A 144,179-nucleotide genomic window follows, 5' to 3' on the forward strand; every position below is an offset into this window, starting at 1 on the left:
CACACCTACACAACACAGACAAAATGCACACCTACACAACACAGACACACGCACACCTACACAACAGACACATGCACACCTACACAACACTCCTCCCCCACAGACACCTACACAACACACTCCCCCCAGACAGACACACGCACACCTACACAACACACTCCCCCACACACAGACACACGCACACCTACACAACAGACACACACACACTTACACAACAGACACACTCCCCCAGACGCAGACACATGCACACCTACACAACACTCCTCACCCACACAGACACCTACATAACACACTCCCCCCCACGCAGACACAGGCACACCTACACAACACAGACACACGTACACCAACACAACAGAAACACGCACACCTAAAAAAAAACACACTCCCCTCCATACACAGATACATGCAAACCTACACAACACAGACACACGCACACCTACACAACACAGACACAGACTCACCTACACAACAGACACACGCACAACTACACAAAAGACACACTCCCCCACACACACAGAAACACGCACACCTACACAACACACTCCCCCCATACAGACACACGCACACCTACACAACACACTCCCACCACACACAAACACACGCACACCTACACAACAGACACATGCACACCTACACAACACTCCTCCCCCACAGACACCTACACAACACACTCCCCCCAGACAGACACACGCACAACTACACAACACACTCCCCCCACACACAGACACACGCACACATACACAACATACTCCCCCCAGACACACACACCTACACGACAGACACATGCACACCTACACATCACAGACACACGCACACCTACACAACATACACACGCATTCCTACACAAAAGACACACGCACACCTACACAACAAACTCCACACACAAACACATGCGCACACCTCCACAACACACTCCCACCCACAGACACACGCACACCTACACAACTCACTCCCCCCGACACACGCACACCTAAACAACACACTCCCCCCACACAGAGACACACACCTACACAGCACTCCCCCCACACACAGACACACGCACACCTACACAACAATCCCCCATAGACAAGCACAGCTACGCAACACACTCCCCTATACACAGACAAACGCACACCTACGCAACACACTCCCCCACCAGACACAGACACACGCACACCTACACAACACTCCTCCCCCACACAGACACCTACACAACACACTCCCCCCCACACAGACACACGCACACCTACACAACACACTCCCCCCACACACAGACACACGCACACCTACACAACATACTCCCCCCAGACACACACACACCTACACAACAGACACTTGCCCACCTACACAACACAGACACATGCACACCTACACAACATACACACGCATACCTACACAAAAGACACACGCACACCTACACAACACACTCCACACACACACACACGCGCACACCTCCACAACACACTCCCACCCACATACACACGCACCCCTACACAACAGACACACGCACACCTACACAACACTCCTCCCCCACACAGACACCTACACAACACACTCCCCCCCACACAGACACATGCACACCTACACAACAGAAACACGCACACCTAAACAACAAACACACTCCCCTCCACACACAGACACACACACACCTACACATCACACTCCCACCACACACAGACACATGCACACCTACACAACAGACACACACACACCTACACAACACAGACACACGCACACCTACACAATAGACACACGCACACTTACACAACAGACACTCTCCCCCACACACAGACACATGCACACCTACACAACACTCCTCCCCCACACAGACACCTACACAATACACTCCCCCCAACGCAGACACACGCACACCTACACAACACAGACACACGCACACCAACACAACTGACACACGCACACCTACACAACAAAGACACATGCACACCTACACAACAGAAACACGCACACCTAAACAACAAACACACTCCCCTCCACACACAGACACATGAAAACCTACACAACACAGACACACACACACCTACACAACACAGACACAGGCTCACCAAAACAACAGACACACGCACAACTACACAACAGACACACTCCCCCACACACACAGAAACACCCACACCTACACAACACACTCCCCCCATACAGACACACGCACACCTACACAACAAACTCCCACCAGACACAAACACACGCACACCTGCACAACAGACACATGCACACTTATACAACAGACACACTCGCCCCCACACACAGACACATGCAAACCCACACAACACACTCCCCCCACACAGACACACGCACAGCTACACAACACACTCCACACACACACACGCACACACCTCCAAACACACTCCGAACCTCAGACACACGCACACCTACACAACTCACTCCCCCCGACACACGCACACCTAAACAACACACTCCCCCCCACACAGACACACACACCTACACAGCACTCCCACATACACTGACACACGCACACCTACACAACACTCCCCCCATAGACAAGCACAGCTAGGCAACACACTCCCCTACACACAGACACACGCACACCTACGCAACACAATCCCCCACCACACACAGACACACGCACACCTGCACAACACTCCTCCCCCACACAGACACCTACACAACACACTCCCCCCCACACAGACACAAGCACACCAACATAACACACTCCCCCCACACACAGACACACACACACCTACACAACATTCCCCCCATAGACATGCACACCTACGCAACATCCTCCCCCAGACACACGCACACCTACACAACACAGACACACACACCTACACAACACAGACAAATTACACAACTACACAACAGAGACACACGCACACCTACACAACAGACACATGCACACCTACACAACAGACACATGCACACCTACACAACAGACACACGCACACCTACCCAACAGAAACACGCACACCTAAACAACAGACACACGCACACCTAAACAACAGACACTCTCCCCTCCACACACAGACACATGCAAACCTACACAACACAGACACACGCACACCCACACAACACAGACACAGGATCACCTACACAACAGACACCCACACAACTACACAACAGACACACTCCCCCCCACACACAGAAACACCCACACCTACACAACACACAACCCACATACAGACACACGCACACCTACACTACACACTCCCCACACACACAGACACGCACACCTATACAACACACTCCCACCACACAGACACATGCACACCTACACAACAGACACACACACACCTACACAACACAGACACACGCACACCTACACAACAGACACACACACACTTACACAACAGACACACTCCTCCCCCACACAGACACCTACACAACACATTCCCCCCACGCAGACACACGCACACCTACACAACACAGACACTCGCACATCAACACAACAGACACACGCACACCTACACAACACAGACACATGCACACCTATACAACAGAAACACGCACACCTAAAAAACAAACACACTCGCCTCCACACACATACATATGAAAACCTACACAACACACTCCTCACACACACACACGCGCACACCTCCACAACACACACCCACCCACAGACTCACGCACACCTACACAACTCACTCCCCCCGACACACGCACACCTAAACAACACACTCCCCCCACACAGACACACACACCTACACAGCACTCCACCCACGCACAGGCACACGCACACCTACTCAACACTCCCCCCATAGACAAGCACAGCTACGCAACACACTCCCCTACACACAGACAAACGCACATCTACGCAACACACTCCCCCACCACACACAGACACATGCAAACCTACACAACACAGACAGACGAACACCGACACAACAGACACACTCTCCCCCACACACAGAAACACGCACACCTACTCAACACTCCTTCCCCACACAGACACCTACACAACACTCCACCCCACAGAAACACGCACACCTACACAACACACTACCCCCACACACAGACACACGCACACCTACACAACATACTCCCCCAATACACAAGCACATCTACACAACACAGACACACACACACCTACACAACACTGACACACACACACCTACACAACAGACACACGCACAACTACACAACAAACACACGCACACCTACACAACAGACACACTCCCCCCACACACAGAAACACGCACACCTACACAACACAGACACACGCACACTTACACAACAGACACACTCCCCCCACACACAGACACATGCACACCTACACAACACTCCTCCCCCACAGACACCTACAAAACACATTCCCCCCACACAGACACACGCACACCTACACAACAGACACACGCACACCTAAACAACAGACACACTCCCCTCCACACACAGACACAGGCACACCTACACAACACACTCCCAGCACACACAGACACACGCACACCTACACAACAGACACATGCACACTTATACAACAGACACACTCGCCCCCACACACAGACACATGCACACCTACACAACCCTCCTCCCCCACAGACACCTACACAACACACTCCATCCAACACAGACACACGCACACCTACACAACACAGACAAACGCACACCTACACAACACTCCTCCCCCACAGACAGCTACAAAACACACTCCCCCCAGACAGACACACGCACACCTACACAACACACTCCCCCACGCACAGACACACGCACACCTACACAACATGCTCCCCCCAGACACACGCACACCTACACAACACAGACACACGCACACCTACACAACATACACACGCACACCTACACAAAATACACACGCACCCCTACACAACAGACACACGCACACCTAAACAACAGACACACTCCCCTCCACACAAAGACACATGCAAACCACACAACACAGACACAAGCTCACCTACACAACAGACACACGCACACCTACACAACAGACACAATCCCCCCCCACACACAGAAACACGCACACCTACACATCAAACTCCCACCACACACAGACACACGCACACCTACACAACAGACACACACACACCTACACAACACAGGCACACGCACACCTACACAACAGACACACGCACACTTACACAACAGACACACTCCCCCCACACACAGACACATGCACACCTACACAACACTCCTCCCCCACAGACACCTACACAACACACTCCCCCCACACAGACACACGCACACCTACACAACAGACACACGCACACCTAAACAACAGACACACTCCCCTCCACACACAGACACAGGCACACCTACACAACACACTCCCAGCACACACAGACACACGCACACCTACACAACAGACACATGCACACTTATACCACAGACACACTCGCCCCCACACACAGACACATGCACACCTACACAACACTCCTCCCCCACAGACTGCTACAAAATACACTCCCCCCAGACAGACACACGCACACCTACACAACACACTCCCCCACGCACAGACACACACACACCTACACAACATGCTCCCCCCAGACACACGCACAACTACACAACACAGACACACGCACACCTACACAACATACACACGCACACCTACACAAAATACACACGCACACCTACACAACAGACACACGCACACCTAAACAACAGACACACTCCCCTCCACACAAAGACACATGCAAACCACACAACACAGACACAAGCTCACCTACACAACAGACACACGCACACCTACACAACAGACACAATCCCCCCCCACACACAGAAACACGCACACCTACACATCAAACTCCCACCACACACAGACACACGCACACCTACACAACAGACACACACACACCTACACAACACAGGCACACGCACACCTACACAACAGACACACGCACACTTACACAACAGACACACTCCCCCCACACACAGACACATGCACACCTACACAACACTCCTCCCCCACAGACACCTACACAACACACTCCCCCCACACAGACACACGCACACCTACACAACAGACACACGCACACCTAAACAACAGACACACTCCCCTCCACACACAGACACAGGCACACCTACACAACACACTCCCAGCACACACAGACACACGCACACCTACACAACAGACACATGCACACTTATACCACAGACACACTCGCCCCCACACACAGACACATGCACACCTACACAACACTCCTCCCCCACAGACTGCTACAAAATACACTCCCCCCAGACAGACACACGCACACCTACACAACACACTCCCCCACGCACAGACACACACACACCTACACAACATGCTCCCCCCAGACACACGCACAACTACACAACACAGACACACGCACACCTACACAACATACACACGCACACCTACACAAAATACACACGCACACCTACACAACAGACACACGCACACCTAAACAACAGACACACTCCCCTCCACACACAGACACATGCAAACCACACAACACAGACACAAGCTCACCTACACAACAGACACACGCACACCTACACAACAGACACAATCCCCCCACACACAGAAACACGCACACCTACACATCAAACTCCCACCACACACAGACACACGCACACCTACACAACAGACACACACACACCTACACAACACAGGCACACGCACACCTACACAACAGACACACGCACACTTACACAACAGACACACTCCCCCACACACAGACACATGCACACCTACACAACACTCCTCCCCCACACAGACACCTACACAACACACTCCCCCCCACGCAGACACACGCACACCTACACAACAAACTCCCCCATACAGACACACACACCTACACAACAGACACACACACACCTACACAACACAGACACACGCACACCTACACAACAGACACACGCACACTTACACAACAGACACACTCCCCCACACACAGACACATGCACACCTACACAACACTCCTCCCCCACACAGACACCTACACAACACACTCCCCCCCACGCAGACACACGCACACCTACACAACAAACTACCCCATACAGACACACACACCTACACAACACACTCCCCCCTCACACAGACACACGCACACCTACACAACAAACTCCCACCACACACAGACACACGCACACCTACACAACAGACACACACACACCTACACAACACAGACACACGCACACCTACACAACAGACACACGCACACTTACACAACAGACACACTCCCCCACACACAGACACATGCACACCTACACAACACTCCTCCCCCACACAGACACCTACACAACACACTCCCCCCCACGCAGACACACGCACACCTACACAACACAGACACACGCACACCAACACAACAGACACACGCACACCTACACAACACAGACACATGCACACCTATACAACAGAAACACGCACACCTAAAAAACAAACACACTCCCCTCCACACACAGACACATGCAAACCTACACAATACAGACACATGCACACCTACACAACACAGACACAGGCTCACCTACACAACAGACACGCGCACAACTACACAACAGACACACTCCCCAACACACACAGAAACACCCACACCTACACAACACACTCCCCCCATACAGACACACGCACACCTACACAACACACTCCAACCACACACAAACACACGCACACCTACACAACAGACACATGCACACTTACACAACAGACACACTCGCCCCCACACACAGACACATGCACACCTACACAACACTCCTCCCCCACAGACACCTAAACAACACACTCCCCCCAGACAGACACACGCACACCTACACAACACACTCCCCCCACACTTTGACGAACGCACACCTACACAACATACTCCCCCCAGACACACGCACACCTACACAACATAGACACACGCACACCTACACAACATACACACGCATACCTAAACAAAAGACACACGCACACCTACAGAACACACTCCACACACACACACATGCGCATACCTCCACAACACACTCCCACCCACAGACACACGCACACCTACACAACTCACTCCCCCCGACACACGCACACCTAAACAACACACTCCCCCCACACAGACACACACACCTACACAGCACTCCCCCCACACACAGACACACGCACACCTACACAACACTCCCCCATAGACAAGCACAGCTACGCAACACACTCCCCTACTCACAGACAAACATACTCCTATGCAACACACTCCCCCACCACACACAGACACACGCACGCCTACACAACACTCCTCCCCAACACAGACACCTACACAAAACACTCCCCCACACACAGACACACGCACACCTACACAACACACTCCACCCACACACAGACACACGCACACCTACACAACATACTCCCCCCAGACACACACACACCTACACAACAGACACATGCACACCTACACAACACAGACACACGCACACCTACACAATATACACACGCATACCTACACATAAGACACACGCACACCTACACAACACACTCCACACCCACACACACGCGCAGACCTCCACAACACACTCCCACCCACAGACACACGCACACCTTCACAACTCACTCCCCCCGACACACGCACACCTAAACAACACCCTCCCCCCACACAGACACACACACCTACACAGCACTGCCCCCACACACAGACACACGCACACCTACACAACACTCCCCCATAGACAAGCACAGCTACGCAACACACTCCCCTACACACAGACAAACGCACACCTACGCAATACACTCCCCGACCACACACAGACACACGCACACCTACACAACACTCCTCCCCCACACAGACACGTACACAACACACTCCCCCCCACACAGACACACGCACACCTACACAACAGACAGACTCCCCCCATACACAGAAACACGCACACCTACACAAAACACTCCCCCCATACAGACACACGCAGACCTATGCAACATACTCCCCCCAGACACACGCACACCTACACAACACAGACACACGCACACTTACACAACAGACACTCTCCCCCACACACAGACACATGCACACCTACACAACACTCCTCCCCCACACAGACACCTACACAACACAGACACAGGCTCACCAAAACAACAGACACACGCACAACTACACAACAGACACACTCCCCCACACACACAGAAACACCCACACCTACACAACACACTCCCCCCATACAGACACACGCACACCTACACAACACACTCCCACCAGACACAAACACACGCACACCTGCACAACAGACACATGCACACTTACACAACAGACACACTTGCCCCCACACACAGACACATGCACACCTACACAACCCTCCTCCCCCACAGACACCTACACAACACACTCCATCCAACACAGACACACGCACACCTACACAACACAGACAAACGCACACCTACACAACACTCCCCCCACACAGACACACGCACACCTACACAACAGACACACGCACCCCTACAGACACACTCCCATCCAAAACAGACACATGCAAACCTACACAACACAGACACACGCACAGCTACACAACACAGACACAAGCTCACCTACACAACAGACACACGCACACCTACAGAACAGACACACTCCCCCCCACACATAGAATCACGTACACCTACACAACACACTCCCCCATACAGACACACGCACACCTACACAACACTCCCCCCTCACACAGACACATACACACCTATACAACACTCCCACCACACACAGACACACGCACACCTACACAACAGACACACACACACCTACACAACAGAGACACATGCAAACCTACACAACACAGACACACGCACACCTACACAACACAGACACAGGCTCACCTACACAACAGACACACGCACCCCTACACAACAGACACACGCACCCCTACACAACAGACACATGCAAACCCACACAACACACTCCCCCCACACAGACACACGCACAGCTACACAACACACTCCACACACACACACGCACACACCTCCAAACACACTCCGAACATCAGACACACGCACACCTACACAACTCACTCCCCCCGACACACGCACACCTAAACAACACACTCCCCCCCACACAGACACACACACCTACACAGCACTCCCACATACACTGACACACGCACACCTACACAACACTCCCCCCATAGACAAGCACAGCTAGGCAACACACTCCCCTACACACAGACACACGCACACCTACGCAACACAATCCCCCACCACACACAGACACACGCACACCTGCACAACACTCCTCCCCCACACAGACACCTACACAACACACTCCCCCCCACACAGACACAAGCACACCAACATAACACACTCCCCCCACACACAGACACACACACACCTACACAACATTCCCCCCATAGACATGCACACCTACGCAACATCCTCCCCCAGACACACGCACACCTACACAACACAGACACACACACCTACACAACACAGACAAATTACACAACTACACAACAGAGACACACGCACACCTACACAACAGACACATGCACACCTACACAACAGACACATGCACACCTAAACAACAGACACACGCACACCTAAACAACAGACACTCTCCCCTCCACACACAGACACATGCAAACCTACACAACACAGACACACGCACACCCACACAACACAGACACAGGATCACCTACACAACAGACACCCACACAACTACACAACAGACACACTCCCCCCCACACACAGAAACACCCACACCTACACAACACACAACCCACATACAGACACACGCACACCTACACAACACACTCCCCACACACACAGACACGCACACCTATACAACACACTCCCACCACACAGACACATGCACACCTACACAACAGACACACACACACCTACACAACACAGACACACGCACACCTACACAACAGACACACACACACTTACACAACAGACACACTCCTCCCCCACACAGACACCTACACAACACATTCCCCCCACGCAGACACACGCACACCTACACAACACAGACACTCGCACATCAACACAACAGACACACGCACACCTACACAACACAGACACATGCACACGTATACAACAGAAACACGCACACCTAAAAAACAAACACACTCACCTCCACACACATACATATGAAAACCTACACAACACACTCCTCACACACACACACGCGCACACCTCCACAACACACACCCACCCACAGACTCACGCACACCTACACAACTCACTCCCCCCGACACACGCACACCTAAACAACACACTCCCCCCACACAGACACACACACCTACACAGCACTCCACCCACGCACAGGCACACGCACACCTACTCAACACTCCCCCCATAGACAAGCACAGCTACGCAACACACTCCCCTACACACAGACAAACGCACATCTACGCAACACACTCCCCCACCACACACAGACACATGCAAACCTACACAACACAGACAGACGAACACCGACACAACAGACACACTCTCCCCCACACACAGAAACACGCACACCTACACAACACTCCTTCCCCACACAGACACCTACACAACACTCCACCCCACAGAAACACGCACACCTACACAACACACTACCCCCACACACAGACACACGCACACCTACACAACATACTCCCCCAATACACAAGCACATCTACACAACACAGACACACACACACCTACACAACACTGACACACACACACCTACACAACAGACACACGCACAACTACACAACAAACACACGCACACCTACACAACAGACACACTCCCCCCACACACAGAAACACGCACACCTACACAACACAGACACACGCACACTTACACAACAGACACACTCCCCCCACACACAGACACATGCACACCTACACAACACTCCTCCCCCACAGACACCTACACAACACACTCCCCCCACACAGACACACGCACACCTACACAACAGACACACGCACACCTAAACAACAGACACACTCCCCTCCACACACAGACACAGGCACACCTACACAACACACTCCCAGCACACACAGACACACGCACACCTACACAACAGACACATGCACACATATACAACAGACACACTCGCCCCCACACACAGACACATGCACACCTACACAACCCTCCTCCCCCACAGACACCTACACAACACACTCCATCCAACACAGACACACGCACACCTACACAACACAGACAAACGCACACCTACACAACACTCCTCCCCCACAGACAGCTACAAAACACACTCCCCCCAGACAGACACACGCACACCTACACAACATGCTCCCCCCAGACACACGCACACCTACACAACACAGACACACGCACACCTACACAACATACACACGCACACCTACACAAAATACACACACACACCTACACAACAGACACACACACACCTAAACAACAGACACACTCCCCTCCACACAAAGACACATGCAAACCACACAACACAGACACAAGCTCACCTACACAACAGACACACGCACACCTACACAACAGACACAATCCCCCCACACACACAGAAACACGCACACCTACACATCAAACTCCCACCACACACAGACACACGCACACCTACACAACAGACACACACACACCTACACAACACAGGCACACGCACACCTACACAACAGACACACGCACACTTACACAACAGACACACTCCCCCCACACACAGACACATGCACACCTACACAACACTCCTCCCCCACAGACACCTACACAACACACTCCCCCCACACAGACACACGCACACCTACACAACAGACACACGCACAACTAAACAACAGACACACTCCCCTCCACACACAGACACAGGCACACCTACACAACACACTCCCAGCACACACAGACACACGCACACCTACACAACACACACATGCACACTTATACCACAGACACACTCGCCCCCACACACAGACACATGCACACCTACACAACACTCCTACCCCACAGACAGCTACAAAATACACTCCCCCCAGACAGACACACGTACACCTACACAACACACTCCCCCACGCACAGACACACACACACACCTACACAACATGCTCCCCCCAGACACACGCACAACTACACAACACAGACACACGCACACCTACACAACATACACACGCACACCTACACAAAATACACACGCACACCTACACAACAGACACACGCACACCTAAACAACAGACACACTCCCCTCCACACACAGACACATGCAAACCACACAACACAGACACAAGCTCACCTACACAACAGACACACGCACACCTACACAACAGACACAATCCCCCCACACACAGAAACACGCACACCTACACATCAAACTCCCACCACACACAGACACACGCACACCTACACAACAGACACACACACACCTACACAACACAGGCACACGCACACCTACACAACAGACACACGCACACTTACACAGCAGACACACTCCCCCACACACAGACACATGCACACCTACACAACACTCCTCCCCCACACAGACACCTACACAACACACTCCCCCCCACGCAGACACACGCACACCTACACAACAAACTCCCCCATACAGACACACACACCTACACAACAGACACACACACACCTACACAACACAGACACACGCACACCTACACAACAGACACACGCACACTTACACAACAGACACACTCCCCCACACACAGACACATGCACACCTACACAACACTCCTCCCCCACACAGACACCTACACAACACACTCCCCCCCACGCAGACACACGCACACCTACACAACAAACTACCCCATACAGACACACACACCTACACAACACACTCCCCCCTCACACAGACACACGCACACCTACACAACAAACTCCCACCACACACAGACACACGCACACCTACACAACAGACACACACACACCTACACAACACAGACACACGCACACCTACACAACAGACACACGCACACTTACACAACAGACACACTCCCCCACACACAGACACATGCACACCTACACAACACTCCTCCCCCACACAGACACCTACACAACACACTCCCCCCCACGCAGACACACGCACACCTACACAACACAGACACACGCACACCAACACAACAGACACACGCACACCTACACAACACAGACACATGCACACCTATACAACAGAAACACGCACACCTAAAAAACAAACACACTCCCCTCCACACACAGACACATGCAAACCTACACAACACAGACACATGCACACCTACACAACACAGACACAGGCTCACCTACACAACAGACACACGCACAACTACACAACAGACACACTCCCCAACACACACAGAAACAACCACACCTACACAACACACTCCCCCCATACAGACACACGCACACCTACACAACACACTCCAACCACACACAAACACACGCACACCTACACAACAGACACATGCACACTTACACAACAGACACACTCGCCCCCACACACAGACACATGCACACCTACACAACACTCCTCCCCCACAGACACCTAAACAACACACTCCCCCCAGACAGACACACGCACACCTACACAACACACTCCCCCCAAACTTTGACGAACGCACACCTACACAACATACTCCCCCCAGACACACGCACACCTACACAACACAGACACACGCACACCTACACAACATACACACGCATACCTAAACAAAAGACACACGCACACCTACAGAACACACTCCACACACACACACATGCGCATACCTCCACAACACACTCCCACCCACAGACAAACGCACACCTACACAACTCACTCCCCCCGACACACGCACACCTAAACAACACACTCCCCCCACACAGACACACAAACCTACACAGCACTCCCCCCACACACAGACACACGCACACCTACACAACACTCCCCCATAGACAAGCACAGCTACGCAACACACTCCCCTACTCACAGACAAACATACTCCTACGCAACACACTCCCCCACCACACACAGACACACGCACGCCTACACAACACTCCTCCCCAACACAGACACCTACACAAAACACTCCCCCACACACAGACACACGCACACCTACACAACACACTCCACCCACACACAGACACACGCACACCTACACAACATACTCCCCCCAGACACACACACACCTACACAACAGACACATGCACACCTACACAACACAGACACACGCACACCTACACAATATACACACGCATACCTACACATAAGACACACGCACACCTACACAACACACTCCACACCCACACACACGCGCAGACCTCCACAACACACTCCCACCCACAGACACACGCACACCTTCACAACTCACTCCCCCCGACACACGCACACCTAAACAACACCCTCCCCCCACACAGACACACACACCTACACAGCACTGCCCCCACACACAGACACACGCACACCTACACAACACTCCCCCATAGACAAGCACAGCTACGCAACACACTCCCCTACACACAGACAAACGCACACCTACGCAATACACTCCCCGACCACACACAGACACACGCACACCTACACAACACTCCTCCCCCACACAGACACGTACACAACACACTCCCCCCCACACAGACACACGCACACCTACACAACAGACAGACTCCCCCCATACACAGAAACACGCACACCTACACAAAACACTCCCCCCATACAGACACACGCAGACCTATGCAACATACTCCCCCCAGACACACGCACACCTACACAACACAGACACACGCACACTTACACAACAGACACTCTCCCCCACACACAGACACATGCACACCTACACAACACTCCTCCCCCACACAGACACCTACACAACACAGACACAGGCTCACCAAAACAACAGACACACGCACAACTACACAACAGACACACTCCCCCACACACACAGAAACACCCACACCTACACAACACACTCCCCCCATACAGACACACGCACACCTACACAACACACTCCCACCAGACACAAACACACGCACACCTGCACAACAGACACATGCACACTTACACAACAGACACACTTGCCCCCACACACAGACACATGCACACCTACACAACCCTCCTCCCCCACAGACACCAACACAACACACTCCATCCAACACAGACACACGCACACCTACACAACACAGACAAACGCACACCTACACAACACTCACCCCACACAGACACACGCACACCTACACAACACAGACACACGCACACCTACACAACAGACACACGCACCCCTACAGACACACTCCCCTCCAAAACAGACACATGCAAACCTACACAACACAGACACACGCACAGCTACACAACACAGACACAAGCTCACCTACACTACAGACACACGCACACCTACAGAACAGACACACTCCCCCCCACACATAGAATCACGCACACCTACACAACACACTCCCCCATACAGACACACGCACACCTACACAACACTCCCCCCTCACACAGACACATACACACCTACACAACACTCCCACCACACACAGACACACGCACACCTACACAACAGACACACACACACCTACACAACAGAGACACACGCACACCTACACAACAGACACACGCACACTTACACAACAGACACACTCCCCACACACAGACACATGCACACTTACACAACAGGCACACTCCCCCACACACAGACACAAGCACACCTACACAACACTCCTCCCCCACACAGACACCTACACAACACACTCCGCCCCACACAGACAAACGCACACCTACACAACACAGACACACGCACACCAACACAACAGACACACGCACACCTACACAACACAGACACATGCACACCTACACAACAGACACACGCACACCTAAACAACAAACACACTCCCCTCCACACACAGACACATGCAAACCTACACAACACAGACACACGCACACCTGCACAACACAGACCCTTGCACACCTACACAACAGACACACACACACCTGAACAACAGAAACACGCACACCTAAACAACAGACACACTCCCCTCCACACAGAGACACATGCAAACCTACACAACACAGACACACGCACACCTACACAACACAGACACAGGCTCACCTACACAACAGACACACGCACCCCTACACAACAGACACACGCACCCCTACACAACAGACACATGCAAACCCACACAACACACTCCCCCCACACAGACACACGCACAGCTACACAACACACTCCACACACACACGCGCACACCTCCAAACACACTCCGAACCACAGACACACGCACACCTACACAACTCACTCCCCCCGACACACGCACACCTAAACAACACACTCCCCCCCACACAGACACACACACCTACACAGCACTCCCACATACACTGACACACGCACACCTACACAACACTCCCCCCATAGACAAGCACAGCTATGCAACACACTCCCCTACACACAGACACACGCACACCTACGCAACACAATCCCCCACCACACACAGACACACGCACACCTGCACAACACTCCTCCCCCACACAGACACCTACACAACACACTCCCCCCCACACAGACACAAGCACACCAACACAACACACTCCCCCCACACACAGACACACACACACCTACACAACACAATCCCCCACCACACACAGACACACGCACACCTGCACAACACTCCTCCCCCACACAGACACCTACACAACACACTCCCCCCCACACAGACACAAGCACACCAACACAACACACTCCCCCCACACACAGACACACACACACCTACACAACATTCCCCCCATAGACACGCACACCTACGCAACATCCTCCCCCAGACACACGCACACCTACACAACACAGACACACACACACCTACACAACACAGACAAATTACACAACTACACATCACAGACACACGCACACCTACACAACAGACACATGCACACCTACACAACAGACACACGCACACCTACACAACAGACACACGCACAACTACACAACAGACACACTCCCCAACACACACAGAAACACCCACACATACACAACACACTCCCTCCATACAGACACACGCACACCTACACAACACACTCCCCCCACACACAGACACACACACACCTACACAACATTCCCCCCATAGACACGCACACCTACGCAACATCCTCCCCCAGACACACGCACACCTACACAACACAGACACACACACACCTACACAACACAGACAAATTACACAACTACACATCACAGACACACGCACACCTACACAACAGACACATGCACACCTACACAACAGACACATGCACACCTACACAACAGACACACGCACAACTACACAACAGACACACTCCCCAACACACACAGAAACACCCACACATACACAACACACTCCCTCCATACAGACACACGCACACCTACACAACACACTCCCCCCCACACAGACACAAGCACACCAACACAACACACTCCCCCCACACACAGACACACACACACCTACACAACACAATCCCCCACCACACACAGACACACGCACACCTGCACAACACTCCTCTCCCACACAGACACCTACACAACACACTCCCCCCCACACAGACACAAGCACACCAACACAACACACTCCCCCCACACACAGACACACACACACCTACACAACATTCCCCCCATAGACACGCACACCTACGCAACATCCTCCCCCAGACACACGCACACCTACACAACACAGACACACACACACCTACACAACACAGACAAATTACACAACTACACATCACAGACACACGCACACCTACACAACAGACACATGCACACCTACACAACAGACACATGCACACCTACACAACAGACACACGCACAACTACACAACAGACACACTCCCCAACACACACAGAAACACCCACACATACACAACACACTCCCTCCATACAGACACACGCACACCTACACAACACTCCCCCCATAGACAAGCACAGCTATGCAACACACTCCCCTACACACAGACACACGCACACCTACGCAACACAATCCCCCACCACACACAGACACACGCACACCTGCACAACACTCCTCCCCCACACAGACACCTACACAACACACTCCCCCCCACACAGACACAAGCACACCAACACAACACACTCCCCCCACACACAGACACACACACACCTACACAACATTCCCCCCATAGACACGCACACCTACGCAACATCCTCCCCCAGACACACGCACACCTACACAACACAGACACACACACACCTACACAACACAGACAAATTACACAACTACACATCACAGACACACGCACACCTACACAACAGACACATGCACACCTACACAACAGACACATGCACACCTACACAACAGACACACGCACAACTACACAACAGACACACTCCCCAACACACACAGAAACACCCACACATACACAACACACTCCCTCCATACAGACACACGCACACCTACACAACACACTCCCCCCCACACAGACACAAGCACACCAACACAACACACTCCCCCCACACACAGACACACACACACCTACACAACACAATCCCCCACCACACACAGACACACGCACACCTGCACAACACTCCTCCCCCACACAGACACCTACACAACACACTCCCCCCCACACAGACACAAGCACACCAACACAACACACTCCCCCCACACACAGACACACACACACCTACACAACATTCCCCCCATAGACACGCACACCTACGCAACATCCTCCCCCAGACACACGCACACCTACACAACACAGACACACACACACCTACACAACACAGACAAATTACACAACTACACATCACAGACACACGCACACCTACACAACAGACACATGCACACCTACACAACAGACACATGCACACCTACACAACAGACACACGCACAACTACACAACAGACACACTCCCCAACACACACAGAAACACCCACACATACACAACACACTCCCTCCATACAGACACACGCACACCTACACAACACTCCCCCCATAGACAAGCACAGCTATGCAACACACTCCCCTACACACAGACACACGCACACCTACGCAACACAATCCCCCACCACACACAGACACACGCACACCTGCACAACACTCCTCCCCCACACAGACACCTACACAACACACTCCCCCCCACACAGACACAAGCACACCAACACAACACACTCCCCCCACACACAGACACACACACACCTACACAACACAATCCCCCACCACACACAGACACACGCACACCTGCACAACACTCCTCCCCCACACAGACACCTACACAACACACTCCCCCCCACACAGACACAAGCACACCAACACAACACACTCCCCCCACACACAGACACACACACACCTACACAACATTCCCCCCATAGACACGCACACCTACGCAACATCCTCCCCCAGACACACGCACACCTACACAACACAGACACACACACACCTACACAACACAGACAAATTACACAACTACACATCACAGACACACGCACACCTACACAACAGACACATGCACACCTACACAACAGACACATGCACACCTACACAACAGACACACGCACAACTACACAACAGACACACTCCCCAACACACACAGAAACACCCACACATACACAACACACTCCCTCCATACAGACACACGCACACCTACACAACACACTCCCCCCACACACAGACACACACACACCTACACAACATTCCCCCCATAGACACGCACACCTACGCAACATCCTCCCCCAGACACACGCACACCTACACAACACAGACACACACACACCTACACAACACAGACAAATTACACAACTACACATCACAGACACACGCACACCTACACAACAGACACATGCACACCTACACAACAGACACATGCACACCTACACAACAGACACACGCACAACTACACAACAGACACACTCCCCAACACACACAGAAACACCCACACATACACAACACACTCCCTCCATACAGACACACGCACACCTACACAACACACTCCCCCCCACACAGACACAAGCACACCAACACAACACACTCCCCCCACACACAGACACACACACACCTACACAACACAATCCCCCACCACACACAGACACACGCACACCTGCAAAACACTCCTCCCCCACACAGACACCTACACAACACACTCCCCCCCACACAGACACAAGCACACCAACACAACACACTCCCCCCACACACAGACACACACACACCTACACAACATTCCCCCCATAGACACGCACACCTACGCAACATCCTCAACCAGACACACGCACACCTACACAACACAGACACACACACACCTACACAACACAGACAAATTACACAACTACACATCACAGACACACGCACACCTACACAACAGACACATGCACACCTACACAACAGACACATGCACACCTACACAACAGACACACGCACAACTACACAACAGACACACTCCCCAACACACACAGAAACACCCACACATACACAACACACTCCCTCCATACAGACACACGCACACCTACACAACACACTCCCACCACACACAGACACACGCACACCTTCACAACAGACACATGCACACTTACACAACAGACACTCTCACCCCCACACACAGAAAAACGCACACGTACACAACATACTCCCCCCAGACACACGCACACCCACACAACAGACACATGCACACCTACACAACACAGACACACGCACACCTACACAACATACACACGCACACCTACACAACAGACACACGCACACCTAAACAACAGACACACTCCCCTCCACACACAGACACATGCAAACCTACACAACACAGACACACTCCCCCCACACACAGAAACATGCACACCTACACAACACAGTCACACGCACACTCACACAACAGACACACTCCCCCACACACAGACACACGCACACCTACACAACAGACACACACACACCTACACAACACAGACACACGCACACCTACACAACATACACACGCACACTTACACAACAGACACACTCACCACACACAGACACATGCACACCTACACAACACTCCTCCCCCACACAGACACCTACACAACACACTCCCAACCACACAGACACACGCACACCTACACAACACAGACACACGCACACCTGCACAACACAGACCCTCGCACATCTACACAACAGACACACACACACCTAAACAACAGAAACACGCACACCTAAACAACAGACACACTCCCCTCCACACACAGACACATGCAAACCTACACAACACAGACACACGCACACCTACACAACACAGACACAGGCTCACCTACACAACAGACACACGCACCCCTACACAACAGACACACGCACCCCTACACAACAGACACATGCAAACCCACACAACACACTCCCCCCACACAGACACACGCACAGCTACACAACACACTCCACACACACACTCCCCCCACACAGACACACGCACACCTACACAACACAGACACACACACACCTACACAACACAGACAAATTACACAACTACACAACACAGACACACGCACACCTACACAACAGACACATGCACACCTACACAACAGACACATGCACACCTACACAACAGACACACGCACACCTACCCAACAGAAACACGCACACCTAAACAACAGACACACGCACACCTAAACAACAGACACACTCCCCCCACACACAGAAACACCCACACCTACACAACACACAACCCACATACAGTCACACGCACACCTACACAACACACTCCCCACACACACAGACACGCACACCTATACAACACACTCCTACCACACAGACACATGCACACCTACACAACAGACACACACACACCTACACAACACAGACACACGCACACCTACACAACAGACACACACACACTTACACAACAGACACACTCCTCCCCCACACAGACACCTACACAACAAACTCCCCCCACGCAGACACACGCACACCTACACAACACAGACACTCGCACATCAACACAACAGACACACGCACACCTACACAACACAGACACATGCACACCTATACAACAGAAACACGCACACCTAAAAAACAAACACACTCGCCTCCACACACATACATATGGAAACCTACACAACACAGACACACGCACACCTACACAACACACTCCTCACACACACACACGCGCACACCTCCACAACACACTCCCACCCACAGACTCACGCACACCTACACAACTCACTCCACCCGACACACGCACACCTAAACAACACACTCCCCCCACACAGACACACACACCTACACAGCACTCCACCCACACACAGGCACACGCACACCTACTCAACACTCCCCCCATAGACAAGCACAGCTACGCAACACACTCCCCTACACACAGACAAACGCACATCTACGCAACACACTCCCCCACCACACACAGACACATGCAAACCTACACAACAAAGACAGACGAACACCGACACAACAGACACACTCTCCCCCACACACAGAAACACACACACCTACACAACACTCCTTCCCCACAAAGACACCTACACAACACTCAACCCCACAGACACAAGCACACCTACACAACACACTACCCCCACACACAGACACACGCACACCTACACAACATACTCCCCCAATACACAAGCACACCTACACAACACAGACACACACACACATACACAACACTGACACACACACACCTACACAACAGACACACGCACACCTACACAACAAACACACGCACACCTACACAACAGACACACTCCCCCCACACACAGAAACACGCACACCTACACAACACAGACACACGCACACTTACACAACAGACACACTCCCCCCACACACAGACACATGCACACCTACACAACACTACTCCCCCACAGACACCTACACAACACACTCCCCCCACACAGACACACGCACACCTACACAAAAGACACACGCACACCTAAACAACAGACACACTCCCCTCCACACACAGACACAGGCACACCTGCACAACACACTCCCAGCACACACAGACACACGCACACCTACACAACAGACACATGCACACTTATACAACAGACACACTCGCCCCCACACACAGACACATGCACACCTACACAACACTCCTCCCCCACACAGACACCTACACAATACACTCCCCCCCACGCAGACACACGCACACCTACACAACACAGACACACGCACACCAACACAACAGACACACGCACACCTACACAACACAGACACATGCACACCTACACAACAGAAACACGCACACCTAAACAACAAACACACTCCTCTCCACACACAGACACACGCACACCTACACAACACACTCCCAGCACACACAGACACACGCACACCTACAAAACAGACACATGCACACTTACACAACAGACACACTCGCCCCCACACACAGACACATGCCCACCTACACAACACTCCTTCCCCACAGCCACCTACACAACACACTCCCCCCAGACAGACACAGGCACACCTACACAACACTCTCCCCCACACACAGATACACGCACACCTACACAACATTCTCCCCCCACACACACGCACACCTACACAACACAGACACACGCACACCTACACAACACAGACACACGCACACCTACACAACATACACACACACACCTACACAAAAGACACACGCACACCTACACAACAGACACACGCACACCTAAACAACAGACACACTCCCCTCCACACACAGACACATGCAAACTACACAACACAGACACAAGCTCACCTACACAACAGACACACGCACACCTACACAACAGACACACTCCTCCCCACACACAGAAACACGCACACCTACACAACACACTCCCCCATACAGACACACGCACACCTACACAACACACTCCCCCCTCACACAGACACACGCACACCTACACATCACACTCCCACCACACACAGACACACGCACACCTTCACCACAGACACACATACACCTACACAACACAGACACACGCACACCTACACGACAGACACACGCACACTTACACAACAGACAAAATCCCCCACACACAGACACATGCACACCTACACAACACTCCTCCCCCACACAGACACCAACACAACACACACCCCCCACTCAGACACACGCACACCTACACAACACAGACACACACACACCAACACAACAGACACACGCACACCTACACAACACAGACACAGGCATACCTACACAACAGAAACACGCACACCTAAACAACAAACACACTACCCTCCATACACAGACACATGCAAACCTACACAACACAGACACACGCACACCTACACAACACAGACATAGGCTCACCTACACATCAGACACACGCACAACTACACAACAGACACACTCCCCCACACACACAGAAACACCCACACCTACACAACACACTCCCCCCATACAGACACACGCACACCTACACGACACACTCCCACCACACACAAACACACGCACACCTACACAACAGACACATGCACACTTACACAACAGAAACACTCACCCCCACACACAGACACTTGCACACCTACACAACACTCCTCCCCCACAGACACATACACAACACACTCCCCCCCCAGACAGACACACGCACACCTACAGAACACACTCCCCCCACACACAGACACACGTATACCTACACAACATACTACCCCCAGACCCATGCACACCTACACAACAGATACATGCACACCTACACAACACAGACACACGCACACCTACACAACATACACACGCATTCCTACACAAAAGACACACGCACACCTACACAACACACTCCACACACACACACACACGCACACCTCCACAACACACACCCACCCACAGACTCACGCACACCTACACAACTCACTCCCCCCGACACACGCACACCTAAACAACACACTCCCCCCACACAGACACACACACCTACACAGCACTCCACCCACGCACAGGCACACGCACACCTACTCAACACTCCCCCCATAGACAAGCACAGCTACGCAACACACTCCCCTACACACAGACAAACGCACATCTACGCAACACACTCCCCCACCACACACAGACACATGCAAACCTACACAACACAGACAGACGAACACCGACACAACAGACACACTCTCCCCCACACACAGAAACACGCACACCTACACAACACTCCTTCCCCACACAGACACCTACACAACACTCCACCCCACAGAAACACGCACACCTACACAACACACTACCCCCACACACAGACACACGCACACCTACACAACATACTCCCCCAATACACAAGCACATCTACACAACACAGACACACACACACCTACACAACACTGACACACACACACCTACACAACAGACACACGCACAACTACACAACAAACACACGCACACCTACACAACAGACACACTCCCCCCACACACAGAAACACGCACACCTACACAACACAGACACACGCACACTTACACAACAGACACACTCCCCCCACACACAGACACATGCACACCTACACAACACTCCTCCCCCACAGACACCTACACAACACACTCCCCCCACACAGACACACGCACACCTACACAACAGACACACGCACACCTAAACAACAGACACACTCCCCTCCACACACAGACACAGGCACACCTACACAACACACTCCCAGCACACACAGACACACGCACACCTACACAACAGACACATGCACACTTATACAACAGACACACTCGCCCCCACACACAGACACATGCACACCTACACAACCCTCCTCCCCCACAGACACCTACACAACACACTCCATCCAACACAGACACACGCACACCTACACAACACAGACAAACGCACACCTACACAACACTCCTCCCCCACAGACAGCTAAAAAACGCACTCCCCCCAGACAGACACACGCACACCTACACAACATGCTCCCCCCAGACACACGCACACCTACACAACACAGACACACGCACACCTACACAACATACACACGCACACCTACACAAAATACACACGCACACCTACACAACAGACACACACACACCTAAACAACAGACACACTCCCCTCCACACAAAGACACATGCAAACCACACAACACAGACACAAGCTCACCTACACAACAGACACACGCACACCTACACAACAGACACAATCCCCCCACACACACAGAAACACGCACACCTACACATCAAACTCCCACCACACACAGACACACGCACACCTACACAACAGACACACACACACCTACACAACACAGGCACACGCACACCTACACAACAGACACACGCGCACTTACACAACAGACACACTCCCCCCACACACAGACACATGCACACCTACACAACACTCCTCCCCCACAGACACCTACACAACACACTCCCCCCACACAGACACACGCACACCTACACAACAGACACACGCACAACTAAACAACAGACACACTCCCCTCCACACACAGACACAGGCACACCTACACAACACACGCACACCTACACAACACACACATGCACACTTATACCACAGACACACTCGCCCCCACACACAGACACATGCACACCTACACAACACTCCTCCCCCACAGACAGCTACAAAATACACTCCCCCCAGACAGACACACGCACACCTACACAACACACTCCCCCACGCACAGACACACACACACACCTACACAACATGCTCCCCCCAGACACACGCACAACTACACAACACAGACACACGCACACCTACACAACATACACACGCACACCTACACAAAATACACATGCACACCTACACAACAGACACACGCACACCTAAACAACAGACACACTCCCCTCCACACACAGACACATGCAAACCACACAACACAGACACAAGCTCACCTACACAACAGGCACACGCACACCTACACAACAGACACAATCCCCCCACACACAGAAACACGCACACCTACACATCAAACTCCCACCACACACAGACACACGCACACCTACACAACAGACACACACACACCTACACAACACAGGCACACGCACACCTACACAACAGACACACGCACACTTACACAACAGACACACTCCCCCACACACAGACACACGCACACCTACACAACACACACATGCACACTTATACCACAGACACACTCGCCCCCACACACAGACACATGCACACCTACACAACACTCCTCCCCCACAGACAGCTACAAAATACACTCCCCCCAGACAGACACACGCACACCTACACAACACACTCCCCCACGCACAGACACACACACACACCTACACAACATGCTCCCCCCAGACACACGCACAACTACACAACACAGACACACGCACACCTACACAACATACACACGCACACCTACACAAAATACACATGCACACCTACACAACAGACAAACGCACACCTAAACAACAGACACACTCCCCTCCACACACAGACACATGCAAACCACACAACACAGACACAAGCTCACCTACACAACAGACACACGCACACCTACACAACAGACACAATCCCCCCACACACAGAAACACGCACACCTACACATCAAACTCCCACCACACACAGACACACGCACACCTACACAACAGACACACACACACCTACACAACACAGGCACACGCACACCTACACAACAGACACACGCACACTTACACAACAGACACACTCCCCCACACACAGACACATGCACACCTACACAACACTCCTCCCCCACACAGACACCTACACAACACACTCCCCCCCACGCAGACACACGCACACCTACACAACAAACTCCCCCATACAGACACACACACCTACACAACAGACACACACACACCTACACAACACAGACACACGCACACCTACACAACAGACACACGCACACTTACACAACAGACACACTCCCCCACACACAGACACATGCACACCTACACAACACTCCTCCCCCACACAGACACCTACACAACACACTCCCCCCCACGCAGACACACGCACACCTACACAACAAACTACCCCATACAGACACACACACCTACACAACACACTCCCCCCTCACACAGACACACGCACACCTACACAACAAACTCCCACCACACACAGACACAAGCACACCTACACAACAGACACACACACACCTACACAACACAGACACACGCACACCTACACAACAGACACACGCACACTTACACAACAGACACACTCCCCCACACACAGACACATGCACACCTACACAACACTCCTCCCCCACACAGACACCTACACAACACACTCCCCCCCACGCAGACACACGCACACCTACACAACACAGACACACGCACACCAACACAACAGACACACGCACACCTACACAACACAGACACATGCACACCTATACAACAGAAACACGCACACCTAAAAAACAAACACACTCCCCTCCACACACAGACACATGCAAACCTACACAACACAGACACATGCACACCCACACAACACAGACACAGGCTCACCTACACAACAGACACACGCACAACTACACAACAGACACACTCCCCAACACACACAGAAACAACCACACCTACACAACACACTCCCCCCATACAGACACACGCACACCTACACAACACACTCCAACCACACACAAACACACGCACACCTACACAACAGACACATGCACACTTACACAACAGACACACTCGCCCCCACACACAGACACATGCACACCTACACAACACTCCTCCCCCACAGACACCTAAACAACACAATCACCCCAGACAGACACACGCACACCTACACAACACACTCCCCCCAAACTTTGACGAACGCACACCTACACAACATACTCCCCCCAGACACACGCACACCTACACAACACAGACACACGCACACCTACACAACATACACACGCATACCTAAACAAAAGACACACGCACACCTACAGAACACACTCCACACACACACACATGCGCATACCTCCACAACACACTCCCACCCACAGACAAACGCACACCTACACAACTCACTCCCCCCGACACACGCACACCTAAACAACACACTCCCCCCACACAGACACACAAACCTACACAGCACTCCCCCCACACACAGACACACGCACACCTACACAACACTCCCCCATAGACAAGCACAGCTACGCAACACACTCCCCTACTCACAGACAAACATACTCCTACGCAACACACTCCCCCACCACACACAGACACACGCACGCCTACACAACACTCCTCCCCAACACAGACACCTACACAAAACACTCCCCCACACACAGACACACGCACACCTACACAACACACTCCACCCACACACAGACACACGCACACCTACACAACATACTCCCCCCAGACACACACACACCTACACAACAGACACATGCACACCTACACAACACAGACACACGCACACCTACACAATATACACACGCATACCTACACATAAGACACACGCACACCTACACAACACACTCCACACCCACACACACGCGCAGACCTCCACAACACACTCCCACCCACAGACACACGCACACCTTCACAACTCACTCCCCCCGACACACGCACACCTAAACAACACCCTCCCCCCACACAGACACACACACCTACACAGCACTGCCCCCACACACAGACACACGCACACCTACACAACACTCCCCCATAGACAAGCACAGCTACGCAACACACTCCCCTACACACAGACAAACGCACACCTACGCAATACACTCCCCGACCACACACAGACACACGCACACCTACACAACACTCCTCCCCCACACAGACACGTACACAACACACTCCCCCCCACACAGACACACGCACACCTACACAACAGACAGACTCCCCCCATACACAGAAACACGCACACCTACACAAAACACTCCCCCCATACAGACACACGCGGACCTATGCAACATACTCCCCCCAGACACACGCACACCTACACAACACAGACACACGCACACTTACACAACAGACACTCTCCCCCACACACAGACACATGCACACCTACACAACACTCCTCCCCCACACAGACACCTACACAACACAGACACAGGCTCACCAAAACAACAGACACACGCACAACTACACAACAGACACACTCCCCCACACACACAGAAACACCCACACCTACACAACACACTCCCCCCATACAGACACACGCACACCTACACAACACACTCCCACCAGACACAAACACACGCACACCTGCACAACAGACACATGCACACTTACACAACAGACACACTTGTCCCCACACACAGACACATGCACACCTACACAACCCTCCTCCCCCACAGACACCTACACAACACACTCCATCCAACACAGACACACGCACACCTACACAACACAGACAAACGCACACCTACACAACACTCCCCCCACACAGACACACGCACACCTACACAACACAGACACACGCACACCTACACAACAGACACACGCACCCCTACAGACACACTCCCCTCCAAAACAGACACATGCAAACCTACACAACACAGACACACGCACAGCTACACAACACAGACACAAGCTCACCTACACAACAGACACACGCACACCTACAGAACAGACACACTCCCCCCCACACATAGAATCACGCACACCTACACAACACACTCCCCCATACAGACACACGCACACCTACACAACACTCCCCCCTCACACAGACACATACACACCTACACAACACTCCCACCACACACAGACACACGCACACCTACACAACAGACACACACACACCTACACAACAGAGACACACGCACACCTACACAACAGACACACGCACACTTACACAACAGACACACTCCCCACACACAGACACATGCACACTTACACAACAGGCACACTCCCCCACACACAGACACAAGCACACCTACACAACACTCCTCCCCCACACAGACACCTACACAACACACTCCGCCCCACACAGACAAACGCACACCTACACAACACAGACACACGCACACCAACACAACAGACACACGCACACCTACACAACACAGACACATGCACACCTACACAACAGACACACGCACACCTAAACAACAAACACACTCCCCTCCACACACAGACACATGCAAACCTACACAACACAGACACACGCACACCTGCACAACACAGACCCTTGCACACCTACACAACAGACACACACACACCTGAACAACAGAAACACGCACACCTAAACAACAGACACACTCCCCTCCACACAGAGACACATGCAAACCTACACAACACAGACACACGCACACCTACACAACACAGACACAGGCTCACCTACACAACAGACACACGCACCCCTACACAACAGACACACGCACCCCTACACAACAGACACATGCAAACCCACACAACACACTCCCCCCACACAGACACACGCACAGCTACACAACACACTCCACACACACACACGCGCACACCTCCAAACACACTCCGAACCACAGACACACGCACACCTACACAACTCACTCCCCCCGACACACGCACACCTAAACAACACACTCCCCCCCACACAGACACACACACCTACACAGCACTCCCACATACACTGACACACGCACACCTACACAACACTCCCCCCATAGACAAGCACAGCTATGCAACACACTCCCCTACACACAGACACACGCACACCTACGCAACACAATCCCCCACCACACACAGACACACGCACACCTGCACAACACTCCTCCCCCACACAGACACCTACACAACACACTCCCCCCCACACAGACACAAGCACACCAACACAACACACTCCCCCCACACACAGACACACACACACCTACACAACATTCCCCCCATAGACACGCACACCTACGCAACATCCTCCCCCAGACACACGCACACCTACACAACACAGACACACACACACCTACACAACACAGACAAATTACACAACTACACATCACAGACACACGCACACCTACACAACAGACACATGCACACCTACACAACAGACACATGCACACCTACACAACAGACACACGCACAACTACACAACAGACACACTCCCCAACACACACAGAAACACCCACACATACACAACACACTCCCTCCATACAGACACACGCACACCTACACAACACACTCCCACCACACACAGACACACGCACACCTTCACAACAGACACATGCACACTTACACAACAGACACTCTCACCCCCACACACAGAAAAACGCACACGTACACAACATACTCCCCCCAGACACACGCACACCCACACAACAGACACATGCACACCTACACAACACAGACACACGCACACCTACACAACATACACACGCACACCTACACAACAGACACACGCACACCTAAACAACAGACACACTCCCCTCCACACACAGACACATGCAAACCTACACAACACAGACACACTCCCCCCACACACAGAAACATGCACACCTACACAACACAGTCACACGCACACTCACACAACAGACACACTCCCCCACACACAGACACACGCACACCTACACAACAGACACACACACCTACACAACACAGACACACGCACACCTACACAACATACACACGCACACTTACACAACAGACACACTCACCACACACACAGACACATGCACACCTACACAACACTCCTCCCCCACACAGACACCTACACAACACACTCCCAACCACACAGACACACGCACACCTACACAACACAGACACACGCACACCTGCACAACACAGACCCTCGCACATCTACACAACAGACACACACACACCTAAACAACAGAAACACGCACACCTAAACAACAGACACACTCCCCTCCAAACACAGACACATGCAAACCTACACAACACAGACACACGCACACCTACACAACACAGACACAGGCTCACCTACACAACAGACACACGCACCCCTACACAACAGACACACGCACCCCTACACAACAGACACATGCAAACCCACACAACACACTCCCCCCACACAGACACACGCACAGCTACACAACACACTCCACACACACACTCCCCCCACACAGACACACGCACACCTACACAACACAGACACACACACACCTACACAACACAGACAAATTACACAACTACACAACACAGACACACGCACACCTACACAACAGACACATGCACACCTACACAACAGACACATGCACACCTACACAACAGACACACGCACACCTACCCAACAGAAACACGCACACCTAAACAACAGACACACGCACACCTAAACAACAGACACACTCCCCCCACACACAGAAACACCCACACCTACACAACACACAACCCACATACAGTCACACGCACACCTACACAACACACTCCCCACACACACAGACACGCACACCTATACAACACACTCCTACCACACAGACACATGCACACCTACACAACAGACACACACACACCTACACAACACAGACACACGCACACCTACACAACAGACACACACACACTTACACAACAGACACACTCCTCCCCCACACAGACACCTACACAACAAACTCCCCCCACGCAGACACACGCACACCTACACAACACAGACACTCGCACATCAACACAACAGACACACGCACACCTACACAACACAGACACATGCACACCTATACAACAGAAACACGCACACCTAAAAAACAAACACACTCGCCTCCACACACATACATATGGAAACCTACACAACACAGACACACGCACACCTACACAACACACTCCTCACACACACACACGCGCACACCTCCACAACACACTCCCACCCACAGACTCACGCACACCTACACAACTCACTCCACCCGACACACGCACACCTAAACAACACACTCCCCCCACACAGACACACACACCTACACAGCACTCCACCCACACACAGGCACACGCACACCTACTCAACACTCCCCCCATAGACAAGCACAGCTACGCAACACACTCCCCTACACACAGACAAACGCACATCTACGCAACACACTCCCCCACCACACACAGACACATGCAAACCTACACAACAAAGACAGACGAACACCGACACAACAGACACACTCTCCCCCACACACAGAAACACACACACCTACACAACACTCCTTCCCCACAAAGACACCTACACAACACTCAACCCCACAGACACAAGCACACCTACACAACACACTACCCCCACACACAGACACACGCACACCTACACAACATACTCCCCCAATACACAAGCACACCTACACAACACAGACACACACACACATACACAACACTGACACACACACACCTACACAACAGACACACGCACACCTACACAACAAACACACGCACACCTACACAACAGACACACTCCCCCCACACACAGAAACAAGCACACCTACACAACACAGACACACGCACACTTACACAACAGACACACTCCCCCCACACACAGACACATGCACACCTACACAACACTACTCCCCCACAGACACCTACACAACACACTCCCCCCACACAGACACACGCACACCTACACAAAAGACACACGCACACCTAAACAACAGACACACTCCCCTCCACACACAGACACAGGCACACCTGCACAACACACTCCCAGCACACACAGACACACGCACACCTACACAACAGACACATGCACACTTATACAACAGACACACTCGCCCCCACACACAGACACATGCACACCTACACAACACTCCTCCCCCACACAGACACCTACACAATACACTCCCCCCCACGCAGACACACGCACACCTACACAACACAGACACACGCACACCAACACAACAGACACACGCACACCTACACAACACAGACACATGCACACCTACACAACAGAAACACGCACACCTAAACAACAAACACACTCCTCTCCACACACAGACACACGCACACCTACACAACACACTCCCAGCACACACAGACACACGCACACCTACAAAACAGACACATGCACACTTACACAACAGACACACTCGCCCCCACACACAGACACATGCCCACCTACACAACACTCCTTCCCCACAGCCACCTACACAACACACTCCCCCCAGACAGACACAGGCACACCTACACAACACTCTCCCCCACACACAGATACACGCACACCTACACAACATTCTCCCCCCACACACACGCACACCTACACAACACAGACACACGCACACCTACACAACACAGACACACGCACACCTACACAACATACACACACACACCTACACAAAAGACACACGCACACCTACATAACAGACACACACACACCTAAACAACAGACACACTCCCCTCCACACACAGACACATGCAAACTACACAACACAGACACAAGCTCACCTACACAACAGACACACGCACACCTACACAACAGACACACTCCTCCCCACACACAGAAACACGCACACCTACACAACACACTCCCCCATACAGACACACGCACACCTACACAACACACTCCCCCCTCACACAGACACACGCACACCTACACATCACACTCCCACCACACACAGACACACGCACACCTTCACCACAGACACACATACACCTACACAACACAGACACACGCACACCTACACGACAGACACACGCACACTTACACAACAGACAAAATCCCCCACACACAGACACATGCACACCTACACAACACTCCTCCCCCACACAGACACCAACACAACACACACCCCCCACTCAGACACACGCACACCTACACAACACAGACACACACACACCAACACAACAGACACACGCACACCTACACAACACAGACACAGGCATACCTACACAACAGAAACACGCACACCTAAACAACAAACACACTACCCTCCATACACAGACACATGCAAACCTACACAACACAGACACACGCACACCTACACAACACAGACATAGGCTCACCTACACATCAGACACACGCACAACTACACAACAGACACACTCCCCCACACACACAGAAACACCCACACCTACACAACACACTCCCCCCATACAGACACACGCACACCTACACGACACACTCCCACCACACACAAACACACGCACACCTACACAACAGACACATGCACACTTACACAACAGAAACACTCACCCCCACACACAGACACTTGCACACCTACACAACACTCCTCCCCCACAGACACATACACAACACACTCCCCCCCCAGACAGACACACGCACACCTACAGAACACACTCCCCCCACACACAGACACACGTATACCTACACAACATACTACCCCCAGACCCATGCACACCTACACAACAGATACATGCACACCTACACAACACAGACACACGCACACCTACACAACATACACACGCACACCTACACAAAAGACACACGCACACCTACACAACACACTCCACACACACACAGAAACACCCACACCTCCACAACACACTCCCACCCACAGACATACGCACACCTACACAACTCACTCCCCCCGACACACGCACACCTAAACAACACACTCCCCCCACACAGACACACACACCTACACAGCACTCCCCCCACACACAGACACACGCACACCTACACAACACTTCCCCCATAGAGAAGAACAGCTACGCAACACACTCCCCTACACACAGACAAACGCACACCTACGCAACAAACCCCCCACCACACACAGACACATGCAAACCTACACAACACAGACAGACACACACCGACACAACAGACACACTCCCCCACACACACAGAAACACGCACACCTACACAACACTCCTTCCCCACACAGACACCTACACAACACTCCCCCCACAGACACACGCATACCTACACAACACACTACCCCCACACACAGACACACGCACACCTACACAACATACTCCCCCCAAGACACACGCACACCTACACAACACAGACACACACACACCTACACAACACTGACACACACACCTACACAACAGACACATGCACACCTACACAACAAACACATGCACACCTACACAACAGACACACTCCCCCACACACAGAAACACGCACACCTACACAACACAGACACACGCACACTTACACAACAGACACACTCCCCCCACACACAGACACATGCACACCTACACAATACTCCTCCGCCACAGACACCTTCACAACACACTCCCCCCACACAGACACACGTACACCTACACAACACAGACACACACACAGCTACACAACAGACGCACGCACACCTACAGAACACAGAAACACGCACACCTACACAACAGACACACGCACACCTAAACAACAGACACACTCCCCTCCACACACAGACACACGCACACCTACACAACACACTCCCAGCACACACAGACACACGCACACCTACACAACAGACACATGCACACTTACACAACAGACACACTCGCCCCCACACACAGACACATGCACACCTACACAACATGGACACACACACCTACACAACACAGACAAAATGCACACCTACACAACACAGACACACGCACACCTACACAACAGACACATGCACACCTACACAACACTCCTCCCCCACAGACACCTACACAACACACTCCCCCCAGACAGACACAGGCACACCTACACAACACTCTCCCCCACACACAGATACACGCACACCTACACAACATTCTCCCCCCACACACACGCACACCTACACAACACAGACACACGCACACCTACACAACACAGACACACGCACACCTACACAACATACACACACACACCTACACAAAAGACACACGCACACCTACACAACAGACACACACACACCTAAACAACAGACACACTCCCCTCCACACACAGACACATGCAAACTACACAACACAGACACAAGCTCACCTACACAACAGACACACGCACACCTACACAACAGACACACTCCTCCCCACACACAGAAACACGCACACCTACACAACACACTCCCCCATACAGACACACGCACACCTACACAACACACTCCCCCCTCACACAGACACACGCACACCTACACATCACACTCCCACCACACACAGACACACGCACACCTTCACCACAGACACACATACACCTACACAACACAGACACACGCACACTTACACGACAGACACACGCACACTTACACAACAGACAAAATCCCCCACACACAGACACATGCACACCTACACAACACTCCTCCCCCACACAGACACCAACACAACACACACCCCCCACTCAGACACACGCACACCTACACAACACAGACACACACACACCAACACAACACAGACACAGGCATACCTACACAACAGAAACACGCACACCTAAACAACAAACACACTACCCTCCATACACAGACACATGCAAACCTACACAACACAGACACACGCACACCTACACAACACAGACATAGGCTCACCTACACATCAGACACACGCACAACTACACAACAGACACACTCCCCCACACACACAGAAACACCCACACCTACACAACACACTCCCCCCATACAGACACACGCACACCTACACAACAGACACATGCACACCTACACAACACTCCTCCCCCACAGACACCTACACAACACACTCCCCCCAGACAGACACACGCACACCTACACAACACACTCCCCCACACACAGACACACGCACACCTACACAACAGACACACACACACTTACACAACAGACACACTCCCCCAGACGCAGACACATGCACACCTACACAACACTCCTCCTCCACACAGACACCTACATAACACACTCCCCCCCACGCAGACACAGGCACACCTACACAACACAGACACACGTACACCAACACAACAGAAACACGCACACCTAAAAAAAAACACACTCCCCTCCACACACAGACACATGCAAACCTACACAACACAGACACACGCACACCTACACAACACAGACACAGACTCACCTACACAACAGACACACGCACAACTACACAACAGACACACTCCCCCACACACACAGAAACACGCACACCTACACAACACACTCCCCCCATACAGACACACGCACACCTACACAACACACTCCCACCACACACAAACACACGCACACCTACACAACAGACACATGCACACCTACACAACACTCCTCCCCCACAGACACCTACACAACACACTCCCCCCAGACAGACACACGCACAACTACACAAAACACTCCCCCCACACACAGACACACGCACACATACACAACATACTCCCCCCAGACACACACACCTACACGACAGACACATGCACACCTACACATCACAGACACACGCACACCTACACAACATACACACGCATTCCTACACAAAAGACACACGCACACCTACACAACAAACTCCACACACAAACACATGCGCACACCTCCACAACACACTCCCACCCACAGACACACGCACACCTACACAACTCACTCCCCCCGACACACGCACACCTAAACAACACACTCCCCCCACACAGAGACACACACCTACACAGCACTCCCCCCACACACAGACACACGCACACCTACACAACAATCCCCCATAGACAAGCACAGCTACGCAACACACTCCCCTATACACAGACAAACGCACACCTACGCAACACACTCCCCCACCAGACACAGACACACGCACACCTACACAACACTCCTCCCCCACACAGACACCTACACAACACACTCCCCCCCACACAGACACACGCACACCTACACAACACACTCCCCCCACACACAGACACACGCACACCTACACAACATACTCCCCCCAGACACACACACACCTACACAACAGACACTTGCCCACCTACACAACACAGACACATGCACACCTACACAACATACACACGCATACCTACACAAAAGACACACGCACACCTACACAACACACTCCACACACACACACGCGCGCACACCTCCACAACACACTCCCACCCACATACACACGCACCCCTACACAACAGACACACGCACACCTACACAACACTCCTCCCCCACACAGACACCTACACAACACACTCCCCCCCACACAGACACATGCACACCTACACAACAGAAACACGCACACCTAAACAACAAACACACTCCCCTCCACACACAGACACACACACACCTACACATCACACTCCCACCACACACAGACACACGCACACCTACACAACAGACACACACACACCTACACAACACAGACACACGCACACCTACACAATAGACACACGCACACTTACACAACAGACACTCTCCCCCACACACAGACACATGCACACCTACACAACACTCCTCCCCCACACAGACACCTACACAATACACTCCCCCCCACGCAGACACACGCACACCTACACAACACAGACACACGCACACCAACACAACAGACACACGCACACCTACACAACAAAGACACATGCACACCTACACAACAGAAACACGCACACATAAACAACAAACACACTCCCCTCCACACACAGACACATGAAAACCTACACAACACAGACACACACACACCTACACAACACAGACACTGGCTCACCAAAACAACAGACACACGCACAACTACACAACAGACACACTCCCCCACACACACAGAAACACCCACACCTACACAACACACTCCCCCCATACAGACACACGCACACCTACACAACACACTCCCACCAGACACAAACACACGCACACCTGCACAACAGACACATGCACACATACACAACAGACACACTCGCCCCCACACACAGACACATGCACACCTACACAACACTCCTCCCCCACAGACACCTACACAACACACTCCATCCAACACAGACACACGCACACCTACACAACACAGACAAACGCACACCTACACAACACTCCACCCACACAGACACACGCACACCTACACAACACAGACACACGCACACCTACACAACAGACACACGCACCCCTACAGACACACTCCCCTCCACACACAGACACATGCAAAACTACACAACACAGACACACGCACAGCTACACAACACAGACACAAGCTCACTTACACAACAGACACATGCACCCCTACACAACAGACACACGCACCCCTACACAACAGACACATGCACACCTACACAACACTCCTCCCCCACACAGACACCTACACAACACACTCCGCCCCACACAGACAAACGCACACCTACACAACACAGACACACGCACACCAACACAACAGACACACGCACACCTACACAACACAGACACATGCACACCTACACAACAGACACACGCACACCTAAAGAACAAACACTCTCCCCTCCACACACAGACACATGCAAACCTACACAACACAGACACACGCACACCAACACAACACAGACACACGCTCACCTACACAACAGACACACGCACAACTACACAACAGACAGACTCCACCACACACACAGAAACACCCACACCTACACAACACACTCCCTCCATACAGACACACGCACACCTACACAACACACTCCCACCACACACAGACACACGCACACCTTCACAACAGACACATGCACACTTACACAACAGACACTCTCACCCCCACACACAGAAACACGCACACCTACACAACATACTCCCCCCAGACACACGCACACCCACACAACAGACACATGCACACCTACACAACACAGACACACGCACACCTACACAACATACACACGCACACCTACACAACAGACACACGCACACCTAAACAACAGACACACTCCCCTCCACACACAGACACATGCAAACCTACACAACACAGACACACTCCCCCCACACACAGAAACATGCACACCTACACAACACAGACACACGCACCTTACACAACAGACACACTCCCCCACACACAGACACACGCACACCTACACAACAGACACACACACACCTACACAACACAGACACACGCACACCTACACAACATACACACGCACACTTACACAACAGACACACTCACCACACACACAGACACATGCACACCTACACAACACTCCTCCCCCACACAGACACCTACACAACACACTCCCAACCACACAGACACACGCACACCTACACAACACAGACACACGCACACCTACACAACACAGACCCTCGCACACCTACACAACAGACACACACACACCTAAACAACAGAAACACGCACACCTAAACAACAGACACAATCCCCTCCACACACAGACACATGCAAACCTACACAACACAGACACACGCACACCTACACAACACAGACACAGGCTCACCTACACAACAGACACACGCACCCCTACACAACAGACACATGCAAACCCACACAACACACTCCCCCCACACAGACACACGCACAGCTACACAACACACTCCACACACACACACGCACACACCTCCAAACACACTCCGAACCTCAGACACACGCACACCTACACAACTCACTTCCCCGACACACGCACACCTAAACAACACACTCCCCCCCACACAGACACACACACCTACACAGCACTCCCACATACACTGACACACGCACACCTACACAACACTCCCCCCATAGACAAGCACAGCTAGGCAACACACTCCCCTACACACAGACACACGCACACCTACGCAACACAATCCCCCACCACACACAGACACACGCACACCTGCACAACACTCCTCCCCCACACAGACACCTACACAACACACTCCCCCCCACACAGACACAAGCACACCAACATAACACACTCCCCTCACACACAGACACACACACACCTACACAACATTCCCCCCATAGACATGCACACCTACGCAACATCCTCTCCCAGACACACGCACACCTACACAACACAGACACACACACACCTACACAACACAGACAAATTACACAACTACACAACAGAGACACACGCACACCTACACAACAGACACATGCACACCTACACAACAGACACATGCACACCTACACAACAGACACACGCACACCTACCCAACAGAAACACGCACACCTAAACAACAGACACACGCACACCTAAACAACAGACACTCTCCCCTCCACACACAGACACATGCAAACCTACACAACACAGACACACGCACACCCACACAACACAGACACAGGATCACCTACACAACAGACACCCACACAACTACACAACAGACACACTCCCCCCACACACAGAAACACCCACACCTACACAACACACAACCCACATACAGACACACGCACACCTACACAACACACTCCCCACACACACAGACACGCACACCTATACAACACACTCCCACCACACAGACACATGCACACCTACACAACAGACACACACACACCTACACAACACAGACACACGCACACCTACACAACAGACACACACACACTTACACAACAGACACACTCCTCCCCCACACAGACACCTACACAACACATTCCCCCCACGCAGACACACGCACACCTACACAACACAGACACTCGCACATCAACACAACAGACACACGCACACCTACACAACACAGACACATGCACACCTATACAACAGAAACACGCACACCTAAAAAACAAACACACTCGCCTCCACACACATACATATGAAAACCTACACAACACACTCCTCACACACACACACGCGCACACCTCCACAACACACACCCACCCACAGACTCACGCACACCTACACAACTCACTCCCCCCGACACACGCACACCTAAACAACACACTCCCCCCACACAGACACACACACCTACACAGCACTCCACCCACGCACAGGCACACGCACACCTACTCAACACTCCCCCCATAGACAAGCACAGCTACGCAACACACTCCCCTACACACAGACAAACGCACATCTACGCAACACACTCCCCCACCACACACAGACACATGCAAACCTACACAACACAGACAGACGAACACCGACACAACAGACACACTCTCCCCCACACACAGAAACACGCACACCTACACAACACTCCTTCCCCACACAGACACCTACACAACACTCCACCCCACAGAAACACGCACACCTACACAACACACTACCCCCACACACAGACACACGCACACCTACACAACATACTCCCCCAATACACAAGCACATCTACACAACACAGACACACACACACCTACACAACACTGACACACACACACCTACACAACAGACACACGCACAACTACACAACAAACACACGCACACCTACACAACAGACACACTCCCCCCACACACAGAAACACGCACACCTACACAACACAGACACACGCACACTTACACAACAGACACACTCCCCCCACACACAGACACATGCACACCTACACAACACTCCTCCCCCACAGACACCTACACAACACACTCCCCCCACACAGACACACGCACACCTACACAACAGACACACACACACCTAAACAACAGACACACTCCCCTCCACACACAGACACAGGCACACCTACACAACACACTCCCAGCACACACAGACACACGCACACCTACACAACAGACACATGCACACTTATACAACAGACACACTCGCCCCCACACACAGACACATGCACACCTACACAACCCTCCTCCCCCACAGACACCTACACAACACACTCCATCCAACACAGACACACGCACACCTACACAACACAGACAAACGCACATCTACACAACACTCCTCCCCCACAGACAGCTACAAAACACACTCCCCCCAGACAGACACACGCACACCTACACAACACACTCCCCCACGCACAGACACACGCACACCTACACAACATGCTCCCCCCAGACACACGCACACCTACACATCACAGACACACGCACACCTACACAACATACACACGCACACCTACACAAAATACACACGCACACCTACACAACAGACACACGCACACCTAAACAACAGACACACTCCCCTCCACACAAAGACACATGCAAACCACACAACACAGACACAAGCTCACCTACACAACAGACACACGCACACCTACACAACAGACACAATCACCCCCCACACACAGAAACACGCACACCTACACATCAAACTCCCACCACACACAGACACACGCACACCTACACAACAGACACACACACACCTACACAACACAGGCACACGCACACCTACACAACAGACACACGCACACTTACACAACAGACACACTCCCCCCACACACAGACACATGCACACCTACACAACAACCTCCCCCACAGACACCTACACAACACACTCCCCCCACACAGACACACGCACACCTACACAACAGACACACGCACACCTAAACAACAGACACACTCCCCTCCACACACAGACACAGGCACACCTACACAACACACTCCCAGCACACACAGACACACGCACACCTACACAACAGACACATGCACACTTATACCACAGACACACTCGCCCCCACACACAGACACATGCACACCTACACAACACTCCTCCCCCACAGACAGCTACAAAATACACTCCCCCCAGACAGACACACGCACACCTACACAACACACTCCCCCACGCACAGACACACACACACCTACACAACATGCTCCCCCCAGACACACGCACAACTACACAACACAGACACACGCACACCTACACAACATACACACGCACACCTACACAAAATACACACGCACACCTACACAACAGACACACGCACACCTAAACAACAGACACACTCCCCTCCACACACAGACACATGCAAACCACACAACACAGACACAAGCTCACCTACACAACAGACACACGCACACCTACACAACAGACACAATCCCCCCACACACAGAAACACGCACACCTACACTTCAAACTCCCACCACACACAGACACACGCACACCTACACAACAGACACACACACACCTACACAACACAGGCACACGCACACCTACACAACAGACACACACACACTTACACAACAGACACACTCCCCCACACACAGACACATGCACACCTACACAACACTCCTCCCCCACACAGACACCTACACAACACACTCCCCCCAACGCAGACACACGCACACCTACACAACAAACTCCCCCATACAGACACACACACCTACACAACAGACACACACACACCTACACAACACAGACACACGCACACCTACACAACAGACACACGCTCACTTACACAACAGACACACTCCCCCACACACAGACACATGCACACCTACACAACACTCCTCCCCCACACAGACACCTACACAACACACTCCCCCCCACGCAGACACACGCACACCTACACAACAAACTACCCCATACAGACACACACACCTACACAACACACTCCCCCCTCACACAGACACACGCACACCTACACAACAAACTCCCACCACACACAGACACACGCACACCTACACAACAGACACCCACACACCTACACAACACAGACACACGCACACCTACACAACAGACACACGCACACTTACACAACAGACACACTCCCCCACACACAGACACATGCACACCTACACAACACTCCTCCCCCACACAGACACCTACACAACACACTCCCCCCACGCAGACACACGCACACCTACACAACACAGACACACGCACACCAACACAACAGACACACGCACACCTACACAACACAGACACATGCACACCTATACAACAGAAACACGCACACCTAAAAAACAAACACACTCCCCTCCACACACAGACACATGCAAACCTACACAACACAGACACATGCACACCTACACAACACAGACACAGGCTCACCTACACAACAGACACACGCACAACTACACAACAGACACACTCCCCAACACACACAGAAACACCCACACCTACACAACACACTCCCCCCATACAGACACACGCACACCTACACAACACACTCCAACCACACACAAACACACGCACACCTACACAACAGACACATGCACACTTACACAACAGACACACTCGCCCCCACACACAGACACATGCACACCTACACAACACTCCTCCCCCACAGACACCTAAACAACACACTCCCCCCAGACAGACACACGCACACCTACACAACACACTCCCCCCACACTTTGACGAACGCACACCTACACAACATACTCCCCCCAGACACACGCACACCTACACAACACAGACACACGCACACCTACACAACACAGACACACGCACACCTACACAACATACACACACACACCTACACAAAAGACACACGCACACCTACACAACAGACACACACACACCTAAACAACAGACACACTCCCCTCCACACACAGACACATGCACACCTACACAACATGGACACACACACCTACACAACACAGACAAAATGCACACCTACACAACACAGACACACGCACACCTACACAACAGACACATGCACACCTACACAACACTCCTCCCCCACAGACACCTACACAACACACTCCCCCCAGACAGACACAGGCACACCTACACAACACTCTCCCCCACACACAGATACACGCACACCTACACAACATTCTCCCCCCACACACACGCACACCTACACAACACAGACACACGCACACCTACACAACACAGACACACGCACACCTACACAACATACACACACACACCTACACAAAAGACACACGCACACCTACACAACAGACACACACACACCTAAACAACAGACACACTCCCCTCCACACACAGACACATGCAAACTACACAACACAGACACAAGCTCACCTACACAACAGACACACGCACACCTACACAACAGACACACTCCTCCCCACACACAGAAACACGCACACCTACACAACACACTCCCCCATACAGACACACGCACACCTACACAACACACTCCCCCCTCACACAGACACACGCACACCTACACATCACACTCCCACCACACACAGACACACGCACACCTTCACCACAGACACACATACACCTACACAACACAGACACACGCACACTTACACGACAGACACACGCACACTTACACAACAGACAAAATCCCCCACACACAGACACATGCACACCTACACAACACTCCTCCCCCACACAGACACCAACACAACACACACCCCCCACTCAGACACACGCACACCTACACAACACAGACACACACACACCAACACAACACAGACACAGGCATACCTACACAACAGAAACACGCACACCTAAACAACAAACACACTACCCTCCATACACAGACACATGCAAACCTACACAACACAGACACACGCACACCTACACAACACAGACATAGGCTCACCTACACATCAGACACACGCACAACTACACAACAGACACACTCCCCCACACACACAGAAACACCCACACCTACACAACACACTCCCCCCATACAGACACACGCACACCTACACAACAGACACATGCACACCTACACAACACTCCTCCCCCACAGACACCTACACAACACACTCCCCCCAGACAGACACACGCACACCTACACAACACACTCCCCCACACACAGACACACGCACACCTACACAACAGACACACACACACTTACACAACAGACACACTCCCCCAGACGCAGACACATGCACACCTACACAACACTCCTCCTCCACACAGACACCTACATAACACACTCCCCCCCACGCAGACACAGGCACACCTACACAACACAGACACACGTACACCAACACAACAGAAACACGCACACCTAAAAAAAAACACACTCCCCTCCACACACAGACACATGCAAACCTACACAACACAGACACACGCACACCTACACAACACAGACACAGACTCACCTACACAACAGACACACGCACAACTACACAACAGACACACTCCCCCACACACACAGAAACACGCACACCTACACAACACACTCCCCCCATACAGACACACGCACACCTACACAACACACTCCCACCACACACAAACACACGCACACCTACACAACAGACACATGCACACCTACACAACACTCCTCCCCCACAGACACCTACACAACACACTCCCCCCAGACAGACACACGCACAACTACACAAAACACTCCCCCCACACACAGACACACGCACACATACACAACATACTCCCCCCAGACACACACACCTACACGACAGACACATGCACACCTACACATCACAGACACACGCACACCTACACAACATACACACGCATTCCTACACAAAAGACACACGCACACCTACACAACAAACTCCACACACAAACACATGCGCACACCTCCACAACACACTCCCACCCACAGACACACGCACACCTACACAACTCACTCCCCCCGACACACGCACACCTAAACAACACACTCCCCCCACACAGAGACACACACCTACACAGCACTCCCCCCACACACAGACACACGCACACCTACACAACAATCCCCCATAGACAAGCACAGCTACGCAACACACTCCCCTATACACAGACAAACGCACACCTACGCAACACACTCCCCCACCAGACACAGACACACGCACACCTACACAACACTCCTCCCCCACACAGACACCTACACAACACACTCCCCCCCACACAGACACACGCACACCTACACAACACACTCCCCCCACACACAGACACACGCACACCTACACAACATACTCCCCCCAGACACACACACACCTACACAACAGACACTTGCCCACCTACACAACACAGACACATGCACACCTACACAACATACACACGCATACCTACACAAAAGACACACGCACACCTACACAACACACTCCACACACACACACGCGCGCACACCTCCACAACACACTCCCACCCACATACACACGCACCCCTACACAACAGACACACGCACACCTACACAACACTCCTCCCCCACACAGACACCTACACAACACACTCCCCCCCACACAGACACATGCACACCTACACAACAGAAACACGCACACCTAAACAACAAACACACTCCCCTCCACACACAGACACACACACACCTACACATCACACTCCCACCACACACAGACACACGCACACCTACACAACAGACACACACACACCTACACAACACAGACACACGCACACCTACACAATAGACACACGCACACTTACACAACAGACACTCTCCCCCACACACAGACACATGCACACCTACACAACACTCCTCCCCCACACAGACACCTACACAATACACTCCCCCCCACGCAGACACACGCACACCTACACAACACAGACACACGCACACCAACACAACAGACACACGCACACCTACACAACAAAGACACATGCACACCTACACAACAGAAACACGCACACATAAACAACAAACACACTCCCCTCCACACACAGACACATGAAAACCTACACAACACAGACACACACACACCTACACAACACAGACACTGGCTCACCAAAACAACAGACACACGCACAACTACACAACAGACACACTCCCCCACACACACAGAAACACCCACACCTACACAACACACTCCCCCCATACAGACACACGCACACCTACACAACACACTCCCACCAGACACAAACACACGCACACCTGCACAACAGACACATGCACACATACACAACAGACACACTCGCCCCCACACACAGACACATGCACACCTACACAACACTCCTCCCCCACAGACACCTACACAACACACTCCATCCAACACAGACACACGCACACCTACACAACACAGACAAACGCACACCTACACAACACTCCACCCACACAGACACACGCACACCTACACAACACAGACACACGCACACCTACACAACAGACACACGCACCCCTACAGACACACTCCCCTCCACACACAGACACATGCAAAACTACACAACACAGACACACGCACAGCTACACAACACAGACACAAGCTCACTTACACAACAGACACACGCACACCTATACAACAGACACACTCCACCACACATAGAAACACGCACACCTACACAACACACTCCCCCATACAGACACACGCACACCTACACAACACTCCCCTCTCACACAGACACATGCACACCTACACAACACTCCCACCACACTGACACACGCACACCTACACAACAGACACACACACACCTACACAACAGAGACACACGCACACCTACACAACAGACACACGCACACTTACACAACAGGCACACTCCCCCACACACAGACACATGCACACCTACACAACACTCCTCCCCCACACAGACACCTACACAACACACTCCGCCCCACACAGACAAACGCACACCTACACAACACAGACACACGCACACCAACACAACAGACACACGCACACCTACACAACACAGACACATGCACACCTACACAAAAGACACACGCACACCTAAAGAACAAACACACTCCCCTCCACACACAGACACATGCAAACCTACACAACACAGACACACGCACACCAACACAACACAGACACACGCTCACCTACACAACAGACACACGCACAACTACACAACAGACAGACTCCACCACACACACAGAAACACCCACACCTACACAACACACTCCCTCCATACAGACACACGCACACCTACACAACACACTCCCACCACACACAGACACACGCACACCTTCACAACAGACACATGCACACTTACACAACAGACACTCTCACCCCCACACACAGAAACACGCACACCTACACAACATACTCCCCCCAGACACACGCACACCCACACAACAGACACATGCACACCTACACAACACAGACACACGCACACCTACACAACATACACACGCTCACCTACACAACAGACACACGCACACCTAAACAACAGACACACTCCCCTCCACACACAGACACATGCAAACCTACACAACACAGACACACTCCCCCCACACACAGAAACATGCACACCTACACAACACAGACACACGCACACTTACACAACAGACACACTCCCCCACACACAGACACACGCACACCTACACAACAGACACACACACCTACACAACACAGACACACGCACACCTACACAACATACACACGCACACTTACACAACAGACACACTCACCACACACACAGACACATGCACACCTACACAACACTCCTCCCCCACACAGACACCTACACAACACACTCCCAACCACACAGACACACGCACACCTACACAACACAGACACACGCACACCTACACAACACAGACCCTCGCACACCTACACAACAGACACACACACACCTAAACAACAGAAACACGCACACCTAAACAACAGACACACTCCCCTCCACACACAGACACATGCAAACCTACACAACACAGACACACGCACACCTACACAACACAGACACAGGCTCACCTACACAACAGACACATGCACCCCTACACAACAGACACACGCACCCCTACACAACAGACACATGCACACCTACACAACACTCCTCCCCCACACAGACACCTACACAACACACTCCGCCCCACACAGACAAACGCACACCTACACAACACAGACACACGCACACCAACACAACAGACACACGCACACCTACACAACACAGACACATGCACACCTACACAACAGACACACGCACACCTAAAGAACAAACACTCTCCCCTCCACACACAGACACATGCAAACCTACACAACACAGACACACGCACACCAACACAACACAGACACACGCTCACCTACACAACAGACACACGCACAACTACACAACAGACAGACTCCACCACACACACAGAAACACCCACACCTACACAACACACTCCCTCCATACAGACACACGCACACCTACACAACACACTCCCACCACACACAGACACACGCACACCTTCACAACAGACACATGCACACTTACACAACAGACACTCTCACCCCCACACACAGAAACACGCACACCTACACAACATACTCCCCCCAGACACACGCACACCCACACAACAGACACATGCACACCTACACAACACAGACACACGCACACCTACACAACATACACACGCACACCTACACAACAGACACACGCACACCTAAACAACAGACACACTCCCCTCCACACACAGACACATGCAAACCTACACAACACAGACACACTCCCCCCACACACAGAAACATGCACACCTACACAACACAGACACACGCACCTTACACAACAGACACACTCCCCCACACACAGACACACGCACACCTACACAACAGACACACACACACCTACACAACACAGACACACGCACACCTACACAACATACACACGCACACTTACACAACAGACACACTCACCACACACACAGACACATGCACACCTACACAACACTCCTCCCCCACACAGACACCTACACAACACACTCCCAACCACACAGACACACGCACACCTACACAACACAGACACACGCACACCTACACAACACAGACCCTCGCACACCTACACAACAGACACACACACACCTAAACAACAGAAACACGCACACCTAAACAACAGACACAATCCCCTCCACACACAGACACATGCAAACCTACACAACACAGACACACGCACACCTACACAACACAGACACAGGCTCACCTACACAACAGACACACGCACCCCTACACAACAGACACATGCAAACCCACACAACACACTCCCCCCACACAGACACACGCACAGCTACACAACACACTCCACACACACACACGCACACACCTCCAAACACACTCCGAACCTCAGACACACGCACACCTACACAACTCACTTCCCCGACACACGCACACCTAAACAACACACTCCCCCCCACACAGACACACACACCTACACAGCACTCCCACATACACTGACACACGCACACCTACACAACACTCCCCCCATAGACAAGCACAGCTAGGCAACACACTCCCCTACACACAGACACACGCACACCTACGCAACACAATCCCCCACCACACACAGACACACGCACACCTGCACAACACTCCTCCCCCACACAGACACCTACACAACACACTCCCCCCCACACAGACACAAGCACACCAACATAACACACTCCCCTCACACACAGACACACACACACCTACACAACATTCCCCCCATAGACATGCACACCTACGCAACATCCTCTCCCAGACACACGCACACCTACACAACACAGACACACACACACCTACACAACACAGACAAATTACACAACTACACAACAGAGACACACGCACACCTACACAACAGACACATGCACACCTACACAACAGACACATGCACACCTACACAACAGACACACGCACACCTACCCAACAGAAACACGCACACCTAAACAACAGACACACGCACACCTAAACAACAGACACTCTCCCCTCCACACACAGACACATGCAAACCTACACAACACAGACACACGCACACCCACACAACACAGACACAGGATCACCTACACAACAGACACCCACACAACTACACAACAGACACACTCCCCCCACACACAGAAACACCCACACCTACACAACACACAACCCACATACAGACACACGCACACCTACACAACACACTCCCCACACACACAGACACGCACACCTATACAACACACTCCCACCACACAGACACATGCACACCTACACAACAGACACACACACACCTACACAACACAGACACACGCACACCTACACAACAGACACACACACACTTACACAACAGACACACTCCTCCCCCACACAGACACCTACACAACACATTCCCCCCACGCAGACACACGCACACCTACACAACACAGACACTCGCACATCAACACAACAGACACACGCACACCTACACAACACAGACACATGCACACCTATACAACAGAAACACGCACACCTAAAAAACAAACACACTCGCCTCCACACACATACATATGAAAACCTACACAACACACTCCTCACACACACACACGCGCACACCTCCACAACACACACCCACCCACAGACTCACGCACACCTACACAACTCACTCCCCCCGACACACGCACACCTAAACAACACACTCCCCCCACACAGACACACACACCTACACAGCACTCCACCCACGCACAGGCACACGCACACCTACTCAACACTCCCCCCATAGACAAGCACAGCTACGCAACACACTCCCCTACACACAGACAAACGCACATCTACGCAACACACTCCCCCACCACACACAGACACATGCAAACCTACACAACACAGACAGACGAACACCGACACAACAGACACACTCTCCCCCACACACAGAAACACGCACACCTACACAACACTCCTTCCCCACACAGACACCTACACAACACTCCACCCCACAGAAACACGCACACCTACACAACACACTACCCCCACACACAGACACACGCACACCTACACAACATACTCCCCCAATACACAAGCACATCTACACAACACAGACACACACACACCTACACAACACTGACACACACACACCTACACAACAGACACACGCACAACTACACAACAAACACACGCACACCTACACAACAGACACACTCCCCCCACACACAGAAACACGCACACCTACACAACACAGACACACGCACACTTACACAACAGACACACTCCCCCCACACACAGACACATGCACACCTACACAACACTCCTCCCCCACAGACACCTACACAACACACTCCCCCCACACAGACACACGCACACCTACACAACAGACACACACACACCTAAACAACAGACACACTCCCCTCCACACACAGACACAGGCACACCTACACAACACACTCCCAGCACACACAGACACACGCACACCTACACAACAGACACATGCACACTTATACAACAGACACACTCGCCCCCACACACAGACACATGCACACCTACACAACCCTCCTCCCCCACAGACACCTACACAACACACTCCATCCAACACAGACACACGCACACCTACACAACACAGACAAACGCACATCTACACAACACTCCTCCCCCACAGACAGCTACAAAACACACTCCCCCCAGACAGACACACGCACACCTACACAACACACTCCCCCACGCACAGACACACGCACACCTACACAACATGCTCCCCCCAGACACACGCACACCTACACATCACAGACACACGCACACCTACACAACATACACACGCACACCTACACAAAATACACACGCACACCTACACAACAGACACACGCACACCTAAACAACAGACACACTCCCCTCCACACAAAGACACATGCAAACCACACAACACAGACACAAGCTCACCTACACAACAGACACACGCACACCTACACAACAGACACAATCACCCCCCACACACAGAAACACGCACACCTACACATCAAACTCCCACCACACACAGACACACGCACACCTACACAACAGACACACACACACCTACACAACACAGGCACACGCACACCTACACAACAGACACACGCACACTTACACAACAGACACACTCCCCCCACACACAGACACATGCACACCTACACAACAACCTCCCCCACAGACACCTACACAACACACTCCCCCCACACAGACACACGCACACCTACACAACAGACACACGCACACCTAAACAACAGACACACTCCCCTCCACACACAGACACAGGCACACCTACACAACACACTCCCAGCACACACAGACACACGCACACCTACACAACAGACACATGCACACTTATACCACAGACACACTCGCCCCCACACACAGACACATGCACACCTACACAACACTCCTCCCCCACAGACAGCTACAAAATACACTCCCCCCAGACAGACACACGCACACCTACACAACACACTCCCCCACGCACAGACACACACACACCTACACAACATGCTCCCCCCAGACACACGCACAACTACACAACACAGACACACGCACACCTACACAACATACACACGCACACCTACACAAAATACACACGCACACCTACACAACAGACACACGCACACCTAAACAACAGACACACTCCCCTCCACACACAGACACATGCAAACCACACAACACAGACACAAGCTCACCTACACAACAGACACACGCACACCTACACAACAGACACAATCCCCCCACACACAGAAACACGCACACCTACACTTCAAACTCCCACCACACACAGACACACGCACACCTACACAACAGACACACACACACCTACACAACACAGGCACACGCACACCTACACAACAGACACACACACACTTACACAACAGACACACTCCCCCACACACAGACACATGCACACCTACACAACACTCCTCCCCCACACAGACACCTACACAACACACTCCCCCCAACGCAGACACACGCACACCTACACAACAAACTCCCCCATACAGACACACACACCTACACAACAGACACACACACACCTACACAACACAGACACACGCACACCTACACAACAGACACACGCTCACTTACACAACAGACACACTCCCCCACACACAGACACATGCACACCTACACAACACTCCTCCCCCACACAGACACCTACACAACACACTCCCCCCCACGCAGACACACGCACACCTACACAACAAACTACCCCATACAGACACACACACCTACACAACACACTCCCCCCTCACACAGACACACGCACACCTACACAACAAACTCCCACCACACACAGACACACGCACACCTACACAACAGACACCCACACACCTACACAACACAGACACACGCACACCTACACAACAGACACACGCACACTTACACAACAGACACACTCCCCCACACACAGACACATGCACACCTACACAACACTCCTCCCCCACACAGACACCTACACAACACACTCCCCCCACGCAGACACACGCACACCTACACAACACAGACACACGCACACCAACACAACAGACACACGCACACCTACACAACACAGACACATGCACACCTATACAACAGAAACACGCACACCTAAAAAACAAACACACTCCCCTCCACACACAGACACATGCAAACCTACACAACACAGACACATGCACACCTACACAACACAGACACAGGCTCACCTACACAACAGACACACGCACAACTACACAACAGACACACTCCCCAACACACACAGAAACACCCACACCTACACAACACACTCCCCCCATACAGACACACGCACACCTACACAACACACTCCAACCACACACAAACACACGCACACCTACACAACAGACACATGCACACTTACACAACAGACACACTCGCCCCCACACACAGACACATGCACACCTACACAACACTCCTCCCCCACAGACACCTAAACAACACACTCCCCCCAGACAGACACACGCACACCTACACAACACACTCCCCCCACACTTTGACGAACGCACACCTACACAACATACTCCCCCCAGACACACGCACACCTACACAACACAGACACACGCACACCTACACAACATACACACGCATACCTAAACAAAAGACACACGCACACCTACAGAACACACTCCACACACACACAAATGCGCATACCTCCACAACACACTCCCACCCACAGACACACGCACACCTACACAACTCACTCCCCCCGACACACGCACACCTAAACAACACACTCCCCCCACACAGACACACACACCTACACAGCACTCCCCCCACACACAGACACACGCACACCTACACTACACTCCCCCATAGACAAGCACAGCTACGCAACACACTCCCCTACTCACAGACAAACATACTCCTACGCAACACACTCCCCCACCACACACAGACACACGCACGCCTACACAACACTCCTCCCCAACACAGACACCTACACAAAACACTCCCCCACACACAGACACACGCACACCTACACAACACACTCCACCCACACACAGACACACGCACACCTACACAACATACTCCCCCCAGACACACACACACCTACACAACAGACACATGCACACCTACACAACACAGACACACGCACACCTACACAATATACACACGCATACCTACACATAAGACACACGCACACCTACACAACACACTCCACACCCACACACACGCGCAGACCTCCACAACACACTCCCACCCACAGACACACGCACACCTTCACAACTCACTCCCCCCGACACACGCACACCTAAACAACACCCTCCCCCCACACAGACACACACACCTACACAGCACTGCCCCCACACACAGACACACGCACACCTACACAACACTCCCCCATAGACAAGCACAGCTACGCAACACACTCCCCTACACACAGACAAACGCACACCTACGCAATACACTCCCCGACCACACACAGACACACGCACACCTACACAACACTCCTCCCCCACACAGACACGTCCACAACACACTCCCCCCCACACAGACACACGCACACCTACACAACAGACAGACTCCCCCCATACACAGAAACACGCACACCTACACAAAACACTCCCCCCATACAGACACACGCAGACCTATGCAACATACTCCCCCCAGACACACGCACACCTACACAACACAGACACACGCACACTTACACAACAGACACTCTCCCCCACACACAGACACATGCACACCTACACAACACTCCTCCCCCACACAGACACCTACACAACACAGACACAGGCTGACCAAAACAACAGACACACGCACAACTACACAACAGACACACGCACACCTAAACAACAGACACACTCCCCTCCACACAAAGACACATGCAAACCACACAACACAGACACAAGCTCACCTACACAACAGACACACGCACACCTACACAACAGACACAATCACCCCCCACACACAGAAACACGCACACCTACACATCAAACTCCCACCACACACAGACACACGCACACCTACACAACAGACACACACACACCTACACAACACAGGCACACGCACACCTACACAACAGACACACGCACACTTACACAACAGACACACTCCCCCCACACACAGACTCATGCACACCTACACAACAACCTCCCCCACAGACACCTACACAACACACTCCCCCAACACAGACACACGCACACCTACACAACAGACACACGCACACCTAAACAACAGACACACTCCCCTCCACACACAGACACAGGCACACCTACACAACACACTCCCAGCACACACAGACACACGCACACCTACACAACAGACACATGCACACTTATACCACAGACACACTCGCCCCCACACACAGACACATGCACACCTACACAACACTCCTCCCCCACAGACAGCTACAAAATACACTCCCCCCAGACAGACACACGCCCACCTACACAACACACTCCCCCACGCACAGACACACACACACCTACACAACATGCTCCCCCCAGACACACGCACAACTACACAACACAGACACACGCACACCTACACAACATACACACGCACACCTACACAAAATACACACGCACACCTACACAACAGACACACGCACACCTAAACAACAGACACACTCCCCTCCACACACAGACACATGCAAACCACACAACACAGACACAAGCTCACCTACACAACAGACACACGCACACCTACACAACAGACACAATCCCCCCACACACAGAAACACGCACACCTACACATCAAACTCCCACCACACACAGACACACGCACACCTACACAACAGACACACACACACCTACACAACACAGGCACACGCACACCTACACAACAGACACACGCACACTTACACAACAGACACACTCCCCCACACACAGACACATGCACACCTACACAACACTCCTCCCCCACACAGACACCTACACAACACACTCCCCCCCACGCAGACACACGCACACCTACACAACAAACTCCCCCATACAGACACACACACCTACACAACAGACACACACACACCTACACAACACAGACACACGCACACCTACACAACAGACACACGCACACTTACACAACAGACACACTCCCCCACACACAGACACATGCACACCTACACAACACTCCTCCCCCACACAGACACCTACACAACACACTCCCCCCCACGCAGACACACGCACACCTACACAACAAACTACCCCATACAGACACACACCTACACAACACACTCCCCCCTCACACAGACACACGCACACCTACACAACAAACTCCCACCACACACAGACACACGCACACCTACACAACAGACACACACACACCTACACAACACAGACACACGCACACCTACACAACAGACACACGCACACTTACACAACAGACACACTCCCCCACACACAGACACATGCACACCTACACAACACTCCTCCCCCACACAGACACCTACACAACACACTCCCCCCCACGCAGACACACGCACACCTACACAACACAGACACACGCACACCAACACAACAGACACACGCACACCTACACAACACAGACACATGCACACCTATACAACAGAAACACGCACACCTAAAAAACAAACACACTCCCCTCCACACACAGACACATGCAAACCTACACAACACAGACACATGCACACCTACACAACACAGACACAGGCTCACCTACACAACAGACACACGCACAACTACACAACAGACACACTCCCCAACACACACAGAAACACCCACACCTACACAACACACTCCCCCCATACAGACACACGCACACCTACACAACACACTCCAACCACACACAAACACACGCACACCTACACAACAGACACATGCACACTTACACAACAGACACACTCGCCCCCACACACAGACACATGCACACCTACACAACACTCCTCCCCCACAGACACCTAAACAACACACTCCCCCCAGACAGACACACGCACACCTACACAACACACTCCCCCCACACTTTGACGAACGCACACCTACACAACATACTCCCCCCAGACACACGCACACCTACACAACACAGACACACGCACACCTACACAACATACACACGCATACCTAAACAAAAGACACACGCACACCTACAGAACACACTCCACACACACACACATGCGCATACCTCCACAACACACTCCCACCCACAGACACACGCACACCTACACAACTCACTCCCCCCGACACACGCACACCTAAACAACACACTCCCCCCACACAGACACACACACCTACACAGCACTCCCCCCACACACAAACACACGCACACCTACACTACACTCCCCCATAGACAAGCACAGCTACGCAACACACTCCCCTACTCACAGACAAACATACTCCTACGCAACACACTCCCCCACCACACACAGACACACGCACGCCTACACAACACTCCTCCCCAACACAGACACCTACACAAAACACTCCCCCACACACAGACACACGCACACCTACACAACACACTCCACCCACACACAGACACACGCACACCTACACAACATACTCCCCCCAGACACACACACACCTACACAACAGACACATGCACACCTACACAACACAGACACACGCACACCTACACAATATACACACGCATACCTACACATAAGACACACGCACACCTACACAACACACTCCACACCCACACACACGCGCAGACCTCCACAACACACTCCCACCCACAGACACACGCACACCTTCACAACTCACTCCCCACGACACACGCACACCTAAACAACACCCTCCCCCCACACAGACACACACACCTACACAGCACTGCCCCCACACACAGACACACGCACACCTACACAACACTCCCCCATAGACAAGCACAGCTACGCAACACACTCCCCTACACACAGACAAACGCACACCTACGCAATACACTCCCCGACCACACACAGACACACGCACACCTACACAACACTCCTCCCCCACACAGACACGTACACAACACACTCCCCCCCACACAGACACACGCACACCTACACAACAGACAGACTCCCCCCATACACAGAAACACGCACACCTACACAAAACACTCCCCCCATACAGACACACGCAGACCTATGCAACATACTCCCCCCAGACACACGCACACCTACACAACACAGACACACGCACACTTACACAACAGACACTCTCCCCCACACACAGACACATGCACACCTACACAACACTCCTCCCCCACACAGACACCTACACAACACAGACACAGGCTGACCAAAACAACAGACACACGCACAACTACACAACAGACACACTCCCCCACACACACAGAAACACCCACACCTACACAACACACTCCCCCCATACAGACACACGCACACCTACACAACACACTCCCACCAGACACAAACACACGCACACCTGCACAACAGACACATGCACACTTACACAACAGACACACTTGCCCCCACACACAGACACATGCACACCTACACAACCCTCCTCCCCCACAGACACCTACACAACACACTCCATCCAACACAGACACACGCACACCTACACAACACAGACAAACGCACACCTACACAACACTCCCCCCACACAGACACACGCACACCTACACAACACAGACACACGCACACCTACACAACAGACACACGCACCCCTACAGACACACTCCCCTCCAAAACAGACACATGCAAACCTACACAACACAGACACACGCACAGCTACACAACACAGACACAAGCTCACCTACACAACAGACACACGCACACCTACAGAACAGACACACTCCCCCCCACACATAGAATCACGCACACCTACACAACACACTCCCCCATACAGACACACGCACACCTACACAACACTCCCCCCTCACACAGACACATACACACCTACACAACACTCCCACCACACACAGACACACGCACACCTACACAACAGACACACACACATCTACACAACAGAGACACACGCACACCTACACAACAGACACACGCACACTTACACAACAGACACACTCCCCACACACAGACACATGCACACTTACACAACAGGCACACTCCCCCACACACAGACACATGCACACCTACACAACACTCCTCCCCCACACAGACACCTACACAACACACTCCGCCCCACACAGACAAACGCACACCTACACAACACAGACACACGCACACCAACACAACAGACACACGCACACCTACACAACACAGACACATGCACACCTACACAACAGACACACGCACACCTAAACAACAAACACACTCCCCTCCACACACAGACACATGCAAACCTACACAACACAGACACACGCACACCTGCACAACACAGACCCTCGCACACCTACACAACATACACACACACACCTGAACAACAGAAACACGCACACCTAAACAACAGACACACTCCCCTCCACACAGAGACACATGCAAACCTACACAACACAGACACACGCACACCTACACAACACAGACACAGGCTCACCTACACAACAGACACACGCACCCCTACACAACAGACACACGCACCCCTACACAACAGACACATGCAAACCCACACAACACACTCCCCCCACACAGACACACGCACAGCTACACAACACACTCCACACACACACACGCGCACACCTCCAAACACACTCCGAACCACAGACACACGCACACCTACACAACTCACTCCCCCCGACACACGCACACCTAAACAACACACTCCCCCCCACACAGACACACACACCTACACAGCACTCCCACATACACTGACACACGCACACCTACACAACACTCCCCCCATAGACAAGCACAGCTATGCAACACACTCCCCTACACACAGACACACGCACACCTACGCAACACAATCCCCCACCACACACAGACACACGCACACCTGCACAACACTCCTCCCCCACACAGACACCTACACAACACACTCCCCCCCACACAGACACAAGCACACCAACACAACACACTCCCCCCACACACAGACACACACACACCTACACAACATTCCCCCCATAGACACGCACACCTACGCAACATCCTCCCCCAGACACACGCACACCTACACAACACAGACACACACACACCTACACAACACAGACAAATTACACAACTACACATCACAGACACACGCACACCTACACAACAGACACATGCACACCTACACAACAGACACATGCACACCTACACAACAGACACACGCACAACTAAACAGACACACTCCCCAACACACACAGAAACACCCACACATACACAACACACTCCCTCCATACAGACACACGCACACCTACACAACACACTCCCACCACACACAGACACACGCACACCTTCACAACAGACACATGCACACTTACACAACAGACACTCTCACCCCCACACACAGAAAAACGCACACCTACACAACATACTCCCCCCAGACACACGCACACCCACACAACAGACACATGCACACCTACACAACACAGACACACGCACACCTACACAACACAGACACACGCACACTTACACAACAGACACACTCCCCCCACACACAGACACATGCACACCTACACAACACTCCTCCCCCACAGAAACCTACACAACACACTCCCCCCACACAGACACACGCACACCTACACAAAAGACACACGCACACCTAAACAACAGACACACTCCCCTCCACACACAGACACAGGCACACCTGCACAACACACTCCCAGCACACACAGACACACGCACACCTACACAACAGACACATGCACACTTATACAACAGACACACTCGCCCCCACACACAGACACATGCACACCTACACAACACTCCTCCCCCACACAGACACCTACACAATACACTCCCCCCCACGCAGACACACGCACACCTACACAACACAGACACACGCACACCAACACAACAGACACACGCACACCTACACAACACAGACACATGCACACCTACACAACAGAAACACGCACACCTAAACAACAAACACACTCCCCTCCACACACAGACATATGAAAACCTACACAACACAGACACACACACACCTACACAACTCACTCCCCCCGACACACGCACACCTAAACAACACACTCCCCCCACACAGACACACACACCTACACAGCACTCCCCCCACACACAGACACACGCACACCTACACAACACTGCCCCCATAGACAAGAACAGCTACGCAACACACTCCCCTACACACAGACAATCGCACACCTACGCAACAAACCCCCCACCACACACAGACACATGCAAACCTACACAACACAGACAGACGCACACCGACACAACAGACACACTCCCCCACACACACAGAAACACGCACACCTACACAACACTCCTTCCCCACACAGACACCTACACAACACTCCCCCCACAGACACACGCACACCTAAACAACAGACACACTCCCCTCCACACACAGACACACGCACACCTACACAACACACTCCCAGCACACACAGACACACGCACACCTACACAACAGACACATGCACACTTATACAACAGACACACTCGCCCCCACACACAGACACATGCACACCTACACAACACTCCTCCCCCACAGACAGCTACACAACACACTCCCCCCAGACAGACACACGCACACCTACACAACACACTCCACCACGCACAGACACACGCACACCTACACAACATGCTCCCCCCAGACACACGCACACCTACACAACACAGACACACGCACAGCTACACAACATACACACGCACACCTACACAAAATACACACGCACACGTACACAACAGACACACGCACACCTAAACAACAGACACCCTCCCCGCCACACACAGACACATGCAAACCACACAACACAGACACAATCTCACCTCCACAACAGACACACGCACACCTACACAACAGACACACTCGCCCCCACACACAGAAACCCGCACACCTACACAACAAACTCCCCCATACAGACACACACACCTACACAACACACTCCCCCCTCACACAGACACACGCACACCTACACATCAAACTCCCACCACACACAGACACACGCACACCTACACAACAGACACACACACACCTACACAACACTGACACACGCACACCTACACAACAGACACACGCACACTTACACAACAGACACACTCCGCCACACACAGACACATGCACACCTACACAACACTCCTCCCCCACACAGACACCTACACAACACACTCCCCCCACGCAGACACACGCACACCTACAGAACACACTCCACACACACACACATGCGCATACCTCCACAACACACTCCCACCCACAGACAGATGCACACCTACACAACTCACTCCCCCCGACACACGCACACCTAAACAACACACTCCCCCCACACAGACACACACACCTACACATCACTCCCCCCACACACAGACACACGCACACCTACACAACACTCCCCCATAGACAAGCACAGCTACGCAACACACTCCCCTACTCACAGACAAACATACTCCTACGCAACACACTCCCCCACCACACACAGACACACGCACGCCTACACAACACTCCTCCCCAACACAGACACCTACACAACACACTCCCCCACACACAGACACACGCACACCTACACAACACACTCCACCCACACACAGACACACGCACACCTACACAACATACTCCCCCCAGACACACACACACCTACACAACAGACACATGCACACCTACACAACACAGACACACGCACACCTACACAACATACACACGCATACCTACACATAAGACACACGCACACCTACACAACACACTCCACACCCACACACACGCGCAGACCTCCACAACACACTCCCACCCACAGACACACGCACACCTTAACAACTCACTCCCCCCGACACACGCACACATAAACAACACCCTCCCCCACACAGACACACACACCTACACAGCACTCCCTCCACACACAGACACACGCACACCTACACAACACTCACCCATAGACAAGCACAGCTACGCAACACACTCCCCTACACACAGACAAACGCACATCTACGCAACACACTCCCCCACCACACACAGACACACGCACACCTACACAACCTCCCCCCACACAGACACACGCACACCTACACAACACAGACACACGCACACCTACACAACAGACACACGCACACCTACAGACACACTCCCCTCCACACACAGACACATGCAAACCTACACAACACAGACACACGCACAGCTACACAACACAGACACAAGCTCACCTACACAACAGACACACGCACACCTACAGAACAGACACACTCCCCCCCACACATAGGATCACGCACACCTACACAACACACTCCCCCATACAGACACACGCACACCTACACAACACTCCCCCCTCACACAGACACATACACACCTACACAACACTCCCACCACACACAGACACACGCACACCTACACAACAGACACACACACACCTACACAACAGAGACACACGCACACCTACACAACAGAGACACAAGCACACTTACACAACAGACACACTCCCCACTCACAGACACATGCACACCTACACAACACTCCTCCCCCACACAGACACCTACACAACACACTCCCCCCCACACAGACACATGCACACCTACACAAAACTGACACACGCACACCTACCCAACAGTAACACGCACACCTAAACAACAGACAAACACACACCTAAAAAACAGACACATGCACACCTACACAACACAGACAAACACACACCTACACAACACTCCTCCCCCACACAGACACCTACACAACACACTCCCCCCCACACAGAAACACGCACACCTACACAAAACACTCCCCCCATACAGACACATGCACACCTACGCAACATACTCCCCCCAGACACACGCACACCTACACAACACAGACACACACACACCTACACAACACAGACAAAATGCACACCTACACAACACAGACACACGCACACCTACACAACAGACACATGCACACCTACACAACAGACACATGCACACCTACACAACAGACACACGCACACCTACCCAAAAGAAACACGCACACCTAAACAACAGACACTCTCCCCTCCACACACAGACACATGCAAACCTACACAACACAGACACACGCACACCCACACAACACAGACAAAGGATCACCTACACAACAGACACCCACACAACTACACAACAGACACACTCCCCCCCACACACAGAAACACCCACACCTACACAACGCACTCCGCACATACAGACACACGCACACCTACACAACAGACACACGCACCCCTACACACTGACACATGCAAACCCACACAACACACTCCCCCCACACAGACACACGCACACCTACACAACACACTCCCCACACACACACGCGTACACCTACACAACACACTCCCACCCACACGCACACCTACACAACACACTACCCCCGACACACGCACACCTAAACAACACACTCCCCCCACACAGACACACACACCTACACAGCACTCCCCCCACACACAGACACACACACACCTACACAACACTCCCCCCATAGACAAGCACAGCTACGCAACACATTCCCCTACACACAGACAAACGCACACCTACGCAACACACTCCCCCACCACACAGACACACGTACACCTAGACAACACTCCTCCCCCACACAGACACCTACACAACACACTCCCCCCCACACAGACACACGCACACCTACACAACACACTACCCCCACACACAGACACACGCACACCTACACAACTTTCCCCATTATTGACACGCACACCTACGCAAGAGACTCCCCTACACACAGACACACGCACATCTACGCAACACACTCCCCCACACACAGACACATGCACACCTACACAACACTCCTTACCCACACAGACACCTACACAACACACTCCCCCCCACACGGACACACGCACACCTACACAACACAGACACACGCACACCAACACAGCAGACACACGCACACCTACACAACACAGACACATGCACACCTACACAACAGAAACACGCACACCTAAACAACAAACACACTCCCCTCCACACACAGACACATGCAAACCTACACAACACAGACAGACGCACACCTACACAACACAGACACACGCTCACCTACCAACAGACACACGCACAACTACACAACAGACACACTCGCCCCCACACACAGAAACCCGCACACCTACACAACAAACTCCCCCATACAGACACACACACCTACACAACACACTCCCCCCTCACACAGACACACGCACACCTACACAACACACTACCCCCACACACAGACACACGCACACCTACACAACACACTACCCCCACACACAGACACACGCACACCTACACAACTTTCCCCATCATTGACACGCACACCTACGCAAGAGACTCCCCTACACACAGACACACGCACATCTACGCAACACACTCCCCCACACACAGACACATGCACACCTACACAACACTCCTTACCCACACAGACACCTACACAACACACTCCCCCCCACACGGACACACGCACACCTACACAACACAGACACACGCACACCAACACAGCAGACACACGCACACCTACACAACACAGACACATGCACACCTACACAACAGAAACACGCACACCTAAACAACAAACACACTCCCCTCCACACACAGACACATGCAAACCTACACAACACAGACAGACGCACACCTACACAACACAGACACACGCTCACCTACCAACAGACACACGCACAAGTACACAACAGACAGACTCCACCACACACACAGAAACACCCACACCTACACAACACACTCCCCACATACAGACACACGCACACCTACACAACACACTCCCCACACACACAGACACGCACACCTATACAACACACTCCCACCACACAGACACACGCACACCTACACAACAGACACACACACACCTACACAACACAGACACACGCACACCTACACAACAGACCCACGCACTCTTACACCACAGACACACTCCCCCCCACACACAGACACATGCACACCTAGACAACACTCCTCCCCCACACAGACACCTACACAACTAACTCCCGTCCACACAGACACACGAAACCTACACAAATCAGACACACGCACACCTACATAACAGACACATGCACACCTACACAACACAGACAAACGCAAACCTACACAACACTCCCCCCACACAGACACACGCACACCTAAAGAACACAGACACACGCACACCTACACAATAGACACACGCACCCCTACACACTGACACATGCAAACCCACACAACACACTCCCCCCACACAGACACACGCACACCAACACAACACACTCCCCACACACACACGCGCACACCTACACAACACACTCCCACCCACACGCACACCTACACAACACACTACCCCCGACACACGCACACCTAAACAACACACTCCCCCCACACAGACACACACACCTACACAGCACTCCCCCCTCACACAGACACACACACACCTACACAACACTCCCCCCATAGACAAGCACAGCTACGCAACACACTCCCCTACACACAGACAAACGCACACCTATGCAACACACTCCCCCACCACACAGACACACGTACACCTAGACAACACTCCTCCCCCACACAGACACCTACACAACACACTCCCCCCCACACAGACACACGCACACCTACACAACACACTACCCCCACACACAGACACACGCACACCTACACTACTTTCCCCATCATTGACATGCACATCTACGCAAGAGACTCCCTACACACAGACACACGCACATCTACGCAACACACTCCCCCCACACACAGACACACGCACACCTACACGACATACTCACCCCCACACACAGACACACGCACACCTACACAACACTCCCCCATAGACAAGCACAGCTACGCAACACACTCCCCTACACACAGACAAACGCACACCTACGCAATACACTCCCCCACCACACACAGACACACGCACACCTACACAACACTCCCCCCACACAGACACACGCACACCTACACAACACAGACACACGCACACCTACACAACAGACACACGCACACCTACAGACACACTCCCCTCCACACACAGACACATGCAAACCTACACAACACAGACACACGCACAGCTACACAACACAGACACAAGCTCACCTACACAACAGACACACGCACACCTACAGAACAGACACACTCCCCCCCACACATAGGATCACGCACACCTACACAACACACTCCCCCATACAGACACACGCACACCTACACAACACTCCCCCCTCACACAGACACATACACACCTACACAACACTCCCACCACACACAGACACACGCACACCTACACAACAGACACACACACACCTACACAACAGAGACACACGCACACCTACACAACAGAGACACAAGCACACTTACACAACAGACACACTCCCCACTCACAGACACATGCACACCTACACAACACTCCTCCCCCACACAGACACCTACACAACACACTCCCCCCCACACAGACACATGCACACCTACACAACACTGACACACGCACACCTACCCAACAGAAACACGCACACCTAAACAACAGACACACACACACCTAAAAAACAGACACATGCACACCTACACAACACAGACAAACACACACCTACACAACACTCCTCCCCCACACAGACACCTGCACAACACACTCCCCCCCACACAGAAACACGCACACCTACACAAAACACTCCCCCCATACAGACACATGCACACCTACGCAACATACTCCCCCCAGACACACGCACACCTACACAACACAGACACACACACACCTACACAACACAGACAAAATGCACACCTACACAACACAGACACACGCACACCTACACAACAGACACATGCACACCTACACAACACTGACACACGCACACCTACCCAACAGTAACACGCACACCTAAACAACAGACACATGCACACCTAAACAACAGACACATGCACACCTACACAACACAGACAAACACACACCTACACAACACTCCTCCCCCACACAGACACCTACACAACACACTCCCCCCCACACAGAAACACGCACACCTACACAAAACACTCCCCCCATACAGACACATGCACACCTACGCAACATACACACGCACACCTACACAAAATACACACGCACACCTACACAACAGAGACACGCACACCTAAACAACAGACACACTCCCCTCCATACACAGACACATGCAAACCTACACAACACTCCTCCCCCACACAGACACCTACACAACACACTCCATCCCACACAGACACACGCACACCTACACAACACTCCTCCCCCACATAGACACCTACACAACACACTCCCCCACACACAGACACATGCACACCTACACAAAACTCCTCCCCCACAGACAGCTACACAACACACTCCCCCCAGACAGACACACGCACACCTACACAACACACTCCCCCACGCACAGACACACGCACACCTACACAACATGCTCCCCCCAGACACACGCACACCTACACAACACAGACACACGCACACCTACACAACATACACACGCACACCTACACAAAATACACACGCACACCTACACAACAGACACACGCACACCTAAACAACAGACACACTCCCCTCCACACACAGACACATGCAAACCACACAACACAGACACAATCTCACTTACACAACAGACACACGCACACCTACACAACAGACACACTCGCCCCCACACACAGAAACCCGCACACCTACACAACAAACTCCCCCATACAGACACACACACCTACACAACACACTCCCCCCTCACACAGACACACGCACACCTACACATCAAACTCCCACCACACACAGACACACGCACACCTACACAACAGACACACACACACCTACACAACACAGACACACGCACACCTACACAACAGACACACGCACACTTACACAACAGACACACTCCGCCACACACAGACACATGCACACCTACACAACACTCCTCCCCCACACAGACACCTACACAACACACTCCCCCCCACGCAGACACACACACACCTACAGAACACACTCCACACACACACACATGCGCATACCTCCACAACACACTCCCACCCACAGACAAAGGCACACCTACACAACTCACTCCCCCCGACACACGCACACCTAAACAACACACTCCCCCCACACAGACACACACACCTACACATCACTCCCCCCCCACACAGACACACGCACACCTACACAACACACTCCCCACACACACACGCGCACACCTACACAACACACTCCCACCCACACGCACACCTACACAACACACTACCCCCGACACACGCACACCTAAACAACACACTCCCCCCACACAGACACACACACCTACACAGCACTCCCCCCACACACAGACACACACACACCTACACAACACTCCCCCCATAGACAAGCACAGCTACGCAACACATTCCCCTACACACAGACAAACGCACACCTACGCAACACACTCCCCCACCACACAGACACACGTACACCTAGACAACACTCCTCCCCCACACAGACACCTACACAACACACTCCCCCCCACACAGACACACGCACACCTACACAACACACTACCCCCACACACAGACACACGCACACCTACACAACTTTCCCCATCATTGACACGCACACCTACGCAAGAGACTCCCTACACACAGACACACGCACATCTACGCAACACACTCCCCCCACACACAGACACACGCACACCTACACGACATACTCACCCCCACACACAGACAGACGCGCACCTACACAACACTCCTTACCCACACAGACACCTACACAACACACTCCCCCCACACAGACATAAGCACACCAACACAACACACTCCCCCCACACACAGACACACACACATACACAAAATACTCCCCCCAGACACACGCACACCTACACAACACAGACACACGCACACCTACTAAATACAGACAAACGCCCACCTACACAACAGACACACGCACACCTACACAATGGACACACGCACACCTACACTACACAGACTCATTCACACCTACACAACAGTCCTTCCCCACACAGACACCTAAACAACACACTCCCCCCACACAGACACACGCACACCTACACAACACACTTCCCAAACACACAGACACACGCACACCTACACAAAATACTCCCCCCAGACAGACGAACACCTACACAACACAGACACACGCACACCTACTAAACACAGACAAACGCATACCTACACAACAGACACACGCACACCAACACAGCAGACACACGCACACCTACACAACACAGACACACGCACACCAACACAACAGACACACGCACACCTACACAACACAGACACACGCACACCTACACAACAGACACATGCACACCTAAACAACAGACACTCTCCCCTCCACACACAGACACATGCAAACCTACACAACACAGACACACGCACACCCACACAACACAGACAAAGGATCACCTACACAACAGACACCCACACAACTACACAACAGACACACTCCCCCCCACACACAGAAACACCCACACCTACACAACACACTCCCCACATACAGACACACGCACACCTACACAACACACTCCCCACACACACAGACACGCACACCTATACAACACACTCCCACCACACAGACACATGCACACCTACACAACAGACACACACACCTACAAAACACAGACACACGCACACCTACACAACAGAAACATGCACTCTTACACAACAGACACACTCCTCCCCACACACAGACACATGCACACCTTCACAACACTCCTCCCCCACACAGACACCTACACAACACACTCCATCCCACACAGACACACGCACACCTATACAACACAGACAAACGCACACCTACACAACACTCCCCCCACACAGACACACGCACACCTACACAACACAGACACACGCACACCTACACAACAGACACACGCACCCCTACAGACACACTCCCCTCCACACACAGACACATGCAAACCTACACAACACAGACACACGCACAGCTACACAACACAGACACAAGCTCACCTACACAACAGACACACGCACACCTACAGAACAGACACACTCCCCCCCACACATAGAATCACGCACACCTACACAACACACTCCCCCATACAGACACACGCACACCTACACTAAACTCCCCCCTCACACAGACACATACACACCTACACAACACTCCCACCACACACAGACACACGCACACCTACACAACAGACACACACACACCTACACAACAGAGACACACGCACACCTACACAACAGACACACGCACACTTACACAACATACACACTCCCCACACACAGACACATGCACACCTACACAACACTCCTCCCCCACACAGACACCTACACAACACACTCCCCCCCACACAGACACACGCACTCCTACACAACAGACACACACACCTACACAACAGAGACACACGCACACCTACACAACAGACACACGCACACTTACACAACAGACACAGTCCCCCACACACAGACACATGCACACCTGCACAACACTCCTCCCCCACACAGACACCTACACAACACATTCCCCCCCACACAGACACATGCACACCTACACAACAGTAACACGCACACCTAAACAACAGACACACGCACACCTAAACAACAGACACATGCACACCTACACAACACAGACAAACGCACTCCTACACAACACTCCACCCCCACACAGACACCTACACAACACACTCCCCCCCACACAGAAACACGCACAGCTACACAAAACACTCCCCCCATACAGACACATGCACACCTACGCAACATACTCCCCCCAGACACACGCACACCTACACAAAACAGACACACACACACCTACACAACACAGACAAAATGCACACCAACACAACACAGACACACGCACACCTACACAACAGACACATGCACACCTACACAACAGACACATGCACACCTACACAACAGACACACGCACACCTACCCAACAGAAACACACACACCTAAACTTCAGACACTCTCCCCTCCACACACAGACACATGCAAACCTACACAACACAGACACACGCACACCCACACAACACAGACAAAGGATCACCTACACAACAGACACCCACACAACTACACAACAGACACACTACCCCCCACACACAGAAACACCCACACCTACACAACACACTCCCCACATACAGACTCACGCACACCTACACAACACACTCCCCACACACACAGACACGCACACCTATACAACACACTCCCACCACACAGAAACACGCACTCCTACACAACAGACACACACACACCTACACAACACTGACACACGCACACCTACACAACAGAAACATGCACTCTTACACAACAGACACACTCCCCCCCACACACAGACACATGCACACCTTCACAACACTCCTCCCCCACACAGACACCTACACAACACACTCCATCCCACACGGACACACGCACACCTACACAACACAGACAAACGCACACCTACACAACACTCCCCCCACACAGACACACGCACACCTACACAACACAGACACACGCACACCTACACAACAGACACACGCACCCCTACAGACACACTCCCCTCCACACACAGACACATGCAAACCTACACAACACAGACACACGCACAGCTACACAACACAGACACAAGCTCACCTACACAACAGACACACGCACACCTACAGAACAGACACACTCCCCCCCACACATAGAAACACGCACACCTACACAACACACTCCCCCATACAGACACACGCACAACTACACAACACTCCCCCCTCACACAGACACATGCACACCTACACAACACTCCCACCACACACAGACACATGCACACCTACACAACAGACACACACACACCTACAAAACAGAGACACACACACACCTACACAACAGACACACGCACACTTACACAACAGACACACTCCCCCACACACAGACACATGCACACCTACACAACACTCCTCCCCCACACAGACACCTACACAACACACTCCCCCCCACACAGACACACGCACACCTACACAACACAGACACACGCACACCTACCCAACAGTAACAGGCACACCTAAACAACAGACACACGCACACCTAAACAACAGACACTCTCCCCTCCACACAAAGACACATGCAAACCTACACAACACAGACACACGCAAACCCACACAACACAGACACAGGATCACATACACAACAGACACCCGCACAACTACACAACAGACACACTCCCCCCCACACACAGAAACACCCACACCTACACAACACACTCCCCACACACAGACACACGCACACCTACACAACAGACAAACACACACCTACACAACAGAGACACACGCACACCTACACAACAGACACACGCACACTTACAAAACAGACACACTCCCCCACACACAGACACATGCACACCTACACAACACTCCTCACCCCACACAGACACCTACACAACACACTCCCCCCCACACAGACACATGCACACCTACACAACACTGACACACGCACACCTACCCAACAGTAACACGCACACCTAAACAACAGACACATGCACACCTAAACAACAGACACATGCACACCTACACAACACAGACAAACACACACCTACACAACACTCCTCCCCCACACAGACACCTACACAACACACTCCCCCCCACACAGAAACACGCACACCTACACAAAACACTCCCCCCATACAGACACATGCACACCGACGCAACATACTCCCCCCAGACACACGCACACCTACACAACACAGACACACACACACCTACACAACACAGACAAAATGCACACCTACACAACACAGACACACGCACACCTACACAACAGACACATGCACACCTACACAACAGACACATGCACACCTACACAACAGGCACACGCACACCTACCCAACAGAAACACGCACACCTAAACAACAGACACTCTCCCCTCCACACACAGACACATGCAAACCTACTCAACACAGACACACGCACACCCACACAACACAGACAAAGGATCACCTACACAACAGACACCCACACAACTACACAACAGACACACTCCCCCCCACACACAGAAACACCCACACGTACACAACACACTACCCACATACAGACACACGCACACCTACACAACACACTCCCCACACACACAGACACGCACACCTATACAACACACTCCCACCACACAGACACACGCACACCTACACAACAGACACACACACACCTACACAACACAGACACACGCACACCTACACAACAGAAGCATGCACTCTTACACAACAGACACACTCCCCCCCACACACAGACACATGCACACCTTCACAACACTCCTCCCCCACACAGACACCTACACAACACACTCCATCCCACACAGACACACGCACACCTACACAACACAGACAAACGCACACCTACACAACATTCCCCCCACACAGACACACGCACACCTACACAACACAGACACACGCACACCTACACAACAGACACACGCACACCTACAGACACACTCCCCTCCACACACAGACACATGCAAACCTACACAACACAGACACACGCACAGCTACACAACACAGACACAAGCTCACCTACACAACAGACACACGCACACCTACAGAACAGACACACTTCCCCCCACACATAGGATCACGCACACCTACACAACACACTCCCCCATACAGACACACGAACACCTACACAACACTCCCCCCTCACACAGACACATACACACCTACACAACACTCCCACCACACACAGACACACGCACACCTACACAACAGACACACACACACCTACACAACAGAGACACACGCACACCTACACAACAGACACACGCACACTTACACAACAGACACACTCCCCCACACACAGACACATGCACACCTACACAACACTCCTCCCCCACACAGACACCTACACAACACACTCCCCCCTACACAGACACATGCACACCTACACAACACTGACACACGCACACCTACCCAACAGTAACACGCACACCTAAACAACAGACAAACGCACACCTAAACAACAGACACATGCACACCTACACAACACAGACAAACACACACCTACACAACACTCCTCCCCCACACAGACACCTACACAACACACTCCCCCCACACAGAAACACGCACACCTACACAAAACACTCCCCCCATACAGACACATGCACACCTACGCAACATACTCCCCCCAGACACACGCACACCTACACAACACAGACACACACACACCTACACAACACAGACAAAATGCACACCTACACAACACAGACACACGCACACCTACACAACAGACACATGCACACCTACACAACAGACACATGCACACCTACACAACAGACACACGCACACCTACCCAACAGAAACACGCACACCTAAATAACAGACACTCTCCCCTCCACACACAGACACATGCAAACCTACACAACACAGACACACGCACACCCACACAACACAGACAAAGGATCACCTACACAACAGACACCCACACAACTACACAACAGACACACTCCCCCCACACACAGAAACACCCACACGTACACAACACACTCCCCACATACAGACACACGCACACCTACACAACACACTCCCCACACACACAGACACACACACCTACACAACACACTCCCCCCCACACAGACACACGCACACCTACACAACACAGACACACGCACACTTACCCAACAGTAACACGCACACCTAAACAACAGACACACGCACACCTAAACAACAGACACTCTCCCCTCCATACACAGACACATGCAAACCTACACAACACTCCTCCCCCACACAGACACCTACACAACACACTCCATCCCACACAGACACACGCACACCTACACAACACAGACAAACGCACACCTACACAACACTCCCCCCACACAGACACACGCACACCTACACAACACAGACACACGCACACCTACACAACAGACACACGCACACCTACAGACACACTCCCCACCACACACAGACACATGCAAACCTACACAACACAGACACACGCACAGCTACACAACACAGACACAAGCTCACCTATACAACAGACACACGCACACCTACAGAACAGACACACTTCCCCCCACACATAGGATCACGCACACCTACACAACACACTCCCCCATACAGACACACGAACACCTACACAACACTCCCCCCTCACACAGACACATACACACCTACACAACACTCCCACCACACACAGACACACGCACACCTACACAACAGACACACACACACCTACACAACAGAGACACACGCACACCTACACAACAGACACACGCACACTTACACAACAGACACACTCCCCCACACACAGACACATGCACACCTACACAACACTCCTCCCCCACACAGACACCTACGCAACACACTCCCCCCTACACAGACACATGCACACCTACACAACACTGACACACGCACACCTACCCAATAGTAACACGCACACCTAAACAACAGACAAACGCACACCTAAACAACAGACACATGCACACCTACACAACACAGACAAACACACACCTACACAACACTCCTCCCACACACAGACACCTACACAACACACTCCCCCCACACAGAAACACGCACACCTACACAAAACACTCCCCCCATACAGACACATGCACACCTACGCAACATAATCCCCCCAGACACACGCACACCTACACAACACAGAAACACACACACCTACACAACTCAGACAAAATGCACACCTACACAACACAGACACACGCACTCCTACACAACAGACACATGCACACCTACACAACAGACACATGCACACCTACACAACAGACACACGCACACCTAAACAACACAGACAAAGGATCACCTACACAACAGACACCCACACAACTACACAACAGACACACTCCCCCCCACACACAGAAACACCCACACCTACACAACACACTCCCCACATACAGACACACGCACACCTACACAACACACTCCCCACACACACAGACACGCACACCTACACAACACACTCCTCCCCACACAGACACACGCACACCTACACAACACAGACACACGCACACTTACCCAACAGTAACACGCACACCTAAACAACAGACACACGCACACCTAAACAACAGACACTCTCCCCTCCATACACAGACACATGCAAACCTACACAACACAGACACCCGCAAACCCACACAACACAGACACAGGATCACATACACAACAGACACCCGCACAACTACACAACAGACACACTCCCCCCCACACACAGAAACACCCACACCTACACAACACACTCCCCACACACAGACACACGCACACCTACACAACAGACAAACACACACCTACACAACAGAGACACACGCACACCTACACAACAGACACACGCACACTTACAAAACAGACACACTCCCCCACACACAGACACATGCACACCTACACAACACTCCTCACCCCACACAGACACCTACACAACACACTCCCCCCCACACAGACACATGCACACCTACACAACACTGACACACGCACACCTACCCAACAGTAACACCCACACCTACACAACACACTCCCCACATACAGACACACGCACACCTACACAACACACTCCCCACACACACAGACACGCACACCTATACAACACACTCCCACCACACAGACACACGCACACCTACACAACAGACACACACGCATCTACATAACACAGACACACGCACACCTACACAACAGACACACGCACTCTTACACCACAGGCACACTCCCCCCCACACACAGACACATGCACACCTAGACAACACTCCTCCCCCACACAGACACCTACACAACACACTCCCGTCCACACAGACACACGCAAACCTACACAACACAGACACACGCACACCTACATAACAGACACATGCACACCTACACAACACAGACAAACGCACACCTACACAACACTGGCCCCACACAGACACACGCACACCTACACAACACAGACACACGCACACCTACACAACAGACACACGCACCCCTACACACTGACACATGCAAACCCACACAACACACTCCCCCCACACAGACACACGCACACCTACACAACACACTCCCCACACACACACGCGCACACCTACACAACACACTCCCACCCACACGCACACCTACACAACACACTACCCCCGACACACGCACACCTAAACAACACACTCCCCCCACACAGACACACACACCTACACAGCACTCCCCCCACACACAGACACACACACACCTACACAACACTCCCCCCATAGACAAGCACAGCTACGCAACACATTCCCCTACACACAGACAAACGCACACCTACGCAACACACTCCCCACCACACAGACACACGTACACCTAGACAACACTCCTCACCCACACAGACACCTACACAACACACTCCCCCCCACACAGACACACGCACACCTACACAACACAGACACACGCACACCTACACAACAGACACACGCACACCTACACAACAGACACAGGCACCCCTACACACTGACACATGCAAACCCACACAACACACTCCCCCCACACAGACACACGCACACCTCCACAACACACTCCCCACACACACACGCGCTCACCTACACAACACACTCCCACCCACACGCACACCTACACAACACACTACCCCCGACACACGCACACCTAAACAACACACTCCCCCCACACAGACACACACACCTACACAGCACTCCCCCCACACACAGACACACACACACCTACACAACACTCCCCCCATAGACAAGCACAGCTACGCAACACATTCCCCTACACACAGACACACACACATCTACACAACAGAGACACACACACACCTACACAACAGACACACGCACACTTACACAACAGACACACTCCCCCACAGACAGACACATGCACACCTACACAACACTCCTCCCCCACGCAGACACCTACACAACACACTCCCCCCCACACAGACACACGCACACCTACACAACACAGACACACGCACACCTACCCAACAGTAACACGCACACCTAAACAACAGACACACGCACACCTAAACAACAGACACTCTCCCCTCCACACACAGACACATGCAAACCTACACAACACAGACACACGCAAACCCACACAACACAGACACAGGATCACATACACAACAGACACCCGCACAACTACACAACAGACACACTCCCCCCCACACACAGAAACACCCACACCTACACAACACACTCCCCACACACAGACACACGCACACCTACACAACAGACAAACACACACCTACACAACAGAGACACACGCACACCTACACAAAAGACACACGCACACTTACACAACAGACACACTCCCCCACACACAGACACATGCACACCTACACAACACTCCTCCCCCACACAGACACCTACACAACACACTCCCCCCCACACAGACACATGCACACCTACACAACACTGACACACGCACACCTACCCAACAGTAACACGCACACCTAAACAACAGACACATGCACACCTAAACAACAGACACATGCACACCTACACAACACAGACAAACACACACCTACACAACACTCCTCCCCCACACAGACACCTACACAACACACTCCCCCCCACACAGAAACACGCACACCTACACAAAACACTCCCCCCATACAGACACATGCACACCTACGCAACATACTCCCCCCAGACACACGCACACCTACACAACACAGACACACACACACCTACACAACACAGACAAAATGCACACCTACACAACACAGACACACGCACACCTACACAACAGACACATGCACACCTACACAACAGACACATGCACACCTACACAACAGGCACACGCACACCTACCCAACAGAAACACGCACACCTAAACAACAGACACTCTCCCCTCCACACACAGACACATGCAAACCTACACAACACAGACACACGCACACCCACACAACACAGACAAAGGATCACCTACACAACAGACACCCACACAACTACACAACAGACACACTCCCCCCCACACACAGAAACACCCACACCTACACAACACACTCCCCACATACAGACACACGCACACCTACACAACACACTCCCCACACACACAGACACGCACACCTATACAACACACTCCCACCACACAGACACACGCACACCTACACAACAGACACACACGCATCTACATAACACAGACACACGCACACCTACACAACAGACACACGCACTCTTACACCACAGACACACTCCCCCCCACACACAGACACATGCACACCTAGACAACACTCCTCCCCCACACAGACACTTACACAACACACTCCCGTCCACACAGACACACGCAAACCTACACAACACAGACACACGCACACCTACATAACAGACACATGCACACCTACACAACACAGACAAACGCACACCTACACAACACTGGCCCCACACAGACACACGCACACCTACACAACACAGACACACGCACACCTACACAACAGACACACGCACCCCTACACACTGACACATGCAAACCCACACAACACACTCCCCCCACACAGACACACGCACACCTACACAACACACTCCCCACACACACACGCGCACACCTACACAACACACTCCCACCCACACGCACACCTACACAACACACTACCCCCGACACACGCACACCTAAACAACACACTCCCCCCACACAGACACACACACCTACACAGCACTCCCCCCACACACAGACACACACACACCTACACAACACTCCCCCGATAGACAAGCACAGCTACGCAACACATTCCCCTACACACAGACAAACGCACACCTACGCAACACACTCCCCACCACACAGACACACGTACACCTAGACAACACTCCTCACCCACACAGACACCTACAAAACACACTCCCCCCCACACAGACACACGCACACCTACACAACACAGACACACGCACACCTACACAACAGACACACGCACACCTACACAACAGACACACGCACCCCTACACACTGACACATGCAAACCCACACAACACACTCCCCCCACACAGACACACGCACACCTCCACAACACACTCCCCACACACACACGCGCTCACCTACACAACACACTCCCACCCACACGCACACCTACACAACACACTACCCCCGACACACGCACACCTAAACAACACACTCCCCCCACACAGACACACACACCTACACAGCACTCCCCCCACACACAGACACACACACACCTACACAACACTCCCCCCATAGACAAGCACAGCTACGCAACACATTCCCCTACACACAGACACACACACACCTACACAACAGAGACACACACACCTACACAACAGACACACGCACACTTACACAACAGACACACTCCCCCAAACACAGACACATGCACACCTACACAACACTCCTCCCCCACGCAGACACCTACACAACACATTCCCCCCCACACAGACACACGCACACCTACACAACACAGACACACGCACACCTAACCAACAGTAACACGCACACCTAAACAACAGACACACGCACACCTAAACAACAGACACTCTCCCCTCCACACACAGACACATGCAAACCTACACAACACAGACAAAGGATCACCTACACAACAGACACCCACACAACTACACAACAGACACACTCCCCCCCACACACAGAAACACCCACACCTACACAACACAGACACACGCACACCTACCCAACAGTAACACGCACACCTAAACAACAGACACAACTACACAACAGACACACTCCCCCCCACACAGACACACGCACACCTACACAACACAGACACACGCACACCTACCCAACAGTAACACGCACACCTAAACAACAGACACACGAACACCTAAACAACAGACACTCTCCCCTCCACACACAGACACATGCAAACCTACACAACACAGACAAAGGATCACCTACACAACAGACACCCACACAACTACACAACAGACACACTCCCCCTCCACACACAGACACATGCAAACCTACACAACACAGACAAAGGATCACCTACACAAAAGACACCCACACAACTACACAACAGACACACTCCCCCCCACACACAGAAACACCCACACCTACACAACACACTCCCCACATACAGACACACGCACACCTACACAACACACTCCCCACACACACAGACACGCACACCTATACAACACACTCCCACCACACAGACACACGCACACCTACACAACAGACACACACGCATCTACATAACACAGACACACGCACACCTACACAACAGACACACGCACTCTTACACCACAGACACACTCCCCCCCACACACAGACACATGCACACCTAGACAACACTCCTCCCCCACACAGACACCTACACAACACACTCCCGTCCACACAGACACACGCAAACCTACACAACACAGACACACGCACACCTACATAACAGACACATGCACACCTACACAACACAGACAAACGAACACCTACACAACACTGGCCCCACACAGACACACGCACACCTACACAACACAGACACACGCACACCTACACAACAGACACACGCACCCCTACACACTGACACATGCAAACCCACACAACACACTCCCCCCACACAGACACACGCACACCTACACAACACACTCCCCACACACACACGCGCACACCTACACAACACACTCCCACCCACACGCACACCTACACAACACACTACCCCAAACACACGCACACCTAAACAACACACTCCCCCCACACAGACACACACACCTACACAGCACTCCCCCCACACACAGACACACACACACCTACACAACACTCCCCCCATAGACAAGCACAGCTACGCAACACATTCCCCTACACACAGACAAACGCACACCTACGCAACACACTCCCCACCACACAGACACACGTACACCTAGACAACACTCCTCACCCACACAGACACCTACACAACACACTCCCCCCCACACAGACACACGCACACCTACACAACACAGACACACGCACACCTACACAACAGACACACGCACACCTACACAACAGACACACGCACACCTACACACTGACACATGCAAACCCACACAACACACTCCCCCCACACAGACACACGCACACCTCCACAACACACTCCCCACACACACACGCGCTCACCTACACAACACACTCCCACCCACACGCACACCTACACAACACACTACCCCCGACACACGCACACCTAAACAACACACTCCCCCCACACAGACACACACACCTACACAGCACTCCCCCCACACACAGACACACACACACCTACACAACACTCCCCCCATAGACAAGCACAGCTACGCAACACATTCCCCTACACACAGACACACACACACCTACACAACAGAGAGACACACACACCTACACAACAGACACACGCACACTTACACAACAGACACACTCCCCCACACACAGACACATGCACACCTACACAACACTCCTCCCCCACGCAGACACCTACACAACACATTCCCCCCCACACAGACACACGCACACCTACACAACACAGACACACGCACACCTACCCAACAGTAACACGCACACCTAAACAACAGACACACGCACACCTAAACAACAGACACTCTCCCCTCCACACACAGACACATGCAAACCTACACAACACAGACACACGCAAACCCACACAACACAGACACAGGATCACATACACAACAGACACCCGCACAACTACACAACAGACACACTCCCCCCCACACACAGAAACACCCACACCTACACAACACACTCCCCACACACAGACACACGCACACCTACACAACAGACAAACACACACCTACACAACAGAGACACACGCACACCTACACAAAAGACACACGCACACTTACACAACAGACACACTCCCCCACACACAGACACATGCACACCTACACAACACTCCTCCCCCACACAGACACCTACACAACACACTCCCCCCCACACAGACACATGCACACCTACACAACACTGACACACGCATACCTACCCAACAGTAACACGCACACCTAAACAACAGACACATGCACACCTAAACAACAGACACATGCACACCTACACAACACAGACAAACACACACCTACACAACACTCCTCCCCCACACAGACACCTACACAACACACTCCCCCCCACACAGAAACACGCACACCTACACAAAACACTCCCCCCATACAGACACATGCACACCTACGCAACATACTCCCCCCAGACACACGCACACCTACACAACACAGACACACACACACCTACACAACACAGACAAAATGCACACCTACACAACACAGACACACGCACACCTACACAACAGACACATGCACACCTACACAACAGACACATGCACACCTACACAACAGGCACACGCACACCTACCCAACAGAAACACGCACACCTAAACAACAGACACTCTCCCCTCCACACACAGACACATGCAAACCTACACAACACAGACACACGCACACCCACACAACACAGACAAAGGATCACCTACACAACAGACACCCACACAACTACACAACAGACACACTCCCCCCCACACACAGAAACACCCACACCTACACAACACACTCCCCACATAGACACACGCACACCTACACAACACACTCCCCACACACACAGACACGCACACCTATACAACACACTCCCACCACACAGACACACGCACACCTACACAACAGACACACACACACCTACACAACACAGACACACGCACACCTACACAACAGAAGCATGCACTCTTACACAACAGACACACTCCCCCCCACACACAGACACATGCACACCTTCACAACACTCCTCCCCCACACAGACACCTACACAACACACTCCATCCCACACAGACACACGCACACCTACACAACACAGACAAACGCACACCTACACAACACTCCCCCCACACAGACACACGCACACCTACACAACAGACACACGCACACCTACAGACACACTCCCCTCCACACACAGACACATGCAAATCTACACAACACAGACACACGCACAGCTACACAACACAGACACAAGCTCACCTACACAACAGACACACGCACACCTACAGAACAGACACACTTCCCCCCACACATAGGATCACGCACACCTACACAACACACTCCCCCATACAGACACACGAACACCTACACAACACTCCCCCCTCACACAGACACATACAAACCTACACAACACTCCCACCACACACAGACACACGCACACCTACACAACAGACACACACACACCTACACAACAGAGACACACGCACACCTACACAACAGACACACGCACACTTACACAACAGACACACTCCCCCACACACAGACACATGCACACCTACACAACACTCCTCCCCCACACAGACTCCTACACAACACACTCCCCCCTACACAGACACATGCACACCTACACAACACTGACACACGCACACCTACCCAACAGTAACACGCACACCTAAACAACAGACAAATGCACACCTAAACAACAGACACATGCACACCTACACAACACAGACAAACACACACCTACACAACACTCCTCCCCCACACAGACACCTACACAACACACTCCCCCACACACAGAAACACGCACACCTACACAAAACACTCCCCCCATACAGACACATGCACACCTACGCAACATACTCCCCCCAGACACACGCACACCTACACAACACAGACACACACACACCTACACAACACAGACAAAATGCACACCTACACAACACAGACACACGCACACCTACACAACAGACACATGCACACCTACACAACAGACACATGCACACCTACACAACAGACACACGCACACCTACCCAACAGAAACACGCACACCTAAACAACAGACACTCTCCCCTCCACACACAGACACATGCAAACCTACACAACACAGACACACGCACACCCACACAACACAGACAAAGGATCACCTACACAACAGACACCCACACAACTACACAACAGACACACTCCCCCCCACACACAGAAACACCCACACCTACACAACACACTCCCCACATACAGACACACGCACACCTACACAACACACTCCCCACACACACAGACATGCACACCTACACAACACACTCCCCCCCACACAGACACACGCACACCTACACAACACAGACACACGCACACTTACCCAACAGTAACACGCACACCTAAACAACAGACACACGCACACCTAAACAACAGACACTCTCCCCTCCATACACAGACACATGCAAACCTACACAACACTCCTCCCCCACACAGACACCTACACAACACACTCCATCCCACACAGACACACGCACACCTACACAACACAGACAAACGCACACCTGCACAACACTCCCCCCACACAGACACACGCACACCTACACAACACAGACACACGCACACCTACACAACAGACACACGCACACCTACAGACACACTCCCCTCCACACACAGACACATGCAAACCTACACAACACAGACACACGCACAGCTACACAACACAGACACAAGCTCACCTACACAACAGACACACGCACACCTACAGAACAGACACACTTCCCCCCACACATAGGATCACGCACACCTACACAACACACTCCCCCATACAGACACACGAACACCTACACAACACTCCCCCCTCACACAGACACATACACACCTACACAACACTCCCACCACACACAGACACACGCACACCTACACAACAGACACACACACACCTACACAACAGAGACACACGCACACCTACACAACAGACACACGCACACTTACACAACAGACACACTCCCCCACACACAGACACATGCACACCTACACAACACTCCTCCCCCACACAGACACCTACACAACACACTCCCCCCTACACAGACACATGCACACCTACACAACACTGACACACGCACACCTACCCAACAGTAACACGCACACCTAAACAACAGACAAACGCACACCTAAACAACAGACACATGCACACCTACACAACACAGACAAACACACACCTACACAACACTCCTCCCCCACACAGACACCTACACAACACACTCCCCCCCACACAGAAACACGCACACCTACACAAAACACTCCCCCCATACAGACACATGCACACCTACGCAACAGACACACGCACCCCTACACACTGACACATGCAAACCCACACAACACACTCCCCCCACACAGACACACGCTCACCTACACAACACACTCCCCACACACACACGCGCACACCTACACAACACACTCCCACCCACACGCACACCTACACAACACACTACCCCCGACACACGCACACCTAAACAACACACTCCCCCCACACAGACACACACACCTACACAGCACTCCCCCCACACACAGACACACACACACCTACACGACACTCCCCCCATAGACAAGCACAGCTACGCAACACATTCCCCTACACACAGACAAACGCACACCTACGCAACACACTCCCCCACCACACAGACACACGTACACCTAGACAACACAGACACACGCACACCTACACAACAGACACACGCACCCCTACACACTGACACATGCAAACCCACACAACACACTCCCCCCACACAGACACACGCACACCTCCACAACACACTCCCCACACACACACGCGCACACCTACACAACACACTCCCACCCACACGCACACCTACACAACACACTACCCCCGACACACGCACACCTAAACAACACACTCCCCCCACACAGACACACACACCTACACAGCACTCCCCCCACACACAGACACACACACACCTACACAACACTCCCCCCATAGACAAGCACAGCTACGCAACACATTCCCCTACACACAGACACACACACACATACACAACAGAGACACACACACACCTACACAACACAGACACACGCACACCTACCCAACAGTAACACGCACACCTAAACAACAGACACACGCACACCTAAACAACAGACACTCTCCCCTCCACACACAGACACATGCAAACCTACACAACACAGACACACGCAAACCCACACAACACAGACACAGGATCACATACACAACAGACACCCGCACAACTACACAACAGACACACTCCCCCCCACACACAGAAACACCCACACCTACACAACACACTCCCCACACACAGACACACGCACACCTACACAACAGACAAACACACACCTACACAACAGAGACACACACACACCTACACAAAAGACACACGCACACTTACACAACAGACATACTGCCCCACACACAGACACATGCACACCTACACAACACTCCTCCCCCACACAGACACCTACACAACACACTCCCCCCCACACAGACACATGCACACCTACACAACACTCCTCCCCCACACAGACACCTACACAACACACTCCCCCCCACACAGAAACACGCACACCTACACAAAACACTCCCCCCATACAGACACATGCACACCTACGCAACAGACACACGCACCCCTACACACTGACACATGCAAACCCACACAACACACTCCCCCCACACAGACACACGCTCACCTACACAACACACTCCCCACACACACACGCGCACACCTACACAACACACTCCCACCCACACGCACACCTACACAACACACTACCCCCGACACACGCACACCTAAACAACACACTCCCCCCACACAGACACACACACCTACACAGCACTCCCCCCACACACAGACACACACACACCTACACGACACTCCCCCCATAGACAAGCACAGCTACGCAACACATTCCCCTACACACAGACAAACGCACACCTACGCAACACACTCCCCCACCACACAGACACACGTACACCTAGACAACACAGACACACGCACACCTACACAACAGACACACGCACCCCTACACACTGACACATGCAAACCCACACAACACACTCCCCCCACACAGACACACGCACACCTCCACAACACACTCCCCACACACACACGCGCACACCTACACAACACACTCCCACCCACACGCACACCTACACAACACACTACCCCCGACACACGCACACCTAAACAACACACTCCCCCCACACAGACACACACACCTACACAGCACTCCCCCCACACACAGACACACACACACCTACACAACACTCCCCCCATAGACAAGCACAGCTACGCAACACATTCCCCTACACACAGACACACACACACATACACAACAGAGACACACACACACCTACACAACACAGACACACGCACACCTACCCAACAGTAACACGCACACCTAAACAACAGACACACGCACACCTAAACAACAGACACTCTCCCCTCCACACACAGACACATGCAAACCTACACAACACAGACACACGCAAACCCACACAACACAGACACAGGATCACATACACAACAGACACCCGCACAACTACACAACAGACACACTCCCCCCCACACACAGAAACACCCACACCTACACAACACACTCCCCACACACAGACACACGCACACCTACACAACAGACAAACACACACCTACACAACAGAGACACACACACACCTACACAAAAGACACACGCACACTTACACAACAGACATACTGCCCCACACACAGACACATGCACACCTACACAACACTCCTCCCCCACACAGACACCTACACAACACACTCCCCCCCACACAGACACATGCACACCTACACAACACTGACACACGCACACCTACCCAACAGTAACACGCACACCTAAACAACAGACACATGCACACCTAAACAACAGACACATGCACACCTACACAACACAGACAAACACACACCTACACAACACTCCTCCCCCACACAGACACCTACACAACACACTCCCCCCACACAGAAACACGCACACCTACACAAAACACTCCCCCCATACAGACACATGCACACCTACGCAACATACTCCCCCCAGACACACGCACACCTACACAACACAGACACACACACACCTACACAACACAGACAAAATGCACACCTACACAACACAGACACACGCACACCTACACAACAGACACATGCACACCTACACAACAGACACATGCACACCTACACAACAGGCACACGCACACCTACCCAACAGAAACACGCACACCTAAACAACAGACACTCTCCCCTCCACACACAGACACATGCAAACCTACACAACACAGACACACGCACACCCACACAACACAGACAAAGGATCACCTACACAACAGACACCCACACAACTACACAACAGACACACTCCCCCCCACACACAGAAACACCCACACCTACACAACACACTCCCCACATACAGACACACGCACACATACACAACACACTCCCCACACACACAGACACGCACACCTATACAACACACTCCCACCACACAGACACACGCACACCTACACAACAGACACACACACACCTACACAACACAGACACACGCACACCTACACAACAGAAGCATGCACTCTTACACAACAGACACACTCCCCCCCACACACAGACACATGCACACCTTCACAACACTCCTCCCCCACACAGACACCTACACAACACACTCCATCCCACACAGACACACGCACACCTACACAACACAGACAAACGCACACCTACACAACACTCCCCGCACACAGACACACGCACACCTACACAACACAGACACACGCACACCTACACAACAGACACACGCACACCTACAGACACACTCCCCTCCACACACAGACACATGCAAACCTACACAACACAGACACACGCACAGCTACACAACACAGACACAAGCTCACCTACACAACAGACACACGCACACCTACAGAACAGACACACTTCCCCCCACACATAGGATCACGCACACCTACACAACACACTCCCCCATACAGACACACGAACACCTACACAACACTCCCCCCTCACACAGACACATACAAACCTACACAACACTCCCACCACACACAGACACACGCACACCTACACAACAGACATACACACACCTACACAACAGAGACACACGCACACCTACACAACAGACACACGCACACTTACACAACAGACACACTCCCCCACACACAGACACATGCACACCTACACAACACTCCTCCCCCACACAGACACCTACACAACACACTCCCCCCTACACAGACACATGCACACCTACACAACACTGACACACGCACACCTACCCAACAGTAACACGCACACCTAAACAACAGACAAACGCACACCTAAACAACAGACACATGCACACCTACACAACACAGACAAACACACACCTACACAACACTCCTCCCCCACACAGACACCTACACAACACACTCCCCCCCACACAGAAACACGCACACCTACACAAAACACTCCCCCCATACAGACACATGCACACCTACGCAACATACTCCCCCCAGACACACGCACACCTACACAACACAGACACACACACACCTACACAACACAGACAAAATGCACACCTACACAACACAGACACACGCACACCTACACAACAGACACATGCACACCTACACAACAGACACATGCACACCTACACAACAGACACACGCACACCTACCCAACAGAAACACGCACACCTAAACAACAGACACTCTCCCCTCCACACACAGACACATGCAAACCTACACAACACAGACACACGCACACCCACACAACACAGACAAAGGATCACCTACACAACAGACACCCACACAACTACACAACAGACACACTCCCCCCCACACACAGAAACACCCACACCTACACAACACACTCCCCACATACAGACACACGCACACCTACACAACACACTCCCCACACACACAGACACGCACACCTACACAACACACTCCCCCCCACACAGACACACGCACACCTACACAACACAGACACACGCACACTTACCCAACAGTAACACGCACACCTAAACAACAGACACACGCACACCTAAACAACAGACACTCTCCCCTCCATACACAGACACATGCAAACCTACACAACACTCCTCCCCCACACAGACACCTACACAACACACTCCATCCCACACAGACACACGCACACCTACACAACACAGACAAACGCACACCTACACAACACTCCCCCCACACAGACACACGCACACCTACACAACACAGACACACGCACACCTACACAACAGACACACGCACACCTACAGACACACTCCCCTCCACACACAGACACATGCAAACCTACACAACACAGACACACGCACAGCTACACAACACAGACACAAGCTCACCTACACAACAGACACACGCACACCTACAGAACAGACACACTTCCCCCCACACATAGGATCACGCACACCTACACAACACACTCCCCCATACAGACACATGAACACCTACACAACACTCCCCCCTCACACAGACACATACACACCTACACAACACTCCCACCACACACAGACACACGCACACCTACACAACAGACACACACACACCTACACAACAGAGACACACGCACACCTACACAACAGACACACGCACAATTACACAACAGACACACTCCCCCACACACAGACACATGCACACCTACACAACACTCCTCCCCCACACAGACACCTACACAACACACTCCCCCCTACACAGACACATGCACACCTACACAACACTGACACACGCACACCTACCCAACAGTAACACGCACACCTAAACAACAGACAAACGCACACCTAAACAACAGACACATGCACACCTACACAACACAGACAAACACACACCTACACAACACTCCTCCCCCACACAGACACCTACACAACACACTCCCCCCCACACAGAAACACGCACACCTACACAAAACACTCCCCCCATACAGACACATGCACACCTACGCAACATACTCCCCCCAGACACACGCACACCTACACAACACAGACACACACACACCTACACAACACAGACAAAATGCACACCTACACAACACAGACACACGCACACCTACACAACAGACACATGCACACCTACACAACAGACACATGCACACCTACACAACAGACACACGCACACCTACCCAACAGAAACACGCACACCTAAACAACAGACACTCTCCCCTCCACACACAGACAGATGCAAACCTACACAACACAGACACACGCACACCCACACAACACAGACAAAGGATCACCTACACAACAGACACCCACACAACTACACAACAGACACACTCCCCCCCACACACAGAAACACCCACACCTACACAACACACTCCCCACATATAGACACACGCACACCTACACAACACACTCCCCACACACACAGACACGCACACCTACACAACACACTCCCCCCCACACAGACACACGCACACCTACACAACACAGACACACGCACACTTACCCAACAGTAACACACACACCTAAACAACAGACACACGCACACCTAAACAACAGACACTCTCCCCTCCATACACAGACACATGCAAACCTACACAACACAGACACACGCAAACCCACACAACACAGACACAGGATCACATACACAACAGACACCCGCACAACTACACAACAGACACACTCCCCTCCACACACAGAAACACCCACACCTACACAACACACTCCCCACATACAGACACACGCACACCTACACAACACACTCCCCACACACATAGACACGCACACCTATACAACACACTCCCACCACACAGACACACGCACACCTACACAACAGACACACACACACCTACATAACACAGACACACGCACACCTACACAACAGACACACACACTCTTACACCACAGACACACTCCCCCCCACACACAGACACATGCACACCTAGACAACACTCCTCCCCCACACAGTCACCTACACAACACACTCCCGTCCACACAGACACACGCAAACCTACACAACACAGACACACGCACACCTACATAACAGACACATGCACACCTACACAACACAGACAAACGCACACCTACACAACACTCCCCCCACACAGACACACGCACACCTACACAACACAGACACCCGCACACCTACACAACAGACACACGCACCCCTACACACTGACACATGCAAACCCACACAACACACTCCCCCCACACAGACACACGCTCACCTACACAACACACTCCCCACACACACACGCGCACACCTACACAACACACTCCCACCCACACGCACACCTACACAACACACTACCCCCGACACACGCACACCTAAACAACACACTCCCCCCACACAGACACACACACCTACACAGCACTCCCCCCACACACAGACACACACACACCTACACAACACACCCCCCATAGACAAGCACAGCTACGCAACACATTCCCCTACACACAGACAAACGCACACCTACGCAACACACTCCCCCACCACACAGACACACGTACACCTAGACAACACTCCTCCCCCACACAGACACCTACACAACACACTCCCCCCCACACAGACACACGCACACCTACACAACACACTACCCCCACACACAGACACACGCACACCTACACAACTTTCCCCATCATTGACACGCACACCTACGCAAGAGACTCCCCTACACACAGACACACGCACATCTACGCAACACACTCCCCCACACACAGACACATGCACACCTACACAACACTCCTCACCCCACACAGACACCTACACAACACACTCCCCCACACACAGACACATGCACACCTACACAACACTGACACACGCACACCTACCCAACAGTAACACGCACACCTAAACAACAGACACATGCACACCTAAACAACAGACACATGCACACCTACACAACACAGACAAACACACACCTACACAACACTCCTCCCCCACACAGACACCTACACAACACACTCCCCCCCACACAGAAACACGCACACCTACACAAAACACTCCACCCATACAGACACATGCACACCTACGCAACATACTCCCCCCAGACACACGCACACCTACACAACACAGACACACAAACACACCTACACAACACAGACAAAATGCACACCTACACAACACAGACACACGCACACCTACACAACAGACACATGCACACCTACACAACAGACACATGCACACCTACACAACAGGCACACGCACACCTACCCAACAGAAACACGCACACCTAAACAACAGACACTCTCCCCTCCACACACAGACACATGCAAACCTACTCAACACAGACACACGCACACCCACACAACACAGACAAAGGATCACCTACACAACAGACACCCACACAACTACACAACAGACACACTCCCCCCCACACACAGAAACACCCACACGTACACAACACACTACCCACATACAGACACACGCACACCTACACAACACACTCCCCACACACACAGACACGCACACCTATACAACACACTCCCACCACACAGACACACGCACACCTACACAACAGACACACACACACCTACACAACACAGACACACGCACACCTACACAACAGAAGCATGCACTCTTACACAACAGACACACTCCCCCCCACACACAGACACATGCACACCTTCACAACACTCCTCCCCCACACAGACACCTACACAACACACTCCATCCCACACAGACACACGCACACCTATACAACACAGACAAACGCACACCTACAGACACACTCCCCTCCACACACAGACACATGCAAACCTACACAACACAGACACACGCACAGCTACACAACACAGACACAAGCTCACCTACACAACAGACACACGCACACCTACAGAACAGACACACTTCCCCCCACACATAGGATCACGCACACCTACACAACACACTCCCCCATACAGACACACGAACACCTACACAACACTCCCCCCTCACACAGACACATACACACCTACACAACACTCCCACCACACACAGACACACGCACACCTACACAACAGACACACACACACCTACACAACAGAGACACACGCACACCTACACAACAGACACACGCACACTTACACAACAGACACACTCCCCCACACACAGACACATGCACACCTACACAACACTCCTCCCCCACACAGACACCTACACAACACACTCCCCCCTACACAGACACATGCACACCTACACAACACTGACACACGCACACCTACCCAACAGTAACACGCACACCTAAACAACAGACAAACGCACACCTAAACAACAGACACATGCACACCTACACAACACAGACAAACACACACCTACACAACACTCCTCCCCCACACAGACACCTACACAACACACTCCCCCCACACAGAAACACGCACACCTACACAAAACACTCCCCCCATACAGACACATGCACACCTATGCAACATACTCCCCCAGACACACGCACACCTACACAACACAGAGACACACACACCTACACAACACAGACAAAATGCACACCTACACAACACAGACACACGCACACCTACACAACAGACACATGCACACCTACACAACAGACACATGCACACCTACACAACAGACACACGCACACCTACCCAACAGAAACACGCACACCTAAACAACAGACACTCTCCCCTCCACACACAGACACATGCAAACCTACACAACACAGACACACGCACACCCACACAACACAGACAAAGGATCACCTACACAACAGACACCCACACAACTACACAACAGACACACTCCCCCCACACACAGAAACACCCACACGTACACAACACACTCCCCACATACAGACACACGCACACCTACACAACACACTCCCCACACACACAGACACGCACACCTACACAACACACTCCCCCCCACACAGACACACGCACACCTACACAACACAGACACACGCACACAGACACCTACACAACACACTCCATCCCACACAGACACACGCACAACTACACAACACAGACAAACGCACACCTACACAACACTCCCCCCACACAGACACACGCACACCTACACAACACAGACACACGCACACCTACACAACAGACACACGCACACCTACAGACACACTCCCCTCCACACACAGACACATGCAAACCTACACAACACAGACACACGCACAGCTACACAACACAGACACAAGCTCACCTATACAACAGACACACGCACACCTACAGAACAGACACACTTCCCCCCACACATAGGATCACGCACACCTACACAACACACTCCCCCATACAGACACACGAACACCTACACAACACTCCCCCCTCACACAGACACATACACACCTACACAACACTCCCACCACACACAGACACACGCACACCTACACAACAGACACACACACACCTACACAACAGAGACACACGCACACCTACACAACAGACACACGCACACTTACACAACAGACACACTCCCCCACACACAGACACATGCACACCTACACAACACTCCTCCCCCACACAGACACCTACGCAACACACTCCCCCCTACACAGACACATGCACACCTACACAACACTGACACACGCACACCTACCCAACAGTAACACGCACACCTAAACAACAGACAAACGCACACCTAAACAACAGACACATGCACACCTACACAACACAGACAAACACACACCTACACAACACTCCTCCCCCACACAGACACCTACACAACACACTCCCCCCCACACAGAAACACGCACACCTACACAAAACACTCCCCCCATACAGACACATGCACACCTACGCAACATACTCCCCCCAGACACACGCACACCTACACAACACAGACACACACACACCTACACAACACAGACAAAATGCACACCTACACAACACAGACACACGCACACCTACACAACAGACACATGCACACCTACACAACAGACACATGCACACCTACACAACAGACACACGCACACCTACCCAACAGAAACACGCACACCTAAACAACAGACACTCTCCCCTCCACACACAGACACATGCAAACCTACACAACACAGACACACGCACACCCACACAACACAGACAAAGGATCACCTACACAACAGACACCCACACAACTACACAACAGACACACTCCCCCCCACACACAGAAACACCCACACCTACACAACACACTCCCCACATACAGACACACGCACACCTACACAACACACTCCCCACACACACAGACACGCACACCTACACAACACACTCCCCCCCACACAGACACACGCACACCTACACAACACAGACACACGCACACTTACCCAACAGTAACACGCACACCTAAACAACAGACACACGCACACCTAAACAACAGACACTCTCCCCTCCATACACAGACACATGCAAACCTACACAACACTCCTCCCCCACACAGACACCTACACAACACACTCCATCCCACACAGACACACGCACACCTACACAACACAGACAAACGCACACCTACACAACACTCCCCCCACACAGACACACGCACACCTACACAACACAGACACACGCACACCTACACAACAGACACACGCACACCTACAGACACACTCCCCTCCACACACAGACACATGCAAACCTACACAACACAGACACACGCACAGCTACACAACACAGACACAAGCTCACCTACACAACAGACACACGCACACCTACAGAACAGACACACTTCCCCCCACACATAGGATCACGCACACCTACACAACACACTCCCCCATACAGACACATGAACACCTACACAACACTCCCCCCTCACACAGACACATACACACCTACACAACACTCCCACCACACACAGACACACGCACACCTACACAACAGACACACACACACCTACACAACAGAGACACACGCACACCTACACAACAGACACATGCACACCTACACAACACTCCTCCCCCACACAGACACCTACACAACACACTCCCCCCTACACAGACACATGCACACCTACACAACACTGACACACGCACACCTACCCAACAGTAACACGCACACCTAAACAACAGACAAACGCACACCTAAACAACAGACACATGCACACCTACACAACACAGACAAACACACACCTACACAACACTCCTCCCCCACACAGACACCTACACAACACACTCCCCCCCACACAGAAACACGCACACCTACACAAAACACTCCCCCCATACAGACACATGCACACCTACGCAACATACTCCCCCCAGACACACGCACACCTACACAACACAGACACACACACACCTACACAACACAGACAAAATGCACACCTACACAACACAGACACACGCACACCTACACAACAGACACATGCACACCTACACAACAGACACATGCACACCTACACAACAGACACACGCACACCTACCCAACAGAAACACGCACACCTAAACAACAGACACTCTCCCCTCCACACACAGACAGATGCAAACCTACACAACACAGACACACGCACACCCACACAACACAGACAAAGGATCACCTACACAACAGACACCCACACAACTACACAACAGACACACTCCCCCCCACACACAGAAACACCCACACCTACACAACACACTCCCCACATATAGACACACGCACACCTACACAACACACTCCCCACACACACAGACACGCACACCTACACAACACACTCCCCCCCACACAGACACACGCACACCTACACAACACAGACACACGCACACTTACCCAACAGTAACACACACACCTAAACAACAGACACACGCACACCTAAACAACAGACACTCTCCCCTCCATACACAGACACATGCAAACCTACACAACACAGACACACGCAAACCCACACAACACAGACACAGGATCACATACACAACAGACACCCGCACAACTACACAACAGACACACTCCCCTCCACACACAGAAACACCCACACCTACACAACACACTCCCCACATACAGACACACGCACACCTACACAACACACTCCCCACACACATAGACACGCACACCTATACAACACACTCCCACCACACAGACACACGCACACCTACACAACAGACACACACACACCTACATAACACAGACACACGCACACCTACACAACAGACACACGCACTCTTACACCACAGACACACTCCCCCCCACACACAGACACATGCACACCTAGACAACACTCCTCCCCCACACAGTCACCTACACAACACACTCCCGTCCACACAGACACACGCAAACCTACACAACACAGACACACGCACACCTACATAACAGACACATGCACACCTACACAACACAGACAAATGCACACCTACACAACACTCCCCCCACACAGACACACGCACACCTACACAACACAGACACCCGCACACCTACACAACAGACACACGCACCCCTACACACTGACACATGCAAACCCACATAACACACTCCCCCCACACAGACACACGCTCACCTACACAACACACTCCCCACACACACACGCGCACACCTACACAACACACTCCCACCCACACGCACACCTACACAACACACTACCCCCGACACACGCACACCTAAACAACACACTCCCCCCACACAGACACACACACCTACACAGCACTCCCCCCACACACAGACACACACACACCTACACAACACTCCCCCCATAGACAAGCACAGCTACGCAACACATTACCCTACACACAGACAAACGCACACCTACGCAACACACTCCCCCACCACACAGACACACGTACACCTAGACAACACTCCTCCCCCACACAGACACCTACACAACACACTCCCCCCCACACAGACACACGCACACCTACACAACACACTACCCCCACACACAGACACACGCACACCTACACAACTTTCCCCATCATTGACACGCACACCTACGCAAGAGACTCCCCTACACACAGACACACGCACATCTACGCAACACACTCCCCCACACACAGACACATGCACACCTACACAACACTCCTCACCCCACACAGACACCTACACAACACACTCCCCCACACACAGACACATGCACACCTACACAACACTGACACACGCACACCTACCCAACAGTAACACGCACACCTAAACAACAGACACATGCACACCTAAACAACAGACACATGCACACCTACACAACACAGACAAACACACACCTACACAACACTCCTCCCCCACACAGACACCTACACAACACACTCCCCCCCACACAGAAACACGCACACCTACACAAAACACTCCCCCCATACAGACACATGCACACCTACGCAACATACTCCCCCCAGACACACGCACACCTACACAACACAGACAAACAAACACACCTACACAACACAGACAAAATGCACACCTACACAACACAGACACACGCACACCTACACAACAGACACATGCACACCTACACAACAGACACATGCACACCTACACAACAGGCACACGCACACCTACCCAACAGAAACACGCACACCTAAACAACAGACACTCTCCCCTCCACACACAGACACATGCAAACCTACTCAACACAGACACACGCACACCCACACAACACAGACAAAGGATCACCTACACAACAGACACCCACACAACTACACAACAGACACACTCCCCCCCACACACAGAAACACCCACACGTACACAACACACTACCCACATACAGACACACGCACACCTACACAACACACTCCCCACACACACAGACACGCACACCTATACAACACACTCCCACCACACAGACACACGCACACCTACACAACAGACACACACACACCTACACAACACAGACACACGCACACCTACACAACAGAAGCATGCACTCTTACACAACAGACACACTCCCCCCCACACACAGACACATGCACACCTTCACAACACTCCTCCCCCACACAGACACCTACACAACACACTCCATCCCACACAGACACACGCACACCTACACAACACAGACAAACGCACACCTACACAACACTCCCCCCACACAGACACACGCACACCTACACAACACAGACACACGCACACCTACACAACAGACACACGCACACCTACAGACACACTCCCCTCCACACACAGACACATGCAAACCTACACAACACAGACACACGCACAGCTACACAACACAGACACAAGCTCACCTACACAACAGACACTCGCACACCTACAGAACAGACACACTTCCCCCCACACATAGGATCACGCACACCTACACAACACACTCCCCCATACAGACACACGAACACCTACACAACACTCCCCCCTCACACAGACACATACACACCTACACAACACTCCCACCACACACAGACACACGCACACCTACACAACAGACACACACACACCTACACAACAGAGACACACGCACACCTACACAACAGACACACGCACACTTACACAACAGACACACTCCCCCACACACAGACACATGCACACCTACACAACACTCCTCCCCCACACAGACACCTACACAACACACTCCCCCCTACACAGACACATGCACACCTACACAACACTGACACACGCACACCTACCCAACAGTAACACGCACACCTAAACAACAGACAAACGCACACCTAAACAACAGACACATGCACACCTACACAACACAGACAAACACACACCTACACAACACACTCCCCCCACACAGAAACACGCACACCTACACAAAACACTCCCCCCATACAGACACATGCACACCTACGCAACATACTCCCCCCAGACACACGCACACCTACACAACACAGACACACACACACCTACACAACACAGACAAAATGCACACCTACACAACACAGACACACGCACACCTACACAACAGACACATGCACACCTACACAACAGACACATGCACACCTACACAACAGACACACGCACACCTACCCAACAGAAACACGCACACCTAAACAACAGACACTCTCCCCTCCACACACAGACACATGCAAACCTACACAACACAGACACACGCACACCCACACAACACAGACAAAGGATCACCTACACAACAGACACCCACACAACTACACAACAGACACACTCCCCCCACACACAGAAACACCCACACGTACACAACACACTCCCCACATACAGACACACGCACACCTACACAACACACTCCCCACACACACAGACACGCACACCTACACAACACACTCCCCCCCACACAGACACACGCACACCTACACAACACAGACACACGCACACTTACCCAACAGTAACACGCACACCTAAACAACAGACACACGCACACCTAAACAACAGACACTCTCCCCTCCATACACAGACACATGCAAACCTACACAACACTCCACCCCCACACAGACACCTACACAACACACTCCATCCCACACAGACACACGCACAACTACACAACACAGACAAACACACACCTACACAACACTCCCCCCACACAGACACACGCACACCTACACAACACAGACACACGCACACCTACACAACAGACACACGCACACCTACAGACACACTCCCCTCCACACACAGACACATGCAAACCTACACAACACAGACACACGCACAGCTACACAACACAGACACAAGCTCACCTATACAACAGACACACGCACACCTACAGAACAGACACACTTCCCCCCACACATAGGATCACGCACACCTACACAACACACTCCCCCATACAGACACACGAACACCTACACAACACTCCCCCCTCACACAGACACATACACACCTACACAACACTCCCACCACACACAGACACACGCACACCTACACAACAGACACACACACACCTACACAACAGAGACACACGCACACCTACACAACAGACAAACGCACACTTACACAACAGACACACTCCCCCACACACAGACACATGCACACCTACACAACACTCCTCCCCCACACAGACACCTACGCAACACACTCCCCCCTACACAGACACATGCACACCTACACAACACTGACACACGCACACCTACCCAACAGTAACACGCACACCTAAACAACAGACAAACGCACACCTAAACAACAGACACATGCACACCTACACAACACAGACAAACACACACCTACACAACACTCCTCCCCCACACAGACACCTACACAACACACTCCCCCCCACACAGAAACACGCACACCTACACAAAACACTCCCCCCATACAGACACATGCACACCTACGCAACATACTCCCCCCAGACACACGCACACCTACACAACACAGAAACACACACACCTACACAACTCAGACAAAATGCACACCTACACAACACAGACACACGCACTCCTACACAACAGACACATGCACACCTACACAACAGACACATGCACACCTACACAACAGACACACGCACACCTAAACAACACAGACAAAGGATCACCTACACAACAGACACCCACACAACTACACAACAGACACACTCCCCCCCACACACAGAAACACCCACACCTACACAACACACTCCCCACATACAGACACACGCACACCTACACAACACACTCCCCACACACACAGACACGCACACCTACACAACACACTCCCCCCCACACAGACACACGCACACCTACACAACACAGACACACGCACACTTACCCAACAGTAACACGCACACCTAAACAACAGACACACGCACACCTAAACAACAGACACTCTCCCCTCCATACACAGACACATGCAAACCTACACAACACAGACACACGCAAACCCACACAACACAGACACAGGATCACATACACAACAGACACCTGCACAACTACACAACAGACACACTCCCCTCCACACACAGAAACACCCACACCTACACAACACACTCCCCACATACAGACACACGCACACCTACACAACACACTCCCCACACACACAGACACGCACACCTATACAACACACTCCCACCACACAGACACACGCACACCTACACAACAGACACACACGCATCTACATAACACAGACACACGCACACCTACACAACAGACACACGCACTCTTACACCACAGACACACTCCCCCCCACACACAGACACATGCACACCTAGACAACACTCCTCCCCCACACAGACACCTACACAACACACTCCCGTCCACACAGACACACGCAAACCTACACAACACAGACACACGCACACCTACATAACAGACACATGCACACCTACACAACACAGACACACGCACACCTACACAACAGACACACGCACCCCTACACACTGACACATGCAAACCCACACAACACACTCCCTCCACACAGACACACGCACACCTACACAACACACTCCCCACACACACACACGCACACCTACACAACACACTCCCACCCACACGCACACCTACACAACACACTACCCCCGACACACGCACACCTAAACAACACACTCCCCCCACACAGACACACACACCTACACAGCACTCCCCCCACACACAGACACACACACACCTACACAACACTCCCCCCATAGACAAGCACAGCTACGCAACACATTCCCCTACACACAGACAAACGCACACCTACGCAACACACTCCCCACCACACAGACACACGTACACCTAGACAACACTCCTCACCCACACAGACACCTACACAACACACTCCCCCCCACACAGACACACGCACACCTACACAACACAGACACACGCACACCTACACAACAGACACACGCACCCCTACACACTGACACATGCAAACCCACACAACACACTCCCCCCACACAGACACACGCACACCTCCACAACACACTCCCCACACACACACGCGCTCACCTACACAACACACTCCCACCCACACGCACACCTACACAACACACTACCCCCGACACACGCACACCTAAACAACACACTCCCCCCACACAGACACACACACCTACACAGCACTCCCCCCACACACAGACACACACACACCTACACAACACTCCCCCCATAGACAAGCACAGCTACGCAACACATTCCCCTACACACAGACACACACACACCTACACAACAGAGACACACACACACCTACACAACAGACACACGCACACTTACACAACAGACACACTCCCCCATACACAGACACATGCACACCTACACAACACTCCTCCCCCACGCAGACACCTACACAACACACTCCCCCCCACACAGACACACGCACACCTACACAACACAGACACACGCACACCTACACAACAGTAACACGCACACCTAAACAACAGACACACGCACACCTAAACAACAGACACTCTCCCCTCCACACACAGACACATGCAAACCTACACAACACAGACACACGCAAACCCACACAACACAGACACAGGATCACATACACAACAGACACCCGCACAACTACACAACAGACACACTCCCCCCCACACACAGAAACACCCACACCTACACAACACACTCCCCACACACAGACACACGCACACCTACACAACAGACAAACACACACCTACACAACAGAGACACACGCACACCTACACAAAAGACACACGCACACTTACACAACAGACACACTCCCCCACACACAGACACATGCACACCTACACAACACTCCTCCCCCACACAGACACCTACACAACACACTCCCCCCCACACAGACACATGCACACCTACACAACACTGACACACGCACACCTACCCAACAGTAACACGCACACCTAAACAACAGACACATGCACACCTAAACAACAGACACATGCACACCTACACAACACAGACAAACACACACCTACACAACACTCCTCCCCCACACAGACACCTACACAACACCCTCCCCCACACAGAAACACGCACACCTACACAAAACACTCCCCCCATACAGACACATGCACACCTACGCAACATACTCCCCCCAGACACACGCACACCTACACAACACAGACACACACACACCTACACAACACAGACAATATGCACACCTACACAACACAGACACACGCACACCTACACAACAGACACATGCACACCTACACAACAGACACATGCACACCTACACAACAGGCACACGCACACCTACCCAACAGAAACACGCACACCTAAACAACAGACACTCTCCCCTCCACACACAGACACATGCAAACCTACACAACACAGACACACGCACACCCACACAACACAGACAAAGGATCACCTACACAACAGACACCCACACAACTACACAACAGACACACTCCCCCCCACACACAGAAACACCCACACCTACACAACACACTCCCCACATACAGACACACGCACACCTACACAACACACTCCCCACACACACAGACACGCACACCTATACAACACACTCCCACCACACAGACACACGCACACCTACACAACAGACACACACACACCTACACAACACAGACACACGCACACCTACACAACAGAAGCATGCACTCTTACACAACAGACACACTCCCCCCACACACAGACACATGCACACCTTCACAACACTCCTCCCCCACACAGACACCTACACAACACACTCCATCCCACACAGACACACGCACACCTACACAACACAGACAAACGCACACCTACACAACACTCCCCCCACACAGACACACGCACACCTACACAACAGACACACGCACACCTACAGACACACTCCCCTCCACACACAGACACATGCAAACCTACACAACACAGACACACGCACAGCTACACAACACAGACACAAGCTCACCTATACAACAGACACACGCACACCTACAGAACAGACACACTTCCCCCCACACATAGGATCACGCACACCTACACAACACACTCCCCCATACAGACACACGAACACCTACACAACACTCCCCCCTCACACAGACACATACACACCTACACAACACTCCCACCACACACAGACACACGCACACCTACACAACAGACACACACACACCTACACAACAGAGACACACGCACACCTACACAACAGACACACGCACACTTACACAACAGACACACTCCCCCACACACAGACACATGCACACCTACACAACACTCCTCCCCCACACAGACACCTACGCAACACACTCCCCCCTACACAGACACATGCACACCTACACAACACTGACACACGCACACCTACCCAACAGTAACACGCACACCTAAACAACAGACAAACGCACACCTAAACAACAGACACATGCACACCTACACAACACAGACAAACACACACCTACACAACACTCCTCCCCCACACAGACACCTACACAACACACTCCCCCCCACACAGAAACACGCACACCTACACAAAACACTCCCCCCATACAGACACATGCACACCTACGCAACATACTCCCCCCAGACACACGCACACCTACACAACACAGAAACACACACACCTACACAACTCAGACAAAATGCACACCTACACAACACAGACACACGCACTCCTACACAACAGACACATGCACACCTACACAACAGACACATGCACACCTACACAACAGACACACGCACACCTAAACAACACAGACAAAGGATCACCTACACAACAGACACCCACACAACTACACAACAGACACACTCCCCCCCACACACAGAAACACCCACACCTACACAACACACTCCCCACATACAGACACACGCACACCTACACAACACACTCCCCACACACACAGACACGCACACCTACACAACACACTCCCCCCCACACAGACACACGCACACCTACACAACACAGACACACGCACACTTACCCAACAGTAACACGCACACCTAAACAACAGACACACGCACACCTAAACAACAGACACTCTCCCCTCCATACACAGACACATGCAAACCTACACAACACAGACACACGCAAACCCACACAACACAGACACAGGATCACATACACAACAGACACCCGCACAACTACACAACAGACACACTCCCCTCCACACACAGAAACACCCACACCTACACAACACACTCCCCACATACAGACACACGCACACCTACACAACACACTCCCCACACACACAGACACGCACACCTATACAACACACTCCCACCACACAGACACACGCACACCTACACAACAGACACACACGCATCTACATAACACAGACACACGCACACCTACACAACAGACACACGCACTCTTACACCACAGACACACTCCCCCCCACACACAGACACATGCACACCTAGACAACACTCCTCCACCACACAGACACCTACACAACACACTCCCGTCCACACAGACACACGCAAACCTACACAACACAGACACACGCACACCTACATAACAGACACATGCACACCTACACAACACAGACAAACGCACACCTACACAACACTCCCCCCACACAGACACACGCACACCTACACAACACAGACACACGCACACCTACACAACAGACACACGCACCCCTACACACTGACACATGCAAACCCACACAACACACTCCCCCCACACAGACACACGCACACCTACACAACACACTCCCCACACACACACACGCACACCTACACAACACACTCCCACCCACACGCACACCTACACAACACACTACCCCCGACACACGCACACCTAAACAACACACTCCCCCCACACAGACACACACACCTACACAGCACTCCCCCCACACACAGACACACACACACCTACACAACACTCCCCCCATAGACAAGCACAGCTACGCAACACATTCCCCTACACACAGACAAACGCACACCTACGCAACACACTCCCCACCACACAGACACACGTACACCTAGACAACACTCCTCACCCACACAGACACCTACACAACACACTCCCCCCCACACAGACACACGCACACCTACACAACACAGACACACGCACACCTACACAACAGACACACGCACCCCTACACACTGACACATGCAAACCCACACAACACACTCCCCCCACACAGACACACGCACACCTCCACAACACACTCCCCACACACACACGCGCTCACCTACACAACACACTCCCACCCACACGCACACCTACACAACACACTACCCCCGACACACGCACACCTAAACAACACACTCCCCCCACACAGACACACACACCTACACAGCACTCCCCCCACACACAGACACACACACACCTACACAACACTCCCCCCATAGACAAGCACAGCTACGCAACACATTCCCCTACACACAGACACACACACACCTACACAACAGAGACACACACACACCTACACAACAGACACACGCACACTTACACAACAGACACACTCCCCCATACACAGACACATGCACACCTACACAACACTCCTCCCCCACGCAGACACCTACACAACACACTCCCCCCCACACAGACACACGCACACCTACACAACACAGACACACGCACACCTACCCAACAGTAACACGCACACCTAAACAACAGACACACGCACACCTAAACAACAGACACTCTCCCCTCCACACACAGACACATGCAAACCTACACAACACAGACACACGCAAACCCACACAACACAGACACAGGATCACATACACAACAGACACCCGCACAACTACACAACAGACACACTCCCCCCCACACACAGAAACACCCACACCTACACAACACACTCCCCACACACAGACACACGCACACCTACACAACAGACAAACACACACCTACACAACAGAGACACACGCACACCTACACAAAAGACACACGCACACTTACACAACAGACACACTCCCCCACACACAGACACATGCACACCTACACAACACTCCTCCCCCACACAGACACCTACACAACACACTCCCCCCCACACAGACACATGCACACCTACACAACACTGACACACGCACACCTACCCAACAGTAACACGCACACCTAAACAACAGACACATGCACACCTAAACAACAGACACATGCACACCTACACAACACAGACAAACACACACCTACACAACACTCCTCCCCCACACAGACACCTACACAACACACTCCCCCACACAGAAACACGCACACCTACACAAAACACTCCCCCCATACAGACACATGCACACCTACGCAACATACTCCCCCCAGACACACGCACACCTACACAACACAGACACACACACACCTACACAACACAGACAAAATGCACACCTACACAACACAGACACACGCACACCTACACAACAGACACATGCACACCTACACAACAGACACATGCACACCTACACAACAGACACACGCACACCTACCCATCAGAAACACGCACACCTAAACAACAGACACTCTCCCCTCCACACACAGACACATGCAAACCTACACAACACAGACACACGCACACCCACACAACACAGACAAAGGATCACCTACACAACAGACACCCACACAACTACACAACAGACACACTCCCCCCCACACACAGAAACACCCACACCTACACAACACACTCCCCACATACAGACACACGCACACCTACACAACACACTCCCCACACACACAGACACGCACACCTACACAACACACTCCCCCCCACACAGACACACGCACACCTACACAACACAGACACACGCACACTTACCCAACAGTAACACGCACACCTAAACAACAGACACACGCACACCTAAACAACAGACACTCTCCCCTCCATACACAGACACATGCAAACCTACACAACACTCCTCCCCCACACAGACACCTACACAACACACTCCATCCCACACAGACACACGCACACCTACACAACACAGACAAACGCACACCTACACAACACTCCCCCCACACAGACACACACACACTTACACAACACAGACACACGCACACCTACACAACAGACACACGCACACCTACAGACACACTCCCCTCCACACACAGACACATGCAAACCTACACAACACAGACACACGCACAGCTACACAACACAGACACAAGCTCACCTACACAACAGACACACGCACACCTACAGAACAGACACACTTCCCCCCACACATAGGATCACGCACACCTACACAACACACTCCCCCATACAGACACACGCACACCTACACAACAGACAAACACACACCTACACAACAGAGACACACGCACACCTACACAAAAGACACACGCACACTTACACAACAGACACACTCCCCCACACACAGACACATGCACACCTACACAACACTCCTCCCCCACACAGACACCTACACAACACACTCCCCCCCACACAGACACATGCACACCTACACAACACTGACACACGCACACCTACCCAACAGTAACACGCACACCTAAACAACAGACACATGCACACCTAAACAACAGACACATGCACACCTACACAACACAGACAAACACACACCTACACAACACTCCTCCCCCACACAGACACCTACACAACACACTCCCCCCACACAGAAACACGCACACCTACACAAAACACTCCCCCCATACAGACACATGCACACCTACGCAACATACTCCCCCCAGACACACGCACACCTACACAACACAGACACACACACACCTACACAACACAGACAAAATGCACACCTACACAACACAGACACACGCACACCTACACAACAGACACATGCACACCTACACAACAGACACATGCACACCTACACAACAGGCACACGCACACCTACCCAACAGAAACACGCACACCTGAACAACAGACACTCTCCCCTCCACACACAGACACATGCAAACATACACAACACAGACACACGCACACCCACACAACACAGACAAAGGATCACCTACACAACAGACACCCACACAACTACACAACAGACACACTCCCCCCCACACACAGAAACACCCACACCTACACAACACACTCCCCACATACAGACACACGCACACCTACACAACACACTCCCCACACACACAAACACGCACACCTATACAACACACTCCCACCACACAGACACACGCACACCTACACAACAGACACACACACACCTACACAACACAGACACACGCACACCTACACAACAGAAGCATGCACTCTTACACAACAGACACACTCCCCCCACACACAGACACATGCACACCTTCACAACACTCCTCCCCCACACAGACACCTACACAACACACTCCATCCCACACAGACACACGCACACCTACACAACACAGACAAACGCACACCTACACAACACTCCCCCCACACAGACACACGCACACCTACACAACAGACACACGCACACCTACAGACACACTCCCCTCCACACACAGACACATGCAAACCTACACAACACAGACACACGCACAGCTACACAACACAGACACAAGCTCACCTACACAACAGACACACGCACACCTACAGAACAGACACACTTCCCCCCACACATAGGATCACGCACACCTACACAACACACTCCCCCATACAGACACACGAACACCTACACAACACTCCCCCCTCACACAGACACATACAAACCTACACAACACTCCCACCACACACAGACACACGCACACCTACACAACAGACACACACACACCTACACAACAGAGACACACGCACACCTACACAACAGACACACGCACACTTACACAACAGACACACTCCCCCACACACAGACACATGCACACCTACACAACACTCCTCCCCCACACAGACTCCTACACAACACACTCCCCCCTACACAGACACATGCACACCTACACAACACTGACACACGCACACCTACCCAACAGTAACACGCACACCTAAACAACAGACAAACGCACACCTAAACAACAGACACATGCACACCTACACAACACAGACAAACACACACCTACACAACACTCCTCCCCCACACAGACACCTACACAACACACTCCCCCCCACACAGAAACACGCACACCTACACAAAACACTCCCCCCATACAGACACATGCACACCTACGCAACATACTCCCCCCAGACACACGCACACCTACACAACACAGACACACACACACCTACACAACACAGACAAAATGCACACCTACACAACACAGACACACGCACACCTACACAACAGACACATGCACACCTACACAACAGACACATGCACACCTACACAACAGACACACGCACACCTACCCAACAGAAACACGCACACCTAAACAACAGACACTCTCCCCTCCACACACAGACACATGCAAACCTACACAACACAGACACACGCACACCCACACAACACAGACAAAGGATCACCTACACAACAGACACCCACACAACTACACAACAGACACACTCCCCCCCACACACAGAAACACCCACACCTACACAACACACTCCCCACATACAGACACACGCACACCTACACAACACACTCCCCACACACACAGACACGCACACCTACACAACACACTCCCCCCCACACAGACACACGCACACCTACACAACACAGACACACGCACACTTACCCAACAGTAACACGCACACCTAAACAACAGACACACGCACACCTAAACAACAGACACTCTCCCCTCCATACACAGACACATGCAAACCTACACAACACTCCTCCCCCACACAGACACCTACACAACACACTCCATCCCACACAGACACACGCACACCTACACAACACAGACAAACGCACACCTACACAACACTCCCCCCACACAGACACACGCACACCTACACAACACAGACACACGCACACCTACACAACAGACACACGCACACCTACAGACACACTCCCCTCCACACACAGACACATGCAAACCTACACAACACAGACACACGCACAGCTACACAACACAGACACAAGCTCACCTACACAACAGACACACGCACACCTACAGAACAGACACACTTCCCCCCACACATAGGATCACGCACACCTACACAACACACTCCCCCATACAGACACACGAACACCTACACAACACTCCCCCCTCACACAGACACATACACACCTACACAACACTCCCACCACACACAGACACACGCACACCTACACAACAGACACACACACACCTACACAACAGAGACACACGCACACCTACACAACAGACACACGCACACTTACACAACAGACACACTCCCCCACACACAGACACATGCACACCTACACAACACTCCTCCCCCACACAGACACCTACACAACACACTCCCCCCTACACAGACACATGCACACCTACACAACACTGACACACGCACACCTACCCAACAGTAACACGCACACCTAAACAACAGACAAACGCACACCTAAACAACAGACACATGCACACCTACACAACACAGACAAACACACACCTACACAACACTCCTCCCCCACACAGACACCTACACAACACACTCCCCCCCACACAGAAACACGCACACCTACACAAAACACTCCCCCCATACAGACACATGCACACCTACGCAACATACTCCCCCCAGACACATGCACACCTACACAACACAGACACACACACACCTACACAACACAGACAAAATGCACACCTACACAACACAGACACACGCACACCTACACAACAGACACATGCACACCTACACAACAGACACATGCACACCTACACAACAGACACACGCACACCTACCCAACAGAAACACGCACACCTAAACAACAGACACTCTCCCCTCCACACACAGACACATGCAAATCTACACAACACAGACACACGCACACCCACACAACACAGACAAAGGATCACCTACACAACAGACACCCACACAACTACACAACAGACACACTCCCCCCCACACACAGAAACACCCACACCTACACAACACACTCCCCACATACAGACACACGCACACCTACACAACACACTCCCCACACATTCAGACACGCACACCTACACAACACACTCCCCCCCACACAGACACACGCACACCTACACAACACAGACACACGCACACTTACCCAACAGTAACACGCACACCTAAACAACAGACACACGCACACCTAAACAACAGACACTCTCCCCTCCATACACAGACACATGCAAACCTACACAACACAGACACACGCAAACCCACACAACACAGACACAGGATCACATACACAACAGACACCCGCACAACTACACAACAGACACACTCCCCTCCACACACAGAAACACCCACACCTACACAACACACTCCCCACGTACAGACACACGCACACCTACACAACACACTCCCCACACACACAGACACGCACACCTATACAACACACTCCCACCACACAGACACACGCACACCTACACAACAGACACACACACATCTACATAACACAGACACATGCACACCTACACAACAGACACACGCACTCTTACACCACAGACACACTCCCCCCCACACACAGACACATGCACACCTAGACAACACTCCTCCCCCACACAGACACCTACACAACACACTCCCGTCCACACAGACACACGCAAACCTACACAACACACACGCACACCTACATAACAGACACATGCACACCTACACAACACAGACAAACGCACACCTACACAACACTCCCCCCACACAGACACACGCACACCTACACAACACAGACACACGCACACCTACACAACAGACACACGCACCCCTACACACTGACACATGCAAACCCACACAACACACTCCCCCCACACAGACACACGCACACATACACAACACACTCCCCACACACACACGCGCACACCTACACAACACACTCCCACCCACACGCACACCTACACAACACACTACCCCCGACACACGCACACCTAAACAACACACTCCCCCCACACAGACACACACACCTACACAGCACTCCCCCCACACACAGACACACACACACCTACACGACACTCCCCCCATAGACAAGCACAGCTACGCAACACATTCCCCTACACACAGACAAACGCACACCTACGCAACACACTCCCCCACCACACAGACACACGCACACCTACACAACACAGACACACGCACACCTACACAACAGACACACGCACCCCTACACACTGACACATGCAAACCCACACAACACACTCCCCCCACACAGACACACGCACACCTCCACAACACACTCCCCACACACACACGCGCACACCTACACAACACACTCCCCACACACACACGCGCACACCTACACAACACACGCCCACCCACACGCACACCTACACAACACACTACCCCCGACACACGCACACCTAAACAACACACTCCCCCCACACAGACACACACACCTACACAGCACTCCCCCCACACACAGACACACGCACACCTACACAACACAGACACACGCACACCTACACAACAGACACACGCACCCCTACACACTGACACATGCAAACCCACACAACACACTCCCCCCACACAGACACACGCACACCTCCACAACACACTCCCCACACACACACGCGCACACCTACACAACACACTCCCACCCACACGCACACCTACACAACACACTACCCCCGACACACGCACACCTAAACAACACACTCCCCCCACACAGACACACACACCTACACAGCACTCCCCCCACACACAGACACACACACACCTACACAACACTCCCCCCATAGACAAGCACAGCTACGCAACACATTCCCCTACACACAGACACACACACACATACACAACAGAGACACACACACACCTACACAACACAGACACACGCACACCTACCCAACAGTAACACGCACACCTAAACAACAGACACACGCACACCTAAACAACAGACACTCTCCCCTCCACACACAGACACATGCAAACCTACACAACACAGACACACGCAAACCCACACAACACAGACACAGGATCACATACACAACAGACACCCGCACAACTACACAACAGACACACTCCCCCCCACACACAGAAACACCCACACCTACACAACACACTCCCCACACACAGACACACGCACACCTACACAACAGACAAACACACACCTACACAACAGAGACACACGCACACCTACACAAAAGACACACGCACACTTACACAACAGACACACTCCCCCACACACAGACACATGCACACCTACACAACACTCCTCCCCCACACAGACACCTACACAACACACTCCCCCCCACACAGACACATGCACACCTACACAACACTGACACACGCACACCTACCCAACAGTAACACGCACACCTAAACAACAGACACATGCACACCTAAACAACAGACACATGCACACCTACACAACACAGACAAACACACACCTACACAACACTCCTCCCTCACACAGACACCTACACAACACACTCCCCCCCACACAGAAACACGCACACCTACACAAAACACTCCCCCCATACAGACACATGCACACCTACGCAACATACTCCCCCCAGACACACGCACACCTACACAACACAGACACACACACACCTACACAACACAGACAAAATGCACACCTACACAACACAGACACACGCACACCTACAAAACAGACACATGCACACCTACACAACAGACACATGCACACCTACACAACAGGCACACGCACACCTACCCAACAGAAACACGCACACCTAAACAACAGACACTCTCCCCTCCACACACAGACACATGCAAACCTACACAACACAGACACACGCACACCCACACAACACAGACAAAGGATCACCTACACAACAGACACCCACACAACTACACAACAGACACACTCCCCCCCACACACAGAAACACCCACACCTACACAACACACTCCCCACATACAGACACACGCACACATACACAACACACTCCCCACACACACAGACACGCACACCTATACAACACACTCCCACCACACAGACACACGCACACCTACACAACAGACACACACACACCTACACAACACAGACACACGCACACCTACACAACAGAAGCATGCACTCTTACACAACAGACACACTCCCCCCCACACACAGACACATGCACACCTTCACAACACTCCTCCCCCACACAGACACCTACACAACACACTCCATCCCACACAGACACACGCACACCTACACAACACAGACAAACGCACACCTACACAACACTCCCCACACACAGACACACGCACACCTACACAACACAGACACACGCACACCTACACAACAGACACACGCACACCTACAGACACACTCCCCTCCACACACAGACACATGCAAACCTACACAACACAGACACACGCACAGCTACACAACACAGACACAAGCTCACCTACACAACAGACACACGCACACCTACAGAACAGACACACTTCCCCCCACACATAGGATCACGCACACCTACACAACACACTCCCCCATACAGACACACGAACACCTACACAACACTACCCCCTCACACAGACACATACAAACCTACACAACACTCCCACCACACACAGACACACGCACACCTACACAACAGACACACACACACCTACACAACAGAGACACACGCACACCTACACAACAGACACACGCACACTTACACAACAGACACACTCCCCCACACACAGACACATGCACACCTACACAACACTCCTCCCCCACACAGACTCCTACACAACACACTCCCCCCTACACAGACACATGCACACCTACACAACACTGACACACGCACACCTACCCAACAGTAACACGCACACCTAAACAACAGACAAACGCACACCTAAACAACAGACACATGCACACCTACACAACACAGACAAACACACACCTACACAACACTCCTCCCCCACACAGACATCTACACAACACACTCCCCCCACACAGAAACACGCACACCTACACAAAACACTCCCCCCATACAGACACATGCACACCTACGCAACATACTCCCCCCAGACACACGCACACCTACACAACACAGACACACACACACCTACACAACACAGACAAAATGCACACCTACACAACACAGACACACGCACACCTACACAACAGACACATGCACACCTACACAACAGACACATGCACACCTACACAACAGACACACGCACACCTACCCAACAGAAACACGCACACCTAAACAACAGACACTCTCCCCTCCACACACAGACACATGCAAACCTACACAACACAGACACACGCACACCCACACAACACAGACAAAGGATCACCTACACAACAGACACCCACACAACTACACAACAGACACACTCACCCCCACACACAGAAACACCCACACCTACACAACACACTCCCCACATACAGACACACGCACACCTACACAACACACTCCCCACACACACAGACACGCACACCTACACAACACACTCCCCCCCACACAGACACACGCACACCTACACAACACAGACACACGCACACTTACCCAACAGTAACACGCACACCTAAACAACAGACACACGCACACCTAAACAACAGACACTCTCCCCTCCATACACAGACACATGCAAACCTACACAACACTCCTCCCCCACACAGACACCTACACAACACACTCCATCCCACACAGACACACGCACACCTACACAACACAGACAAACGCACACCTACACAACACTCCCCCCACACAGACACACGCACACCTACACAACACAGACACACGCACACCTACACAACAGACACACGCACACCTACAGACACACTCCCCTCCACACACAGACACATGCAAACCTACACAACACAGACACACGCACAGCTACACAACACAGACACAAGCTCACCTACACAACAGACACACGCACACCTACAGAACAGACACACTTCCCCCCACACATAGGATCACGCACACCTACACAACACACTCCCCCATACAGACACACGAACACCTACACAACACTCCCCCCTCACACAGACACATACACACCTACACAACACTCCCACCACACACAGACACACGCACACCTACACAACAGACACACACACACCTACACAACAGAGACACACGCACACCTACACAACAGACACACGCACACTTACACAACAGACACACTCCCCCACACACAGACACATGCACACCTACACAACACTCCTCCCCCACACAGACACCTACACAACACACTCCCCCCTACACAGACACATGCACACCTACACAACACTGACACACGCACACCTACCCAACAGTAACACGCACACCTAAACAACAGACAAACGCACACCTAAACAACAGACACATGCACACCTACACAACACAGACAAACACACACCTACACAACACTCCTCCCCCACACTGACACCTACACAACACACACCCCCCCCACACAGAAACACGCACACCTACACAAAACACTCCCCCCATACAGACACATGCACACCTACGCAACATACTCCCCCCAGACACACGCACACCTACACAACACAGACACACACACACCTACACAACACAGACAAAATGCACACCTACACAACACAGACACACGCACACCTACACAACAGACACATGCACACCTACACAACAGACACATGCACACCTACACAACAGACACACGCACACCTACCCAACAGAAACACGCACACCTAAACAACAGACACTCTCCCCTCCACACACAGACACATGCAAACCTACACAACACAGACACACGCACACCCACACAACACAGACAAAGGATCACCTACACAACAGACACCCACACAACTACACAACAGACACACTCCCCCCCACACACAGAAACACCCACACCTACACAACACACTCCCCACATACAGACACACGCACACCTACACAACACACTCCCCACACATTCAGACACGCACACCTACACAACACACTCCCCCCCACACAGACACACGCACACCTACACAACACAGACACACGCACACTTACCCAACAGTAACACGCACACCTAAACAACAGACACACGCACACCTAAACAACAGACACTCTCCCCTCCATACACAGACACATGCAAACCTACACAACACAGACACACGCAAACCCACACAACACAGACACAGGATCACATACACAACAGACACCCGCACAACTACACAACAGACACACTCCCCTCCACACACAGAAACACCCACACCTACACAACACACTCCCCACGTACAGACACACGCACACCTACACAACACACTCCCCACACACACAGACACGCACACCTATACAACACACTCCCACCACACAGACACATGCACACCTACACAACAGACACACACACATCTACATAACACAGGCACACGCACACCTACACAACAGACACACGCACTCTTACACCACAGACACACTCCCCCCCACACACAGACACATGCACACCTAGACAACACTCCTCCCCCACACAGACACCTACACAACACACTCCCGTCCACACAGACACACGCAAACCTACACAACACACACGCACACCTACATAACAGACACATGCACACCTACACAACACAGACAAACGCACACCTACACAACACTCCCCCCACACAGACACACGCACACCTACACAACACAGACACACGCACACCTACACAACAGACACACGCACCCCTACACACTGACACATGCAAACCCACACAACACACTCCCCCCACACAGACACACGCACACCTACACAACACACTCCCCACACACACACGCGCACACCTACACAACACACTCCCACCCACACGCACACCTACACAACACACTACCCCCGACACACGCACACCTAAACAACACACTCCCCCCACACAGACACACACACCTACACAGCACTCCCCCCACACACAGACACACACACACCTACACAACACTCCCCCCATAGACAAGCACAGCTACGCAACACATTCCCCTACACACAGACAAACGCACACCTACGCAACACACTCCCCCACCACACAGACACACGTACACCTAGACAACACACCTCCCCCACACAGACACCTACACAACACACTCCCCCCACACAGACACACACACACCTACACAACACAGACACACGCACACCTACACAACAGACACACGCACCCCTACACACTGACACATGCAAACCCACACAACACACTCCCCCCACACAGACACACGCACACCTCCACAACACACTCCCCACACACACACGCGCACACCTACACAACACACTCCCACCCACACGCATACCTACACAACACACTACCCCCGACACACGCACACCTAAACAACACACTCCCCCCACACAGACACACACACCTACACAGCACTCCCCCCACACACAGACACACACACACCTACACAACACTCCCCCCATAGACAAGCACAGCTACGCAACACATTCCCCTACACACAGACACACACACACATACACAACAGAGACACACACACACCTACACAACACAGACACACGCACACCTACCCAACAGTAACACGCACACCTAAACAACAGACACACACACACCTAAACAACAGACACTCTCCCCTCCACACACAGACACATGCAAACCTACACAACACAGACACACGCAAACCCACACAACACAGACACAGGATCACATACACAACAGACACCCGCACAACTACACAACAGACACACTCCCCCCCACACACAGAAACACCCACACCTACACAACACACTCCCCACACACAGACACACGCACACCTACACAACAGACAAACACACACCTACACAACAGAGACACACGCACACCTACACAAAAGACACACGCACACTTACACAACAGACACACTCCCCCACACACAGACACATGCACACCTACACAACACTCCTCCCCCACACAGACACCTACACAACACACTCCCCCCCACACAGACACATGCACACCTACACAACACTGACACACGCACACCTACCCAACAGTAACACGCACACCTAAACAACAGACACATGCACACCTAAACAACAGACACATGCACACCTACACAACACAGACAAACACACACCTACACAACACTCCTCCCCCACACAGACACCTACACAACACACTCCCCCCCACACAGAAACACGCACACCTACACAAAACACTCCCCCCATACAGACACATGCACACCTACGCAACATACTCCCCCCAGACACACGCACACCTACACAACACAGACACACACACACCTACACAACACAGACAAAATGCACACCTACACAACACAGACACACGCACACCTACACAACAGACACATGCACACCTACACAACAGACACATGCACACCTACACAACAGGCACACGCACACCTACCCAACAGAAACACGCACACCTAAACAACAGACACTCTCCCCTCCACACACAGACACATGCAAACCTACACAACACAGACACACGCACACCCACACAACACAGACAAAGGATCACCTACACAACAGACACCCACACAACTACACAACAGACACACTCCCCCCCACACACAGAAACACCCACACCTACACAACACACTCCCCACATACAGACACACGCACACATACACAACACACTCCCCACACACACAGACACGCACACCTATACAACACACTCCCACCACACAGACACACGCACACCTACACAACAGACACACACACACCTACACAACACAGACACACGCACACCTACACAACAGAAGCATGCACTCTTACACAACAGACACACTCCCCCCCACACACAGACACATGCACACCTTCACAACACTCCTCCCCCACACAGACACCTACACAACACACTCCATCCCACACAGACACACGCACACCTACACAACACAGACAAACGCACACCTACACAACACTCCCCGCACACAGACACACGCACACCTACACAACACAGACACACGCACACCTACACAACAGACACACGCACACCTACAGACACACTCCCCTCCACACACAGACACATGCAAACCTACACAACACAGACACACGCACAGCTACACAACACAGACACAAGCTCACCTACACAACAGACACACGCACACCTACAGAACAGACACACTTCCCCCCACACATAGGATCACGCACACCTACACAACACACTCCCCCATACAGACACACGAACACCTACACAACACTCCCCCCTCACACAGACACATACAAACCTACACAACACTCCCACCACACACAGACACACGCACACCTACACAACAGACACACACACACCTACACAACAGAGACACACGCACACCTACACAACAGACACACGCACACTTACACAACAGACACACTCCCCCACACACAGACACATGCACACCTACACAACACTCCTCCCCCACACAGACACCTACACAACACACTCCCCCCTACACAGACACATGCACACCTACACAACACTGACACACGCACACCTACCCAACAGTAACACGCACACCTAAACAACAGACAAACGCACACCTAAACAACAGACACATGCACACCTACACAACACAGACAAACACACACCTACACAACACTCCTCCCCCACACAGACACCTACACAACACACTCCCCCCCACACAGAAACACGCACACCTACACAAAACACTCCCCCCATACAGACACATGCACACCTACGCAACATACTCCCCCCAGACACACGCACACCTACACAACACAGACACACACACACCTACACAACACAGACAAAATGCACACCTACACAACACAGACACACGCACACCTACACAACAGACACATGCACACCTACACAACAGACACATGCACACCTACACAACAGACACACGCACACCTACCCAACAGAAACACGCACACCTAAACAACAGACACTCTCCCCTCCACACACAAACACATGCAAACCTACACAACACAGACACACGCACACCCACACAACACAGACAAAGGATCACCTACACAACAGACACCCACACAACTACACAACAGACACACTCCCCCCCACACACAGAAACATCCACACCTACACAACACACTCCCCACATACAGACACACGCACACCTACACAACACACTCCCCACACACACAAACACGCACACCTACACAACACACTCCCCCCCACACAGACACACGCACACCTACACAACACAGACACACGCACACTTACCCAACAGTAACACGCACACCTAAACAACAGACACACGCACACCTAAACAACAGACACTCTCCCCTCCATACACAGACACATGCAAACCTACACAACACTCCTCCCCCACACAGACACCTACACAACACACTCCATCCCACACAGACACACGCACACCTACACAACACAGACAAACGCACACCTACACAACACTCCCCCCACACAGACACACGCACACCTACAAAACACAGACACACGCACACCTACACAACAGACACACGCACACCTACAGACACACTCCCCTCCACACACAGACACATGCAAACCTACACAACACAGACACACGCACAGCTACACAACACAGACACAAGCTCACCTACACAACAGACACACGCACACCTACAGAACAGACACACTTCCCCCCACACATAGGATCACGCACACCTACACAACACACTCCCCCATACAGACACACGAACACCTACACAACACTCCCCCCTCACACAGACACATACACACCTACACAACACTCCCACCACACACAGACACACGCACACCTACACAACAGACACACACACACCTACACAACAGAGACACACGCACACCTACACAACAGACACACGCACACTTACACAACAGACACACTCCCCCACACACAGACACATGCACACCTACACAACACTCCTCCCCCACACAGACACCTACACAACACACTCCCCCCTACACAGACACATGCACACCTACACAACACTGACACACGCACACCTACCCAACAGTAACACACACACCTAAACAACAGACAAACGCACACCTAAACAACAGACACATGCACACCTACACAACACAGACAAACACACACCTACACAACACTCCTCCCCCACACAGACACCTACACAACACACTCCCCCCCACACAGAAACACGCACACCTACACAAAACACTCCCCCCATACAGACACATGCACACCTACGCAACATACTCCCCCCAGACACACGCACACCTACACAACACAGACACACACACACCTACACAACACAGACAAAATGCACACCTACACAACACAGACACACGCACACCTACACAACAGACACATGCACACCTACACAACAGACACATGCACACCTACACAACAGACACACGCACACCTACCCAACAGAAACACGCACACCTAAACAACAGACACTCTCCCCTCCACACACAGACACATGCAAACCTACACAACACAGACACACGCACACCCACACAACACAGACAAAGGATCACCTACACAACAGACACCCACACAACTACACAACAGACACACTCCCCCCCACACACAGAAACACCCACACCTACACAACACACTCCCCACATACAGACACACGCACACCTACACAACACACTCCCCACACACACAGACACGCACACCTACACAACACACTCCCCCCCACACAGACACACGCACACCTACACAACACAGACACACGCACACTTACCCAACAGTAACACGCACACCTAAACAACAGACACACGCACACCTAAACAACAGACACTCTCCCCTCCATACACAGACACATGCAAACCTACACAACACAGACACACGCAAACCCACACAACACAGACACAGGATCACATACACAACAGACACCCGCACAACTACACAACAGACACACTCCCCTCCACACACAGAAACACCCACACCTACACAACACACTCCCCACATACAGACACACGCACACCTACACAACACACTCCCCACACACATAGACACGCACACCTATACAACACACTCCCACCACACAGACACACGCACACCTACACAACAGACACACACACACCTACATAACACAGACACACGCACACCTACACAACAGACACACGCACTCTTACACCACAGACACACTCCCCCCCACACACAGACACATGCACACCTAGACAACACTCCTCCCCCACAGAGTCACCTACACAACACACTCCCGTCCACACAGACACACGCAAACCTACACAACACAGACACACGCACACCTACATAACAGACACATGCACACCTACACAACACAGACAAACGCACACCTACACAACACTCCCCCCACACAGACACACGCACACCTACACAACACAGACACACGCACACCTACACAACAGACACACGCACCCCTACACACTGACACATGCAAACCCACACAACACACTCCCCCCACACAGACACACGCTCACCTACACAACACACTCCCCACACACACACGCGCACACCTACACAACACACTCCCACCCACACGCACACCTACACAACACACTACCCCCGACACACGCACACCTAAACAACACACTCCCCCCACACAGACACACACACCTACACAACACACTCCCCACACACACACGCGCACACCTACAAAACACACTCCCACCCACACGCACACCTACACAACACACTACCCCCGACACACGCACACCTAAACAACACACTCCCCCCACACAGACACACACACCTACACAGCACTCCCCCCACACACAGACACACACACACCTACACAACACTCCCCCCATAGACAAGCACAGCTACGCAACACATTCCCCTACACACAGACAAACGCACACCTACGCAACACACTCCCCCACCACACAGACACACGTACACCTAGACAACACTCCTCCCCCACACAGACACCTACACAACACACTCCCCCCACACAGACACACGCACACCTACACAACACACTACCCCCACACACAGACACACGCACACCTACACAACTTTCCCCATCATTGACACGCACACCTACGCAAGAGACTCCCCTACACACAGACACACGCACATCTACGCAACACACTCCCCCACACACAGACACATGCACACCTACACAACACTCCTCCCCCACACAGACACCTACACAACACACTCCCCCCACACAGACACACGCACACCTACACAACACAGACGCACGCACACCTACCCAACAGTAACACGCACACCTAAACAACAGACACACGCACACCTAAACAACAGACACTCTCCCCTCCACACACAGACACATGCAAACCTACACAACACAGACACACGCAAACCCACACAACACAGACACAGGATCACATACACAACAGACACCCACACAACTACACAACAGACACACTCCCCCCCACACACAGAAACACCCACACCTACACAACACACTCCCCACATACAGACACACGCACACCTACACAACACACTCCCCACACACACAGACACGCACACCTATACAACACACTCCCACCACACAGACACACGCACACCTACACAACAGACACACACACACCTACACAACACAGACACACGCACACCTACACAACAGACACACGCACTCTTACACCACAGACACACTCCCCACCCACACACAGACACTTGCACACCTAGACAACACTCCTCCCCCACACAGACACCTACACAACACACTCCCGTCCACACAGACACACGAAACCTACACAAGACAGACACACGCACACCTACATAACAGACACATGCACACCTACACAACACAGACAAACGCACACCTACACAACACTCCCCCCACACAGACACACGCACACCTAAAGAACACAGACACACGCACACCTACACAACAGGCACACGCACCCCTACACACTGACACATGCAAACCCACACAACACACTCCCCCCACACAGACACACGTACACCTACACAACACACTCCCCACACACACACACGCACACCTACACAACACACTCCCACCCACACGCACACCTACACAACACACTACCCCCGACACACGCACACCTAAACAACACACTCCCCCCACACAGACACACACACCTACACAGCACTCCCCCCATACACAGACACACACACACCTACACAACACTCCCCCCATAGACAAGCACAGCTGCGCAACACACTCCCCTACACACAGACAAACGCACACCTACGCAACACACTCCCCCACCACACAGACACACGTACACCTAGACAACACTCCTCCCCCACACAGACACCTACACAACACACTCCCCCCACACAGACACACGCACACCTACACAACACACTACCCCCACACACAGACACACGCACACCTACACGACATACTCACCCCCATACACAGACAGACGCGCACCTACACAACACTCCTTACCCATACAGACACCTACACAACACACTCCATCCCACACAGACACACGCACACCTACACAACACTCCCTCCACACAGACACACGCACACCTACACAACACAGACACACGCACACCTACACAACAGACACACGCACACCTACAGACACACTCCCCTCCACACACAGACACATGCAAACCTACACAACACAGACACACGCACAGCTACACAACACAGACACAAGCTCACCTACACAACAGACACACGCACACCTACAGAACAGACACACTTCCCCCCACACATAGGATCACGCACACCTACACAACACACTCCCCCATACAGACACACGAACACCTACACAATACTCCCCCCTCACACAGACACATACACACCTACACAACACTCCCACCACACACAGACACACGCACACCTACACAACAGACACACGCACACTTACACAACAGACACACTCCCCCCCAAACAGACACATGCACACCTACACAACACTGACACACGCACACCTACCCAACAGTAACACGCACACCTAAACAACAGACACACGCACACCTAAACAACAGACACATGCACACCTACACAATACAGACAAACACACACCTACACAACACTCCTCCCCCACACAGACACCAACACAACACACTCCCCCCCACACAGAAACACGCACACCTACACAAAACACTCCCCCCATACAGACACATGCACACCTACGCAACATACTCCCCCCAGACACACGCACACCTACACAACACAGACACACACACACCTACACAACACAGACAAAATGCACACCTACACAACACAGACACACGCACACCTACACAACAGACACATGCACACCTACACAACAGACACATGCACACCTACACAACAGACACACGCACACCTACCCAACAGAAACACGCACACCTAAACAACAGACACTCTCCCCTCCACACACAGACACATGCAAACCTACACAACACAGACACACGCACACCCACACAACAGACACATGCACACCTACACAACAGACACATGCACACCTACACAACAGACACACGCACACCTACCCAACAGAAACACGCACACCTAAACAACAGACACTCTCCCCTCCACACACAGACACATGCAAACCTACACAACACAGACACACACACACCTACACAACACAGACAAAATGCACACCTACACAACACAGACACACGCACACCTACACAACAGACACATGCACACCTACACAACAGACACATGCACACCTACACAACAGACACACGCACACCTACCCAACAGAAACACGCACACCTAAACAACAGACACTCTCCCCTCCACACACAAACACATGCAAACCTACACAACACAGACACACGCACACCCACACAACACAGACAAAGGATCACCTACACAACAGACACCCACACAACTACACAACAGACACACTCCCCCCCACACACAGAAACATCCACACCTACACAACACACTCCCCACATACAGACACACGCACACCTACACAACACACTCCCCACACACACAAACACGCACACCTACACAACACACTCCCCCCCACACAGACACACGCACACCTACACAACACAGACACACGCACACTTACCCAACAGTAACACGCACACCTAAACAACAGACACACGCACACCTAAACAACAGACACTCTCCCCTCCATACACAGACACATGCAAACCTACACAACACTCCTCCCCCACACAGACACCTACACAACACACTCCATCCCACACAGACACACGCACACCTACACAACACAGACAAACGCACACCTACACAACACTCCCCCCACACAGACACACGCACACCTACAAAACACAGACACACGCACACCTACACAACAGACACACGCACACCTACAGACACACTCCCCTCCACACACAGACACATGCAAACCTACACAACACAGACACACGCACAGCTACACAACACAGACACAAGCTCACCTACACAACAGACACACGCACACCTACAGAACAGACACACTTCCCCCCACACATAGGATCACGCACACCTACACAACACACTCCCCCATACAGACACACGAACACCTACACAACACTCCCCCCTCACACAGACACATACACACCTACACAACACTCCCACCACACACAGACACACGCACACCTACACAACAGACACACACACACCTACACAACAGAGACACACGCACACCTACACAACAGACACACGCACACTTACACAACAGACACACTCCCCCACACACAGACACATGCACACCTACACAACACTCCTCCCCCACACAGACACCTACACAACACACTCCCCCCTACACAGACACATGCACACCTACACAACACTGACACACGCACACCTACCCAACAGTAACACACACACCTAAACAACAGACAAACGCACACCTAAACAACAGACACATGCACACCTACACAACACAGACAAACACACACCTACACAACACTCCTCCCCCACACAGACACCTACACAACACACTCCCCCCCACACAGAAACACGCACACCTACACAAAACACTCCCCCCATACAGACACATGCACACCTACGCAACATACTCCCCCCAGACACACGCACACCTACACAACACAGACACACACACACCTACACAACACAGACAAAATGCACACCTACACAACACAGACACACGCACACCTACACAACAGACACATGCACACCTACACAACAGACACATGCACACCTACACAACAGACACACGCACACCTACCCAACAGAAACACGCACACCTAAACAACAGACACTCTCCCCTCCACACACAGACACATGCAAACCTACACAACACAGACACACGCACACCCACACAACACAGACAAAGGATCACCTACACAACAGACACCCACACAACTACACAACAGACACACTCCCCCCCACACACAGAAACACCCACACCTACACAACACACTCCCCACATACAGACACACGCACACCTACACAACACACTCCCCACACACACAGACACGCACACCTACACAACACACTCCCCCCCACACAGACACACGCACACCTACACAACACAGACACACGCACACTTACCCAACAGTAACACGCACACCTAAACAACAGACACACGCACACCTAAACAACAGACACTCTCCCCTCCATACACAGACACATGCAAACCTACACAACACAGACACACGCAAACCCACACAACACAGACACAGGATCACATACACAACAGACACCCGCACAACTACACAACAGACACACTCCCCTCCACACACAGAAACACCCACACCTACACAACACACTCCCCACATACAGACACACGCACACCTACACAACACACTCCCCACACACATAGACACGCACACCTATACAACACACTCCCACCACACAGACACACGCACACCTACACAACAGACACACACACACCTACATAACACAGACACACGCACACCTACACAACAGACACACGCACTCTTACACCACAGACACACTCCCCCCCACACACAGACACATGCACACCTAGACAACACTCCTCCCCCACAGAGTCACCTACACAACACACTCCCGTCCACACAGACACACGCAAACCTACACAACACAGACACACGCACACCTACATAACAGACACATGCACACCTACACAACACAGACAAACGCACACCTACACAACACTCCCCCCACACAGACACACGCACACCTACACAACACAGACACACGCACACCTACACAACAGACACACGCACCCCTACACACTGACACATGCAAACCCACACAACACACTCCCCCCACACAGACACACGCTCACCTACACAACACACTCCCCACACACACACGCGCACACCTACACAACACACTCCCACCCACACGCACACCTACACAACACACTACCCCCGACACACGCACACCTAAACAACACACTCCCCCCACACAGACACACACACCTACACAACACACTCCCCACACACACACGCGCACACCTACAAAACACACTCCCACCCACACGCACACCTACACAACACACTACCCCCGACACACGCACACCTAAACAACACACTCCCCCCACACAGACACACACACCTACACAGCACTCCCCCCACACACAGACACACACACACCTACACAACACTCCCCCCATAGACAAGCACAGCTACGCAACACATTCCCCTACACACAGACAAACGCACACCTACGCAACACACTCCCCCACCACACAGACACACGTACACCTAGACAACACTCCTCCCCCACACAGACACCTACACAACACACTCCCCCCACACAGACACACGCACACCTACACAACACACTACCCCCACACACAGACACACGCACACCTACACAACTTTCCCCATCATTGACACGCACACCTACGCAAGAGACTCCCCTACACACAGACACACGCACATCTACGCAACACACTCCCCCACACACAGACACATGCACACCTACACAACACTCCTCCCCCACACAGACACCTACACAACACACTCCCCCCACACAGACACACGCACACCTACACAACACAGACGCACGCACACCTACCCAACAGTAACACGCACACCTAAACAACAGACACACGCACACCTAAACAACAGACACTCTCCCCTCCACACACAGACACATGCAAACCTACACAACACAGACACACGCAAACCCACACAACACAGACACAGGATCACATACACAACAGACACCCACACAACTACACAACAGACACACTCCCCCCCACACACAGAAACACCCACACCTACACAACACACTCCCCACATACAGACACACGCACACCTACACAACACACTCCCCACACACACAGACACGCACACCTATACAACACACTCCCACCACACAGACACACGCACACCTACACAACAGACACACACACACCTACACAACACAGACACACGCACACCTACACAACAGACACACGCACTCTTACACCACAGACACACTCCCCACCCACACACAGACACTTGCACACCTAGACAACACTCCTCCCCCACACAGACACCTACACAACACACTCCCGTCCACACAGACACACGAAACCTACACAAGACAGACACACGCACACCTACATAACAGACACATGCACACCTACACAACACAGACAAACGCACACCTACACAACACTCCCCCCACACAGACACACGCACACCTAAAGAACACAGACACACGCACACCTACACAACAGGCACACGCACCCCTACACACTGACACATGCAAACCCACACAACACACTCCCCCCACACAGACACACGTACACCTACACAACACACTCCCCACACACACACACGCACACCTACACAACACACTCCCACCCACACGCACACCTACACAACACACTACCCCCGACACACGCACACCTAAACAACACACTCCCCCCACACAGACACACACACCTACACAGCACTCCCCCCATACACAGACACACACACACCTACACAACACTCCCCCCATAGACAAGCACAGCTGCGCAACACACTCCCCTACACACAGACAAACGCACACCTACGCAACACACTCCCCCACCACACAGACACACGTACACCTAGACAACACTCCTCCCCCACACAGACACCTACACAACACACTCCCCCCACACAGACACACGCACACCTACACAACACACTACCCCCACACACAGACACACGCACACCTACACGACATACTCACCCCCATACACAGACAGACGCGCACCTACACAACACTCCTTACCCATACAGACACCTACACAACACACTCCATCCCACACAGACACACGCACACCTACACAACACTCCCTCCACACAGACACACGCACACCTACACAACACAGACACACGCACACCTACACAACAGACACACGCACACCTACAGACACACTCCCCTCCACACACAGACACATGCAAACCTACACAACACAGACACACGCACAGCTACACAACACAGACACAAGCTCACCTACACAACAGACACACGCACACCTACAGAACAGACACACTTCCCCCCACACATAGGATCACGCACACCTACACAACACACTCCCCCATACAGACACACGAACACCTACACAATACTCCCCCCTCACACAGACACATACACACCTACACAACACTCCCACCACACACAGACACACGCACACCTACACAACAGACACACGCACACTTACACAACAGACACACTCCCCCCCAAACAGACACATGCACACCTACACAACACTGACACACGCACACCTACCCAACAGTAACACGCACACCTAAACAACAGACACACGCACACCTAAACAACAGACACATGCACACCTACACAATACAGACAAACACACACCTACACAACACTCCTCCCCCACACAGACACCAACACAACACACTCCCCCCCACACAGAAACACGCACACCTACACAAAACACTCCCCCCATACAGACACATGCACACCTACGCAACATACTCCCCCCAGACACACGCACACCTACACAACACAGACACACACACACCTACACAACACAGACAAAATGCACACCTACACAACACAGACACACGCACACCTACACAACAGACACATGCACACCTACACAACAGACACATGCACACCTACACAACAGACACACGCACACCTACCCAACAGAAACACGCACACCTAAACAACAGACACTCTCCCCTCCACACACAGACACATGCAAACCTACACAACACAGACACACGCACACCCACACAACAGACACATGCACACCTACACAACAGACACATGCACACCTACACAACAGACACACGCACACCTACCCAACAGAAACACGCACACCTAAACAACAGACACTCTCCCCTCCACACACAGACACATGCAAACCTACACAACACAGACACACGCACACCCACACAACACAGACAAAGGATCACCTACACAACAGACACCCACACAACTACACAACAGACACACTCACCCCCACACACAGAAACACCCACACCTACACAACACACTCCCCACATACAGACACACGCACACCTACACAACACACTCCCCACACACACAGACACGCACACCTACACAACACACTCCCCCCCACACAGACACACGCACACCTACACAACACAGACACACGCACACTTACCCAACAGTAACACGCACACCTAAACAACAGACACACGCACACCTAAACAACAGACACTCTCCCCTCCATACACAGACACATGCAAACCTACACAACACTCCTCCCCCACACAGACACCTACACAACACACTCCATCCCACACAGACACACGCACACCTACACAACACAGACAAACGCACACCTACACAACACTCCCCCCACACAGACACACGCACACCTACACAACACAGACACACGCACACCTACACAACAGACACACGCACACCTACAGACACACTCCCCTCCACACACAGACACATGCAAACCTACACAACACAGACACACGCACAGCTACACAACACAGACACAAGCTCACCTACACAACAGACACACGCACACCTACAGAACAGACACACTTCCCCCCACACATAGGATCACGCACACCTACACAACACACTCCCCCATACAGACACACGAACACCTACACAACACTCCCCCCTCACACAGACACATACACACCTACACAACACTCCCACCACACACAGACACACGCACACCTACACAACAGACACACACACACCTACACAACAGAGACACACGCACACCTACACAACAGACACACGCACACTTACACAACAGACACACTCCCCCACACACAGACACATGCACACCTACACAACACTCCTCCCCCACACAGACACCTACACAACACACTCCCCCCTACACAGACACATGCACACCTACACAACACTGACACACGCACACCTACCCAACAGTAACACGCACACCTAAACAACAGACAAACGCACACCTAAACAACAGACACATGCACACCTACACAACACAGACAAACACACACCTACACAACACTCCTCCCCCACACTGACACCTACACAACACACACCCCCCCCACACAGAAACACGCACACCTACACAAAACACTCCCCCCATACAGACACATGCACACCTACGCAACATACTCCCCCCAGACACACGCACACCTACACAACACAGACACACACACACCTACACAACACAGACAAAATGCACACCTACACAACACAGACACACGCACACCTACACAACAGACACATGCACACCTACACAACAGACACATGCACACCTACACAACAGACACACGCACACCTACCCAACAGAAACACGCACACCTAAACAACAGACACTCTCCCCTCCACACACAGACACATGCAAACCTACACAACACAGACACACGCACACCCACACAACACAGACAAAGGATCACCTACACAACAGACACCCACACAACTACACAACAGACACACTCCCCCCCACACACAGAAACACCCACACCTACACAACACACTCCCCACATACAGACACACGCACACCTACACAACACACTCCCCACACATTCAGACACGCACACCTACACAACACACTCCCCCCCACACAGACACACGCACACCTACACAACACAGACACACGCACACTTACCCAACAGTAACACGCACACCTAAACAACAGACACACGCACACCTAAACAACAGACACTCTCCCCTCCATACACAGACACATGCAAACCTACACAACACAGACACACGCAAACCCACACAACACAGACACAGGATCACATACACAACAGACACCCGCACAACTACACAACAGACACACTCCCCTCCACACACAGAAACACCCACACCTACACAACACACTCCCCACGTACAGACACACGCACACCTACACAACACACTCCCCACACACACAGACACGCACACCTATACAACACACTCCCACCACACAGACACATGCACACCTACACAACAGACACACACACATCTACATAACACAGGCACACGCACACCTACACAACAGACACACGCACTCTTACACCACAGACACACTCCCCCCCACACACAGACACATGCACACCTAGACAACACTCCTCCCCCACACAGACACCTACACAACACACTCCCGTCCACACAGACACACGCAAACCTACACAACACACACGCACACCTACATAACAGACACATGCACACCTACACAACACAGACAAACGCACACCTACACAACACTCCCCCCACACAGACACACGCACACCTACACAACACAGACACACGCACACCTACACAACAGACACACGCACCCCTACACACTGACACATGCAAACCCACACAACACACTCCCCCCACACAGACACACGCACACCTACACAACACACTCCCCACACACACACGCGCACACCTACACAACACACTCCCACCCACACGCACACCTACACAACACACTACCCCCGACACACGCACACCTAAACAACACACTCCCCCCACACAGACACACACACCTACACAGCACTCCCCCCACACACAGACACACACACACCTACACAACACTCCCCCCATAGACAAGCACAGCTACGCAACACATTCCCCTACACACAGACAAACGCACACCTACGCAACACACTCCCCCACCACACAGACACACGTACACCTAGACAACACTCCTCCCCCACACAGACACCTACACAACACACTCCCCCCACACAGACACACACACACCTACACAACACAGACACACGCACACCTACACAACAGACACACGCACCCCTACACACTGACACATGCAAACCCACACAACACACTCCCCCCACACAGACACACGCACACCTCCACAACACACTCCCCACACACACACGCGCACACCTACACAACACACTCCCACCCACACGCATACCTACACAACACACTACCCCCGACACACGCACACCTAAACAACACACTCCCCCCACACAGACACACACACCTACACAGCACTCCCCCCACACACAGACACACACACACCTACACAACACTCCCCCCATAGACAAGCACAGCTACGCAACACATTCCCCTACACACAGACACACACACACATACACAACAGAGACACACACACACCTACACAACACAGACACACGCACACCTACCCAACAGTAACACGCACACCTAAACAACAGACACACACACACCTAAACAACAGACACTCTCCCCTCCACACACAGACACATGCAAACCTACACAACACAGACACACGCAAACCCACACAACACAGACACAGGATCACATACACAACAGACACCCGCACAACTACACAACAGACACACTCCCCCCCACACACAGAAACACCCACACCTACACAACACACTCCCCACACACAGACACACGCACACCTACACAACAGACAAACACACACCTACACAACAGAGACACACGCACACCTACACAAAAGACACACGCACACTTACACAACAGACACACTCCCCCACACACAGACACATGCACACCTACACAACACTCCTCCCCCACACAGACACCTACACAACACACTCCCCCCCACACAGACACATGCACACCTACACAACACTGACACACGCACACCTACCCAACAGTAACACGCACACCTAAA

Source organism: Narcine bancroftii, chromosome 8 (genome assembly GCF_036971445.1).
Source record: "Narcine bancroftii isolate sNarBan1 chromosome 8, sNarBan1.hap1, whole genome shotgun sequence".
Taxonomy (NCBI): Eukaryota; Metazoa; Chordata; class Chondrichthyes; order Torpediniformes; family Narcinidae; genus Narcine; species Narcine bancroftii.